The sequence below is a fragment of the Sesamum indicum genome, linkage group LG6 (assembly GCF_026168435.1).
Source record: "Sesamum indicum cultivar Baizhima isolate 11 linkage group LG6, ASM2616843v1, whole genome shotgun sequence".
Lineage (NCBI taxonomy): Eukaryota > Viridiplantae > Streptophyta > Magnoliopsida > Lamiales > Pedaliaceae > Sesamum > Sesamum indicum.
Window position 1 is genome coordinate 17,336,766 of NC_142662.1, and position 134,637 is coordinate 17,471,402.

Here is a 134,637-nt window from a genome sequence, read left to right on the forward strand (position 1 = left end):
TTGAGCCCAAGATCATATCCAGGGCATCTCCTCCGGCCTGATCCAAAATGGCAACATGGCAAAATTACTTCCCGTAATATAAACGTCTTTGTTCAGAAATCTCTCTCGCAAGAACTCCAAAGGCGAATCCCATGAGTTCGGGTCCCTCCCTAAGCTCCATGTGTTGATGATAACAGTCGTTCCCTTGGCAACGTCGTAGCCTGCAACTTTATAGTCCTCCATTGCATAATGGGGGCTAAAAGTGTAGCAAGTGGATGTAATCTCATTGACTCCATTATGTATTGCATCTATGTAGGGTTGAGAAATCTTCCCATTACCCGGTCAAGCTCTTCTATTGCCTTTTTCAATGGTCCGTGGATGCCTAAGAATTTCACGAATAATCCATTCGACTGTAGTAGCTGCGCCAACTAGTAAGTTCTGTAAGTATCAAAAGACTGAAACACTTTCAGGTAGGCCATTCAAGCCCTGCTTATCTTCCAAGAATTCCAGTATGTAAAAATATATTATCAAGAAACCAGGCAAGAAATTGAGCCTCAAAATGAGAAATTGGTAAGAGGAATAGCATTTTATCTTAGATTATGTACAATTTTAGTTCCATTGTTTAAGGAATCCACAATAATAGTCCCATAACTCTAAAAAATTCTCACTTTTAGTCTTTCTACCAACTTTTCTTAGAAATTGATGGAAAAAAAAAAACTTTAAGTCAGGTGGTCGTTTCCTTCCATTCTGAAAAGATAATGGCCACGTGGCTTGCATGTGATATTTTCTGTCAATTTTCTAAGGAAAATAGCAGGAGGACTGGAATTGAAACGTTTTGCAAGTTATGAGAGTACTTTTAAAAGTTCAGTAAGTAATAGTACTGAAACTGTATTGGCCTAAATTATGAGTAAAAAAAAAATGCCAATTCCACAGAATTGTTACCTATGCTAATGCCTTGACATGCTGGAGTTTAATTTCATGATTAGAATCCTCAGCCAGCTGCAACAGTGAGTCTAGCACATCTTCTGGTATGAACTCTGCTTGCAGCCTTCCTAGTTAGGTGATCATCAAGCACAAAGCTGTAAAAACTATCAAGTTTCTTGGACAAGGCCCTCATTCTCTTAACATACCCCTGCAGATCAAGAGAACTCAGCCACGGCGTGCAGTCCCTGATATTAAAACCACCACCGAGAAAGAGCCATTCGTCCAGCATCCCTCGCAATTCATCCACCTTCATAATGGCTTTCTCATCTGCAGATTCAGTACTAAAGTATTTGCTGCTAAATACCACCCTGCTTATATTTGATACAGAAAAACGTGACAAATGGTCTCTAAGTACGACCGGCTTCCCTGAGAGGGAACGTAGATGGGAGATGAAATTACGCCCCTCCTCCACACGAATATGCTCAAAAGAGTCAAGTTTTTTAGCATTGAACACCTGCGTCGAGAGAATTTTACGTGTCTGTCGCCAATACAGGCCGGAAGGAGCCCAAGTCAAGTCCGAGTAATTGTAGCTAGTGTATTTACCAGCAGAAAGTGCAGGACTGGAGGCAAAGGCCGTATCGTGTACACTTAAGAACTGTTTGGCTAACTCAGGTGACGATGCAACGAAAACTGGTACTATGGCAAACCTTAGTTGCATTATTTCACCATAGTTTTGGGATAGAAAGTGAAGGGATTGAACCAACCAGGCTTAGATTACCAATTATAGGCCATGACTTTGGAGCTGGTGGAAGGCTTCGTTTGGGTTGCTGTCCGTAGAGTGTTTTGTAGACAAAGGCTACTACTGGAGCTATGCATGGTAATGCCCAGGAGGAGATCGACATTAGAGTCATGCAAATGATATAGAAGAGATGGGGTAGAGAACGCACCAAAAATTCAAGTCACCTAAGTAGAGAACCATCAACTATTGGTTGCATGTGTTTGCAATTTGGTTGAAAAATCCATTTTGTATGGAAAGTAAGTTCATTTATAGTTAATTAATCTAGCTAATTAGAATGTGTAGAACATAGACAAAAAAATTCAAGATAAGAACCATCAGCATTTTGGCTGAAAGTTTGGCTAAAAATTTGGCATATTTGGCGAAGAATCATCAACTGTTGGTTGTAGATATGAGCAAGTTGGCCAAACCACTAGAAAAAGAATCTATTATTGGCTACAATTTATTAGCTATGAATTAAAATTGTGACAAATAATTATTATTAATTACAGTTAAATAAAAATAATATAAAAGTTTACATTATCCACTATGGAAACTATTTTTGGCCTGACTGACAAATGTTTTATGTTTTAGCCATACTCGTAAAAATCACGGTCAATAAGTATTGCATGGCTATGGTCAATGACTATTTACTATAGTTATTTGATTTTAGTTATGGCAATTACCCATAATAAATGTTAAATTTCTTTTAGTGAGAATTCCATATTAATTTATGTAAAAATATAAAATTACACTTTCTCTCAAAAAAGTTTTAAAATTGCACTTCACCTCCTCCATATTTTCACCAATCCCCTTCTGTTAGGGTTTGAATGGAAGATGCCGATGTCAACAATAAATTTATATAAATTTTCAATTTTTTATCTCATTTAATATTTCTATGTAATATTTTTATACTTATAAAGAGATAAATATAATATATATATATATATATATATATATCAAATGGGTGCAGTTGTGATAAAAAGCTATTCCCAAATTATACTCATTGGATAAAAGTAGTTCTTTATAAATTAAAAAATAGTCATTTTTTTGTACTTTTTTGTATTTCATCTAGATGGTGTGTGGTGAAAATCATTGTTGCATATATTTATTGAAACACTAGATGAAGTATTTGCTCCATGTATAGGAACTAAAAAAAATGCACCAAAATACGACTAGTTTTGTCATTATAGCTACTTTATATCCGATGTCTATAACTTTGGAGCAATATTTTATTAAAACTATACCCTTTAGCTTTATTTATATTAAATTTATCCTCTTACAAGGATAAAAATATTACATTGGATGTTGGATGATGGGTACAACTAGAAATTTATGTTTTTTTTTCTAATATTAGCATTTTTTTTTTTGAACTCTAACAGAAGGGGGTCAAGTGTAAACAGTGAATTTTTCGAATTGAGTGTAAGTATAATTTTTGAAACTCTTTGGTGAAAAGTGTAATTTCTCATTTTCAGACAGATCTAAGTATAATTAACCTTAATTTATATGTAAAAATTATATTTTCGGTACAATAATATAATTTGCATACTTTGTATCAATCACTTTATTTCGATTATATAAAGTAAATTCATATTCCCTCACAATATTCTGATTATGCTTTAAGACTATAAGAAACCGCTCACAACTCTTCCTACATTCTTTATTCACAACTGTATGAGCAATAGGGAATAAGTTATTATTGGAACCTGCTTCAATTGCAGTCAATAAAATACGCCCTTGCGGCCTCTTCAAATAACACCCATCAACCCTAATTATAAGCCTACAACCAGATCTAAAACCCCCTCTTCAAAGCCCCAAAAAACACATAGAATCTATTAGACCTTTCTTCCATCATCTACTGAGCATGTTATTCTGTTTTACAGATAATATTGAAATTCACACATACTCCTTTTTTGCATCAGTCTATATTTCCTGCAATTTCATTTTAGGCACAACATCACAACGTTTTTATATAAGAAAAACAGGTCGAGATATTCCTATTTTAATTTCTTACATTAAAAATTGTTATCAAAACACACAGAAACAAAGAAATTACAAAAAAAGGGAGAGAGAGGAGTTTGGCGGTAGATTTCCTTCCAATTCATCACCCCATGTGCAGTAAGATAAAAAAAAATAAGTCAGTTGACAAACTAATGGCAATTTGCAACTTTCTATTAAAATTAACAAAAAATTGCTAACAGGATCAACTTTATAATTTTTCTTAATATTTTGGGAGAAAAAACGAATTTTCGTAAATTATGGGACAAAAAAGGCACTAATCCTTCTTGTGGGACCAAACATGCGACTTAGCCTCAAAATGCTATTTTTATAATTTTAAACTGCAAATGACAAAAGCACTATATTCAAGGGTGCAAAATGTCAATTACCTTATATATCCTCCGTTATTTCATTAATGCAATTTATGCAAACTTTTAATTTTCTTTTATATTTATATTTTATGACAACTTTTAATTTTCCTTTATATCTGTGTTCAAAATTAGGAATGTAAGTAAATAAAGTCAGGTCATACATAATATTGTTTAAAATTGTCTGAATTATTATCCAAAATTAAAACTTATATTTAAGTTCAACTTAAGTAACGATTAAATTGAGCTCGAACAAATTTTAATTAAATCAAATATGACTAGAACTTAATAGTTTGATATTTTCAAACCTATTTTGTTATTTTCACTAATCAAATTGAGCTTGATCAACCAAATATGTTTGGGAAAAAGATTTCGTCCTATAATTTTGATCTAAATTTATTTTTGACAATATTAGATCTAATTCTTTATCTATCAATTTTGCGTAAACTTGATCATTTAGCCTAATTTGACTTTTTTGCCCTTTTGATGCTAAATACTAATAGTCCATCCTATAATGCTCTAAGTATAATATAAACAAATAAAACCTAGACTCTTGTACCATTCTAGACGAGCATTCACTACGATATGCAAAATGAATAAATATATATGGGCTAAAATTGCTCTTGAAAAACTGTGTAAAGGAAAAATTGTCCAAAATTATCAAAGAATTAAAATTTAAAAGTTATCAAACTAAGACTAAAACGAATAAATTTAAAGAATTACAATTAACAACAGAAAAACTTAGAGTAATAAACAAATTATTTTCCCAATATCTTTTTACCAAATCAATCTCAAATTTTTCAGTTTTCTTTTCTTTCTTTTTCCTTTGTGTGTGTGGGGGGGGGGGGGTGAGGGGAAAAGCAATTTTATTGTAAAGACGAAGGGAAAAAGTGAAGGCAACTCGCCTTGTACAATAGTTGTAATAGTCAGCCTATTAAGAACTCCTGAATCAAAGACTTTCTACGTTACTATTCCACTGCACACTTCAAAGATTTTTCGCTAAGCAACTTTTGAAAAGTCACTATCTTCACTCTTGAACTTGATCATGAGACTACTCAATTCACAATTTAATACTCCTTTCACCAGTTTCAACTAATCTTAAGAACACTTTGTTCAAGTAAATGCTCGTCTACGAATCACCTCTGTTTTTTGCATGATTAATCATCACCCTTAGAAAACGTCAAACATCGATGGACAACTATGCTCATTTAAAATTCATTAATTAATATGAAGGTTTTAATTTGAAATTTTGTAAAGATTAAAAAAATAGAATGTTATGAAATTTAGATTTAAATTAAAAATTGATATAATAAATAAAATTTTTTGTGAGGTCATATTGCTCTTCCCCAGAACATTACCGTGACAACTCTTCTAACATTTACTAATCACATAAACACCCCTAGGTGCAAAACTTGTAACACAATAAAAAAGAAATGGCTGAAATTACATAAAATTCCCTTATTTTTGAAAACTCAGCTACGAAATTCCCTACAGAATATAGGCAAAAAAATCTCTTCTTCTTTTTTTTTAAATATAGCATACGCGCCCCTCTCCGTTATTTGAAACTAACAACATTAAATTTTTGTTAAAATCATTATGCCCTTTATTATTAATTATAGAAAAAAGTATTCTTTTATATATTATTAAGTTAAATAAAAAATAAAATTAAGGGGTATAATTACACCAAAGATCAGATGTGTATAACTTTCTTTTTTAAGCTTTGATATGTTATATTTAGCAGAGCGAACATACGCAAAATTTTAATTTCAATCAAGGATAATATGCTTTTATTCGATTTTCAGTCTACTAACAATTCCTGAATCAAAGACTTTCTACGTACTACTGCACTGCACACTTTGACAAAATCTATTCCACCGCACACCATCATTAGTGTGCATCATATGTAACACACACCACCAATATTCATCAAAATTTCATTGAAAAAAGGGTTGATTACACTTACGCCCTTTGAAATTGTGAAATTATACCATCGTCTAAAACACTATAGAAATTATACTTGCATCCCTCAGAGAATTCTTCATTTATAATTGCACTCCTTTCTTAAGATTTGGATAAAAATTACTGATGCCAACTAAAAAATTAGATAAAAATATTATTTTACTTCACATTCAACATTTTGTGTAAATTATAGACAATAATTTCAAATATTTCAAAACAAGGTAATTAGAAAAACAATTATGTATTCTTGATTGGAAGGAACAAATTCTATAATTTTCATAACTTGAGGGGTCAAAACAAAACTAAACAAGTAGTTGGGGGCAAAGCAAAAATGTAACCTTTAGTTTATCTTTTGGTCAAAAAGTCAGGATGACATCCAAATAAATCAAATTTCAAATGCGTCGGCCATGACAATATCCACGGAAATTCAATAATAAATGGCACAGCAGAAGTCTCAGGCAAGTGACAAGAGGTTAGGTCCCCACTATGACATTTATCAGTGGTGTACTAAAATCTAGTGGACAAAAGAAGTGATGCATGACCCACCTATTCCACTTCCTAATATAGAACCATTTATGTCTAGACAACTTCCAGTGTACGGAGATCTTAAACTTTCAATGTATTTGAGTAAAGTGAATCACTTTGATTAGCAAAGATGGGGAATTATAAAGCTTACCTTTAAGTTCAGCAGGAAATTTGCCAGAGCAAAACTCAATATAGAAGATGGGGAGCCTTGGTTGTACTGTCAATGGAACGGTAAATGATTCAAGATTCAGTGAGCCGATGCCGTGGATTGGCCTGTACGTGGTAGCGGCATCTGCAGCTTGTGCAATAGCGATGGCTTTTGATGCCTTTCACGGCTTCCGTTACAGGAAGTTCTGGTTCCCTTGCAAATATTTTGCTCTCAATGCCACGACGCTTACTCTTATAGGTGTGGCTGTCAAACTCTCGGTTGATCTCAATACCTCCATGCCCCGCCCGCAAGATCAATTGGCAAAACTCAGCAGTACCACTTTCATCTGCACAGCAATAGGTAATTCCATGCCTTCTCTAGGAACCATGGAAACTAAAGAGCTTATGATGAATGTGGTAGCTCTAGGGATACTTGTTGTTACTGTTATTGTGAACGTCTGCATCCAGTTAGGTACTGGGGTGATCTACGTCTTTTGGATAGAACATGCTCTGATAATGTTTCTGATGGTGGTTTTGTTTGCAATCTTGATTTCTTCATCTTTGGCAATTCCTGTGACAAAGAGCTATCTTGATCTTAAGTACAATAAAAAGTTTGTAGCAGCAGAGAAAGAATGCCGTAACAATTGCAATACCTCCATAACACGAAAACTCAGAGATGATCTGATGAGATACTGGATGATGGCGCATACCTGTAACCCTCAATTCGTGACGGGTCGTTTAGCAACTTGCATCGCCTCAGGAGCATTCTGCCTCTTGAGCGCCATGGTTTTGGCAGAAGCAATTCTTCGGAGTTATCTGATGCCATGGTGCTTCACATTTTGTAATGGTGAGTCAGATTACAAGTGGTCAACTACATTGATACTAGTAACTCAGAGTATAGCAGTAGGAGGAGGTACAATTGGCCCAGCTCTTAGATGGTTCATAGCCATTAAGTTCATGTGCCCAAAGAGAACAAAGAAGTCCTACAAAATTGGGTTCTCATCAGTAGAAAAATACTGGGTCCAGATACTTTCTCAGTTGAAGGACTGCCCATTAGATCTCAGAATCTCTGGTCGGCATGTTAGAAAACTTGTGCATAATGCAAAGAACAAGGCCTTGGATTTATGTATTTTGATCCAGAAAGCAATGGTAGTTTTGAGCAAGTCAGTCAGGCTAATATCGATATTCTTTGTGAGCAGGTTAATAATAATCTACAGGTGCTGCAAGAAACTTGTTGACTTGGTTATGTGCAGGAATTCAATTCGGAACTGTAATACAGAATCAGAGTCGAACACCAACGGCAAGCTGGATCTCAGAAATTACATATTGCATCTTGAAGGAGAGGAAGAATTGATTGATCTCATGATGGAAGGTGACAGGGAGGCCACTGGTCATTGGAACAGAATGGGGAGAAAGGAGCAACCCAGATATCTCATACAACTTTTAGAGAAACTGAATCCTTCAAGGGGATTCGAGGGGGTACAGAAATTTGACAGCAAACAGGTTCTTTCTCTGGATTTTGAAGAACCTCCAAACAGCTGGGCTCTTCCTGTGGTGACATTAACAAGCATTGCAGTTGCAATTAGTAGCACTGATTTTCGTCCAGTGAAAGAGCTAATAAAGTGTGTAAATGAAGGCCTTAAGTACATCAGAGTCATAGAAAACAACCTCGACATTAAAAGAGACCTGACAAATATCAGGAAAGCAGCACAAATTGTGTGGGCAGGAGTTGATCTCCATTACAGGTGGCTCGATGTGGAACTTCTTGAGATCGCAGTCCAAGGAAGAAGCCTAAAAGATATAATTTCTGAACTCTCAGACATAGCCAAGAACAAGTTTATGGAGCTACGGAAGAATGACGTAACTTTTTGTCTGAGTTACACTCCTTCAAAATGGCCCATCAAAGTTTTGGCTGCTAATTCCATGTATAGAATATGCCAAACCCTTCTGCTCACAACTGACAATAGATCGATCGACTGCAGTAAAGTTATGTTTGAAAGACTCACTGCTATGATCGCTGACGTAATTGGGGCTTGTCTTACCAACTTACAGCTTGCCATTACACTGAAATGCCATCAGAGCACCATCGAAGAGAGAGAGGAATGCGTGCGCCATGCTATTCATCTACTTGGTGAAACAGAAAAGATCTTAGAAATTCTTAGCTGCCAACAACTTATGAGTTCAGATCCACAAAAATTGGCATGCATTAATGAATGGAGGGCTGTTACAAGAGAGAAAGATCAGCAGCATTGCAAGTCTTCTCCTACAAGCAGCGACTCGGATTTTAGTATTTCATCTGACTTGTATCTGAACATTAACTAATTAAATCTAGGAGTGTTGAAGCAAGTACATAGGCTTTACATGTAGCACGTTGATGAATTTTCAGATCAATATATAAAGTTGATAGAGCATATTAAACACAAATATACAGGGCATACTCAAACAAGAGATATGTAATATAAAATGAGCTTCAGACCCAAAAGCTCCCAATATTCAAATTCATGTAAAACTAAAGACATTATTGCAAGTAAATAAACTTTCTTTCCATATTTGCTAAATGCCTGCAGAAATACAATGAAACGAAGAGAGCACTATAGTTCTATATGTTAGCAAAATAGCATTTAAAAACACCTGGCTGAAACAACAGAAGGATGAACCAAATTGCATTGAAAAGCTTGAGCACCAAATTCTGTACTGACCAGGCCTGCAGTATGGAACATTAAAAGGAAGCATGGATATGAAGCCTTCAGATATAAACATTGCAGATCTCCATTGCAAGAGAGAAGAACTTTTCCAATCTCATTCCTAAATCTGATTTGTTTCCAGTAATTTGATGATCGTGTCCATTCTGTTGCAATGTAATTATCTAAATCTGACTGTTAGTTAACAATTCAGTGGCAAGTTCTACTCTCCTTGTTTTCAATTGTAACCTCCTATTTAGGGAAACCAAGGCTAACAACTCAAGCGATAAAGTATATGTAGCCCCTAGAAAATATCTGGAACACATGAATAGCAGCCGTTTCCAGCTGTTGTTCCCCTCCCAAGGGCAGGTTCTTACGCGTTACTCACCAGTCCGCCACTGGAAACACCACTTCCCGTCCGACTTGCATGTGTTAAGCATGCCGCCAGCGTTCATCCTGAGCCAGGATCGAACTCTCCATGAGATTCATAGTTGCATTACGTATAGCTTCCTTGTTCGGGATGGCTATATTTCTGGGAGCGAACTCCGGGCGAATATGAAGAGCATGGTACAAGTTATGCCTTTGAATGAAAGAAAACCAATATGAACCCAGGACTGAAAAGATTACCTTCTTGTTCACACATAGGCATGCAGACACCTTGGGGCTTATGAATGATTTTATGGCATGCTGTACAACACTTAAATAAAACTCTTTAACCAAGCTTCATAATACTTCACCTCTATGCCATGCCCCCCAAGAATATCACATCAGAAATATGAAAATATGATCAATTATTGCAAAGAACAAGGAGACAGCAATAAAAGACGGACTGCAATCACTTTCTACTATGTCTACTGTAGTTTAATGAGGCTACGGAAACCAAAATCCAATTTGAAGCTGAGCTTCCACAAGGTCAAACTTGTGAAATCAAGAAAAACCATATATCTTTCATATCTATCTCCAAACCAACAAGGTTTTTGTCAGGTACAAATACCATTGTCAGAGAATTCATGAACAGCATACTACTACCATCCTCCCATTTTATACACCTTTGTGGTCCTCCCTTTTCGGTTTCCTCATCTATGTGCAACCAAAAGCTAAGAAATGCCTGTAGACAATTACATTTAGGCCTTTCCCTCTAGTGCCTTCAATCTACTGTTCCACACAAAGAGAATTCTCATTCCCTCGTGTGTCCTTTCCCTCTAGTGCCTTCAATCTACTGTTCCACACAAAGAGAATTCTCATTCCCTCGTGTGTTACCATCACTTCAGGCCCTACACCCTCTGAACCTTGTAGAATGGTTGTGTAGCACACCAACTTTCCAGGGTGCAGCTTTCCGTCAAGCCCAGCGTCCCCTAAATACAGATCACCTCAAATTAATAAAGGATATTGATATATTTAATAAGATCAGTTCGCCTACAGAAAAAGAGCCAATAACATCGGCGTCACAAAAAGTAGCCTGCAACAGTTTAGGACCATCACGTGGCATCATTTCATTTGGATTCAACATATGAATTCATTCAGAATCTTAAGAAATGTGGTACAATCAATGAATCAAAGAAAAGCCATTCTTTGATCAGCTATCCACAACCAATCGCAAGCAGAATTATCATTATCAACAAGATACTGATGACATTTAATATGTGATAAGTTCACCTAGAGAAAAAGAGCCAAGAACACCAGCATCCCAAAAACACCCTTAAGTTCTACCAGCACGTGGCATCATTTCATTTGTTTTCAACAAAGCTAGACCAAAAATAACTCCAAGAGTTTATTTAGAACATGAAGAACTGTAGCACAATCAAAGAACAGACATTCTTAATCAGCTATCCACAACCAATGATAAGCAGTATTATCATTGTAAGCTAATTAAGTTCATGGAGAATTCATTAGAACTAAGGCAAAGATAACTTCTAATGCCTGTTAGGAAAAATTATGAGTGACATCCATTAGCTATAAGGTCCAAATATACATCTGAATATGAATCATTATTCAGCAGCATGATTGTATCCTCATTGCCGAACTAGGTAATACAAAATTAACTGAAAGTCTAAGTATAAGTCAAACATTGGCAAGTATGTCGGCAGTTTGTATCTCCAATAAGTGGGATCATATTGCTTATTGGCAAAGAAACTATCGTGTTAAACTGGCATGCAAAAGTAACAACAGAAGCTTTTCTGTGTCCATAAGCACAACTTATCAGGAGCTCAGTCATGAAACAACAGATAACACAAGACCAATCTTAGCTTGCCGCTGCAAGTTGCAACCAAACATTCCAAGGATTCCAGGTTATCACAAGCACAGCAATGAAACAAAACATAAATGGAAAAACATGAAATATCGTAGCTTACTCCTGCAACTTTTGCAGATACCCATTCCAAGGATCCCAATTTATTGATTTAAAAACGATTCTCCATGGGAAACTCAAAATGCATAACAGCAACCCATGAACTGTTTATGTTCTAAACTACAAAAAGTATCTGATCTAACATCAATTCTCTCAGAATTTCCATTGATTGATCCTCAAATAGTTAACAAAATCAGTAGTAAACGCCGACCTTTCTAGACCTCAATTTTCTCGAACTTAAAAGTCCTATTTATAAACAGCAAAACGGTTCCTTCAATAGGGTTTCTACAAGTTAAAAGAAATTAACAGGCCTTTCTACAAACATCTAGTAGGCGTCCTCAAATAATAAACCAAGGACAAAGCAAGGGCCTCTAATCATCGTCGTCACGTTTCTTGGGCTTTCGGTAATTCTCTTCAATGTGCTTGGCAATCAGAAGGCCAGTGTTGAAGAGCTTCCGCACGTTGGGAACATTGTAATTTTGAGCTACATACACTCCAAATGTTGTACCCACTATAAATGAGAAGCTGCTCTTTATTATGCCCATTCCTTGAATCCCCCCCTCCTTTCTCGTTTCCCCGATTGAAATTCGGATGTAGGGAAATTTTTCAATTGGATTGGAGCAGATTAGTGTTTCTATCCCCTTCTTTTCTTCAAATCTTTCTATGTTCTTCGGAACTTGGAGATCTCAGGGATTTATAGAGGCTTTATACTCGCTTAGAGAGAGTCTGACTGCCGGAAGATGACCCCTTCCGCAAGAGAGAATTTCTTGGGCGGGAGGTAAAGTTGTGACTACTTTTACAAATTTCGGGAGCAAAACAATTATGAGATTAGAAAATTATGAATAAATAATTTTTGTAAATTTAAATAAAAATATTACCATCTAATTATTTTTAAACAAAATCGAAACAGAAGCTGTTCTAAAAGGATTTGTGAAAGAAGTCACAAATATTCAGATAATAAAAGAAGTGGTGTAAGAAGTTTGTAAACCAACGCCTACCGAAGTTTTTAGCTATCCTATTACTATCACTATCATATGCCTTAAGAACTGTAAGGAATTTGTCAATAATAAATGGCTATTCAGGCATAGTTCCATTTGACTCGATGACGGCTAATATTAAATAATTAAAACGATAGTTAAAATTGAAAAGTATTATTGTTGAAAGCAAGTTAGGATAGTTTGAGGAAAAATCCTAATCTATGGATTAATAGGGATTGTTGTAATTGACATGGATTAAAATGCTAATTCAAAACAACATTTTAATCTAAAAGTTGGATGATAATTTAAATGGTAATCCATCATTAAATTATGGAAAAGAGCACAGTGTGTTTTTGTCCCACATTGAAAAATGGTGGGATACTTTAGTCAAGATAAAAGGAGGTGGGATGTTAGAGTTAGAACAAACTCTTTGTCCCACATTTGAAGTTTTTGTACAAAATAAACTTCTTATATTAAGTTTAAAGTTGATTTGAAGTTTTAAGTGATATTGAAGACTAAAGTGAATATGAAAAATCGCCACGCATTGTCGCCACTTGCCCATCTCCTCTCCCTTTCTTTCTTCGAAATTGAGTTTCTTTTAGCTTTTTTCTGCAAATTGAGCACTCGTGTACAATCAAAAATATCAACACTCTTAAGTTACATGACTAAAAATGACAATGTCCCCTAAGTTATAGAATGAAAGTTCCAATTTAATTGGATCATGTGCACGTAACATGCAATTTTTCGGCCAATTTGGTCGAGAAAAGGACGAAAATTGTCAAAATTATAAAGTTACACGATTAAATTGCAAAAATATCAGTTTGTGCAAGACAAAAAAAAAAAACTCCATAAATTACAAAACTAAAATTATATTTTTTCCTCGAGAGTGAACCCATTATAGATTTAACAAAGCGCAACACATTCACTACAAAAGAAAAATAAATAAATTGAGTTTTCACTGCACTATAAATGACCAGAACTTAAAATCGCGGCAAATCAATATTATTAACCACAACTAAACAAAATCAAAGTAAAAATTTAAATTTCTATCACGGCTAATTAATCTTCGCTATGGTTTTTAGCGATATGTAGCTAAAACATTCGCAGAAACAACAGCTAATGATCATTGCAAAACTTAAAATAATTTATATTTGCTGTAAGTCTTTCTCTTTTGACCATAGCAATTAACGTCCGTAACAAAAAATTATACTTTTTTCTAGCGATTTCATACGCATGATCATTACACTACAAGCATTCAAAGCAACAAGGGGCTTTCTCTTGCCCTCATAGCCCATCCATCATTGAATTAACTGCAGTATTTCAGCGTACGCAGCGGCTGCCGTAGCCTTGTACACAATCGACGTCGGGTGGAAATTGTCGAAGAACAAGTGTAATGCCCTGTCCCGGCATGGCTTTTTTCCGCGGATGCACAGCCCCGTAGTTTTCGCCACCTCACAACACGGTTTGAGAAGAAACTTAATACCTAATCAAAGCCAAAATATGGAGTCAACGTATGTCGTATATGTATTTGCCATTGAAGAATTTATATCAAGATGCATCGTAGCATGGGTTGATTGTAATTTTCGCTCTGTATGTATGCACCGCTACAAAAAAATAGAAAAAATGCAAGCAATTATCTTATAATATTGCAAATGAGCAAATTACTTCATTATGAAAAAAATAAAATAAAATAGCAATTTACATCTCTGTACTCTTTAAAATGCAGTAATTACCCTCCTGCGTTTTTTAAAATTGAAGCAATTTACCTCCTCAGATAGGAAGGTAAATCGATTTATTTTAAAAAGTGTATATAGGTGAGTAAATTGCTATTTTTTATTTTTATATCATAAATGGGTAATTTACTCATTTGTAATATCACAGGAGGGTAAATTACATTAAATCCCAAAAAAATATGATATGAGTGACGAAATATCAAGTGACAGTTTTAAAATTATCGTTAAAAATATATATTAAATGACAATAATTTCCTGTCGCCATATAATTATTAGTGACAGAAATCGTATATATGGTTGCCACCAAATACAATTAGTGATACATCTATAATGATAACTATTATTTATTGTCATTAAGCTGTCACTACACATGGGTCGCTAACTACATTTAGCGACCATCTTTGGGAAAACTTTTTTTCCACTAATTCTTACTAATAACTATTTTTACAAAAAATAATAATTATTAAAATCATACAATTCATTTTTGTGATAAAATAAACATTCTCATCACTAATTATATACAATTAGTGATAATATTAAAATTAGCACTTGAATTTTTTTATCACTAATCTTCTTCTTCTGTTTTTTTTTTTTCTTCCCAATTGTGTACAGAGTTTTATTATAACTAATATTTTAACCTCACTTGCAAAAACACAGCGAACGTATACAATCATAATTAACTACTATTGCCGCGATTATATACTTTTGTTTCATAGTAATTAACCATAATGAAAACACATATATCTCCCACTGAAATAACCCATATCTCAAACACAAATTTTTAAAAAAAAAAATCAGTAAAATTATAGAAACTTTCAACTGACCCGGCACGGGAATGTGTTCCGACAACTCTACGCCAGGTATGTAGATAAATTGCGCATCTGGGAGATGATTATTTAGGGATTGTACAAGGGCCTGTAGCTTGTGATTGAACAATACAGCCGCATCGTTTATCGCGTCCACACAAAGAGACCCATTGGTGCCCCTCGCCAACTCCGCCGGTACGCACCCTATTGCAGAAAGTCCGGTCACAGCTACTTTTCTCGCCCCAAAACTATACAATTTCTGTGTACGCCACGCGAGTAGTTTAACGTTAGTGCATGGTAAGAAAACGGGTTATGTGGTGTGATTCACACACAATTTTTCTGTCCTAATCTTTTAACAAAATAATAATAATAATAATAATTTTACACTTTAATTCATGACTCGTTGGATTTTGTTGGTCATGGATCTACGGTCGAAATTTTGTAGGATACAAATCAACATTTCTTAAATTATTTATACGTAATATAATGAATGGTTAAGATTTAAATAAAAATGAGTGGCTAGATTTTATTAGATTTAAATTGAAGTTCCAGATTTAACACATAAATACATAGTCCGAATTTTGTTTAATTTGAATCAATTATTTATATTTAAATTTTCCATATTTGGTATATAGATACGAACATTTATATATTATTATTATTATTTATTATATATAAATTAAATACTTAAATATATAGAAAAAAATATTTTCAAATACTTATACATATATAATTTTTCTTCCAAAATTAAACAACAAAAAGATTAAAAAAAATTGTTTTATCTTTTTTCCTGCTGCCCCTTGGCACCACCCTTTAGGATAATTCTTATCCAAATTAAAATTAATCGAATCAAATCAATCACATAATAAATATAATATATTTATTCTATAATTGATCAATTTATCTAAATTATATATCAATTACACTCATATAATTAGTTCAAATTCAATCAAACTTTGTATTAATTTTTCCTCACCACCTGCTCCTCCCCATCTCCCTCATTGCCCACCATCCACTCTCATCTTACTGCCCACTCTCTCTCTCTCTCTCTATATATATATATATATAAAATTAAAATTATATTATATATGTTATATAAATAATAAATAAGTAAAAATTTAGACAATTGATCTATTAGATAAATTTAAGGGTAAATTACAATGACCTCATATGAGGTTTCGCATAATTATGAATTCCTCCTCGTTGTTTGAAAAATTATTAATACCGCTCTATTTTTAATGGCTTTTTAACAATTAGCCCAATCCATTAGATTTCCATCCAATTTTTATGGTGAATTGACCAAAGTCCCTTGTTTAAAAATTATAATTTTATTTATTTTTTAAGATTTTTTACTTTTTTGTACTAAGTGGATAATATTTTTTTAAAATTTTTAAATTTTTTTCATCCACCCTCTTTGATTTTTTTACAAGACTTTAATTTTATTTTTAAAAATTACAATAAGGACAAAGTTGATAATTTCATATATTCATCCAAGAATTACATAATTTTTCAAATATCAGTAGGTATTTGTAATTTTTCAAACAACTAGGGGTACTTGTAATTACAAAAAATCTCAAGAAAGATTGTTATAATTTACCCTAAATTTAAACCTTATAATCAAATCAAGATCTAATCATTTCTAAATAAAGCTATAAATATCATTCTACAATTCACTACAAAAAAATGCACATTTAACTATGATTAGGTGTCATGATTAAAAACAAAATAGCAGTAGCAAATAGTCATTGACTACGGCTATGCAAGGTTGTTTGTCGTGAGTATCTGCGAGGGTGCAAAAATCAAAGCTTGTATTTAACCCGTAATGAAAGCGTGGAGATGAAATTACCAAACTGACCTTGAGCTGCTGGGAGTACTCTCGAATTAAAACTGCAGCATACTCCTCGGTGGAGTACTTTTTGCTCGTGGAGTAGTACTCAGGCTTGAAGTAGTTGTTCATGTAGTCGTTGCTGCCGACAACGAAATAGTAGAGACATTTGCTGAGGTGGTCTTTGCGCGACGGCGTGTGCCCCAGCAGACGAGCGATGCGCGAAACGGTGACGTTGTGATGTAGCAGTTGTTCGTTCATGCTGATTCGATGCCCCTGTTGGAAATTACCATATATTGAGTATTTGAAGGTGAGAGATTTACTGCGCCTTGTTTGGCTAAGCTTATAAATTTCTAAAAGTATCTTATAAGATATTAGAAAGTTTATAAACTCTAATAAAGTGTTTAACTAATTTTTTTTAAAAAAATTTATAAAATCTCAAAATAAGATATTTTGGATCTTATAATTTTTTTAAAAAAAATTAATAAGTTATATAAAATTAATATGTTATAAGATAAAAATATATCTATTCATGCACACCCACACTCTTCTTTCTCTCTCTCACACACACACACGCACGCACACTTTTTCTCTCTCTATGATTTAATTTTTTTTTTACTATTTAATTTTTCTGTCGTTCGAAAATACTCAATTATTTAATAATAAATTATTATAGTTAAATAAAAATAAGATTGGTATTGATATTATATTTACTGAAAAATATAAATTCAAGACATTATAAATTATACGACTAGAAATAACCATTGTATTAATAAAGAAAATATAAACTATATGTCTAAATTAATATTCGACCAGCATGAATGTACATATGTATTATTTTTATTCAAAAGTTTAGGCAATAATTCGGCATTTTTTATAGTTAAAAGATTATCTATTAAATCTTTATTTTGAATTAAACTAAAGTGTACTACTTATAAAAACATTTTAAAAAGTTTTTAAAGCAAAATATATCAAAAATAACAACTTATTTGATCCTATAGTATCATGTCCATTTTAGTCATTTCACCAATAAAGACTTTACTATACCAAACACCATAACATCTTATCAGATGTTTTCACATTTTATAAGTTTTAACATCTTATTTTATCCAAACACTTTAGGAGATCATCTTTATAATAAGATCCAACATCTTATATGCTCTTAAAACATCTTATAAGATGTAGGAACACTTAAGACGTTTTAAAAAAGCTTAGCCAAACACCTTCTAAGAGGGTGTTTGGATGAGTTTATAAGCTCTTTAGAATATTTTATAGGATGTCTGAGAGTTTATAAAATGTTACAAAGTATTCGGTAATTTTTTCTAGGAAAAATATTTTATAATCTCTAAAAATAAAATATTAGGAGCTTATAAGCTCTTTTAAAAGAAAAAAAAAATAAAGAGTTGCCCATTTCTAAGATTTTCTAGAAATAATTTACTGCCAATTTATAATTACTAAAATCTTATAAGATCTATATACTTATTTTTATCGAAACACTTCATAAACTTATTTTTAAAATAATTAAGATCTAACGTCTTATAACATGTATAACATGTCGAAGTTTTTAATTAAGTAGATTGTAATTTATGCAAACTCGATGTGTGCACGCATATATAATATACTTTTTAATGAAAGAAAGCTACAAATATTAAATTGCTTATCTGATGCAGATCGACTTTAAATACAATAAAAATTAAAATTATCCACAAATAATGACCATCAAAGATCTCAGCACTTCTGACGTGTGTTATCTGATTTCAGACTTATTTCCTATAAATTTGAAGAGGACATAGCACACGACCAGCATACCTCATCAGTATTTTTAGATATTTTGCTAATCTGAAAGGCTTATCTAAAATACAAGAAAACTTTAATTTTAACCCGACTTGGTCAAAGTTGAACCAATCATATAGTAAGTGCAATATACTTGTTTTATGATTGGTGTACAGTTCAAGAAAAGTGACCAATCAATCACATAGCAAGTGAGACGCACTTGCTTTGATTCGGCCAAACCTGATTCGGACAAAAACTTTTCATAAGTACATATCAATCAATATTATTAGACACCGACCGGTACTTTGAACTACAAATAAAGGATTTAGAAATTGCATGAGTGCTAGAGAAAATCAATATTTTCGTCCTATAAATATGGAATATGTCAATTTTAGTTCAGTACGAACTTTTGTCCTTTAATTTTAAAATTTCGCACATTGAGGACACAAAATCATCCGAATTTGCAAAATTTTTAAAATTATAGAACACAATAATCAAGATGGATTCGTACAAGACTAAAATTGCCCCCAATTGCGATTTTCGAAAATCACATTAGAAAGAAAAGGAAAATTATTTATTGGGAGAAAAGGCAATAATAGCATTGATGTACCAGTTGCTTTCCAGTTTCATTACGGATTCCTGCCGATCCAGATGCATAATTCACACCTTTGATTATTTCTCTCCCTTTTGCCGTTGCAAAGGATGGAACAGCAGATTTGAAGCCCAGAAGATCAGCTGCAATACCGGTGAGCTCAGTAATTAGCAAGGTTTTACCAGCTATATCAAATTCTACAATTTCAGTGAGAAGCTGTTCGGGTGAGTTTTTTAAAGTTATATTTGAATTGATGGATTTGAACTCGTGAATTTCAAATTTTTACTAACAGATCTTTTGGATGTAATTGGATAGTTTTAAATTCAATGAATTTCGAAACGTTTGATTCAAAGTTTGAACTATGTTTTACTGAATATGATGGATATCAATTTTTTTCTAATATGAAGTCATCTTATTTTTTTTTCCAAATCCTTCCATCACAGAATCCAAATCGATCAATAGGAAAAAATGCAATTTTTGTCCACTAATTTAGGGGTGATGGCATATTTAGTCCAGGTCCATTCCAAAATAACATTTCAAGACAATAATTTGTTAAAAATGGCAATTAACATAAAAATTGTCTTAATTTTACCAAAATCCCTCACCCCTCCGGCACGTGACTCCAAAAAATTGTTTTTATTTTTCTGGCCAAATTAGTCTACGTGGCAACTATCCTCTTGGCTGTCTCTGCACCCCTACCTCCTTTATCACACGAGTTTTTCTCTGTCGAATATCCAACTCACCAATTAATTCTTTATAGCGTCATGAACAAGCACATAATACGAAAGAAGGTTGGTCCATTGAATAGAAACATTAAACTAAAAGGAATCAGGATCTTGATGCATATAGATACAAATGGTCTTTTGGACAAGGGTGGAGTGGCAAAGTGACGTGTAAAAATATAACACGTCATCTTGCCACTTCTACTAGCAGGCCAAGTCAGCGTATTTTGGGGGGAAAATTGCAAGGTCTCTTCTCTTCAGACTTCTTCCAAAATTCCTAAAACACAAAATCCATAATATGTGATTTTTTGGCCATATATAGCTGCTGTAAAAAGATTGAAAGAAGGGAGTCGCACTAGTTGAACATGGTGATGATTCGCACTAACAGGCATATGAACATGCCTCCACCTGCATATCATAAGCAAAGTCCTTGACCCAAAAGCTCACCTTTTCGCTTTTCAAATTAACACTATCTGTTTTGTTATTTGTGACCCAAAAATCCTCTTTTTATGTGTTAGTTTTGTCTTTTATTTCGTTTTATATTAATGGAGAATGAAGCATGTGAGATTTTTACCTTTTTGGCCGTGTTGTTGCACTATTAATATACCCTACATGTGGGGTAGTTGAATATGTTTGTTGAGTATTATTAATTTGTTGTACGTTGTATTCTTATCATTCTTTTTTTTTTTTTTGTCTTTTATTTCATTTCTTTACAGATTTTGAAAGTAAGAGCATTACTTTATCAGCGTTCTATGGTGGTATGGTTAGACATTGCCTGTAGCTAAATACATTGATAAAAAAAGTTAAAAAATTTGATTATGTTAATGCTACTCACATGAACAAGCATAATTTGGACCTAATTTATGAAAATTGTGGAATATCTAGGGAGGGATTAAGGTACTACATATTTGGACGTTAATTGCCATTTTTTACAAACTATTGTCCTGAAATGCTGTTTTGGAATGGATCTGGATCAAAAGTGCAATCATACCTAACTTAGTGGACCAAGATTGCAGTTTTTTTTATCAAAATATAACATAAAATATTTAATTTATATGATGTTTGGAAGTTTATAAGATATTACAAAGTATTGAACAATTTTTTTTAGAAGGAAACTTATAAGCTCTTATAATCTTAAACAAAAAGTAAAGAACTTTCGAATTATTTATAGAAGTTGAATAAATTCCTATTTAAAAAAAGTATCATAACTAACATCTTATAATTAAGTCCTATTTTACCTTATTTTATCCAAAACACCTAGGACTTTTATTTAAAACAAGATTCGACTGCTCTACGCTCTAAAAACATCTTATAAAAGGGTTCTCCGTATGATATATATGTGAAATAAGCAAATATTCCTCTGTGAAAAAAAAATTAGCAAATTACACCTCGTGTTTCAAAAAATAAAGCAAATTACCCTCCCATCAATGGTTTAGATGGGAGGTAATTTACTTCATTTTCCAAAACACATGAGATAATTTGCTATTTTATTTTTTATAAAATTTCTTTTGCTCGTTTCTCATATCATTCTAGTAAATTGCATTATTCTCTCTTATAAATGCATGAATTCACAACTTTTTTTCAGAAACAATAAATTTTAACCAAAAATCCTCTAAAATCAAGAAATGCCAGCAAATGGTATACTCAACAAAGACAAAAACATCAACCTTAGAGATAATCAAGAACTAGCTAGACATGATGGTATTAAAGCATTTTGCAAGAACCAACAAATACACACACAACACACAGTAAGGTAGAAATCCAGAAGAAGTATAGATATATGACCAAGAAAATCAGCTGGATTTGGACCGTTAGTGAACCTTCCGGTCGGCCCGTCGGGGAAATCAATACCGTAAGGCGGATAATTAACCTTGGTCGTTGTCTTAAGCTGATTGTTGTTACCGTTATCGACTATTGAGTCCCCAAAGATGAAGAAGCAAGGGACTTGAGGTGCGGTACTCAGTGCCGATGGCTGCAGGTTTATGTAGACCACAAGGAACAATGCAACCACTTCATTTGTTCTAACTGCGAAAACCATTCTAAGGAAAGAATGTTCGACTAATTAATAGAGTTGACGATGATTCAAGAGAGACGCGTTGAATGGAAATTAAGACAATAACTGAATTACATCTATGTTATCGGTCTATATATGTCCGTAAGATCGTTTATATATGTGCACACATATAATATAACACGACAAAGATAGATTTGCAATAAGCTCCCTTTGGAATAGGCATATCCTTCAAAATAGGCGTCCTTTTGAATAGAGCAAAGGATGGTTTGGAGTTCATGAGAGTGGGAAGCTAGAGTTAAATCCACACATTAAATTTGGCATTGAGTTAATTGTATTTAAACTCTTTCTAAAAATACAAATTCAAAAAAATTCAAAATTACACTTACATCCCCTATAAAAATTCATTGTTTATATCCGAACCTCTTTTACTAGGATTTTGACGAAAAATGCTGATGTTAGTAAAAAGGTTACATAAATTTGTAAGTTTACCCTCATTTAACATTCTCATGTAATAATTGTACTTTACAAGAGAAAAATTGTCACACTCCACATATGTATATTACATTTATTCTGTACGGAAATATATATGAATATATTAAATGAGTGATAAAATTGAAAATTTATGTATTTTTTTGTTAGCGTTAGTATTTTTCGTTTAAACCCTAATGGAAGGGTGTCGGGAGTAAAAGAAGAATTTTCAAATGGGGCGTAAATATAGTTTCAAAACTTCTTTGATGGCAAATATAATATAGCATTTTTAGAGAGGATTTGAGTATAATTAATCATTTTATATCTACCATTGCAAAATTCGTGCTACACATTATATATTTTGAATATAAGGTTTCATGTTGTTGAAAAATTACATTTTACATGTCTTGAGTAGTGTTCTAGCTGCATGGGAACTGCAGTAAGTAATTGAGATATTGTATATACAAGTAAAAATAAAAAAATGATTGTATAAATAATAAAATAGAAGAAATAGAAGAAAATTATATATCTTGTTTATACTATTAATTAAGCAGGCGAAATCCGTGATATCTAATCACTACAAGCAAATATATTGAATAATTACGAAAAATTTGATACTAAAATAATCCTTGAACTAATTAATAAGTAAAATTTTTTATTAAACTTCACTATTTAATATATATTTTAAATAATTCATATCGTCAAATTCGTTAGCAAGTAATTTTTTATCACTAAATATATTATCAAGTAAATTCTTATATTAAATAATATATATTAGCAACTTGCTAATTAGCTGGACCCTACAATGGTCTATGTCCTATCATTAATCTACAATGGTCTAAGCCCTATCAAGATATTGAAATAGATAAGTTAAAAGGGTAACAATCACATTGACAACCCCTCGTATTATAGTTAAATTATACAAATACACTATACCTTTTGTAAAATTACAAGTACCTCCTTGAAGTTGTACATCATCATAATTATAAATACACCCCTATTCAATCGTGAAACTTTTCACAAATACTCATTGAGGTACATTATATTAATACTCCTGAAAGACTGTACCCGTAATTTTATGAAAATTACGGAATATATGTATATTTAGATTTAATTTTAGAGAATGTTGACGTGTAAAAGCGTGCTTGACAACGTGGCAATATTTATAATATGGGACTGATGTAAACAGAATAGGCATATAGTAGAAGAATTAAGAATAACCCTATTATGGACATACAATTAATAAAGTAACAAAAGTGTCTTAATACATTACAATACCTGTACGCAAAAAAAGGATTTTCTCGGAGAAGTAGATAATGTATATACTACGTATTTTAGACAAACTTCTCAGACGAAACGGTCCACGTTTTATTACAAGAACTGCTGCCCATATATTCAGCATCCGTCCAATGGTTTCAATTATATCCTGTACTTAATGTCTTATTACCATCATTGATTAATCAATAATTTGAGTAGTTCAATGTATGAAGCAACGGCGACAACCCTGTTAACAATCTCCGATGGGTGGAAACCGTCGTAGAACGCATGCAGGGCCCTGATGGGGCATGGTGTTTCTCCAGGGATGCACAGCCCGGTGATGTTCGATACGTTGCAGCATGGTTTGCTCAAAAATCGAATACCTGACAGAAATGGAGACGTCCAAGACTTTATAGTATTAATATTGTCACTAATTATAATCTATATACTAATTGTATGAAATTAGGGTAAGAGGATTTATCTCTTCTCTCACGAAAATTAAATCACGCTCTTTCATATTTGTGTAAGTTGAAGCCAGTTATAAACAACACAAAGAATCATGTGTTCCACAAGTAAATCAAGTACTAGTGGAAGACACGATTCTTTATAGCTTCTACTCTTTAACTTACAAAAATAAGGGAAGGATGTGATTCAATTTCTATGAGAGAAGAAAGAATTTTGCTCTAATTTTCTTCAAGATTTATTTTCTTTTCCACTCAGTTGTTGTTAAATTCCCCCCGAAAAGTCGTCCCAAGTTGGAAAATGCTCCAATTTTTGTTTCAGATAGAAGTACTTAACGGCCAAGTGTCGAGCACGTGGCCTACACTGTAAATTATAGACGGGAAAGTCAATGAGGACCAAAAATATTTTTGTAAGTTACCAGAGCAAAAGTACTAACACCACGAAAAGGAAAATTATTTATTTCGTCCTTTAATTTTTACCTTCTATAAAATTTAGTCCTGTAAGTATGCTCATTAACTAATTAGTCCTGTAAGTTTGCAAAATAATGACAAATAGTCATTCGGTGGTTGAAAATTTATATTTTTCCCGAAAAAGGTGACATTGCAACTAAGTTGTGTAACTTTTTGGCGATTTTAATATTATGTAGCTTTGAAAGCCATGCAGGACATGTTTTGGAGGAAAGAAACCTCATTTTTCCTTCCAAAACTCATTACACGTGGATGGTACAACTGGATAAGTGGCCGAAAATTCAGCAAAAATTTGCCACGCGTGCACTTTTCGGTATAAATTTTAAAAGTTGTCGGAAAATTCACAAGAAAACCCTAAATCTGACTTAATTTCATCATTTTGCAAACTTACAAGACTAATTAGTTAATAAATATACTTACAGGACCAAATCTAATAGAGGGTAAAAATGAAAAACGGAAAAAATAATTTTTTCTAACGAATAAAATCAAAAGAGAAACGAGCCTAACTTATTCAATAAAAATACTATTTCCCCTTATAAACATTGTGAAATAATTCATATACTTCCTATAAACACAAACATATATTAAGCAACACTTAAAATTATTTTGGAAAATGACAGCATGCATGCATACAAACCAAATAATTGATTTAGTCAAAATCACTATTTTCTCGCAATTTGGTAGGTGTAAGATACACCTTTCAATCAGAAAAACAATTCCTTTAATTATAGTTTTATATTTTCAAAAGAGCTTAATTGGTTTTGGATTCATTTCAATGTGATCAATACAACAATTACACGATAAATGTACTTATACATGCAAATGTTCTGATTCATTAAGACCTGATCTGAGTAAAAAATTCTTTTTTTCTTTTTTGTTAATTAAAGAGTATGATTTGTATCAAGCTAAAACACAAACAAAGTTCAAAATTAAATTGAACTGACCAAGAGCTATCAATTGCGTAGGCCTCAAATCCATGGCGTCGAGGTAGACAAATTTTGCATCTTTAATATTGGTATTGAAGTCGTTCACAAGATGCTTCAGCTTGTCATTGAACAACTGCACTGCCTTGTTCATCCAGTCCACACAAGCAGATCCATTAGTCCCCCTGGCCAGCTCTGCCGGGGCGCACCCCACCGGACCAATTCCATTAACAGCTACTTTTCTTGCTCCAAAATCGTACAGTGTCTGTCAGGAGTTCGGCTTTATTGCAACTCTTGTCTTGTATATATGAGGATTCGACAGTTTTGGTCCCGTAAAATGTTGATTTGGTTGGCAATTTAGTTTATCAAATTAACAATTTCGTGAATAGGGGAATTTTTTATGCAGATGTCAACAAATATTCAAACATGAACGCCCTGCGAGGACATAGAAATGGGAATTTTTAATTTTTTCACTAAAATTGTTGTCAATTAGCGAAAGTTGTTAAATTGGTAATCTAATATATTGTAAAATCAACTTTTTACGGGACCAAAAGTGTCAAACCATCATATATACAGGACAAAAATTGCACTTAAAACCGTGAGTAGTCATTAGTGCAACATAAGAAACCCGAACTGATAAGTGAGCTGGGAAAGTGAATTACGGGGGGGGGGGGGGGATAACACTTCTGGACCTCTAATTATAAACGATTAGCATTTTAGTTTTTAATATTGTTAGGGTTTCAAATTAAGTAGTCCTGCATATTTTCAATTTTCGAGAATTAAGAGACATTTGGATGGAAAACTTAAAACCGGTTGTGGGTCTTCCACTGCACGTGCAAGGCACACCAAACTTTCCTTCCGATTTTAAGTTTTTCAATCAAACACCTCTTAAATTCACGAATATTTAAAAATACGCATAATTGCTTTGCAACCCTAACATAAAGGACTAAAATATCAAATATGCATAATTAGAGAACGAAAAGTGCAATTAAACTTGGAGATCAAAAGTATAAGTGATAATTGTTTATGGATTAAAAGCGAATAAACGGTATTGTTTAGGGGCCAAAAGGACAATCCTCCCAACTAGTATTAGTCCTGTCAATACTAACCTTGAGTTGTTGAGAGTACTGTTGAACCAAAACAGTAGCATATTGCTCCGGCGTATACATACTGCTTGTCGGATAATACTCAGGCACAAAGTAGTTGTTTATGTAATCGTTGCTGCCGATAACAAAATAATACAAACATTTGTTGAGGAGCTCTGAAGCGCCGCTCCCAAGCAAACCGGCGATGCGAGTCATTGTGACATTGTGATTTTTCAACTGATTATTCAAGTTGATTCGGAAGCCCTGCAGACAACACGGCGAAGCTTATGCACGTCTCGTCTCAGTCGTGTTCGATATTCAAAATATACATACAAGAAAACCAGTCATAGGCGAGTAGATTAACTGGGAAAATCGCGTTTTAAGTCCCACAAGTTAGTGTTTGTGATTTTGGTCCCATTGTTTATGAGCTCACCATGTGGCGTTCTATAACTCCAAAAAATTTACGATTTTAGTACCAAACATTAATTCTATTGAATTTCTGACGGGAGCAGCACGTATCTGGCTTGAGCTCCGTCAAGTCTTGAGGGAAATCGAGTTTGTTTCCATCAGAATTAAACTTAATGAATTAAAGCTTGGGACCAGAGTTACAAACTACATTGGAGTTGTGAGATGCAGTGTCGTGAATTAGAAAACAATGCGATCAAATTGCAAACGGACGTAGCATGCGGTTTTCCTAAATTGACTTATTAATAGCATTAGTGTACCAGTTGTTCTCCTGTTTCATCACGAATTCCTGCTGATCCAGATGCATAATTCACACCTTTGATGATTTCGTTGTCTTGCGCCGTTGCAAAGGGTGGAATATATGCGTCGAAGCCCAGAAGCTGACCTGCAAAGGTGAGGTTCAGTCAGCATGGTTTTACTGGCTATCAATTTCTACGACTCTGATAAGTCATCAAGACTCTGATGACAAACCAATCAAGAAAGACGAGAACTAATCATAAGATATATGACAATCAGCAGATGTTATCTTGAACCAAATATATAGACCAAATATAAAGGCACAAGCACACAAACAACACACACTAATAGCTAGAAGAAGTATATATATATATATGATCACCAAGAAAATCAGCTGTTGTTCCACCGTTGGTGAACCGTCCGGTTGGCCCTTTAGGAAAATCGACTCCGTAAGGCGGATAGTTGACCTTGGCCAACGTCTGCAGGTCGTTATTGTTGCCGCCATCGACCAATGAGTCCCCGAAGATGAAGAAGCAAGGGACCTGAGGTGCACTCAGTGCTGATGGTTGCAAGTTCACAAGGACAACAAGGAAAAACGCAGAAAGTCCTATCTTGTTGACCGTGAAAGCCATTAGGGCGATAGCGAGCAAAATCGACTAAGTTAGGTTGCCAGTGATGATCAAGAGACGAGAGCGGAATGAAATGGTAGAGGAGAAGACTGCATATGCTCTGTCGATCGAAAGAAGCGAAAGAAGTGTATGTGCACCACGACCAGTAATTGGCAGCAGGTTTATCTTATAACGCACGAATTATGAACTTCTATACTTTACTATTACGATAAATTACATCCACGTCACTTGATATTATGTATAATTGTATGAACACCCACTACTTTTTGTGAAATTATAAGTACATCCCTGAGGAGTGCTACAGTAATATACCTCAAAGGGTATTTTAATTTGTAAATTTATCACCGACTAGAAGTTGTACCTGTAATGATAATTATAATTTCAATGAGTATATTTATAATTTTACAAAAATTAGAGGGTGTTTGTGAAATTAGATTAACTCTATGGAATGTTAATATAATTTATCATAATTAAGGAGAGCACTTATTCGGTGTCTCACCTTTTTTCGTCTGCCGTTTTGCATTTTTTTTATAATTATTTTTTTATTATTTATCTTACTTCCATTCTCTAACAATCTTGAGTACCATCATATTATTAAATATTAGAGGATATTAACTGCCATAATATCAGAATTTTTTTCAATTATTAATATACTTACAATCGATTCAACAGTTTTTTCTCAAAAAAAAAAATGTAAATTTATTCCTTGTAAAAATATGAAAAGTGGCAATTTGGTTTTTTCGAAATCAATTTTGGCAATTCAATCCAACAATTAAAGAAATATAATAATTTAAGGACATTCTGGACGAAAAATTATAAATTGGACTCCCTCTGTGTTATGCACGTGACTCGATATTTCAAAATTTCAAGTCAATTTATGAATTTTTACTCAAAATTATCCTCAAATTGCTATTTTTATTTTAATTACAGGATCAGATTACACAAATTAATTTCAGTAGGATCAGAATTGCCCCCTCACATATTTAAAAGACTAAAACTATAATTTTTCCCATCTTTTTCGAACTCGTGGTGAATTATTCTTTTTGTCACAAGAATTCAAGTTTGACGGTAATATTATATATACTCGTATGATTTGGACATTTGTGTAATAAAAGCTTCAATTTACGTACTATACACCATTAAATATTACACGATTTCTTGGTTCTTATTCTTGTCCGTAATCTGACTAATTTCTTAATAAAGATTCAGCATACATCTCAATGTTGTAATGCATTTGTCTGAATCGGCTGATAATACATGTTCTTACATATATACATATTGCGATTCATATGTATATGTGGAGCAATACTGTAATTATGATGGGAAAAATCCTAACTTTTACGCAAAATACCGAAAATATTCTTAATGAAGGGTATTTTCGTTATTTAGCAACTCAGGATCCGCGCGTTAATGAAGACGGGTCAGATAGACCCATTTTATGACCGAAGACCTGACTCAGGGAGAGTCGTCCGATTGGAGACGCCTATCACCCTGATGGTGACGCGTGGCCCAAGCTACAATATCCACATGGGCCTACAAGTACCCCGGCGCGTTACTTTTTGATGTAACTGGCATTTGCTATTTTCGACTTACATTTTCCAGTTCGCATATTTTTATCTCGAACAACTCTAACTTGAGCGTCGGAGGGTCGACGAACCCGACGAGCCTCACGTTCGTATTTTATCCTGAGGACCCAATCATTAGATCTTGTGAGAGTACGTGGCAATGATCGAGATAACTAATCGAGGTCGCATATTTCAAGCAAGATCAAATTAACCTCTTCATATTATTATCAAGAAATTGACCTTTAACCATGATCCAAATATAGGAAACCGAACCAAGAATTCCTCGAGGACAAGTCAGTCTGAGAAAATGCACAATTTGTTTCCGGTGGGTTGAGTTTTGAGTTTTGTGTAGGCAACCAACCCTACTTAATTAACTTCCCCAGAATTACCTCTTTGCCTGCAGGAAAAGCTGTAAATCCATATATATATATTTGCGTTTCAGAAAGGAGAACTGCGGAATCGGACAAGAAATATGACCTGTTGTCGTAGTTATTTACAATAGTCTACAGGAAACAATCATACGTCCGACAATGGACTCATTCGTTAGCTTTTATTAGGGTTATATTAAGATTTTGTCTTAAAGTACTGTTCAAAATGTTCTTTCAAACCCTCAAGTATAAGATATACATATTTTGAAAAATATTTTTATGGACTAAAATGCTATTTTTAAAAATATTCAAGAGGCAAATGGGCCGACATTGCACAACATTAGATGTTTTAATATTTTCTTTTTTTAAATTGAAAAAAAAAACCAAAAATCTTATGAGGATAAAATTGAAAATATTTCCAACTTATTGTCTACGGGTTACGTAATTATATCAAATGTTAAGAGTATATATTATTATCATTAATTTTTATAGAAAGTATTGTAACTATATCAAATTTTAAATGAAACTCTATTATTTATCCTATTAATTTATTATAATTTTTAAGTCGTAATAATTTATAATGTAACGTAAAAACAACTTCACTTTGTAAATATATATATATGTATGGTGCATTATTGTCCGGAGCTGAAGTTATGTTCCGCACATGTAATACATGATCTGGAATGATTCATGTCAGCTAAGCCATCATTAAGATGCGCAAAGTCAAATGCCGAGAATGCAAATATATACATACTATCTAAGATTCATTACAATTAGACATTACTTAAAAATATTAAATTATATTTTCTCTCATAATTTTTTTGAAAATATGCTGACACCCCTTTTAAAAATTTTCAATTTATACCTGACTTCCTCCTATTAAGGTTTCGACGGAAAATGCTGACGAAAGTAAAAGAAAATACTTGAATTTTTTATTTTGTCCCTCATTTAATATTTACTTGTATATTTTTGTACTTATAAAGAGATAAATAATATATATATATATATGAAGTGAGGTTATAAACATGATCATTACATATTTTTCTTTATAAGTACAAAATTATTATATAAAAATATTAAATAATGGATAAAATTGAAAATAACGTCAGTATTTTTCCTCCAAATCCTAATAAAAAAAAAAAAGGTCAGGTATAAATAGTAAATTCTCGTAGAGGGTACGAGTGTAATTTCAAAACTTTTTTGGAGGAAACTATAATTTCATATTTTTAATGAGGATCTACATGTAATTAATCCTCTGTATATATATTGCAGGAAATAAATTAAACTATCAGAATCTGATAAATAAATTTCCATGATTGTTTCAGAAGTTTTTAAATATAACATATGATATTGTTGATTGCTTAATCTATACGGCTTCCGTCAGAAATTAGTGCAACAGTGATCGATCTAATTGTTTATAAGCAACATGATTTTATATATATTTGACCAGAATTGTATTTTTAATTTTGTAATTATAGTTATTTGACATTTTAGTCCTGTAATTTGTTAAGATTGTAAAATGGTCCTTCATCTTTTCCAAATTCACAATTTTGTGTAAAATTGTCTGAAATTATGATGAACCGGCAGGAATTTTTAAAGTTGACTGGAAGTATGATGTCACTTTCTGGCTGATTTTGAAAATTTTGGCTAATTTTGTCTAAAATTGTAAAATTTTAAAACAAAAAAGAGTGAAGGACTATTTTTCAACTCTAATAAGCTACATGATTAAAATGTTAAAGAAATATTATTACAGGACTAAAAATTCAATTAAACCCTCTTAATATTAGAAAATTATCACAAGTGAAGAATATCATTACAGATGCTATTTTATCACAATTTGACATTGATGTGTGTCCAATTTAGGAAGTCCATTACGGTCTAATTCGAATATGAAAAGGTCCGAATATGCTTAGTTAAGATGGGAATTTTGTAAGGCCAAGTGACCAGCCAAGCAAAATACCGTAAGAATTACATCAGAGGACTTCGATTATATTATGTAAGCAACAGGCTGTAAGAAAAGGAATGTGAAGATCGGAAAAATATTCAAAGCCAAAAGTTTGTACCTAAGGCACGGAGGGCTAGTATTTGTAGAATGTTATGATCAGTTGTACGACTACATATGAATTATTCATGCAAAAATGTTCGTTTGGTAGCATGCATCCGTACATAGTCGGGTCAGGATTAAGTAAGGAGGACCTATTTATAAAAGGAACAGATATTTCTAATCTATTTTGAGATTAATAAAAAATTCAGAGGCATTTGTGTAAATTTCGAAAATCTGGAAGTAGCCTCCACGTCAAACATTATTTTAGCCAGTGAAATATATACTATTAAAAGTCAAATGCAAATTCTCTTGATATTAATTATTAATAATTTATATGATGAGTTGACAAAGGCATAAAAAGATACGTGCAAGAAACAATGTAAGCTGGCAGAATAAAATCAAAGAAAACCCATTTATAAATGAACACTTACCGTTCTATAACAAAAGAAAAATTATTTTTTCCTATTTTTCAAAATAAAATAATTTATCTTCTTATAGGTATATTGCTTTATTTTAAAAATATAAAGAGATAAATTATTATTATTTTTTTATAGAGAAATAATTCGCTCATTTGCAATATTATAGAGAGGTAAATTGCATTAAATCGTAAATACAACTATAGAGCATAATTTCTTTTTTATAGAAAAAAAGATAATCCAATTTCGATAGTTATAGCTTCCCGCCGTTGTCTACGGATGACACACATGCACATACAATGTGTTCATAATCCAATTTCGATAGTTATTTTTTATTTCAATAATTTTTTCCAATGTCGTTATGTTAGTTATATAGTAGGAATGGTGATTACATGTATCTTGATTAATGTAATTATTCAAATATAAACTTATTTTAAAGTATTTGATAATGAAGACAATGTAATATATACAATTACGAATATGACTTTAATTACTCACATTTGAAAGAATTGAAAAATAATTATAATTTTAAAATTTTCATAATTATTTTTTATTAACAATATTGTATATATTATTAAGATAAAAAGATAGATAAATATATTTTTAATAAGTATATTTATTTTTATATATAAGTCATTGATTTAAAAAACATAATATGCCAAGCGTGGATTATTAATAAAATTTGAATAGTTGATTTGACTTAAATACCATCTAATGATTATGAAATAAAGATATACAAAAAAATAAAAAAATAAAAGAAATGCTAAAATTAACCATGTAGTCCACCCAACGCATGAAGACGTTCTGTTACACCATTCAGAAAAAATATAAGGAGTCAAACGAAACTTTTATTTTATATAAGGGCTTTTTTCCAAATATGTGAACAAGGGAGAAAATATGATAATAGATACCCCTTAGGGGCAACACATTCTTCATGTTATGTATGATTTGCTTAAATGTTGCAGGTAAGTTCTTGGTAAGTAAATCTGCCAAATTTTCGTTTGACCTTATCTTCTTGATATCTTTTCTTTTGGAGCTCGTGTGATTTTTATGTGGATCAGTAAGATATCATACATCTGCATATCCTATTAACTGAGAATTTGACCCATATGGGTAGAGCGATCACATATTAATCGTCCAAGTAGATCCCATATCTCCGAGTAGGATTGGAACTATACCTTGCTACTGAATTAACTGCAAAAGATATATCAGGTCTTCTACAATTTGCAAGATACATAAGTGCTCATATAGCACTTAGATATGGTATTTCCATATTAAACGAATGTTTGCAAACACTTTAAAAAAATATTTTTTTAACTTCCGACTTCAAAATGACTAAAAAGTAAAACACAAACGAGCTGAATCATGTGTTACTTATCGCAGCAGATGAATATTCGACTTTTGGAAGGATAGGGAATAAAATCTCAGAGCTGGTCCCTAATCCCCACAACATTGCGTGGATGAACTTTCCAAGTAATAAGAAAAAACATTGTTCGCACATTTAATGTCTTGCATGCCATCTTTTTCAAGAAGCATCTTATTGAAGGATTAAAATCACTTTGTGGATTTAAATCATAAATGCAATATTACAATGTTTTGTGGTTCGAAGAAATAATAGTAATTGAATTCTTTAGTTTCTGCTTGTAAGAAAAGTTAATGAATCACTTTCTGTTTCTTTTAAATTTTTAGCTTCTTTTATTATTAGTATTTTTAGAATAACTAGTAATATGTAACTTTGTTTCCACATCCGATGTTGCTTCTACAGGCGATGTAACTAAATTCTGCGGTCTCTTAAGAACAAATTGATCCATTCCCTGAAAAATCAAAAGCTATATTTATATAAATTATAATCATAAAATTCATAAATAATTTTTTATATCTAAACTTGTTTATTTCTTCTAAGAGATTTTGATAAAGTAATATAAAGAAAACATAAATATAAAAATAATAAAAATTTTAGAAAGAATTATAAAGATCGAGCAAACTTTTCCTATCAAATAAGTCCACTCTGCACTAATTCTATAAAACTAACGGGCATATAGCCCAAAAGCTGGCCCAAGGCCAAGCTCTTCGGTCGCATGGGCTCGACAGGTCTTAGCCCCGCCCCTGTATCACTCTATAAAATAGAACAAATATGATATACTTGTCATGTGATCGATCGTTCTTTCTGCAAGTATATTACACTTGACATGTAACTAAATTCAGGTCTGATCAAATCCTATTTTGATTAAAAAGTTTCTCATACCACTAATTATATTTAGTGACAACTTTATATACATACTTTTGTCATTGTTAATAACAACTTTTGCAAAACAGATCATGAAATTTATTATTGCGATAAGATAAAATTGCAGCTAAATATATATAATTGTTAAAAATACTAAAAATATCACTTAATTTATTTTTACACTAATTTTCTCCCTTGTTGTAGTGAAAACTCATACTTAAGTTGCGTTGCGAGTCTCATATCAGCCCTTCAATAAGGATGAGCCATTTAGTGCTGAGTTTTAATACATTAGACGGAGAAGGATACCACTGAACTGTAGATGTGATATGTGAGATGAACAAATACTTCTTATAAAAAAAAACTTAGTAAATTAATTTCTGTGTTTAAAAAAATGAAGTAAATTATCCCCTATCAATGGTTTAGATAAGGGAAAAATTTATTTTTTTTTTCTAAAATATCGGGAGTAATTTGCTATATTATGACTTATATTGGGAAAATTATATTTTTCATCACGCATATATTTCATACATTAAGTACAATATTCTCATTAATGATTTGATAAGTTATAAAAAAATTTCACTTTTAGTCTTTTAGTTATTAGATTCGGTTAGTATTTTAACGGTAGCATGCGGTCGTTATCCAGAAGGGCCAAGAGTTAACAACCACGTGCTTGTCACGTGGTCTTTTTCAACAAAATACTAACGAAATCAGATAAAAAAAAGTGCAGTGGCTTAACATATGAGACGAAAAATATTATCAATCATAAATAATTTAAAGATGAAAAAATCTTCATCCGAATTGTTGCATAGATCGCACGTAACTTGTAACTTTATGTCTCATCAAGAAAAATATCTATTTTTTAATTTAAAAATATTGAATGATTAATGGAAATAAATTCAATTAAATAAAAACATTAGATTAGGTCTCTTGGATTGAAAGCCTATAAAAAAACATTATTCGCACGTATCTTTTGACTATTGAAAGAATGTTTTCTTATATTGACATTTCTAAGGTTAGGTCAAAATACATCAACGCTTTATGTCCTTTGTAAAATTACAATTATATCTCTTGAAATTATAATTGTAAAAACAATTACATCTTCTTTTCTAAAGACAAAACTTATACAAACATTTACAGTAAAACCCATCAAGGGATATAGTTGTAATTTCAAAAAAAATAAAAAAATTTGTATATTTTAATCTAATCTCGTGGAGGATGAATGTAAGTTACCTTTAATTTGATTTTGATAGTTTTCCTACTTGAACTAAATGACACCAACCCAAATTTCAATCAATTCGCTTCCGTGCCAAGTTAATTTTCAATCATCCCTCAAATTCTGCTCAAATTTTCAGCAATTTTATGACAAAGTTCTTACATTTTTTTATTTTTTATTTTTGGATAAATTACATTTTGCCGTTCGAGTTGTTCTTATTTTTATATTTTGGTATTTAATTTTTTTTTATGTTAATTTACCATCTTAATTTTGTAAAATTTACACTTTTCTATATATGATTATATTTTTGCTGATTTTGTTGACGAAAATATCACATGCTGTGCACATGTGAAAAATATCACATCACATAACCCTTAAATATCACATGTGATTCCATGTAATTTTTTTAGACAAAAAACTAGATGGAAAAATAGTTATAAAAGGCAAAATGCAAAGTCTCATAAAGTTGAGATGACAAGTTAACACAAAAAAATTTAGATGCCAAAGTATAAAAACGATCATAGTTCGAAAGTCAAAATATAATTAATTCTTTTTTTTTTCTTATTTTGTTTTCTTTCACCTTTTTCAAATTCACACACAAACAAAAAAAATCAAAATAACAAAATAGAAAATAAACAACCCCAAAAAACCGTCATCATCTTCATCGCCCAAACCCGACGCCGCACTGAATTGTAAACAAGCATGACTGTGTTATAGAAAAAAAATGCAACCATCCTTCTTGTGATATCGTAAACAAGTAAATTATTTTTTTATAAGAAAATAGTTATTTATCTTTTTATATTTTTTTAAAATAAAGCAACTTATCTCTTTGTACTTTTAAAAAATGAAGCACTTTACCTCCATGTATTTTTTAAAATGAAGCAAAACCTCACTAGGTAAAAGAGATAGATTGCCTATTTTTTCATATAGAGTAATTTGTTTATTTATAATATCACAGAGATGATACATTGCATTAAATTCATGTGTTACATGTATCATCTTTATGCTCACACTGATATAATATAATTTTTTTATATTTTTTAATATATTATTTAATTTATAATTATAACATATTAATGTAGGTAACTATTTAATAAATAATATATTTTTATAATTTTTTTCTTTTATTTTCAAAAAATGTATTCAACTTACATTAATTTCTAAAAATTTATTAACTAAATTTTAAAATCTTGATTTGAATTTAAGTTATACTAATAAAACTTTAATATCTGAATGAAATTCAACCAATGCCTCGAATGCTGCATATATATTTATAGGTCTATATCTTTACTATATTAAAACAAATTAAATCACTGCTCTAATTAAATCTATTAGAATGGATTTGGCCATAGAAGAAGTTATAAGTAATGAGTTTTTTAATAAACATGAAATATAAAAATAGTAGAAAATAATAAAATTATAAGACATGGAATCAAGTATTTTAATAAATATATATGAACAATTAGGTCATATATTTAAAACAAAAATAATATATGTTTATTGAAAGCCTATAAAAATAATATATGTTCATTATGTCTCTTTTGATTGAAAGCCTATAAACGTTATTTGCTAATATTAACGAAAAAAATTAGATAAAATTTTATATTTATACCTGATTGACTTATTACTAATTTATTGCAGGTTAAATGAATATTTTTGTGATCAAATTACCCTTATGTATCTTCACACGTTGATGGATGTGATAATGTATTTATTCATCGTTATAAGGCAGTTTACTCAGGAAAAAAAAGAGTGTTACTAAGTCAATCGAGGGTGAATATCAATTTTCATTCAGTTTTTTATATTAATATTAATAAATTCCGTGAATTTGACTAATAAAGGACCTATTTGTTGGATGAAAGCAAATCTCAAGGGTACTAGATGTACTTGTCCAAACTACATGGAATTTACGTGTAACGACACCAAAACTGATCCGGAGATGGGAGTGTAATTATCCCTAAAATATTTCAAATAACACAATATTATCAGATATGATCGGCCACAGCATTTCAATACGGTTCGTAATATCGTAATAATATAAGCTATATAATGTAATATTATGGAATGATAATTTAAAAAAACATAAGTACTCAAATAGTAAAATCCGGCACGAAATATAAATAAAGGATTATGGAGGATGCATGCATACTCGAATTAATGTTAAAAATCCGGCAACAATACTTTGAACTATGAGTGTAGCCACAGGCACAGGGTGGTGTAATTAGAAGGTGTAGAGGGGAACAGTCGGGTCGGAAGGCAGCCCCCACATGTCCAGGGCTGGCGGTGCAAATGGCGGTCTGGCCATGCGACACTGTCTGCTACACCATCTCCTTCCAATTCCCATTCCCCTTTGGCCCCAGCTGCTTCCAGCCTACCAGTTTAAATGCTCATTGCAAGTTCCACATCACTTATAAAATAAATGTAATAGTGTGTCACCGGCCTCATTTACCCCTTAAACAAGTGTTAGGAAATACCACTATCCGTCATGATTAATTATTATGATTAAAAATAAAAATAATTATGGTAAATATTAATTTAATTAACAATAACTATTTGGCCGTTATTTCTGCAGGTGATAGGCTAAAGCATAAGCATTTGCTAAAAACCATGGTAAGTATTAATTAGATGTGATCAAATCTTAAGTTTTCACATCAGCTTTGTTTGACTGTAGTAAATAGTATTGATTTATAGGGTTTTAAGTAATGATCATTTATTATGTAGGGAATAATCAATTTCTTTGTGGTCAATCTGTCTTAAGGATTAAATTCAATTTTCTCCCTGTGTTAAGGGAAATGAGCAAAAAATCCTCTTATAAAAAATAAAACAGCGATTTAAACGCCCCCCGCCCTTGTTTTTAGAAATTGAACAAAAACCCACCTAACACATTTCGTGAATAACACGAGCCCCTGTTTTAATTTTTTTTATTTTTTTATATTTGCCTAATTAGGGAGGACGAGGGGCTGGGAAAGAGGGTGGGCGCAGGTGGCGATAGCGCGAGAAGAGGTGGAGGGGGTTAGCAACGTGATGAGAGGGAGATGGGGGCAGCAAGGCGCATGGGGCTGTGGACGATGGGAGGGGGTGGTGGCAGCACGAGTGGAGGGGTTGGAGTACTTTAATCCTATTTTTTTTTTAATTTTCACAAATTCAATCTTATTCGAAGTTGACCTATATAATAATAGAAATATCCCTACAACCCTATGCTAAGCATACAGGGGTTGTTACTTTCGTTCTGTAAAAGTTGTGATTGGCAGTTAATGACAATAATTTAAAAAGATTTGCACATTCAGGACAAATTTCGCTCATAATTGTACAACTTTCCCAGAAATCGACTTTTTATTTCTGGTAAAGAAATGCTGATGCGGCATTTTGAAAATCCAAATTGCAAAAATTTTATGCTTAATTTTCTACTTAGATTTTACATAGGCATGACGTGTCCCATTTTTAATATTTAAGGAGATTAATATAATTTACATCCTATAATATTATAAATGAGCAAATTATTTTCTATGAAGAATAATAAAAAAATACAGCATTTTACCCCTTATGAAAAAAAATAGCATTTCACCCCATGTATTTTTTAAAATAAAACAATTTATCTCCCTATTTAAAGAGGTAAATCACTTCATTTAAAAAAAAAACAGATAAATTGGTGCATTATAAGAAAATAAATAATTATTTTTTAAAAAAAATAATTTACTGATTTACAATATCATAGGAAATTACTTGCAATTTTTTCAATATTAAGTCCAAAGAATGTTTGGCTGAAAATTTCAAAATCTCCAAATTAAAAATAAGTTTTGGACATGAGCAAATTTCTATTTTATCTGTAATTGCCAATTCCTTTCATAGGGCCAAAAATGTATTCATAAAATATGATATGATCCGCACGTCTTTTTTCCATCCCGACCTAAGAAGCATATAGACCGACACCTAGGCCGTCAGTCTCCAGCATGTGGCCCCACATGATCACGACACGTGTTGAACACGTGATTGGTTCATCCGACCCTAATGTTATATAACTCGGATAATTCTCATAAATGTTATTATATCCAGTTGACTGCGATTTTTTGAGAAGAACTCTAACGTTGGATAATTTTTATCGAGCCAATACTCAGCTACTATATAAAAAAATACCGTTGTCCAATGTTAAAGTTAAACCAATTATATGGTAAGTATCATACACTTATCGTGTGATTAGTGTACAATTCAAGAAAATCAATCAATTACATAACAAATATATCACAATTACTTTATAATTAATTTAATTCGATCAAACTTGATTCAAATAAGAATGTTGGATTGTTAAGAGTGACTACTAAGATCAAGGGTCAAGATCAATGTGATAGGAAAGCTCAAGACTCGCGCAGTAGATATTGTCGACCAACAGTTGCTATGTTCATTAATATATATGTCAGATATTAACATGGTGAGAGTTGACTAACTCCTTCAACGCTCTCCACCAACTTTTGGAATATAATAGAAATTAGGGCTTGTTTGGTTTTGTTTTCATAGGATTATTTTTAATTCTATACTACTTTAAATTGTGATATGGCCTTTTCTTTTTGGGGTGAAATTAGACCATATTTAAATTTCAGAAAACTCGCTGTCATGTTTTTTTTTATACAAAAAATTATTGAATATCGTAATAGGAAACTTATTGTAACATTTTACCTTCATTTTAAAAAAGATAACACCCCCATGACTTGTATATGGACAGTTCCAGCCATTTTTGTCGAAAAATCACATCTACTGTGTAAGCGCATGACACACTGATTTGGGATTTTCGGTCAGAATTGTCCTTAAATTGTCAACTTTATTATAGAATTAAATTGCCAAAATTGATTTCAACATGACAAAAAATTTTGTTGCCGCTTATACTCATCGGACTAAAATTATTATTTTTTCCAAAACATACTGAAGTAAGTGATGAGAAGAAAAATACAATTTTCCTAATGCTGCATAGAGTGAATATCATCAAGTTGAAAATGATTGAGAAAAGAGACAAGTGCATATGTTTGAGAGACCAACAGAAGAGCTAGAGGAAATAAATGTGTGTGTATCATTGAAATAATGAAGGGGGAACAACATAGTAAGCTGTTGCTCTCAGAGTCCGGACACATAAGGCTTACACCACATGCCACAAAATATTTCTAGTGCCCACTAATCTGATTAAAATTTTGGAACAAGATAAGAGTAAACAATGGCTAAGGAACAATGATGTAAGGACAAACACGACTTTGAAGCCATGCAATAATAATAAAATCTACCACTGGGGATGAGTAGTGGACGACTTCATCTCAACCACATGGGAAGGTCTATATTTCTGTCCATGATCATATGTTTTTATCTCTGTCTTCATCAAATTTTAATCACAAGAAACTGTTGATTTCCAGTTTTTTTATGTAGGGAAGAAGATCGTGTCTCTGATCTCCTTATCTAAGACCATATCGTCGGCCGATAAACTATTGCTTTCCTGCCATTTGTGCTACTGTATCAGTTTACAGATTTGAACTGCGACATTGCTAACAGTTGTAGTTTTCGGTACGGTGGTAGATAGTTGATGTAATAATTGGTATGGAGCTAACGTTAGTTATCGAACAAGGGATTGTTGGTTTGCGCGACAGCAGTGACCTTCATGGGGAGGGGATTACGGATGTTCGCTTGAACTTTTTGTTAGGGCACTACAAAAAATATGATATTTTTTCATGGCTAATTTCTACAATCAAAAGAGAAAAATCATGTTCAGATAGTAATAATAACCACAGCTGCACAACGGATGATGGCGTTGTATCGGCAGACGAGGCCAAAATATTAGCCGCACATAGCTAAGAGCCATGGCAATACTTTGACCATAATTAAGAGAATAGTTAAGTTTTTACATTAACTTATTCGATCAAAGTGATAGTACTGATTTACCAAAACTTTTAAACCGTACTCGTTGCAAATATATAGGGGGGAAAATCCGTTTCTTTTGTAGCTACGACAGAGCGAGATGTAGCACTTACCGCTACACAATATAAAGACTTGAACTGTAATGTTACCGATCGATGATGATAACATCTTGCACAGCGACAAACGTTCAATCCAACACATGTTCCTAATACGAGTATTATGCGTTAACGTGTAATGGTTTTCTCCCCTTAGAGTAAAAAGCAGAGACAGGGGACATGGGGGGCCGCCGATATCTTCAAATTTGTTTTCAATGTCGAGCAGCCAAGCACCTGCATGTTCTCTCAGACCAAAATTCATCTCCTGCAATACTCCTGCATTTAATGCTGCATTTCCCCTTCTCAGTACAAATATGTGTTGGGGAATCACACTTCTGCCTCACCAGTTCTCTTGCTCTGAGATCGATCATACCATTTCACTTGCAGATAATCTCTCTGTTATGGCTTCACTTGTTTACTTCATCTTGTGTCTTTGTTTGCATGCATGCACAGCTAGACCGCTTATGGTTTGGGATGAGGAACGTTTTGAGCTTCCTCGCACGGTTAGATTTCTGATTTTTAGACATGCAAGTTCATAATGTAAGTTATATTCAAAATGTATTCAACTAACTGCAAAACCTGTGTCCAGGATGTAAAGACTTCTGCAGTAGAGGGATTGGCTCGTCGTACGAATGTCGTCGTGCAGTTGGACAATCAGAAGTCTTCTGCAGTTAAAGAAGCAGAAAACAATGAAGGTTTCTAAAAGAGCATACACCCTATACAATATGTTCAAACTTTAATTTATGCTAGGAATGTTTATTGCAAAATTAGTGCTGCATCTCAAATTTTCTTTAACATATATATATAGATTACGAATAAGGATGACGCATATATATTAGATATAATACAAAACGCAACACTGTTTTATGATAAAAAATTCGAACTAAGTACATTGAAGGGACCGGTTTCTAAATATGGTAGGATAATAATTTATTATACCTAAACTTGAACAGAAATTCCCAACGTATTACGTATCCGTTCTCCTGTCAGAATCTGAAGGAATCCTAAGACGGCAGAAGATATGTATATTACATGAAGAGCTTTTACTGGATCATGTAATCATTCTTAGTGCATTATTTTGCATGTGTCTAGTTACTGACAACTGTTTTGCCCACAGGCAACAAGCTCAAAGTTTCATATTCCTGGAAGAATCTGCAGGAGGCTACTGGAAAAGAGGTAAATTCTTTCAACAAGTATCCTACTTAATGCAGGTTTGCATAAATGCAGAGTTTCGATACAAGGCCTGCAGTGCATCCATGCATGGTGGATATTGGCATTATTTAGAAAAGATCATGTCTAAAATACTGATAAAATTGCATCATCTATATATGCAGATATGGAAGAGAGCAGAACGATCGACACTGGAATCACCACCGTCCCATGCCGAGGAAACTGTGAGCTCTAAGGATAATGACACGGTGGAAGACATAGTAGTTATGGACTACGCACAACCCCATCGCAAACCACCGATCCATAACAGGGGCACCTAAGATACATGTTGATTTCCCACCATGCACATGTTCGATTTGTGAAAATAAATCTCCCTGCTGTTAATCTCGTTTCCCTTTTTTTTCTTTTTTCCGTTTCTTTTATTAGTCGTCGTAAGGGGGATAGAATGGGAAACAGAAGCAACCCATATGCATTTAGCATTATGTGATTTGTTGGAAATGAATTATGACACTTTTGATCAGTTGTACAAAATTAAGTGGACATTTGACAACTCTTCAGAAAATATCCTCCAAATTCAGCAAATTTCGTTCCCCAGTAGGTCCTATTCAATGCATGTAACAAGTTGTAGGTGGTGAGAATGTGATGAATTGAGGGGTGATGGTCCTCTACACGTTGCCTGTTGTTTGTATTAAATGTGCTGACAATAAAGAATTATATAAACATCTGATGGTTTTCTTATGCAGTAGCCGTTGCAATAAATGTTGCTTTAATTGCTTTCTTCTCAATGCACAAAGACACATGTTCCATCAGTTTCTCAACTTTCAGTTTATTGTCCAAACTGCTTTGTTCCATCAGTTTCTGATCTTTCAGTTTATTGTCCCAACTGTTTTGTCCTATCAGTTTCTGTATTTTCAGTTTATTGTCTCGTCTATAGCCTCACTCTCTTACGCTAGTCAAATTTTTTCTTTATTTTCAAAATAAGAGAACACACCACTACAACATCCAAGTTCGCAACAAAGTGTGAGACCAATAGAATAATTGATCCATGGAGAAAGATTAGGGATAATCATACAAATTAACAATGGAACGTCCCAAGAATATTTAGCAATGAGACCAAAAGAATGATATCTCGACCACTGCAGACCTGGACATCGTATAGAAGAATCCCATCTACATAGTACTAGTTAGGCACAAGGATTCTCAGTCGGATGTCTCCATGTAAAACATTCAGGTTGCGCCTTCTACAATTAATTCAGTAATAGCTGGGAGAATTCAACTACCGCTACAGTTAACAATGAATGGCTTTACATAATTAATGAACTCCGAAGTCCTGATCCCCCATTTAAGATCAATCTCGCCGCCTCCCAACCAGAAGAAATCTGGGTTGAGTTTCGTTATTGCTTCATCCAATATCACCTGGTTAAGATGTTTTATCCAGTTAATGCAATAATGCAGAACAGTAAAAAAATTATTATGGCTCTGGAATACGTAAACTCGGTCATTTAAAAGCAATTGCCATCAGTTCCAGGGTAATTCTAGGTTCCAAATATGCTAGAGTACCATTTTTAACATGAAAAATGCAACAGGCAGTAACTTCTCGTTTGTCTAGGTTCAATTTGATAAATAAGAAGGGAAAAGGGGATAACATGCATGTCCAATCATCATACAGTATATGCGGGCATGCATTTGACATGTCAAACAAACAGACTGGTATGAATTAACTGTTCAGCACGGATGACGTAATGTATTAATAATTGCATAGGTGGACAATGTGCATGAATTAATTTTGCTCTCTTTGATATTCTTAAATCATGTTCAGTCAGAACTTGTTATTGCACCAAGATCATAAATATTACAATTTTGAGGCTTGCATTTGAAGGCAATATTTCCAACCATTAGGCTGAGAACACCATCATTTAGAGACAAACCGGGCCGTGAATTACTAGCTTGTAGAGAAAAATGCAATGGGAAAGTAACTACATGAAAAAAGGCTCGTGGCAAATTTTTCACATCAATCTAAATTACCCCTAAACTGAAGTCACAAACTTCCAATCTTAAGTTGTAGGGCTAGTACTGATAGGTTTGATTTCTTGGGCAGGCAGCTGGCATAATGAAAGGCAAGACACAATTTGTAAGAGAATCACAGAAACATGAACACACCAGATGTCCCAATTTCTCTAAAGGGAAACAGGCAGGGCTCCCCCATGTACCCTCTTCCAGAATCAGCTACTTCTAGAGGAGAGACAAAACACAAGAATGCAGCTCCAATAACAAATTTGAGGTCCCTATTTGCTGATCACATCAAACAGCAAAAGAAACACAAGGTTGTCTGCCTGATTAAAATCAATGATATGCAATTGAGTTGCTCAGTGGCCTTTTCTGAACCATAAACTAATTCTGCATTTCACACCTAAGAAAAAATCATTATTAATTTTCTTGTTTTCTTAAAAGGATTGTTGCAAGATCGGCAATTATTCTAGTGGAACAGAGTCATAATTGACACTTTAATAGCCAAAGCAAGTTGACATATCACAGGCCAGACAGCCAAGACTGAGATAACACTGTCACAAAATCCTCATGTTTCACATGCTAGGTCAAAAGAGAATGCTCTTACAGAAGTGGATAGAGCATTTGTTACCGGTATATCAGTTTTCATGCCAATACAGGTCACTCCATTGTGTTCATAACCAGTCAACTTTGCCGATGTTTCTTCTGGAGCGAGCCTCACTGCATTACTTGGTCTAGTCAGTATCGTCATCTTCACAAAGTACAATGGTAGAATAATATTGCTTTTCTGGATACAGGAAACTTATAATTGATGGAATAGTCAATCTAACAATAGTGCATTTTTACGAACTGAGTTTGCAGCTCAAATAGATTAGATTAACATTTTTGGGACAAAGTTAAGTTTTGGGGGAAATTTAAACATAAATTGGTAAAAGAATATTCCATGAGCATTAAATGTCTAAAACAACATATAGAAAAGCCTTTTTCATCACATATGAAACATGCTAATAATATTTCCAGAAATCTCCCAGTATGTTTGCTTATTAAAGATAATTACACTATCATCCTTTAAAATTTAGGTATATTAACAAAACTCCGTTAGACTACAAGCCCGCAGTCATATTCAAGAGGGAACCTCTAATAAAATATGAGTGCATTCAGCATCAACATAATTTCCACATATGGATTTCCTCATAATATGCCCAGACCTCAGGGTTGGCCATGTAATTATCCCTACTTATTAATTGGAGTGCTCAAGCTTCCATCCATCTACATAAGTATGTTTTCTATTGATGATGCATGTACGTTGTTTTTCTTGCCTGATCTCTGGCTCAAACATGCATGCAACTTTATATTGATATAGTTAGTGGAGGTAAGTTTAATCTAGAACAAATTCTCAATTGTCTGAGCTTTATTACCAAATATGAGATAATGACCACAAAGTTGACATATCAAAATTTCTCAAGGTTTTGCGCATTAAGATCTCGTCTAAGAGGTCTTGAGTTCAAAGCCTGGTTGTGTGCATGAATGGGTGCATGAATAGGGAGAAATTATTTTAAAAAAAAAAAGGATAAAAATAAAATCCTCTCTCACAAGAAGTCAAGAACAACGAAGAGTTATTATTCCATTATGCCTACACTTGTTTATGAAACAGTTCACTTATCCTCTGTTGATGAAAAACATAAACGTAAAAGAAAGAGAAATGAAATACAGAGACTATCAATAATGCCCATAGGGGCAGACATAACAGCATTTCCACTTTAGCAATGCTAGATCCAAAGGAAGATCAAAGGAAGATGCAAAAACAATTTTAAAGTAAAAAAGCCTTCAGTATTGTCAGCTAAAATCTCCTAAGAAACAAATATTCTAGAAAAATTTTTAAGGTAATGTGAAATTCATCAAGCTTGAAGGACAGCGCAATCATAAGCTGATATAAACTCAGGTGATATTACCAAGTGGAAGCCAAGCTAAGCACAGAACATGATTGTCCAGCCTGAGAGGTAAATTCAAGTCAAGAGGCAGCTAATAATAAGCTTGAAATAACAGCCAAGTCAAGAGGCAACTAATAATAAGCTTCAATAATAGCCAAATATAAACAATAAGCAAAAACAAGAAAGCCACTGAAATTCTTCTATTTTGTAATCCAAGAACAGATAAACAGGAACATGCAAGAACATAACATTATACTCATACATTTGACTGGTAGTATATTCTCTTTAATGATATGGGTCATATTTGAGAAGTTCTAGCTAACTTAGAACGATTCCGAATGGTACTTGGTCAATTCTCTCACTCTTAATCTTATAAAGATGACAACCCGGTTATATTAGGTCAATAACGGAATGTCCAAGGCAACCGCAAATCTGTGCTCAAGGCTGACTGACATAAATAATGCACAGATATGTAAGTAGAACATATGATGGTGCAAGTTTTCATTTGGATGAACAGTGATATTTTCAAGAGTCAAATCTAGAGGGTAGAACCAGTAGTCACACAATTCAGTAGATATTATTGGGCCAAATTCAACTTATGGTCAGCGAGATGAAAATATCCAACAGCAATAACAAAATCTGAAGTGCGTATATCAATGAAAGTACTTGTCAACATTTTCTCCCATCAGCAGAATTCCTCTATGCCACCATACACTCTCCATCCAAAACGCACACTCACAAAGACTAAAAGAAGGCTCTTAATACAAGATTGGTGTTCAGTAATTTTGAACCCCCATTCAATTGCGAAGTTATTAAACTTACTATTGAATTTCTTTTTTGATATCTTGCCATTGTTGAGTGCATACAAGAAATTCTTGACAGTCTCAGCATTGAAGCGAGCAGTATACTGCAACCAAAGATAAACATTCCGGAAGTATAACCAGGTATATTGTGTTCATAAGATAGAAAAATAAGAGAAATTTCATTACCTGAACAACAACAACATAGTACTTGGAATAGTTTCTATCACTGCAGTCAGTTACATCGGGTGGTGCTTGGGTATTAACCTATGTTAAATAAACAGATTTCAATTCAGGGAAAACCTAGAACTGAAGATTGCATAAACAAGGAAATGAGGCAAACTACGTTTGGGTCCCAAAACTGCTCTCACATCAACAGCGAATCCATTATGAAAAACCATCATGCATTTGTACGTATGAGTCTCTTCATAAACCCCTTAATTTGCACTTTCAGGAAGCACACACGAAGGGAGAAGGGGGATAAACCAAGGAATGACGATAAGTAAAATAGAGATAGCATTAGTGTAATGAGGAAATTCAAGCCATTGATCACTCAAGTAAATCCAACGGAAGGCACACCTGGAGAAAGAATAAAAAAGAAGTGCCTACAAGCATTTCAGTGAAAAGAAACTTTCTCAGAGCATGCTCTTTGAATAAAAGAATTGCTAGTGCATTTAATGGTGATATAATGTGAATGCCTCACCCATCATTTAATCAGTGCTTAGAAAGTAATCCACCCAACTGAATGCATCCTTTTGCCAGTCAATGTCTCAACCAGAGTAGAGTAATTTAAGCAGTTCCAAGGAAGTATTTACTCAAGACAATGAAACCTTATCCCATACATATGAGAGATCAGCTATAAGGATCCTTTTCTCACTGCTGTTAAAGGACCATCTCTAAACATATATAGTGAAGTCTCACATGCTTTAAACTCATTCTGTGTGATTAAGCAGGTGACTGATTTAGTGTCATGGCACTTCGTAATTAACGCATGTAATTGCCTTCATTTAATGCGTCCAAACCATCTCAATTGTCTCCTGCAATTTGATATTTACTAGCTTAACCAACTCATCCATGACTACTTCTCATTCTGTTTCTTCTTTTCTACCAAGTATCTAACTTCAACATTCTCCAATTGTTAAATTCAATTTGCAGAGGTTTTCTCTGTGGCCCATAGTCCTATACAACATTATTGATCTCATAAAAGTCCTGAAAGATTTTGCCATAGCATCCATATATTTTGCAATGGTCAGCGAGCCTAGAGGTGCTGAAAAGGTATACGACATGATTAAGTAAAAAGTACAATCCAGCGAACATAAAGCAGTTTTAAACAATCAAATATACTAGAAGGTTATCGCTAAAATAAGTACTTATTTAAACAGTAAGATTCATACTTTATAAAAGCATCACCCTTTATCAAGCCTCAAGACAGTAATTCAGGCTCGAGTTTATTGTGTTTACAAGTTCTGTATACCTCTGTAGAAGCTTTTATATGTTTCTCATTATGGACTTATATCCACACCGGAAAAATTATATTTGTACATGACTATGGGCATTAACTTCAATTATGTATATGAGGAAATTAACTCTCCAACTAACTTTCTGCAGATAGGTTTTCAGGCATCATAGCAGCCCTTGTTTCAGAATTTAGGCCTGTAAAAATATAAACCCCTTACAAACTAAGCAAAAATCTGTAAATGTTATCCAGAATCTCACTATGCAACAGATTTAAGTGTCATCTCATAGTGCAATTGCAACCATAAATTAGAATTTACAAATAATAATGCATGTCTTTTCCATTTAACTAATCTACTTAATCATTGAAACTCGTGAACAAGCTTCCATATTCTATATTCTGAAATAGTAAACTCGTGTACAAGTCTTTAAGTAAACAATTTCTTACTAATTAGTGACTTGACTTTGATTGTGACAGATTGCTTGGTTCAACTCAAATTCGTGTATTTTGGCCATTCAAGTCAATGTTGCACCACCAATATGGAGCTTACCGGGAAACACCTCTACGGAGCAGTTTATGAGTGAGTCCATATACTAAGAATGGGTCAAGTATCCTAATCCTTGCCTAATTAGGTATTTCCAAAATATGGAGGTTTAGGAGCTATCCGATCCTCACAAAACCAACACCATTGAAATCATCTAAAAGTTAAAGTACATTGCTTCAGGAAAATATCTAATACTATGATCATAACTACACCATGGCATACTTCTTACATTTTTCTGCCTCAATGGAACTAATTCATCTATTGTATAAAATGCACATAAACCTTGACTTGCAAGTTCAAGATACCAAGGAGGCCCTTGTACTAAGACCCACGGATGCTCAGGCATACAATCCAAAAAACAAAGCTAAACAACCCAAAAATCCAAGGCATGTTAAGATGCCTTAAATATCTCAATCTAAAAGTACATATTTTGCAATCAAGGCATAAGAAGAAGTGGGCACCAAAACAATACTCTTGCAGAGATGATGAATGGATGCGGCACCAAGGATGTCGCGCCGGGCTTCGAGGGTCCATTCGTAGTAATCGGAGGGTACACGCTTGAATGAAAAGTCTCGAACGGAGTTGGAGAGGAGGATGGCGGAAAGGCGACCTTCAGTTGTGGTTGAGGCATCAGCATTGGCATCGGCGGCGGATGATTGCAAAGAGAGGGAGTGAGAAAGTTCAAGGTCCGATATGCGGTGGAGGATTCGGGTCTGGACTCTCTCTAGCTGCGCCAGAGCCTCCATTTCCAGTAGTCTTCTTCCCAATTGCACGTTTCGTTTCCCTTCGCCTCTTTTCTCACCCTCTCTATTTCTTTTCCACTTTATTTAATTTTTGCGATTTCTAGAAAGCTTAAAATTAAATCATGCAATTAAACTTTTCTTACGATAAATTACAGCTAATTTTAATAAAATTTAACAAAATTATGAATATCTTTTATTATTTAAAAAAATATATAAATATTTTCTTAAATAAAAAATAATTCCGTAGTCCTAAATAATTAAGTGGACATTACTATTTTATCCTCACTAAATTTTTTTAATAAAACTGTGGAAAAGGTTCTATTTTTATCTTATAAAAATAAAAATAGTTGATAATTTTGAAATTATTTAGTTTCCTTCTGAACACATCAACTTTCTTGATTTTCCTAAGAAAGTTTTAAATTTTATGAAATTTTCTTGATCAATTTAATCAATATATTTTATAATATATAGTTAAAAAATACTGATTATAAATAATTTCAAGTGTATAATTATACTGTGCGAAAATATATTATTTTGACCGACTTAAATTATACAAATAGATACTTTTGACCTAAAAAGAGAAAGGGAAACAATTTTAGATGTTATTTTTATGAATATTGAATATGTTTTTCTAATTTTATAAAATTCTATATCATTTTCAAAATATTTTTGGAAAGTTTTTAATATTTATTAACTCGAAATATGTGTTAAAAATAAAACTTTAATTCTGAACAAAAATTTATTGCTAGAAATTGTTGTCAGAATTTCTTCATTTCACCTTATGTTAAAACATACTTTCTCTCTCTCTATATATATATAATTTTTAATTTTTTAAAATAGTTTTTAAATATATTTCACTATATTTCAAAAGTTGTTAAAATCAAAATATTTTGCTAATTGATTGAAAGGCATGATGGGTTAAATTGTTTCCCATACTCAGTTTGGCTTTATTCCTAATCGGTTAATCACAGATAATGTACTTCTTGCATCTGAACTTAATCACTTTCTTAAAGTGTCATCTCGGTCTAAAAAAAATTATGCGGCTTTAAAGTTTAACATGAGCAAAGTCTATGATAGAGTAGAATGGTCTTTCCTTAGACGGATTCTTCTTAGATTAGGTTCCGAGAGTGGTTTTACTAATCTGATTATATTGTTGGTTGCCTCTATCTCAAATTCGCTAAATTTGAGTAGTGCACAGTTTGGTTTTTCTTGACAGAAGTGCGCTATCCATCAAGGAGGTCTGTTGTCTCCATATCTTTTTATTTTCTATGCGAAGATCTTTCCTTATTTGATTCAACAGGCTGAAAAAAGGAGGGGTAATTTGTTGGAGTGATATTAGCCCTTCGACACTGAGTGTTTTCCACTTACTGTTCATTGATGATATCTTGCTACTCTATGAAACGATGGAGTTACAAATTGAGGAGTTAAAGAGTATATTTTCTTTGTATGCAAGGCATTAGGACAAGTAGTCAAATTTTTCAAGTCTAGCATGGTGGTGAGTGGCGGAATCTGGGATGAGATTAGCTATAAGAATTCTCCAGAATTTTAAGAGTGTTGAATTTGAAAAGTGGAAATAAAAAAATTGTTATCTTTTGATGTACCTATTAGGTGGAACTCCACTTACTTGATGTTGAAGGCTGCTATATGCCTTAAGAGAGCATTTGATTCTTACGAAAATGTTGATTTTGCCTATAAGACTGATCTTTTGAAAAAACCATTTGATGGGGTGCTGATTGACTATGACTGGGAGAGGGCAAAACTACTAGTGAAATTTTTTCAACATTTTTACAATCTCGCTTTGCGCATTCTGGTACCTTATATGTTACATCTAATCTTGTGTTTCGCGAAATATGTGAGGTTGACTTGCTTCTCAAACTGTGGTTCAGTAGTAACGATGCTGAATTAAATGAGATGACAAAGAAAATGAAGGAAAATCTGACAAGTATTGGGGATTAATTGAAAAGATGAATATGATTTTATATTATGTTGTGGTTCTTGATCCACGTCCTAAATTAGAGTCCAAGAATTTTCCTTTAATAAATTGTATGGTGGTGTTGGAAAAAGTGATACGATGAAAGAACAAGTGAGAGATGGCCTTTATGAGTTATTTAATACCTTTTTTTTAAAAAAATTAAACACCCGAAGGTGGGGGAGGCTTTTCGGAGTCCCCATCCCTTCTTCATTGAAAATAAAACAACAGTTATCATTACAACATTAACGCAACAAAACATAAAAGCAAGAGTACTATTCCTTTACATTTGACACGACATCAAGTTTTTTGTTTCTGCCATCTTTTTTTTTTAATTCTATTTGTCTTAATTCTTGGACCGCATGAGCTACTCCTCTGTTTCATCACTCGGATTTTCTCCTCCGTGTTCCTGACCAGGTACTCCGGTATCTCATCTATAGGGAATTGATTTCTAGGCAATCTAGCCGGAGAGGCCAGCTCCTGTAACAACTGCTCTGCCGAGTCTGCATCAACGGGGTTGCGATTGGTCGAGCAAATCGGGTCGCAAATCTCGTCTATGAGATGTTTAATGCTTATAAGTTGAGATATGATCATACTCTTCAAGGAACATTAGGAAGCCCGGGGCCATCACCTAGTCGTGTTTCTTCACCATCTTCTTCTTCAACTGAGATTGAGCATGATCATGAGGTAACTTGTAAGTTTACCATTGAACAAGATTTCAGTGTGTACAAAATAAGGGATAAAGGTGATCGTGTGAAATCGGAGTTGGAGAAATATTTTGGTGAAGATGTCGAAATACATAGAGAAAAATTTGATATATTAAATTGGTGGAAAGTAAACACTCAAAGGTTTTCAATTCTCTCAAAAGTGGCTCGGGCAGTCTCAACTGTTGCTTTAGAAACCGCATTTAGTACCAATGGTCATGTTCTTAATGCTTTTAGGAGTTCTTTGTCTCCTAAGATAGTTCAAGCAATTATTTATGCTCAAGATTGGTTTAGAAAAGATTCCTAATCAATTAGCATTGAGGAGTATTTTTGAGTGAACTTGAAGTGGTTGAGAAAGGTAATTTTATTTTGTTTTGCACTTTATTTCTTGTTCAATTTTATGTACTCTAATTATTTTTTAGTTGTCTAAGTATTTTCTATTTTATGTAGAATTAACTAAATTGGAGGTTGATGGTGCCACTTCTTCATTTTCTACTTTGTGCACGACGGCTCTTGGCACTCAAATCAATTCAGTAGAATTTTTTGTGTTTTAGTATCATATTATCGTGAATTGTTAATGAGATTTGATGTATGTTAAATATATCGTTGATGTGATTTTTATAATTAAATCGTGGTTGGAGTTTTAAGATTACAATCTAGTATGGTCAATTATTAGTTTGGTAAATTTAGTTTTAATTTTGTAAATGATTGTCTATTAAATTTTTGTTGTTATTAGTTTTCATAATTATAAATATTTGCTCATTAATTTTAAGAAGCCTTCATCGAAAGGTTTGAGATTTCTGTTAAGAATATGTTTATATTTTCTTTTCAATATATTTAGTTGGACTTTATTTTTTAATATAAAAAAATATAGTTATTTTTTTCAAACAAATTACCCGAACCCAACTAATCGGGTACCCAATTAGTCGGGTGCTCGATTAAATCGGACCCAAAACTACAGCTCAAACACAAGCCCATTATGTTAAAGGAAAAAAATATTAAAATTTTAAATTACTGATATAAAATAAGTTTAAAAACTTTATTATATTTTCAAATATTTATCAAACATATTGGTTGACAAAATAACATTAATTATGTTTTGGATTTAGGAATGAAAAGAGATCCTTAAGTTTATGTCAAGAAAAAAATCAAAAAGCAGCTAATAATTAACATCAATAATAATAATAATTTCTATTACTTTATTATTTACAAAAAGTTGAAGTATTATGCATAAATTTATTCAATCGTAAATAACCACAGTGAATAGTCATTCACCACGGCTACTCAATGGTTATTAGCAGTAATTTTTTAGAGTGTGGCTAGAACATGTCATGACTAAAAGTCGTGTAAAAATATTTTTCATGATCGATAATTTAAATTTTTGCATTGGTTTTTATTTAATCATGATTAATAATAATTATTTATCATAATTATAGTCCATAACAAATAAAGTTATATATAGCCGGTAGTAATTTTTCTTCTAATGAAAATATGCATTAGATAATGTAAAATATTATAAAAATCTTGATATAAATACATATTCAATATAATTAAATATGAAAAGTTTTAATAATTCTTGGAATGTTCTCTTTGACTAATAATTTTCTCATGTCTTAGATGATATGTATGGGGACTGGGGTCCAAACTAGTCACTACATAACCTTTGACGCATCAAATTCACAGAAATCGTTTGAAAATAGACCAATAAATCACTTTTGAAAATCGTATTCCAATTCGTCGATGCTTCTCAAACTTGAAGCAGGTGATCGACATTATTGACGAGGATAAATTACAGTAATCTTTCTTAAATTTAGTACAATTATAAATATTTTTTTTGTTATTTTAAAAAATAATAAATACCCTCTGATTTAATATCTCGTACTCCAACAACAAACCAATTTTGTTAGCCTTCATTAAATTTTTATATAATTTTTGTAGTGAACTGATCAAAATATTCTTTTGAATTATGAATTATAATTTTATATATGTTTTAGAATTTTTTAAAATAATTTTATGGACTAGTTTGCCGTATGGATCATTTATTTTATCCATTCTCAATTTTTTTTTTATATTTTTCAAATTTTTTGTTTTAAAAAACAAACACTTTAATAAGGGTAAAGTAGTAATGTTCCCTTCACCATTTACAAATTATATTATCTAAAATAATGAAAATATTTTTCTCGAGACAGCTTATATTTGTTAGGATTAAAACCATCAATGCCACGTATTATTTTGAACACCATCAACATTATAAGTTAGTGATAAAGTCGAATATTGTCACATTCACGATATAAATTTGAATTTTTATCAAGACGCTTAGTAGTGTTAAATGTATACCCTAACCTGTGTGTTGATTTTCACATATTTAGACTTCAGTTCATAATATTAGTAGATCGTCTATAAGATGACCAGCATATATAATAAAAAATTGTACGATTTTGTCCCATTACAAAATGACAAAATGCATAAATCCCCGTGTTTTAAAAAATCGGCTAAAAACTCTTTTATGTTCTAAAAATAGGCTAAACCCCCACTGTATTTTGTAAAACCCAGCAACAAACACCTCTTCCATTAGTAATTAATGGAGGTGCATTACACGAGCTCTTTTGCGTTTGGGGGTATTTTTTAACTATTTTTTTACCTTTTTCTTAGGTGTATCTTTTTACTAAAATGCTACTTTTTTGTTTTTATTTTGTTTTTGTATTTTTTATAATTAAAATTAAAATTTTAAATTATATTTAATTTATTTAATATATAATATTAAATTAGATTATATTTAAATCTAAAATTATTTTTATCAATTAAAATATATATTTAACTACAATAATTATTATTATAATATTCTTAATTAGCTAAAATATTTAATTATTATAATTATTTAAAATCTTCTTAATTAACTAAAATATATTTCTATATAATTAAAGTTAATTAAAAAATTTAAAAAAACTGAAGGTTTTCACCCCTTTTTCGCTGGGAACTTGTTTGTATGTTTCATGCGCCGTGCGAATGAATTTTCGACGGTCAATGGTATCACTGGAATTCTCTCTTCAAGATGAACATTTTTATAACTTCAATTTCAATTTTCGTCAATTGGAGAGACTGGGTTCAAGCCATGACTACCGAACATGTTTGCCATAGATTCATCGTCGTCCAGTCGAATCTTGATCTCAGACCACCACCATCAGACTCTTCTTTTTAAGACGATTCTAACGAAACTGACCTCGCTCATTTTGGTAAAACATTTGCAAAGATACGACGCTTTGAAAAATCCATGTTGTCGCGATGGAGATGATGGTGGGGTAAAGGGGGGCAACAGGAATAAGGGGTGGGGTAATTAGTTTTTTTTTTAATATACAATAATAATAATAATATATTTTTTAATTTTATATTATTTATATTTAATATAAGTTAAAATTAATTATTTATATTTAATATAAGTTAAATAATTTGTTGAATCTAAACTTTTCATTTTTTTTTAAATTCTAACGGTTCATATTAATTAATTAGGTCTAATGATGTTAGACCAACATTTGATAAAAAAAGATCCAACAGTCATTAATACCGTTAGTTGGATTTAACGGAGAGGAGGCGATTGAGCTGAATTTTACAAAATCACAAGAGAATTTTGACCTATTTTTAAAATAAAAAGAAAATTTTAGCTGACTTTTTAAAATACATGAATTTTATACATTTTTTCCCATTACAAAAATAGAAAATTTTGCAATTACTCTGTGAAATCCTGCCATGATTTGTGAGGGGCCGCACATTGTTTAGAAAGCGTGTTAGCGACATAAAGGTCAGAACAATAAGCGTTCACAGATCTTGTCAAGATCATGTACGGAAAAGGTCCTCATGTGCCTTGGGGGACAGAGTCCCCTCCGCCCCCCCCACGTGTTTTGGCTTCTCGAAGTTAAAGCCGGTGGGAGTTGCGATTCAGGGTCTCTACACCACACTGGAATGTAGTGTTATTTGCCTATTTGATGGATATATCAAAGATATTGAATTATTTATAAAGATATAAAAATAAAGTTTTACTTATAATATACACTATAAATATATATACTTTATTACATCCTAATACTTTTAATTTTATTATAAATATCTCAAAATCAAACTTTACTATTCATTGACAACGCAACTCTTTAATCAGTCTCTATAAAAAAAAATTATCTACTCAGGAAGCAGTTATGTATCGATGGCAATTTTTTCATTGAATTCATTATTCAATCTACAACCATAACACTATTATATTTATATTAATTATTGAAACATATTCCATAAATAACCATAATTTAAATTTTTATAATTGATAATGATTGATATTTTTTAGATACTTTTTATTAATTTTATTTTTAATAATTTTATAAAAAATTTAAAAAAATGGAATATTTTGTATGAAAATATATGCCTTTGAGGGTATTATGATTAATGTATATTTTATAAATTAAAAATGATTATTCTACTGTCTCATACTTCTTATAAAATTAGTTGTAAAATCGTGATTACTAATATTTTATAAGCTCTATGATATTATTTTATTCAAATATTTAAAAGGGGTTGATTAGTAAGTAGGAATAGAATGGGAATGGAATTTGCAATCCAAAGTCACTTCCAACTGCATATTATGATTGGTATGATTTAGGTTTGGGAATATTTGTTCCTATGAGAATCTTCACTATAAAAAAAAATAATTATTGGCTATAATTTTAATAGTTATAGACTAAAAATCGTGGTAAATACTTTTCATTGGCCACGATAAAATGAAATCGATATAAAAACATAAGTTTTTCCATAAAAGAAAAACTTATTTGTCATGACTAAGAATCATGGTAAAAGAAAGTCATGGCAAATATTTTAGCCACCTCGCAGATACCACAACCAATAATTATTGGATGGACGTGGCCAATAGCTGTTTGCTATGGGTATTTTGTTATTAATTGACATGGTTAAACATTGCATTTTTTGTAGAGTCTTATTACCTTACTAGTCGTTATGATATATCGTCTCTGCGTGCATATAATAAATAATTATTTATATTTTAAAATATATTATAAATAAAAATAAAATATACATAAATAAATAGATAAAATAAAACTAATTTAAAGATATTATTGACACAAAAAAAAGTGGTATAGATAGTATAGATAATATAGATGAAAAGAAGAAGTTAAGTAAGGGTGGTTGAAAATACAAAAAGACATTTGTGGTAATTTAAAAAGTTGATGTTCCTAGTATAAGTAGCCGCTATTTGTAAATAAAAATGAGATTTTCTTCTTGTTAGTATAGATATAAATATAAGTGATAATCGCCCCTTCCCCGAAAAGGTATTAGTTATTTCTATCATATTGGGAATAAAAACTACATATAATATATATATATTAATGTATTATTATTAATTATAAGTACTTCTTAATAGGTTAAAATTTTTATAATAGTTTAGGAGGTCCTTCATTTTTCTTTAAACAATAACATGTTATTTCTGAAACTTATATTTTTTTTAAAAAATATTAAATATTTTATAAATTCTGAAACATTTAATGTAAAATATCAAAGCAACTTAAAAAGAAAAAAACTATTGGACCAAATTGGAATGATATGGAATATTTGTGCTGAGGGTGCACCACATCAGATCACTCCTCTTCCCTGCAATTTCTCCCATTATAAATGACCGTTGAAAAGTGCCAATCCGCCATTCCCCTCGCACCGCCAGGTTGTTCCCCTTATATATATAACTGCAAACCCCACTCTCCACCACCACTGCTCTTTCTTCAACACCACACTGAGACCCGCTATTGATCACAATGCACAAGTGCTCCTCCGCCTCCTCCCTCGGGCCCGGCGGCCTTGACCTCTCCAAAGCCTTCTTCGCCCCCATCTCCGGCGGGGAGCCGCCTTCAGACACCAAACGCCCAACCAAGATCACAGTCGTCGGCGTCGGCAACGTGGGCATGGCCATCGCCCAGACCATCCTCACCCAAGACCTCGCCGACGAGCTCGCCCTCATCGACGCCAAAGAAGACAAGCTCCGCGGGGAGATGCTCGACCTCCAGCACGCCGCCGCCTTCCTCCCCCGGACGAAGATCCACGCCTCCCTTGACTACGCCATTAGCGCCAACTCCGATCTCTGCATCGTCACCGCCGGCGCGCGGCAGAACCCCGGCGAGAGCAGGCTCAATCTCTTGCAGAGAAACGTGGCTCTGTTCAAGCACATCGTGCCGCCGTTGGCAAAGTACTCGCCGGATTGCATAATCATGGTGGTTTCCAACCCCGTTGATGTGTTGACTTATGTGGCGTGGAGGCTCTCCGGGTTTCCGGCTAACAGGGTAATCGGGTCGGGCACGAACTTGGATTCGTCAAGATTCCGGTTCTTGATTGCTGATCACCTGGATGTCAATGCACAGGACGTGCAGGTCAGATTATTTTAATCACTTTCTGATTATTCTTTACTTTGCTGCTTTTCTGCTTTTCGAAAAGTCTATAGCTTAAACTACACACACTAAATACGTCCACTATGCTAGTGGGACTTTTCTAAGTGGCACAGACCATGTACTATTTGATCCACAACTAACCATTTTTGCCATTCTTGATGTAATTGTTTTTCAACTCACCATATTATATATGTTATGTCTACAAAAAATATAATTTTAGTCCACAGTCTTAATTTTGTTAAATTTTATATAAACAACCTTAATTTTTTTTCAAATCTTAAAAAATTTTGTTATTTCAAGTATATATTTTATAAGTAAATTTTTTTGAGATATATTATATAAACACCGAATTAGGGGGTAAAATTATAATTTTATAAAAAAACAGGGAGAATTTATATAATTAGACATAATTTCAAGGAGTATTTATGTAATTTACCCTTTTAGCTTTTGTGAAGGACTTGCTTTGTTCTAAGATTTGAAAGTTGTAATCATGATAACCACGTATTTTAGGAATGTTGTAGAGAGGGGTAAGAATTACGAGATTGATTTCAATTTTTATTACGTCTTCTTATGCATATAATAAGTACGATAACGTGTGCAAAAGTTACATCGTACATCTTTTAAGGAAATATTTAATATAGTGGTCCATATATGTTAAATGTTATAGAAAATGTAATAGAATTTGAAATGAAAATAAAATTCGAGTAAACGTGGAAGGGCAAGTACTACACAAGACTTGTTTACTTAGCGGGATTGAGCCAGGTACTGTGGCTTGTTTACTTCAGGATAAATTATATTTTTGGTCCGACCTATTTTTAATTTTGGTCTCACGCTCAGGTCAATTCATACATTGAGTCCCATGTGTGTTTTTTTTTTTTTTTTAATTTGAGAACCATAGAAGGATTTTCGTTAGGGGTGTGCAGAAAATCGAAAAACCGGCCGAACCGAATCGAAATTTTTGGTTCTGTTCGGTTTTCGGTTTTTCTTTAAAAAAATTTCGGTTTTTCGATTCGGTTCGGTCACCGAAACGGTGACCGAACCGAATCAAAAAATCGAACTTTAATAATAAAATAAATAAAATATATTTTTATTTATATTAATATTACATAATTATATATATTAATATTATATTAGTAATATATAGAATAAGAATAGGACAAACAAGAGAAGAGAAATTTAACTTACAATTTTGCTTTGAAGGTGTTTGATAAAATGCCTAAATTAAAAAATATGTTGTTATTTTCCCTCTTTTTGGATTCTTGGCATTGTTGTTGTCAAAGAATTTTCCCTCTTCATAATTTCGGCTTAATCAAAATATATTATTTAAAAAAATAAAAGGAAAAAAACGGTTTTTTTTCGGTTTTCCAAAATGCCGAACCGAATTTTCGGTTAACCGAAAATTCGGTTCGGTTCGGTTAATCGAAAATTTGGTTCGGTTCGGTTCAGTTAACCGATTTGGACACCCCTAATTTCCGTCCAATTGATAATGGCAGTTGTTTTCCCTGTTAGTCAATACAATCAAAATAAGAGTAAATTACATTTTTGATCCCATAAGTAGACCTGTTCCCAATTTCTTCAATTGCCATCCTCAGAGTTAATATACTTTCACCTATCTATTGCCCAAAGTAGCTTACCTCGATTTTCATTTTTTTGTCTTACTAGTGGTTAGTTTAGTAAATACATGATTTTATCTCTGTCGATCACAATCAAGCAAATATTGAACTAATTTATCAATATTTAACCATCAATTTTGACATATTTAGTTAACAAAATGCATATCTATCCCAATTTTTATCCAGCATTCCACCATAAATATAGAAGTTGTTGCAAACGTTAGTAACGTCGATAATCGTATATTTTCTGAAAGAACCTACTTAACATCCTCTAGTAATATATCATGCAGTTATGATATATGATCACTTAATAGTTAGATTTTTGGCTCTACATTTTGATTCTTGAGTTGGTACCCATCAATTCATGATTTGAGGGAGATTTGTAGTTCTATGTATTCATAATATGAACGTAGCCCCTTCTTCATATAGCTTTCTTGTGATATAACTTCGACAAAGAAATCATAGGATGCAAATGATGTATTTTTGGTGAAGGGAAAATTACATTTTTCCTATTGTAATATAGATCAGTGACCCTTTTGATCCACTCAAAAATTTCAATTTGACAATGAAGAACAATATTAAAAAAAATAAAAAATAGTTAATTGAGGACATTTGTTGTCTGAAATTGTGAGTTTGGCCGGAAATACTCTTGCGTTACTCATTTGAAATTGTTTTTCCAGCCATTTTCTAGTCAAATTGGCTTTTCTTGGAACAAATGCTCTCAATGTGTCCTTATCTTAACTAAATTCCAAGTGGAATAAAAGTGCAATTTTTCCTTTCAGCAAAAGGTGTCATTGCAAACGACTTTCTTGATAACGTTTTTGGCAAGTCTATCAGTACTTACTAAACTTTGCAACAAAAACCACAAATCTGCAGTCGTTCTCTCATTATGTTGAACATTGTTTTTGTCATCTTTCTCCTGATTTTTCGTCTTCACTTATGAGGAGTAAATCTACTTCCTTTCTAATACTAAGAAAAATCTATGTATGCCTCCACATACCATGATTTTTTTATTTTTTGAGGTTAAATGTAATAGACTGTACTACAAAAATAGGAAAAAAACCCTCGTGAATAGTAGTATCATGACTCCCTGAACCTGTTGGCTCTTTTTCTTTTAAAAGTTCGGATCGTATTGCCTGTTTTCTGTTAAGGAGGCTTTTCTGTCTAGTAGTATTTTTATAGGGTGTACAGTGCAAGTAACCTTTTTGGTTCGCAGTCACTTACTAATCCTTCATAACATGCATATGTTAATTAAATTATAGGCATACATTGTTGGGGAGCATGGGGATAGTTCAGTGGCGCTATGGTCAAGCATAAGCGTGGGAGGAGTACCCGTTCTCAGCTTCTTGAAGAGACAACAAATTGCCTACGAGAAGGAAACCCTAGAAAACATACACAAAGAAGTGGTGCACAGTGCATACGAAGTCATACAGTTGAAAGGCTACACGTCTTGGGCTATTGGTTACTCTGTTGCTAGCTTGGCCTGGACGTTGCTGAGGGACCAGAGAAAGATTCATCCCGTCTCCATTCTTGCAAAGGGCTTCTATGATATCGATGGTGGTGAGGTCTTCCTTAGCTTGCCGGCTCAACTTGGCAGAAATGGAGTCTTGGGAGTGGCCAATGTGCATCTCACTGACGAGGAAGCCCAGCAGCTCAGGAACTCGGCTAAGACCATTCTTGAGGTGCAAAGCCAGTTGGAAATTTGATGGAGGAATGATACATCTTTCTGGTACTTGTTAAGTTTGAATATGTTATATTCAAATGTTGGGACTTTAATGTTTAATAATTTAGTAGTGTAAATGGGTTTTGAGAGTACTAGTGAAGTATGATGAAAATGTGTCGTATGAGGTTTATATGATTCAAAAGTTTGTGTTGAGGCCATGATAATGATAATGACAATTAGAGTAGAAAATATGCAACCACACATGCAAGAATCCTAGTACCTAGTGATTTGGCAGTATATAAAGTTTGTATTAATTTATAAGATAAGTTACAACGAGCTCCCCTAAGGCTCTGTTGGAAGGTGTGTAGGCAACACGTCAGCAAAACACTTGACCTTAGGATCCTCAGAGGAAGCAGAGCTGGCAGGGGTTGACGGAGGATTCTTTAGCAAGGTTCGCCTAGTAGAGCAGCCTGTGCAACTGGAGTCTTATCTCCCTTTCCCTCTTAGCTTTGTCCTGCAACAATTTTTGGAACATCTTGGCTACCAAAATTCAGGTACAAAAACAATCATTAAAACAAGCTAAACTATCTTTTCAACAAGAAAACAACAAATAAAAATGCTTCAAGGAGGTATACCAACAAGCAGGATTTCTATATCTGTCTCTTTTCGGCTCAGTCTGAAACGATGAAGAATAACAGGGTGAACTTATTTGTAATGGTTAAAGGGATAAACAATTAAGCATTCCAACAAGTTTTGGAAGGCAGCAGAACGAGTTCAAATAGAATACTTAAGCTGTTTAGGTGGGTTTGTGATCCACCTAAGAGGAAATCTCCAAGGCATGGGGGAAGAGATGAAAAAATAATAACGTTTCCACACCTTCACAGAGGACTTAGTTGGAACGGATCGAGCTTCCCGTCGGGAAATGAAGTAAAAAAAAATAAAAGCCCTGCTCATATGAGTAGAAAAAACGACTAAAACTAGGAGGTTGAAGAGATTTCTCCCAACTTTTTCACCAAAATGTAAAAAACAGGCAGCAAGCTAAAGGACTTAAATATGAGTTGATTTAAGGGGATATTAAATAAGGCAACTACATCAAAGAAAAATTCGGGGATAAGGAAGTGTAAACTGGCTTCCAGCTGGCTCCATGAAAAAAAGACAAAGAAAAACCTATCAGGAGGGAAGTCCGGGTGAGCATCAACAATAAGGACCTGAATCACAATATCATCAGGTATCTCGTACTTTTTTCTGATACTCATTGCGCAACAACAATAAATTGGGAGCGGTAAACCCTAAAGGACTCTCCTTCATCAACACAACAAGGCGAGCCTAAGCAGTATAGAAGGATTTTCCTTGCTGAACTTACATGGGTAAAAAGGTCTTTTCAAGTAGATCTTTTGCAGGACTATTTTTCTTACTCCAACAATACCACACTAAGTCTTGCACTCATAGAGTAGGGGTGATGATGCCCCATCAAATATTTTTCTCAAGCCCAAAGTTAAATGTGTAGGACCCCATCAAGCAAGTCAATTAGGTGTGATCCTTTTAGCCTATGAACAAGGTATCAAGCCCATAGCCTGTTTATCTGGACTAACTTGGTCGACTTGAAAAATGAGTCCAATCCAATAGGATGACTCAGCATACAGTTAGGAAGACACATGACTTGTGTGCATGACGTCATAATAGATATCATAGTAAAAAGTTCTCCAACTAATCCTACCTAGATTGATTGAAGTCAACTTATCAAGCAACAAGTAACAGATTCTCAATTTTTTGGTTGACTGGACAATACCCTTTCAAACAATCATAATTTTTTCCAGGCAAGTCCAAATTTCAATCCAATTCTTTTGATAGTTAACTAACATGTCCAACTTTCCAACAGTGTTCTATCTATAAAAAACTTAGAACAATACGAATTAAAAATGGAGACTCCAATACAAAATTCTATCATGCCCAGTGTCACCAAAATAGTATATGGCAATATAGTAATATTATTACAAATATCATTCAAAATTGTTTTCAAAGGAATTTTATCATAATATAAGCAACAAATTTAATGAACCAATACCACAACTTCCCAGTGAAAGCCCATTCATCTTTAACAAACTCAATAGCCTTAAAAAGATTGGCCCAACAAACTACCTGGCCCAGATGAATTAAACTCTAATTTAAGAAAAAATAGATGGGTCCAACAACGACTAGACTTATCTCAAAATAACCTTTTAATGGCCCAACACTACAAAATATAACATTTAACTATAGCTAATTGTCATGATTAATTATAAATAGCCATAGTAAATAGTTACCGATCACGACTTCGCAATCGGTTGTTAGCCGTAGTTTTTGCAACGGTGGCTAAAATATTTGCTATGGCTAAAAACCATGAGAAGTATTTTTACTATGGCTCTTAGTTGTGATAAATAATTTTTTACATCAATTTTATTTAATTATAGTTAGTTAATTATTTACCATGATTTTCAGCCACGATCGTTGACATTGTAGCCAATAGTAATTTTTTTTTACGCTAATCATTAGGAAAAGAAATCATAAAAGATACTTATATTATCCTAAAATTAAATGTTGAAAAACATAAGATAAAATTGAATGAAATTTCATAATGTTCACATTAAAAAAATTTAACTTCCTGGATATGTTCATAGAAAGACCTACACAATCAAAATCAACGGTCAATATTCAAAAGATTGGAAACCACAAGGAGGGATACGGTAGGATGATCCTTTGTCCCCATATATATTTATTTTATTTTTTAAAATATTAATCCATAAAATTATCCAAGCTAGTAAGAAAAAAGATAATAAAATTTCAAAAGTAATAAACAATAAACTCAATATTGATGGATCTTTCCTAAAAGACTCTTGAAAGCTTGTAGTGGGGGACACAAAATCTAAGGGTAAATTGTAATTTACCTACCTGTTGTTATGAAAATAGACAAATAACCCTTTTATAAAAAATAAAATAGCAATTTATTCTATATTTTTTTTAAAATGTAGCAATTTATCCCCCATGAGGTAAATTATTTCATTTTACAAAATACAGGGGGATAAATTGCTATTTATTTTTAATGGAGAGTAATTAACTCATTTTCAATATCATAGGAGGGTAAATTGTTAGTCACCCCAAAATTTAATAATCAAAACCGACTTCAAAGTTGGAGTTATTTAATTTTTTATTACCAAAAAAAGAAAATTTATATTAATATAATTTTTTTAAATATATTAATAATAATATAACGAGTCGCGATTCAAAATCGCGACTCGATTAAATTTTTTTTTTTTTTTTTAAAAGTTCCAAGTCGGGATTCCAAATACCGACTCCAAGTGCAATTCTTTTTTTGTTTTTTTAATCAAAATTTTGTTAATTAATTATATAATTTTGTTTAATTATGTATAATTAATATATTAAAGTTTAGAAAATTATAATATTAAAATTGTATTAATATAAAAACTTATAATTAAGTGTACAAATATAATATGTATATTTTTTTGTACAGTTGTAAAAAATACAATGAAGTATAAAATTATTCTTGACAATCCAATACTAGTAAATCTGATTGTGTAGAAGAGTTTCTTTGTTAGGATTGTTGCATTGTGTTTGGGCCCAATCCATCTCGTTGTGAATAATTTATAAAATTATATTATTGGCTATTTTATGATTTTGGCTATTTATATTAATATTCAATTAAACATCATATATAGTAATGATAAATTGATAGAAAATTCATAGAAATATTTCAAAAATTCTTCTACACAATCAGATGTACCGGTATCGGTTTGTCAAGACTAATTGTATATTTCATTGTATTATTTACAACTGTACAAAAAAATATACATTATTACATTTGTACACTTAATTATAATTTTTTAAATTAATATAATTTTAATTAATTATATATAATTAAATAAAATTATAACTTTAATATGTTAATTAATACCACTGTAACTTTAATATGTTAATTAATATAATTGTAATTTTAATATGTTAATTATGTATACTTAAATGAAATTATATAATTAATTATTTATAATTTAATTAAATGAAAAAAAAAAGAAAAATTGCCCAAGTCGTGATACACAATCAGATGTACTAGTATTGGATTGTCAAGAATAATTGTATACTTCATTGTATTTTTTACAATTGTACAAAAAAATATACATATTATATTTATACACTTAATTATAATTTTTTATATTAATACAATTTTAATATTATAATTTTTAAACTTTAATATATTAATTATACATAATTAAATAAAATTATATAATTAATTAACAAAATTTGATTAAAAAAACAAAAAAAAAATTTGCACTTGGAGTCGGTATTGAATACCGACTCCAAGTCGGGAATACCGACTTCAAGTCCGTAGTCGAAAAGCGATTTGGGACTTTTTAAAAAAAAAAAATTTTTTTTAATCGAATCGCGACTCGTTATATTATTATTAATATATTTAAAAAACTTATATTAATATAAATTTTCTTTTTTTTTATAATAAAAAATTAAATAACTCTTCAAAGTTGTGTTTTATAGAATTGTCCAGGGACAGATCTACCAACGGATATGTTTAATAATTTTGTCAGAAAACTCTGCCACGTGTATCCAAACTAACTATCGAATAAGAAATTTATATTTATATTAATATACAATACTTTGTCCAAAAGAAAAAAAAAAAAAAAGAAGAAACGTATATATTATAAAAAACATTACAATTAAAATCAAATAAAACCATTATTTTATATTTTAACTAGATGCTATATCTTTGTAGAAATAATTTTTTTTAATTAGGAAGTACCTATTAATTTCTAATTAGTTATATTTTAAGTAACAATTTATTTTATTCATATAGAATATATTAAATTTATTGAAATAATTCCATTTTTTCTGCTTATATTATAAACAACAAAATATATAAACAACTAAAAATTTTCATTTTTTTATGCAAAGTAGAGGTCAGGAATTTTCATCGAGACATATCCTTTGTCTGGTGACTCACATGTAGTTAAAGCAACTCATGAGGTGATATCCTCATCTTTGAATTTAAATAAATAAATAAAGAGATTTTTGTCGTACTAGAGATATCTGTCATAATTAGGGCCTAATCACTCTTAATTCCTGTAATTAATTAATGAACATGATCAGAGTCACGGGTTTTGGTTTCAAATTTTTCAGTTGATTTATTATTATTTGTACAATCCATTAATATATTGTTTTCTATATTCCAATGAATCCGAAAGGAATTTCCCATACTCGTGTACGTTTTCTTTTAGGGTTAAATATAATTTATTTTTATAATAGGAGAGATGAGAAAAAAAATTATATGAAAAAAAAAGAATTCGCGTAATACTCGTTATGTTTTAAAAAATAAAATAAATTATCTTCCTAATAATGTTTAGATATAGTTTAATTTGTTTGGAGGTAATTTATTATTTTTTTTACACGGGGATTTTATATCATTTCTCATATTATAAGGGGAGAAATTGTATTTTTTATTTTTTTTAATAAAAGTGATAATTATATGATTACATCAATGGTTTAATAAATTGAGAAATTGAACTACTGTACAATATATTAGCTCGACCGATATATATCTGATGCGTTCAAAAAATGCACAGGTCCAATGAATCTGGAGAATCGTTCAAGGCTTGGGGCGAAGTGAATGCAAATCCTGAAGAGGGACCTGCAGAAAAGGCGTTAGCGCTCCAACGCTCAAGTTAGGATTGGATTTGAGATTGAATAAAATAAAATAGTAAGTTAATTTAATTAAGAATCGAGATATGATGAATAAAGTCTGCGAAAAGTGTAAGAACACTTGATAATGTGTTTGTAAAGTACTTAGAGAATGTTTATAGAGTAAGAGAGATGGTTTATAAAGTAAAAGGGTGTGAGGGACGTGAAGGGTGTCGTCCAGAGAGTGAGAAAGGTGTTAGGAAGGTGTACGGAGGAGTAAATCAGTATTCAGGGAGTGTCCTCTTCCGATATGATTTTGCACATTTTCTCCATTTTTGGGAAAACTGGATAAAAGTTATTTGATAAGCCATAATCTGTTATTATCCTCCATTAATCTTGCTGTTGAAAGTAAATCCCTAAGTTAGGATTTTGAGGGGACATCCCTAATCTGCAAGGAGTCTCAATCATCAGGGATTTCCTCCTTTGCTAGGGCTGATGTGGTTACAAGGTGGTTGCTGACCTTTGAGCTAATGAGGTATTGCGTGGGAGAGTGGGTTGCCACGTGCGTGTGCCTTTTGAGCTAAATATTTTGGCGGGCTTTGATCATGATCTGAGTTGGGGGATGTCCTAGGCCTCCTCCCTTTGCCAACGTGTTTTCTGAGGGACACCCGCAAGGACCACCTGACAGGTCTCCTTAGGCCTCCTAGGATGTTATGAGCTTCTCATTTCTTTCTTCTTTTTGGATCGCTTGAGTTTCTTTGATCTAGTTAATTTTTATGCAAATCAATATCTATAATTAAGATTTATGAAAATAAATTATAATAAATTCACGTAAAGTAAAATAAATATACACACATTTCATAAAATTTCAACCTGAATCTCAAATTTATTCTTAAAATTTTGAAATTTAACCACTCAACTAAGACATAATTGTATTTGTCTACATTGCCGAGTGGTGTTGAAATAGTAAATTGGCTGCGTGTTGTTTATTGCTTTTGTCTATTTTGGATAATTGATGGACACCTCATCCAATCACGTCAGAGAGATTGATATCAGATTGATGGTGATATTCCGCGTTTTGGTGTCAATTTTAAATCCATGTGTATTTTTATTTAACAATTAAAATAGAATAAAAAATATATTATTCTATTTTTTTTAACTAACTAAATACTATTTACTTTGTAGATATAATATCTTGTGATTCGTGAAGTAGTTATTAAATTTTAATTAAAATATTTCTGATTTATAACTTTATTTTATTATTATGATATGATAATTTTATTGATATAATACGAACCACGTGCTTCATTCTAGTATTTATAAAATTTCTAATTTATTAAATATATAGCAAGAAAAATTAAAGAACCCATTTTTCTTTCGACGTAGTAATTACATGACTACATGAATATATTAATATACTGTAATATATCAGTTCAATCTGTACATCAATATAACTAAAAGAAAAAATATAATAAATTCAAATAAAGTGAGATAAATACTCACATATGATAGACTCGAATCCATAATTTCGAACTTATTCATATGACCTCATCTTTAACCATTATGTGTCCTAAACCTATTTCAACCACTGGGAAAATTGCAATTGTGATATAAGGATGGTAAATTTTAGTCCTACTAGAGCTCAATTCGGTAATTAAATCATGTAATTCTATAAAATAAAATCTGTCAAAATTCACAAATCTATTCGGAATTTGGTATGTGGACCTCAATAGAGTCCCGATTTTCAACTAGATTGCAATTTTAAATGAATTTTGCTCTTTATATGTCTATTTTTTTCGTCATATTGCAATTTTTCGATGAGCCTTTTAATTTGTCAATTTTTTCTAAAAAAAAATAATTGAAGGACTTAATTATCAAATTAAATTCTAAAAGTATATATTCTTTTCTTTTGTTGTCCGTAAGGAAACAAAGACAAAACAACAACGAAAGAAGACGAGGAAAAACAAAGCACCTTCTGTTCCATACAAGATGCTTTTCTTCCGTATTTAGTTAAAAATATTGAGACATGGGAGCATCTGAACTTCCCACGAGGTCGAAAAAGAAAAGGTTTCTTTCTCTTTAACCTAATTCAAACTCCAACACATGCAGATGCTTTAAAAAATTATAATATTTGTGTAAAGCACAAAAACACGTGCTTCATTAGAAAAAAAATTATTATTGACTACAGGATTAGTGATTATGGCTAAAAATTATGATAATTGACTACTATTAACTATGATTAAATAAAATCGATGCAAAAAAACTAGCTTTTTCATCATAAAAAAGTTATTTGCCACTGCTAAGATCCATGATCAACTCAAAAGTCATGGCGAATGCTTTAGCCACTATCGCCAAAAATCACTGTCGACAACTGTTGTGCGGCCGTGGCTAATAACTATTTGTTACGGCTATTTATTATTAATTGTGACAATTAATCATAATTAAATATTATAATTTTGTAGTCGCCACTGCAAAATTATGTAATAGTTGTGACATTTTTAGGGTTTTGGTCGTTCTAGTGAACACTTCATAATATTTCATATTTTTGGCCGTTGATGAAAGATGATATTATTGATAATATATTAAGTAATACCATCAGTTGTCTCTGATGATAGTTACACAAGTGACAATAACTTTTTTATTTGGCATTTTAGGGGATGGAAATCGAAAGTATACATAGTGTTTGAAATGCGTGGTTAGACGGTATAATTTTAAATAATCATAACTTTGATTCGGAAGGAGTTACGAGATAATCTACCTATTGTTTTGATCGTCTTTTTGAGGAGAATCTAACCCTTCACCATTTGTTGTGAGAGGTCACAATCTGTCGGTGAAATTCAATTATTTCGACCACTGTCCGTATGTTTCTTTAAATTTTCTCATTTTTAGTTGAATTTTGTTAATTTTTATATTTTTCTGTAGCTGTTGTTTAGGTTTATGTTTTATCAGATTATCACTAGGATGTTATGGTATGTTTCGACCAAATTCCCTACCTTGCTACGATAGATCGAGACTTACACCAGCTTGCCTTGATCAGAATTCTTTCTTTTAAATATCCGCAAACTCTATTTTAGGAATTCATTCACAAATAAAGTACTTTACTTGAAGTTTGAGTTTTTATAATATTAGAGACAAGTTCTTCCTTTATTCTATCAAATATTATTTCCGAAAAATAAACAACCGATGATGATTATGTTATGTAATTCTTGTTACTAATAGTATTACAAATATCATTAATATGACAAAAGAACATATTATTGAAAAAATATATATCAATGACTATTTTAGTGTATTTTTTGGCTCCAAAATTAATGGTTTTCGACATCTTTAACATAGTGACATATTTAGCGACGGTTGTCACTAATTAGTGTCAAATCATTCTTAACTCCTGTCATTACCTTAATGGACATTATTAGTATCATTAATATATAACTTCACATTCCAAATTAATACTCGACAGGATATGCATATGCATGCATGTTTGTCTTGTCTTAGGCATGCATGTGGATGCATTGGCAACTGGCCCTATTACTTAAACTGGCTGCTTCTTGTTTATTACTTTTGTCTGTTAATTTTTTGTTCGTCTCACATCACTTGATTCCAATGTTAGTTATATTGGAGAAAAATACAGGTAAGTCCTTCGATATCGCAAATCAATAAATTATTTTTTTATAAAAAAATAGTAATTTATCTGCCATATTTATGGTGACAAATGCAGTAATTATAAATATAAGGAAAAAAAATACAATTTAGTTATGTAATATAGAGGCGATAATTTTGATCTTTTATACATAAATTAATTCTCATAATATAATCCTATAACTTTAAATTTTTTGATAATTTTAGTCCTTTTCTACTTTATGTTATCGAAGACATTATGATATTGAAGATCAGTACCATCAATTACAACAAAAAGAGAAAAAAAGAAAAAAAACCTAATGTTGCTTGTCCATGATTTTTTAGACTAGTGGTTAAGGCAGAGCTGCTGAGGTTCTATCAATAAGTTTGAGATCACGGGTTCAAGTTTCACCAGATATGTTGGTATTTGTATCACTTTATGTGTATTTATCGTAATTTGTTTAATTATTTTTTATAATTCCATAAATTGATTTATTACTCAATTTATAGGAATTTTGATGTAATTATGTAATTATCGTTTAAAAACTGATCAAGAGCTTTTTTTTTTTTTTTTGGTATATTTCTAAATTACAAAAATTATGGTTTAATTACTCATGCTTGTCCTCTTTCCTTGCTACGTCCTTGTTTGTATGTACCCACAACATGATGGGATTTTTTTTTGGCTAAGTTGTCAGCCACATTCTGGAAGTGAATAATCGTGATTGATTGGATGAATTGAGATACTCAAAGCTCACAATAAAGTTAGGGTGACCACACCACAATAAAATATAATATTAGTAGTAAAATGTCAAATGATAATTTTGAAAATATTATTAAAATATGGAATAATTTTTAAATTATCTTCTTATATTGTTCAAAATAATTATATAAATCTTTATAAAAAAAATAAAACATCATTTTATCCCCCGTATTTTTTGAAAAATAGCATACTGACTTCTTGACGAGAGAGGTAATTTGCTCTTTTTTAAAAAGCACATGAGGTAAATTAAAAAATACATGTGATCGTTAAGTGCTTAGGACAAAAAAGTGCTACTTTATAAAAAAAAAAAAATTTATAGGATCAAAAGTGAGAATTCAAAAACTAATGGGACTAATAGAGTAAAGGTTTCTAACGGCCACGTGCTTTCCTGTAAAAGACCTAACGAAAATGTGCAACGGTAAGCAAAGTGGTAATTTTTAAAAGTTACGAGACTATAAGTAAGGATCCTGTAAATAATGAGAATAAAAGAAAAAAAACTCTAAATTATGGAAGGAACAGTATTATATCCCGATAAATGAAAAATGAGACTTTCAGAAACCAAAATTAGAAAGTCAATAGAAACACAAACCAAAAAAGATTTATCAGAAAAAAAAAAAAAAATTGATCTTGGAAGTTGGCCATAAGTTCAATATTTTCTTGTACATACCTATTTTCTGATTTAATTTGAGTCCGCAAGCGGCCTATTTTAGCAAAAAATGTTAGTTTCTTCTTATTATATTGTATGCATTACAAAATTCTGTTCAGCATAAATCGCGAAGGCACAAAACCATGTGGCCCCCAGAAATTAGTTATATATAATAATCGTCAAATTTTGGCATTTTGGGACTGGTAGGTAAAATGTCATGATATTTCTGAGGATGATGTTGCAAAATTTTCATTATTATTTTTAGGGCATGCACCAAAAATAATAATTGTGACATCTCTAACATGCAGGTGGCACTACCTCTATGTCCGTTTTCAATTTTAGGAGATGCTGTCCCAATTATTTTAATTTAGTGTGGCATGTTCCCGATTTTAATCAAGGGATTTTGTTCAACTCTCTAGAATGTTATTTTTGGCCCACATGATAATTAAGGATTATTAACTTTAGATGTGTTGTTATGACATTATACGTGTGAATGGTAACATGATTTTTTTGGGGGAAAAGAGAAAAGACATGGAGGTCATGGATATTTGGACTAATATTAGAATTTTAATTGCGATTTATCTTTCTTTTTTCAAAAGGGGAGGTTAGAAAAGTGGGAGTGGGTCGACAAGCCTAATTTAATTGGTGAAGTTGAAGTCCTGTCATGATTAAGGGTTATGGGTTCGAGTCCTATTAATATATGAAGGAATGGTCTACTTTAAAGTAATTGTTGATGACCTATTATAATATTAATTAGGGATAATTACATTTCCTCTCTCCTGACGTTCGATGTAATTACACGTAGATCTCTTGTGGTTTGAAAAATTACATTTAGTATCCATGAGGTTCGCTTCCGTCTAACAAACTTGTCTCTCTGTTAGTGAAAATTCACTGAATTTGTTGGCATTAACAAAAAGAACAGAATGAAAATTAATGTTTACCCTCGATTGACTCATTACTGATTTATTATAGGTCAAACAACTTTTTTTTGACTAAACTACCCTTATAACGATGAAGATATACCTCCTCATATGCATTAATATGTGAAGACTTATGAGGGTAATTTAGTTATAAAAATGTTTATCTGGCTTGTAATAAACCAATAATAAGTCAATTGCAGGTAAATATAAATTTTTATCCAAGTTTTTTGTTAATATAAGCAAATTTGGTAAATTTTGACTAATAGAGGGACTTATTTATTAGATTGTAGCAAACTTCAGGAGTGCTAGATGTAATTTTTCAAATTCGGGGGTTTCCACGTCTAATTACACCAAACCTTAGGGAATGGGAGTGTAATTATCCTTATTTATTATTAGTTAATTGTATATATTTAATACTGATAATTGACGTTTAATAATTATTAATATATGAAATTTATGATATAATTATAATTGATAAGTGTCGTATAATAATTGTTGATAAATGAAATTCATGACATATTTGTAATTGGCTATTAAAAAGAAGGAAAGAAAGACAAGAACAAAGAAGGGAAAGTTGGCTAGTAAAATCTTTTTTGGTATTTTCTTTTCCAACTCTAATTCTTATTTGATCATTCTCAGCTTCCGTTCCGCCTTGAAATTGAGTAGTTTAAATTTGTGTTCCGAGTGCTAATTATTTCATTTTTTTTTATTGTTTGAATATTTTTTCAATAATATTTTTGGGATTAGATTCCACCAACAATATGTTTTGATAAAAGTTATAATTTAACTTTAATCTCATACCTTTTGTTTAATTATTTATTATACCAATTAAATATTTTTTAATTTGTTCATGAAAATTAAGAATGAGACTAGCTAGTTTTGGGATTTAACTATAATGCATTTTCATAATAAATTATAAAATTATGAATTCAAATGTTATAATAATTTGTTTTTAAGAATTAAACATTTCAAAATTAATTTTCTCATAATTGATTATGTAACCATCGGGCTAAAGTAAGTCTTAATTAGCCAATTAATCAGCAACAAATTCATCGTCCTACTGCAAAAAAAAAAAAAAAAAAAAAAAAAAAACACAGTGGATACCGTCAACCAATTAAGTCGATCTGGTCTATTTCATAGTACGAAAATATGGATTATTCCCTATATTTTAATGACTGCAGTTTAAAAATCATGATAAATCAATACTATCTATCAAAGTCATACGGAATCAATGCAAAATTATAAGTTTTGACCACAGTTAATTAACATTTACTATGATTTTAACTATGACCAAAACATTTATCACGGTTTTGAGGTGTGGCTAATGTCTTGGTCTCACCTCCATAAACAATGGCTAATACTCGTTACACAGTCGTGGTCAATTAATTATATATTTTTTAATTTTCGTGCAATTTTTTTGTCATAATTTTTTTATAAATTAATATTAGAGAATGTCAAAATACTAGCTATAAATCAGATGAAGTAGTACTTGGAGATATACAGATCTAAATACTTATGGTAAAGAAAGAATAATATAATGTGTAATATTCGATTTTAAATTAATTAGTAGAAGCTCGTTTGAGCTCAATTTGTTAATTTAAAAGACAAAATTTAAATTTAATTTTTTGTTTAATAAATTGCAAGCTCGATTTGAACTTGATTCAATTATTAAAATTAATAATAGATTAAATATATTTAAAAATCAAATTACTCGAGCTCGAGTTTCTGATTTAACTAAAGTTCGTCTGAGCTCCATTTGATTATTAGTCAAATCAAGCTCAAAAACAAATTTTCAAGTTTGATAATAATAAAAATAAGCTCCAACAATGATACGTTGGATTCGATTCGATTCAATTTGTTTACAAACCCTATTTACTATTTTTTTCAAAAAATAAAGAAGAAGAAAATCAGTATAATAAACTCAAGCAGGGAGCATCCGTCCGTCTTAGCAGAAATAATCAAAGTCTTGGATCAACAACACTCTCTCTCTCTCTCTCTCTCTCTCTCTCTCTCTCTCTCTCTCTCTCTCTCTCTCTCTCTCTCTCTTCAAATTTGATTGATTATTACATCATTCATTATATTTAAATTAAAATATTAATTCAATAAATCGATATCTTAAAATCAATAAACATATATATTAACAAACATACTCAAAGTAAATAAAGAAATAAGATAAACTATAAGAATTTTAGTGTTTAACCATGCTTAACTACAAACAAGTAGCCGTAGTAAATAATTATATTGATCACGGCCACTCAATGGTGATTGGATATGACTCTAACCACCGTTGAGTGGCCGTAATTTTAATAATTTTGTAGATATTAAATATAAAATATGGGTATCATCAACCCAATCTGATCTATTTGCAACTCAATTCATTTTCAATCTGTTAATTCAAATTCATTATAAACCCAAATCATATTGAACTTAACCTGTTAGGACCCGACCCAAACTCAACTTGTCCATTTGCCACCTTTAATTATAATTATTTATCACGATTTTTAGTCCATTATTATTAAAATATAGACAATATTGATTCTTTTTCCTCGTGAGCTGCTATATAAAACAGACAATAAAATCCACGTCTCCCAAAATTAAACTCATAATCTTTTAACTGTAAGTCCTCCGTCAATCCACTGAAGCAAGGGTTCGTCCAACACTAATCACTGTTTAACTGTAATGATTGAGGCGTGTAATTGGGTATTAAGATCTTGACTGCAGCCTCGTGCGAGTGCGAGGAAGGAATATCAGATATCTGGCTGCCTCATGTTTCCAGGTAACCTAAATAATTAATTTTTGGCTCTACCTGCATGTCATTTTGCATATCTCGATATTTGTTTGTCGTATTAAATGCCAAACCATGAGCTGTGCTTTTACCTTCAAAATTGTACAAATTATAAGTTTTAGTAAATTGATTTGGTGGCTTCACTATTTTTTTTAAATAAATCAATTATAATTATATTATAAATTTCAATCATTAATAATTAATGTACGTTGATTATTAATATTAAATATGTTAACTAACCAATAATTACTACTACAGTAGGCCAGAAGCTACTATTGAATGCCCACATATTGGTGGGCTCAAAACTCATAACCTTTTAGTCATGGGGGCTCAACTTCACCAATTAAACTATAGGCCTCGTTGCGGATTGTTACTAGTTAATGCTTCTTGGTACTTATTTTACATATTGTCACAAATATTTTCAGGATAACATTGCTAAAATAGAACGTCTAGTTTAATTTTTGTTGAGTGAAAATGAAGGTACAAAGTATTTGAGAAAATATATACATTTGCACCAAATAGTAAGGCTATTGAGGGGGAATAAATCGGAGAGTTGCAATCTAAATACACTTCACATGTCATGAACTAGAAAAATGGTTCTTTCAATTGTCTTCCAAAAGCCTCTTATCTGGGGACTGATGATGTAGACAAACGTCCCACATTAGTTCCGAACGAGGAGCTTGGACTGTTTATAAGCCCTAAGACCTCTTCTCTCTAGCGAAACACCTTTTCAAGAGAAATCCATAAGGTTCGTATAAAATCAGAGCAAACAATATACACAATGAATGCATCGATCGAGTCACAAGTCACATGAACTATAACACCATATTAGCAGTAGATTTATTCTGGACATCTACGCTTACTTTATATGAATACATATCATTCGATTTGGAACAATCATGATATAACTTTAATATTTATTTTCTGATCTTATAATTCCTAAAGTTTAGATTTTTTTTTTCATTTAACTTCCCCAATTATTTTTGGAGGTAAATATGTTATAGTACATATATCTTCTCTAAAAAAAATTTATATAAAAGAGATTCATTTTTGTCTGGAAAAACTACATAACAATATATTGACTCCTGGAAATACAACATGTGTAGGTCACATGATGAGATTCTAGTAATTTTTGCGCTGAAAAAGTTGACTGAAGGGACTTAAACGATGAAATAAAATATTAACTTTAAAAATGACAATTAGGTCCGACGTAGAGCTATTTGTGACACTTACCTAATTAATTATCTTAATACCTTTAACATTCGTTAATATGTATACAACTAATTTACTGTTTGGTCCCCTAACTATATATAATAACATTTTGATCCTCAAAACTTACCACATTGACTATAGTTATTAGAAAGATATATCCATGTTTGTTGTGGAAGATATTAAGCATTATTTTTGTTTTTCTTCTTTTATTTTTGATGTGTATAAGAAATTCCTCAACCATTGGATAAAAGACAAAAGAGAAAGAGTTAAGCAAATGAATAGAACGTTTTACATTTCATATATTAGCTCAAGAGGGGACCAATTGCAGCTTCAGTATTTCAGCCACCAATACTTTGTGATTTTTTTTTTATTTTTTTATTTTTAACATAGAAGCAATTTATTGAAGTAATTTTCAACGGAATTTCTTCTAATTAACTATGGATTACAAGGTGGAATAATTAATTGAGACTCTCTCGTTTTGACCGTCACAATTTTAAAAGTTATTCGCCTCTGATTTTTTCAAGTACTCTGTCTCTAAATCTGACATAATATCAAAGTTGGTTCCGTCTTTATGTCCGTCTCAAATACTATCTCCAAAGTGACCCCTAAATTTATGTCTCTAATTCTAATGTGAATATTGCAGTTCATCTCTAAATCCGTCTCTATTTGGCATGCATTGAAGTTCTAATAATTTCATGAATTTGTTGAGTTATTTCAAATTTAGAAATCCAAACAGTTACCTGCTTATTATAACATCAAAACACAACAAAAAAATACAACGCCTAAATGCATCACATACTAAACACTCATAAACTATATACGTATATTACTAAGATAATCATTCAACAAGCTATTTTCAAAACCTGCAAAAATAATCATCAACGAACAAACTAAGTCGTAAGACCATAGCAAGTTATTTACACACCCAACATTAATATTAATTCAAGTCAAGTTATAAAATCATCCAAAAAATTGAATAAACTAATCCTGCAAATAAGTCTAATTGACAATCAAACTACTGGGAATTAGCCTAACAATCAAGTAAGTTATTTGTTAGTCGAGCCGTACGAGTCACCAAGTTAAGAGATAATAAGTAGTTAAGCGGTACAATCTGCAACAAAATAAAAGGAAAAAAAGGACATTTGTTTATTTCTTACTACTATTGAAGATATGGATTATGGGACGAAAAATGCAATTTTTCCCTCTTTTTGGTTTTGTTCATATAACATCCACCCCCTTTAGCTTATGCAATTGGAAGCAAAAAGGATTAGATATTGTTTCATTCGACATGTTCCCACACATCAACACATTCATCACGGACAGAACATATATGTTTTTGAATAATTAGCCGAGATGCAAGATAATTTAAATCTTAATTTTAATTCGAATTGACAAAATTTGACAACTCCTCAAATTCAGATAACTCCAATTCTACAGCCTTATCTTTCGATCTGCAAATGCATGGCCAGCTTGTCTTGCATATTCTAGATTTTAAGTCCCATCATCAACCACTTATATCCTCAAAATATTTTTATGAAATGAAAAAACTATTGATATTCTGCACCTATAAAACCCCAACTCTCTTCTCTCCATTTTCCCATCACACAGCCTTGAAGCAAGACACATTGTATTCACATAGCAATCCATAATCAAGAAATGGCTTCAAGAGCTGCCACATCCACTGCCCTTCTGCTTCTCTTCAACCTTCTCTTCTTCACAATGGTGACCTCAACTTCTGTTCCCTGCCCACCAACACCCAAAACCCCCAGCCACGGCCACGGCCACAAGCACTCCAAGGCCAAGTGCCCAAAAGACACCCTCAAGTTGGGAGTTTGCGCCAACTTGCTCAACGACTTGGTGCACCTCGTCGTGGGAACCCCGCCCAAGACCCCATGCTGCACACTCATTAAAGGCTTGGCCGATCTTGAGGCTGCCGTATGCCTTTGCACAGCCATCAAAGCCAATGTCTTGGGCAATGACCTCAATATCCCACTCTCCCTCAGCTTGCTTCTCAACTATTGCGGCAAGAAGGTCCCCACTGGCTTCCAGTGTGCATAAGCCAACCAATTAGTTCATGCTGTCTAGTGTTTTTGAAGTCTTTTCTCGATATGGTCGTCCTTCTCATTGTTTCCTTTGTGTTTTAGTCTTCTGCTCATTTGTTGACGTTCATGCTAGATAAGGGAGATTATGTATTCGTACGGAAATAAGTTGGTGTATCTAATCGGTTAATATAGAAGGTTTCTCACCTTCTGTCATTATATATATAGCTTCTATAGCTGGAATAATATATTTGTGGATTTTGCATTAAAGTGAAATTGTGTACAACATTCAAATGTTCGATGCTCAATTATGCTGCTATGGTTTGGAAAATTGCAATTTTAGTTTTGTAATTTTTATTGTGTACGAATTGATTTTTGTAATTTAGTTTTGTAATTCTAAAAATTTTGATAATTTTAGTTTTTTTTGGGCCAATTCGGTGAAAATTGCATGAGAGTTGCACATGATCCAATTAAATTGTAATTTTAATTCTATAAATCAATTACTGCAGGACCAAAAATATCAACCTTCTAAGTTACAAAACTAAAAATGCCAATCCCTCCTTAAGTACATGACTAATTACAATTTAATTTGATCATGTGAAAATTACATGTAATTTTTTCGATTAAATTGACTAAAAAAAGACCAATTCGAAAAATTTTAAAATTATAAAACTAAATTAAAAAACAATTAATACAGAATAAAAAATACCGTCTCCCATAAATCTTATGACTAAAAATATATTTTTTTCGATCAATTATTTGGGAAAGACTTATTCATTCTTTTCATAGTACTTTAATTTTCAGCAAAATTGTTTTTTTCTCTTTTTGTCCCGTATAATAAATTAGGGGATCCCACGCTTTTTGGGGATTTATTTTGGTACCAAATTTAAACGTATTCACAAAGTTGGTCTAAAATTGGAATTTCGTTAAATTTTTTATGGCATGCAACTAGCACGCATTTCTCCTGTGGGCATTAAACGAGATGGGAAATATTGCATTGTAATTAAGGGGGTGTTAATATATAGTTCCAAATTTTACGGGTTTACTGTACTTAGTTGCAAAATTAAAATTATCATGCACTTTTTGTCCTTTTTTCAAATATTCCATTAAGAAAGTAAGAAAGTCGCATATGCATGCCTTATGTCTGTCAATTTACTGCAATAGAGTGAAGGTATGAATGTGCCTAACACATCACTAGAAGAAAATATTTAATTATGATTAAAAATAAATAATTATGTAAATAGTTATTCATCATAGTCATGCAAAAATTGTTGACTGTGATTTTGCAAGTGTGGATGAAATATTTATCATGATTAAACATTTGATATGGTTCATAGTCATTGCAAAAATAATTTTCATGGTGGATAATCTAAGTATATCAATTCGTTTTAATTTACTCATGATAAATAATAGTAGTTATTTACCATGATTTTAGTTCATAATTAATGTAGGCATGTATCCCACATCAGTTGCAGACGAGAAACTTGCGTGGTTTATAAGCCCCAAGGCCTCCTCTCCCTAGCGAGGTGCCTTTTCATTACAAAACCTTGAGGCTCATACGAGACGAGAGTGGATAATACCTCTTGCAACGGAGAACCGATCGAGTTGCAGGCTGCATTATTTGGCGCCATCTGTGGAAGCAAGGCCATGTGCCCCTTCCAAGGCCCTCGTCTCGAAGGCTGATGATGTAGGCAAACATTTCATATTGGTTGCAAACGAGGAGTTTGAGTAGCATATAAGCTCCAAAGTTTCTCTTCCTAGCGAGGCACCTTTTCAGGCCAAAACGGTTAGGCTCATACTAGGCTTGAATGGGCAATACCTCTTGCAATGGAGCACTGGTCGAGTAGCAAGTCCAACAAGCACTCTGGACACACTTTTTGCTCCATTTTTTCTTTCCCTTTTTTTTTTTGGACAAGATTTGGGGCAAAAACATTACAGTGAGGTACAATTATAGTCCTCAATATGTACAGACAACCTAGAATGCTGATTTCTTTCCCTATCACTAAAATCCAAACTTGTCCAAATGATCTAAAGGGGGGCCTTCATACTATTCAACTAATTTTGGAAAGTAGTCTTCATCGTCCATCATTTCCTATATTTCATTCGCTGGAGCTACTAAATCTAGTAAGTTCATGAGTGGTACTTTTGTAATTTTTCCATCAATGCCTTCCTCGATCAACATCGTTCATATTAAAGTTGATTGCTGAGGATCAAGCTCCTTATTCATGACTGTGACGTGATTTGTGTTGTCTAATTATGCTTGATAATGTGATTTATATTAGTTTGTAATCTTCCCATATCAGAGAGAAAGACCTAATTAACATACCTCAAAAGAGTTATTAATTACAGTTAACAAATGGTTCAACTATGACTATAATTTAAATTAGAGCTTATCATAGTTTAATTATAATTCATTTATTGTTGCAAGTTAAATATAATAATAATAATATATAAGATAATTTTTTTTAGTTAGTTTTTGAATAAATAATGATAATGAGATAAATTAAAAATGATTAAGAGTAAGGTAAAGTAGGTGTGGTTAAAAAAAAAAACTAAAATTCCTATGAAAAAAAATTACCAAGAAAGTGGTAAAAATTTATTATACTCATAAATATGACTTACTGTTGAAATATAGTATTATGCACATGTAACTATATATATATATATGTATATATAAATATATTGCGTAGTACACGTGTATATTAATTCTTATATAAATACGCCCTTCTTAAAAAAAACTATCTTAATTAACTATTATTTAACATATTTTAAGTGAAACTTTTATAATATTTGGACACAAGGTTATTTTATCTGTTTAGTTCATTTTACAAAATCGAAATGTGTGTGTGAGTTGTTTTAATTTTGAGCAATGAGAATGCATGCTTAAATTCATACAACTAATTGAGAGACGACATGCTCAACCGTTAACAAAATCCCTTGGTAATAAAGAAAATTAGAGTTGTTAAACTTGTTATAAACCCTTTCAATAGTGGTTAAAGACTGATAACATATGTCAGGATCTTTACGATTGGGGTTAAAAATTGAGAATACGAATCAGGACGTTCTCAATTCGGATTAAAAATTAAGAAATAAATTAAGACCTTCTTAGTCGAGGTTAGTACTATTAAATTTGGGTTTATTGCTCTTGAGGGCATCATGTAACTAAGGCATAGTACTTGGTGACATGGTCGTGTCTTGATCCTGACATGGTGCGCGATATTGAGTGGTATTAGAGCCATGTTTTACGAGAAAACTAACTTCAAATTGAATGAATGGAACATTTTGAGATGTAGTAGATTATAGTGAGCTTGCTTGTGGAAATAATCCTACCTCATCTCATCGGAACAAAGCATTGACTTGTTTGGCTATGAGAAACGCCTCTTTGCCATGCATGCTTACCAAATGTGTCCATCAGTTAGTATGTATTGTCTTCTTTAGATTGAGTGATTTACGTTCTTAATCATATTTATCATGTATATGCTTTCTAAATGTGTTAGGATCAGTATTTTTAACCTTAGGGGTTAATTTTTTATACATAGGCTATGTTTACTATGGCCATGTTTACCCAATCGGATTCCCTATTCAGCAGCGGGATTCATTTGGGATTTATAATGGGATTGCACAGTATGGGGCAGTGTAATGCTACGTTTACTACCCAGGACATTAATGACAACATATCCTTATGCATCTGCTTACTCACAGGGATTATATACAACACTTGCTAGTACCTTTACCTTTTTGCCCCCTTCAAAAAATGAAATTACATAGTCCGCTTATCTGTTCTTCATTTCTCTTTCCCCCCTTTTCCCCTACATCTGATTTATCGACGTTTTGCAGCAAAGCTCGATATTCCGACCGATTCCTTCGAAACTACGACACGGACCACCATATTTTGGGTAAGTTAACCGTCACCCACACATTATCCGCAAGCTGGTACCTAGTATTGGTACCGCTTAAAATGTTTTGAGGAAGCCGTATTTTGGTATTCTAGGATTTGTCAAGTGTCCGATGATCTTCGTGCAGCAGGCTAATTCCGTGGGTTCCTAACCGCTTCCGAACATAATACTGTGAGGTTAACATTTATTCCCAAAGCAACTTGTTCCCCTTTTTTCAATTTGTTTACCCGCCTTTCTGTCCGTTGTTCTGATATGCAAAAAGTTTTGTCCGCCTTTCTGTCCGTAGGCTTATCTTACAATTGGTTTCCTTGGATCATCCTGTTGCATCCTTTCACTTTGCTTCCATAGGGCAACGTACATGTAGACCTATTCTTCAAAACACGATTTTAGTAGTAACGATTCCGATGTTAGAACGGGTAGTTTGGCACCATTCTTCTGCCTCAAACGACCAAGTTGTGCGTTTTTGCTATTGTGGTAAGGATGTGGTCGTACGCACTTCATGGACCACCCTAAACCCAAGTAGAAGATTTCGCGGGTGCCCGGGCAATGAGGTACGTTAATCAATAAAATAAATATTTAAATTGTGCAAATAATGTTTTGGGGATAATTCGTATACGATACTCTCAACCGTAGACGAATTATCCCTACATTTGTATATCTTCCATTATCGAGGATAGCTACATATACATCAGATACCGTTCTTTTTTCTCAGGGGCATTACTGCGGTACATTCCAATGGGTTGACCCTCGAATGTTCCGCAGGTCTAAGGAGATTATTCCTAGATTGTTGAACAGAATTTCCGAGTATGAAAGTCGGATGAAACGTTTAAATGAACGTCTACAAGTAGAGGAGACGCGCCGTTCTATATTAACAAATTATTTACTTGTCTTAATATTTGTTTGGCTGATGACTATTTGTATTGCGTTTCATGTCTAACCTTGCTTAATTCCTCGTACTGTGTATATTTTCTTTGTTAACTACAGTATGCATCCACGCTTTCATTTATGCAATATTCATTATGGCTTGCGCAGAACTGACAAGTGCTCCTAACTTTGCCAGGTTAAAATTATTTTGCCTACTTGATGTTGTACTGTACATTCTCTCAAATTATTTTATCACGTGTGTACTGTTTTCCATTTCTCATTATTATCACTTCACAGAAGATTAATAATCTGCTTTGGCCGTTGGTTTACCTTATTTGCAACATACAGATATTTACATCTCAAATGCATTCTGTAACTTATTACATTTAAGCATAAATGTCGCTCAGTATTCGTACGCTTTAATTTTCCGTTTTAAATAAGTTCTTATGAGTACATTGTACAATTATATTAGTTGATTTGCTAGTTAATACTACGAACTTCCATTGTATGGTGAACGCTACATTACTTAACGTCATATATATGAAACTAGCTGCCCCTTAACTTTTCCCAATTAGCCTGACTATTCCCTCAAATCCGAATTTAAATGCTGCACAGGCATTCATTTATCCAATTGCCCATTGCCCAACTACTTCTTATCTTGACAGAACTTTCAACATTAATTGGGGACCTGATCAGGGTCTTTAATTTGATGCGGATGTTACAAAGTGGCAGGGGGATCCCATTGTTTCCATCCGCTTCATATGCATTTACCACTAAGGCCCCTCCAAACCCAGAGATTGTGTCAGAATGTGGGATTAATTAAACCCATCTACCATTATTTAATGCAACAGACACATGAATTAATGTATGTGGACCTACTACTTGTCATCAATACTATATGTACAGTTTTTGCAAGTCAATGGCTAACACATCATATCACAATACCCTCTTTCCCACTATAAATGTGAGCGAATTGCTGAATCCATCTCATTGCAACATCCTTCCCTTTTATGCCCAAGCATCTTACTTTTGCCAAAGATAGTTAATGATGTGGCCTGATGGATTCTACTATCAAAGGTACATGTTTTATTGTACCAAGTGGACCAAAGATATGGAAAAAACTTTTGTTAGTAAATTGTTGTATCATGCCAAGAAAGGATGATTTCACCCTGATCGTGAGAACAAATTTGTAATAACTGATGCTTTGGAGGAGGTGCAAAAATGTCACGAAGGCAAGATTGATTTCGATTGGGGAAAATATATCATTAACTTCCTTCGCGAGAGACACGAGGTGTTCAGGAAGCTGATTGCCTGCTGGGATGTTGTCCATAACAGTAGGCTATGATTCGTAACTGCGGTCAACTCAACATGGAAGGAATTCTGCAAGGTCATTTGTTCGTTTTGATGTTTGTATGTACATGATTTTATATTAGTACATTACGTATAACACTGACAATTTGTACTTTTGTTGTTGATGCTGTATGACTTCTTCGTTATAGGATTCTCGCATAGGCAAATGCTATGTCCATGTGTACGAAGACATGTGGGATGACTTATGTAAGCTGTTTGCTCTACCGGTGGACTCAAATACTGTTTCTGTTGATGATGAAGCTCTGTAAGGCAATGAAGGGGAGTCCAAGGAACAGCCTGCTCGTCATGCCATCGTCGAAGCAACCGAATTTCTGGGTGATCCACAAAAAGACCCATGTCCTTATGGGTATATCTCTGATAGCCTGACCTCTAGCTCTTCCCTATGGAATTTCGTTGACGATTTCTATGGTTGCGAGGATGACGCGGATTCCTTGCAGCCACTCCCGGGTGTTCCAAGAGCTGAACAGAAAAGCAGAATTAAGCCATGTGAGAGCCCAGTTGCTACAAAGTCCGAAGAACAAGCGAGCTCCTTGGCATCAAATCGCACTTTGGTAAAGAAGGAAGATTGAGGTAGCAAAAGTTTGTGGGATCTAAGGTGAAAGGTCGTCTAAGGTGGTTGTCTAAGTTTGAGGAAGAAGGTCGTCTAAGGTACTTGCTTGCATGGGATCTTTTATATTATGTATATATACTTATATATATATATAGGTATTTATATCTAATTATGTATTAAAAATTTTGCGGAATTTTATCGGGAATAATATTGTATTTTGCAATATTTTCTCATTCCGTCGAAGGTTATTTTACTTTCTTTTTTAGTATGCCTATAATGCATTAATGTGTATCAGGCAAGGAATGTTTGTTCATGACAGTTGGAGGTGGTATTGTTTTTTTCTATATGATTGCATGGGTTATATAGGTTATGTGGACCACCTGCATGTATTATTCGTTGCGGCTGTACTGCTGTACACTTTTATTTTAATGAATGAACTAACGGAAAGTTTTTTTTAACTATTTGTCAGCTATTGTAACTTCATTGTATTTATATGTAATTTATTTTGTCATTTTTTTTATTATTGGCCAAATATCATTATTTTTTATTGCATAACGTGCACATAGCAGCCCAATTATTTATTGGGTGTTTTAACTGTTGAACTTAATTTGTAATTTAGTATAAAAACATTTTCACATACAGAGTTAATGCTGTATCTGAAATTTGAAGTCATGTATTCATTGTTAATTGTGCATTATCCTAAAACACATCACTAACTAGCAATAAATAATGCTCATTTCCAAAACACCCTTCAAGAATCACTGCAGGCAATGATGAGAAGCTGGAGATTTTTTGCGGCATACAAAATGCTTCAAGTCCGTATCTATATAAATGGACAGCTCGCTGGAAGCTGAAAAGCCGTGAACATCTATTCCCAAACCCTATTCAGCATCCTTATTTGTCTTTCCACTTCAACCACCGGCAGCCTACGATGAAGTTGCCAAAATGCCTTGTCGGAAATATCCAATGGGTCAGTCGCGCTATTTTTATACTCGTACCTGGACGAAGCAGGTGGACAATGCATTCTGTACCTACCTGCACATCCATGCCATAATGGGCAGCCCACAGACAAACCCACTACGCACGCTAAACTCTGTGTTCCGAAACACGGTGAATGCCGTGAACGAGTATGCCCGGCGCTCCTGGTCTTACGATTTCTTCAGATCCAGACTCAAGTTGTTAGGTTTGCGATATGACACTTTCGGGAAACTGTTTCAGGAACCTAATATCAGGTGGAACGAAGAATCCAACCGGATGTCTGGAACTAAAGAAGATTGGCGCAGAATCATACGAGTATGACACTTTTCCTTGCATTTTGTACCCACTTTTTATGTACGCAGGTGCATTTGCACCCTCAAAAACCACTAAAATATGCAGGAAAACTCCTTCGCTAAGGTGTATTACTACTTCGATGAGTCAAAATGGGAGCAGCTTCAGGAGATCTTATTAGGGGTAGTAAAAAAGACATGATTTGACAGTGAACAGTAATTTTTATCTCCCAAAATGCAATATTAAACATATAAAATACTTATTTTAAATTATGTCCAAAAATAAATTCAAACATACATATTATCTCTAACATACACTTATTTATCTTTGTTTTTCTCTCTCTATCTCCACAAAACACTCAAAAAACGGATCCAAATATTATATATGTGTTTTGCAGCTAATTTGTATTATATCAATAAAATTATGATATTATAATAATCTAATAAATCTATAAATAACAAATATTAACTACAATTAAATCCGTCGACATGATTAGATGTGGTGTCCATCAATTATCGGAAAATAGACAAAAACAACAAACAATTTACTAATGCAACAACACGCGTCAATGTAGACAAATGTGCGAATTTGATAGAAACAACAATATATTAATGGATTGTACAAATAATAATAAATCAACTGAATTTGAAACCAAAACCCGTGACTCTAATCATGTTCATTAATTAATTACAGGAATTAAGAATGATTAGGCCCTAATTAATGACATGAGTTGCTTTAACTACATATGTCTCGATAAAAATTCCTGACCTCTGTTTTTAATAGGACACTACAAAAAACATGGGACTAATATTCTCTACATTATAAATCACCACCATAAATATTATTTATCACAATTAAATAATTTTTATGATTTTTAGCAAAGAGCAATATTTTGGCATTGTCTCTAAAAACAACGACTAATAATTATTACATAGTAATAAATAATTAACATTAATTATGATTTTTTACTTTTAACTATAGTAGTTAACCATAATTTGCTGCTAATTGCAAAGTAGGAAAATCACATTTTTAGTCCCATATATTGGAATTTTTTTAGTTTAATTTATTTGTTGTTCTTTTCTTATATTGCATCTCATAAATTAATTTTTGTTTTCACATGACTTTTCATTTAATAATTAACGACAAAATCATGTACGAAATGTGTGCCTCTTGAAAGACTGGTGTGGAGGAGCTAAATGAGTTTGAGAAGGAGCAACCGCGAAGAGAGGAACAGGGTTTCAAAACGAAGAAATCAAGCACATTGGAGGGTGACGAAGTTGCTGACAGAGGAAGTTTGCGGTGAAAGGGGCTGTAGAAAAAAAAAAAAATTAGAAAATTGCGATATCGCCCATTTCTCTAGAGAGAAAGTGCAATATTTCTTTTATTGGACGGGAAACAACCCTCACATGTTGGACTAATGGTCCAGTGACTTTTTTTTTTTAATTATTAGATTGAAATATCACGTGAAGACTGAAAATGAGAAATTTATGGGATGCAATACCAGAAAATCGTAATTAGCGGGATTAAGTTAAAAATGGGCCTAACTTATAGAATTAAAAATACAATTTTTCCAGCAAAGTCAAAGTTCTTACCAACGAAATTTACTATGACTGTTTGCCACAGACGGACATTCATGACAAAATTTTCCATGACTACAAAATCTGTGTCGCCCCTATAACACTCACTAGAAAACAAATTACCATTAGCTACAATATTAGTGGTTATGGCTAAAAACAATGGTAAATGACTACTATTAATTGCGATTAAATTAAACCAATACAACAAACTAACGTTTCCACCATGAAAGAGTTATTTGTCATGGTCGAAACATATGAGCTATGAAAAATGTTTTAGTCACCCTCACAAAACCACAACTAACAACCGTTGCATAGCCATAGTCAATAACTATTTGCTACAGTTATTCAATATTAACCATGGCAACTAACCGTGATTAAATGTTATGATTCTTTTTGTGACTAATTGTGGTGCCACGGACTTTCATTTTGTGGCAAAAATTTCTGCAACGGTTTTTTGGTAGAATCCGTCGCAATTTCTTTGACAATCAGACAGTTTTTCTGTAGGGAGGGACATACAAATATTACAGGAGGGAATAAATCATATGCGACAAATAAATATAGAAAAGGCAGAATATTGGCATTTTGATCAAACAACATTCCTAATAATCCAAAGGACTCCAAGAACATGAAGGCACATCGGGTAGTTTAGACCAGTGCTAGTAAAATATGTTAAACACGAATCTGGAAGAAGAAAAGCAATTTTAGTTTTGTAATTTAGTGGGTGGTATTTTTGATTTTGTATAAATTAATTTTGTAATTTAATCTTTCAACCTCATATTTTTTGCAATTTTAGTAATTTTTCAGTCAATTTGATCAGAAAATTGCATGTGACTTGTGCATCATGACTTGATTAAATTATAATTTTAGTCTTATAAATTCATACAGGACAAAAAATGCCAACTCGCCAAAATTAAAGGACTAAAAATGCTAACATCCCCTAAATTACAGAATTAAAATTGTAATTTAAACGGGTCATGTGTAAGTCACAAGTAATTTTCTTGCTACGACATGAAAATTAATTCGTGCAGGACAAAAAATACTATGTTAATAAATTACAGGATCAAAATTCCATTTTTTTCCGTATGCACATGATCATGTGCTTTGCTTATCCATCGAAGAGCATCTGTCCATCTTATCACAAATGAGTCCAAATCTTGAATAATTAATTAATAAAGATCAACACTAATCACTGTTTAATCTTAATAATTGACGCCTGTAATTCTGTATTAAGATCTTGACTGCTGTCTCGTGTGATGAGGAATATATGGCTGCCTCATGTTGTACATATGTCCATTTTTTTCACAAAGGAATTTTCTTGCAAAGTTTTCGTAGTTTGATCACATGTAAGGAATTTATGGCTTTTCCTTAATTTGTGTTGGTTGGACGTGGATGAGTTATTGAGATCTATTTAAATAAGATCAATTACATCTTATTTAAAATTGAAGTAAGAAAAATAAATAACGACTCCTCAAATTCAGATAACTCCAATTCTATAGACTTATCTTTGGATCTGGAAATGCATGGCCAGCTTGTCTTTGCATATTCTACATTTCATCAACCACTTGTACCCTCACAATATTATTAACCAAGAAATGGTTAAAATATTCATATTGTTCATCTATAAAACCCCAGCACTCTTCTCTCCATTTTCCCATCACACAGCCTTGAAGCAAAAGCTGCCACATAGCATTCCATAATCAAGAAATGGCTTCAAGAGCTGCCACATCCACTGCCCTTCTGCTTCTCTTCAACCTTCTCTTCTTCACAATGGTGACCTCAACTTCTGTTCCCTGCCCACCAACACCCAAAACCCCCAGCCACGGCCACGGCCACAAGCCCTCCAAGGCCAAGTGCCCAAAAGACACCCTCAAGTTGGGAGTTTGCGCCAACTTGCTCAACGACTTGGTGCACCTCGTCGTGGGAACCCCACCCAAGACTCCATGCTGCACACTCATTGAAGGCTTGGCAGATCTTGAGGCTGCCGTATGCCTTTGCACAGCCATCAAAGCCAATGTCTTGGGCATTAACCTCAATGTTCCAGTCTCCCTCAGCTTGCTTCTCAACTACTGCGGCAAGAAGGCCCCATCTGGCTTCCAGTGTGCATAAGCCAACCAAGTTTAATTATCCTCTCTACTGTTTATTTTCTAAGTATTTTTTCTGTATGGTCTTTCTCAATATTGTTTCTTTGTGTTATATCAGTTTTCTGCTTAATTATTGGTCCATTTGATTGGCTAATAGAAGGTCTGACCTTCTATTAATTGTCAATATAGCTTCTATTGCAGTACTGATTTTTTTATGGATTTAGCAATAAAATGAAATTATTCAAAGCTTTTCAAATGCTCCATGCTCGACAATTTAATTGGTGACACTAAACGAAAATTTACTATATATTGATTATATTTTTATTGGTTATGAACTAAAATTATCGTAGATAATTATTATTAATCATGATAAAAAAATCAATTCAAAAACTTAAATTATCCACTATGAAAATTATTTTTATATTGATTTTTTGCCATGACAAATAACTTAGAGACAATAGCCAACAACAATTGTTGGTCGTGATCGATAACAATTTATTACGACTATTTACTTTTAACATAACAATTAACTATAGTTAAATGTTAAATTTTTTCTAAAGTGAGGTCCCAAAGTTGCAACACTATTATGACTCCTATTGGAGTAAGGCATGTGAATGGTAGATCAGTAAAACAAAATAAATTATTTCCTATACAATAATTATTACAATTTAAAATATAACAAATCAATACTATCATCACGATTAAAATAAAATTAATACGAATATTTAAGTTTTTACCAAGATTAATCAACAACAGACTATGTTGTACATATGTCCAAAATATTTACCATCAATTTTAGCTTTAGTTAATGTTTTAATTTCATTTGCAAAACATCATTGCGTAGCTATAGATGATTAGTATTAACTATAATTCTTTACCTTTTAACTATAATAATTAACTATAACAAAAAAAAACTCGTATTTTTTTGAGGACAGAATATATAACCCCGCCCCCTTCCCCCTGCGTTTTAAAAAGTTGACTAAAACCCCCTTTTTATTTTAAAACTAGGCTAAAACCCCTTTGTGTTTATTAAACATAGCTCAATCGTCCCTCTCCGTTAGATCTAACTAATGGTGTTAATTTTTTTAGGAAATAACTGTTATACCCTTACTTAATATATGTTATTTCTTATTTTAATGACCGTTAGATCATTTTTGATCAAATATTGATCGTTAGATCTAATCCATTAATCTCAACCGTTACATTTTAAAAAAAAAAATAAAAAGTTTAGATTTAACAAATTATTTAACTTATATTATATATAAATAATTTAAACTTAAAAAATATATTATTATTATATATATAAAAAAAACTAACTACCCTACCCCAACCTAACCCCACCACCATCTCCGTCGCGAGAATCGGTGGTGAATTTTCAAATCGTTGGATCTCCACAAATACTTTACCAAAATAAGTGAGGCTGATCTCGTTAGAATCGTCTTGAAGAGACGAGTTTGATGGTGGTGGTCTGCGGCCAAGACGATCGGACGGTGACGAATCAAAGGCAAACATGTTTGAAGGTCGTGGCTTGAGCTCAGTCTCTCTAGTTGCAAAAACTCAAATTGAAGGTAAATGTTTCTCTTGAAGAGAGGATTCGAATGGTACCACTAACGGCCATAATATCGTCTAGATGGTGCCGGAAATTTAGAGACAAGTTTCCAGGGCCACGAACTCGTTTTCTGTTCAGTTTTTTCTTTTTTCTTTTTAATTTTTTAATTAATTTTAGTTATATTAATTAAAATATATTTTAGTTAATTAAGAATATTTTAAATAATTATAATACTAAAATATTTTAACTAATTAAGAATAATTATAATAATAATTATTGTAATTAAATATATATTTTAATTAATTAATAATTTTAGATTTAACAATTAATAATTATAAAATTATTTGAATTTAAATATAATTTAATCTAGTATTTAATATTAAATAAATCAAATATAATTTAATATTTCAATTTAAATTATAAAAGAAATACAAAAACAAAAAAGGACATTTTAGTAAAAAACACTTAAGAAAAAGATAAAAAACAGTTAAAAAATACCTCACATGCACAAAACAGTTAAAAAATACCTCACATGCACAAAGAGCACGTGTAATGCACATTTCGTTAATTACTAACGAAAGGGGCGTTTGTTACTTAGTTTTACAAAATACAAGGGAGTTTTTAACCTATTTTTAAAATAAAAAAAAAAATTAGCCGACTTTTTTAAAATACAGAAAATTTTATCATTTTGTCTTTTTTTTTTTAAGGATGAAAATTCATAAAGCAAAAGGTGGGGAAATACATTGTTAATCTGGTAAACTAGGGGCAGTCGAATCTCGTCCAACTCTTTATGAAACTTTTTAAAACGCTCCAGAAACCTAGTTGCCTTATTATTATTGTTTTAACGTGTAAGTTCATCACACCAGAAGGAGAAGTTTGGCCGCACTATTCTGAAATTTCAACTTTAGTCCCATACCTTAGATTTAGAATGGTCCAATATTTGAAAATTTTGGATGTTTTACTATTTTGAAATTCTGACAAAATTTCTGCTTTTAGTCCCATAACACAATGAATATTGCATTTTTTGTCACATATGTATTTTAATGGCTTGAGTTTATTAGGTTGATTTAATGGCTTGATATTATTTTTGATGAAATGTTGGTATTATTTCTCTAAAAACTATATTTTATCGACTATAATTTGTGGTGGAAATTATATTTTTAAAGAAAAAGTAAGTCGAATTAAAAAATAATATAAACATATTCAAATTATCTCAAATACAAATAATTATATTTTTTTAAAAAAAGATAAATTTTATTTTTATATAATAATTTATTATTTAAATTGTAATTTTTTGTATTTAAGTTTTAACCTATTTTTTTATTTTTGAATTTGAATTAGTTTTTGATTTGAAATATTGTAATAAACTTTGTCTACAAATCATAATTTATAAAATTTAATTTTTTAAACTAAACAATTAGATAAATTTGAATTTTATATAAATAATATATTAGTTTAAAATATACTTATTTGTATTTGAGACATTTTAACCTATTTTTATAACTACTTTTCATTTGACTTGTTTATTTGGTTTTTGAAAATATTTTAATAAATTTTGACCATATATTATAAATAAATGAAATTTAGTTTTTACAAAAATAATACCAATATTTCATTAATAATAATATCAATCTATTGAAATGCATATAAGACCAAAATGCAACATTGGTCTTGTAGAACTAAAAATATAATTTTATCTTAAATTTTTAACCATATTATATTCAAATTAATCTTATTAGAAACTTAACGTTCAAACTAAACTTATCAAATATAAAAATGAAAAACTCTGGCAATTTTCGAATATCAATAAGTAAAAAAGTAATAAACTACATATATATATACAAAATTTAAGAATTTTAAACGACAAGTAAATCTAGACTATGAATTTTGAAAAGAAAAATTACAAACTTGGTGATTTATGTTAATGAACAAATATGAATTTTTAGAGTATAACTCATTTGGTATCAATATCAAGGGCATTTTAGGATCTAGACCCAACTCATAACCAAAATTGTTATTCCAATGGTGATATAGGCAACGTCTCACATTGAGCGCAAACGAGGAATTTGAGTGGTTTATAAACTCCACGGCTTTGTCTCTAGCAAGGTACTCTTTCAGTACAAACTAAATGTCTTACATTGGTGACGGACGAGAAACTTCAGTGGTTTACAAGCTCTAAGGCCTTATTTTTTTAGTGAGATGCGTTTTTAGAATAAAATCATGAGGCTTCTATAAAGCTAGAATTAACCGTACCTCACGCAATGGAGTATTGATCGAGTCATAAACCACATCAATAAATGTAAATTTGAATCCACGTCTAATATAAAAATATTGAATTTGAATTTGAGTATTAACTATTATAATGAATTTGAATTTGTGCAAATCCATTCACAGACGTATCTGCCTCCTATCTTCCTCCTATATATATATATATATACGCCCTGTACATAGCTGCTCCTTATAGCCGATGAAAATTCAAGATTTCTCCTCTTTTACCAAGCAATCAGAATCAACCAAATGTGGTGGTTTGCTCGAATTAATTTACGAGCAAGAGAAGCATTACACTTTTAGTTGTATGGGTTATGAGATTCAATATTTTTAGTTTTTTATTTTATAGAATTTTTAAAATGATTTTAGAATTAGAAAAACTCGACATGTTTAGTTACATATTTTTTAAAAAATAATTTAAAATTTTAAAAAAAATCAATATAATTAGTCTCATAAATCCTGTAAAATAGAGGATTATATGTGTCGTATTTTTTTAATTTTAAAACTATTTTAAAAATTTTGTAAAGTAAAAGACTAATAGTAATTGACTCTTAGTTTAGCAAAATTTTACATTCAAGAAATTAGTAAAATTTCTAATCTTGGTCTCTTGGGTTTTTAGCAAAGTTGTGTGATGGGGTCAGTTTCTTGATGTGCAACAATGTTGGGGTGTTGTGGCTTTTCTCTTTAAAAGTAGTGGTTAAGGGTATTTTTGGTAAATTTATATTATTATCTATATTCTACAATAATAACCTAATATAGTGACAATAATTATTTATTGATAGTAGTTAGGTGGTTGTTATTAATTATCTATAGTGACAACTTTTGCCCCTATTTTTTGCTCATAACAAATTTTCTAGTGACAATATGTATTTTTCTAATATAGATAAAGAGAAAATAGCATTTCTCGTCCCATATTTTAGGGTCAATACGCGTTTCATCCCATTGGTTATGGAATTTTCATTAATAGTTTCACAATTAGCTACAGAAAAAATCTCACTTTCAGTCTTTTCATCAGATTTCGTTAGTATTTTAAAAAAAATGTACACGCTAAGCACGTGGTCGTTAACTTTTTGACCAGTTTTAGTCACGTGATTAGTATTTTTACCATTGAATACGGGATTATCATTAATAGTCCCAAAAATCACAAAAACAAAATCTTAATTTTATTCCTTTCGTCATATTACTTCATAATCTAAATAACAGTTACGTGCTAACACGCTCATTTTCGTCAAAATACGCACGGAATTTGATAAAAATGACTAAAAATGAAAATATTTGTAAATCATGGGATCATTAACAAAAACTTCACAATTAATAAAATGTAAAGTATACTGACCTATAATATAGGACAAAAATATACAATTTGCCCCTAGATGCCCAAGTAAATGTCCAGGATGCATTTATGATGTATCTTTACAGCACGAACAAACAGCCACTCAATACAAAACCTATAAAAATCTACCTAGTTAGCCTAGTGGGTGCACCTCGAACGTGGCACGAACACTAACACGACATTTTCATTTGTTTGCAATATACATATACATCTAATATTTGTATGTGGTCCATTCGTTGGAAGATCCACCACATAAATAGTTCCATACACTGCTATATATATATGCTAAATCAAATAAATGAGGGGGTCGTTTTATAATTTAAATTTTTTGATTGTAGAGGACATGTTCGAGATTTTGATAGTTACAGATGAATGGAGACATGAGGCTCATTGAAAGTTCGGCAAGTGTCCATTTCACAAGATACAATAATTTATAGCGTGTATTTGATATTAATGATTGTAATCGACTTGTTCACAAATGAATAATAATCCATTGCTATAACTACGATTTAAAAATTATAAAAATCAGTACTAATATTCACTATGATTTTTTTTTTTCATCATAGTAATTAACTATAACAAAAAATAATATTTCCTAGTGAATGTAAAAACAAGAAAGTGCAACTAGGCCCACGCCAAAAGGTATCACGTAAGCTTGAAAAGCAATTTATTAATTCATCACTTTCTACTGTAATTAAAGAGAAATTGATGAAACTCTAACAATCACATGACAAATGCGTTAAGGCATAGTTATTACTAATATGAAATCAACATAACAATTAGGGATAATTACACTTTTATATGAGATTTGGTATGATTACACATAAATTTCTTGTAGTTTGAAAGATTACATCTATTACTCCTGAAGTTTGTTTCCATCTAACACATAAATCCCTTCGCTAGTCAAAATTCACTGAATTTGCTGATATTAACAAAACAACAATACATGAAAATTGATATTCACACTCTATTGACTTATTATTGATTTATTAGAAATATGGGAAGGATAACATTCAATTTTTGTGAGAGAAAATAGAAATCGCTATGTTTTTGCCCTAATTTCCTTCAAGATTAAAAAATACTTAACAATCATATGCTAGGCACGTGCATTACACCATTAAATTTATAGACAAAAAAGTGGATGAGGACAAAAAATGCTAATTTTTGTAAGTTATGGGACTAAAGTGCTAATCCCATAATGAATGGGACCAAAAGTAAAACGAGCCTAATTTATAAGATATAAAAAATGTTACTTCCTCAAAAATAAATTTCTGTGTATTCTGAAATTGTTAAGTTTAACTCAATCTCATGTTATATTAGATAATACTAATCATGGTGAAGCCATGGTGAAAATTATTTAATTATGGCTGCACAATAATTATTAGCCATTGTTTCTGTCAATAAGTCAAAACATTAGCATTATTGATTTCTTCCATAAAAGAAGTCAAAACATTAGTTATAGTAAATTTATTTAAGGCGATTATACGTAGATTAATATTGATTTTTTTTTAAAAATTATAAATATTTTGGACATAAGTAAAAATTAACCATGAAGATTGCATATTAATCTTTGTTAAAACTTGAATTTTCGTATCATTTTGTTTCAGTGATCGAACACTCAACAATTCTAAGTCAAACAGGAGTCAATAGTGTTGCAACCTTGGACCTCATTGATGAAGCTGTCGAGCATGGAGCATTAATTTGAAAAGCTTTGAATAATTTCATTTTATTGCTAAATCCATAAATAAATCATTACTGCAATAGAAGGCTATATTGACAATTAATAGAAGGTCAGAAACCTTCTATTAGTCAATAAAATGGACCAATAATTAAGCAGAAAACTGACATTACACAAAGAAACAATATTGAGAAAGACCATACAGAAAAAATACTTAGAAAATAAACAGTAGAGAGCATAATTAAACTTGGTTGGCTTATGCACACTGGAAGCCAGAGGGGGCCTTCTTGCCGCAGTAGTTGAGAAGCAAGCTAAGGGAGACTGGAACATTGAGGTTAATGCCCAAGACATTGGCTTTGATGGCTGTGCAAAGGCATACGGCAGCCTCAAGATCTGCCAAGCCTTCAATGAGTGTGCAGCATGGAGTCTTGGGTGGGGTTCCCACGACGAGGTGCACCAAGTCGTTGAGCAAGTTGGCGCAAACTCCCAACTTGAGGGTGTCTTTTGGGCACTTGGCCTTGGAGTGCTTGTGGCCGTGGCCGTGGCTGGGGGTTTTGGGTGTTGGTGGGCAGGGAACAGAAGTTGAGGTCACCATTGTGAAGAAGAGAAGGTTGAAGAGAAGCAGAAGGGCAGTGGATGTGGCAGCTCTTGAAGCCATTTCTTGACTATGGAATGCTATGTGTTTTGCTTCAAGGCTGTGTGATGGGAAAATGGAGAGAAGAGTGTTGGGGTTTTATAGATGAACAATATGAATATTTTAACCATTTCTTGGTTAATAATATTGTGAGGGTACAAGTGGTTGATGAAATGTAGAATATGCAAAGACAAGCTGGCCATGCATTTCCAGATCCACAGATAAAGTCCATACAATTGGAGTCATCTGAATTGAGGACTTGTCATTTATTTTTCTTCAATTTTAAACTAGATGTAATTGATCTTCAATCTTTATCTATTATTAAGTTTCTTTCTATTGAGATGAAGCTGTATCTGAGTTCAAATTCAAGTAGATCTCGACTAAGTCATCCATGTCCAACACAAATTAAGGAAAAGCCATAACTTCCTTACATGTGATCAAACTACGAAAGCTTTGCAAGAAAATTCCTTGTGAAAAAATTGCCATAAATTCACACATGTGATTATGTTTTGGGATAATTACACTCCCCTCCCTTTATATTTGATGTAATTACACGTTAATCCTTTATGGTTTGAAAAATTACATCTATTAATTCTGAGGTTTGTTTACATCTAATTTTGGCATTTTATCCTTTATGGGATTGCAAGAGTCTTTTAACTTTTTTACATTTCGTAATTTTGGTCTTTCCAGTGCCTGTTTTGTAAAAGTTGTTGGAATAAATCATGTGTACCGCGTCACTTTTTTTTAAAATTTTTCGTCTATGTTGGCAAAAACGAACCAGTCAAAACAAAAGCTCCAATTTAAATGAAACAGCTAGGCGCAAATGATTTATTTTGACACTTTTGCAAATCTGGCATCGAAAATAGCAAAATTGAGAAATGTTAAAAAGTTACCCAACTATTTTACAATACTAGAAAGATAAAGAGTAAAAATGCCAAAATATAAATAATTATAGGGCTAAAAATATATTTAAGCTTTAATAATACTAACACTTATAACTTTATATTAAAAGAAAAAAAAATATTTTTCATCAAATAACTATAGCGGGATGGTACTTTTTGTCCACTTCAATTTCATATTCGAAGACAATAGTTTCTTTTTTTTAAAAAAAAATTATTGTACATTTGATCCAATTTCTGCATATAATTGTCAATTTTGCTTTGAAAAAAGGCACATGCTTGACACAATTCCTTTTTTCCAATAGAAATTGAACTAAGTGTGCTAATTTTTAAAATTATTATCTCAATTGCAAAATTAGAGTCGAAGTGAACAAAAAGTACCACACCACAAAAGTCGTAGGATGAAAAATGTATTTTTTCCTATATTAATTAATATCTAAATACAACATCAGAAGGTTCTGAAAATATATGAAATATCATCCAGTTGATAATTAGAAAAATTCCATCGGACATTAATTTTTCTTCACGGACTTAACAACAGATTCCTTCTTTGTCAAAAATCACATGCTAATCGGTGTTGAAATTCTAATGGGGCATGTGAATTGCAAATTCAATTTTTCATTATTTTATTGCATATCTTTATTACGCACATTTAATATATAAACACAAAGAATATAAAGATAACATTATGTATCTTATTTAGGGAAGGATTGAAGTAAAAAATCGAATTCTAGTGAACTGTGGTCATGAGCCCTAAGAACGGTAAAACTTTTATTCCTTTTCTTAATTATTTTCTTTTTTCTTGTTTTTGTTCGAATATTTAGGAATTTTCTTAACACATTAAAAGAAAGAAGAATAAGGCGAAGAAAATAGTTTATGAAAGTACTTTCTAATCGTGAAAATTAATTGTTTTTTCTAATAAAAAACAATTCATATTAAAAACAAATTTTTGGCTTATATATAACATCAAACACTATAAAAAGATTGATTATTCCCTACGTTATAAATCAGTACGACTTAAGAATCATAGTAAATTAATATTATCTATTATGATCAGACAAAATCAATGCAAAAATTTAAATATTAACCACGTTGATCTTTATTAATTAATTCAAGATTTTGACTACTTTCTGCTAAGATGGAGGGATGCTCTTCGATTATCAGAAAAGCACATGATTCGTGTCTAACATTTTACTAGCACAGATCTAAAGTACCCAATATGCCTTCATGTTCTTGGAGTGTTTGGATTATTAGGAATGTCTTCGATCAAAAATTCCATTCTATATATTTTACATTTTTGTTTGTCATATATGATGCATTCCCTGCTGTAATATTTGAATTAATGTCCCGCAACTATAGAAATATTGCCTGATTGTAAAAAAAATTTGGAATGGATTCTATCGAAAATTCATTGTAAATTTGGGGAAAATGCAATTTTAGTACTGTAACTTATGAGGGTGGCAATTTTTATCCTATAGGAATTGATTTTCGCAAACTAGTCTTGTAACTTTAAAATTTTAGTGTTGTTTTATGTTTAAAATTCTATCAGTCGGTATTAAAATTTAAGGGCAAAATTAATATGGTTATAATAATAATAGTCATAAATAAGTACAATATGTCTTACTTATTGATAGTGAATAAGAGCTTGCTCGAAAAAACATCCACTGTTTAAAAGTCTGAAATGAGTTTTGCTTTCGCCAGTGAAACATATATTACATGTTTCTTTCAATGTTGTTTTACTTGTAAGCAATCTGCCTAAGGGTTTGCAAAAATCTAACTAGACAATGAGCACTTTTACACCTACAATGTAACATGCTTGTATTTAGTAAGTGGTTCATAGGAATTATGATTGACGGTTGGATCTGACTAGGGTCCGCAAAAATTTGGGATCCAATCTGTCAAGAAATTTTTGGATCTATATCCCGTCCCTGACTTGAGATACAATAGGTTAGATTGAGTGGACTCAGTTTAAAATTTTCAAAATATTGATTACCTGTTTATTTAGAAAAAATAATAATATCATAAATATTATTGAAAGATGTTAATTGTCTTATAACTTTATATGTGCATATTTTGCGCTATAAATATTAAAATTTTTAAAATATACCACTTATATATACATTAGAATTTCAAATTATTTTATATTATTGTTTTAATTATAAAAATATTAATTTTATGTATCATATGTAAGTTGAAAAGAATTATGAACATTTCTTGCATGTGTATAAATATACTTCATTAATCATAAGCTATAATAAAAATAAAAAAATATTAAGAAGAATCAAGTTCGGATCACATCCAGGTCCACAACACTAAGACCTCGCCCTGGTACAATTCAGACCCGTTGCCATCTATATCGATTAGTCGTTAATTTCCCACTAGAAAGAGCTGTCTGAATTCGAACTATTTTTGTTATGATATAGTTATAAGTTGAAATTGATGCAAGTTCACTTAGGATAACCCTAATCTGTTGTGATATTAATTGGAGTTCATTCATATGCGTTTGCTTAACTTAAATTTTTAGCATCATATATTCCTCTGCGAACACTGATTCTAATTTTTTTTTTGTTTTTGGAATTATTAGGATTTTATTGCTCTGTATTGATGACTTCATGTTATTGAGTAGTTATGCTTAGTGTGTCATGTTCCTGGATGCGGATTGGGACAAACTTGATGTAAATGCTAAAATTTGGTGTAATTATATCTCTTGTGGTTTGAGAAATTGAATCTCGCACTCCTGATGTTTGTTTTCGCTTAACAAATAAGTTCCTTCGTTAGTCAAAATTTACCAAATTTGTTGATATTAACAAAAAGAAAATTGAAGACAAATCTGTATTTACCCCCGATTGACTTATTGACGACTAACAGTAGGTCAAATAAATCTTTTTACAACTAAATTATCCTCATACGTCCTCAAGTGTTAATATATGTGAGGAGGTATATTTTCACAATTATAAGGGTAGTTTAGTCCAAAAAAAATTATTTGATCTGTAATAAGTCAGTTTTAAGTCAATCAAGGGCAGACATCAATTTTCATTCAGTTGTTTTTGTTAATATCAGCAAATTCAGATAATTTTGACTAATAGAAAGACTTATTTGGTAAACGAAAGCAAACCTCAGGGGTGCTAAACGTAATTTTTCAAATTATAAGAAATCTACTCATAATTATACCAAACCTAAAGAGAAAAGACTGTAATTATCCCATAAATAAATAAGAAAAGACTACGTACTTTGGTATTTACTTATTAGATATAGAGGGCTAACATATATTGAGCTAGTTACTATAATACCCTCACACTCAATATAAAGTATATATAAAAATAAATGATGTATTTTATTCATGTACATAGACAGTGGCCATTTTTTTTTCTTTTGGTTTTTCCTTTCCTTTTTAATGGAAATTGTTGGTACTTGATCTTAAGAATATTTTTCTTTTTTACTCCCCATCAATATAATTGCATCAAATATCAATAAATAATATTTTTAATATTAATTTAATAAATATAGGTAAATTACAAAGGGTTTTCTGAGATTTATGATAATTATAAATACTCCTCATTATTTGAAAAATCACAAGTACCCTAAACAAATATTCTTTTGTGACAGTTTATTGTACGAGGGTATCTGTTAGAATATTCGTAATTTTAAGGGGTATTTATAATTTTTTAAACAATGAAGGGTATTTAGAATTAAGATCAATGAGAATGAGCTTGTAGTTTATCCATTGACAAATCCAGAATACCAATATTTATATATCTAATAATTATAATACAGCAATTTTTTATTAATTAATTACTTTCATCTTAATGTTATAAAACGATGTTATAGCTTATTCTAGGGAAAATAACTTCTTAAAAATGAAAAATAGTCATGAGTCTTGTCAGCCATTTCCAAGAATCTGAACCGATATTAATTTCCTACTAATCAACGTGATTGCATGCATTTCCCACTAGATCTGACTGCCCAATTGTCAGAAATTTATACCAAATAAAACAAAATCATAATTCAACCAATTATCAAAATTCGTTTGGGGATTGATCAGAGAATTATTGAATAAGACTGACCTGCGTGGAGCCCATTGCTGCAGGTTGTAAGACTACCCGTGAACCCTCCACCGGATATGTACTTATATTCAAAGAACAATGATAAATATATATATATATATATGAAATTCCTCAAAATTATTAATTCCATTACTATATATAGAGTTGTATTGATTACTCTCATCTCAATAATTCTAAGAATTATAACTTATAGTTTCATTGAAAATATAGGACAATTACAACATTAAAAGCGTACAAGTTTAGTGAATAATAATTAATTATAATTGTACAATGTTTATTAGTCGTTGCTTCTGCAATGAGAAAAAAATGTTTAACCATAACTAATAATTATAACAAGTATTTTGGTTATAATTAAAACTATGATAAATATTTATTAATCATGATTAAAATTTAATTTTTAATTTGTATCAATTTGTTTATAGTGATTATTTAATGTGATGATATTACCAATAAAAAATCGTTTATAAATAAAATTGTGACAAATAATAATTAGGTTGATGCATTTATTTTAAAAAACTAATTTATCTGTATATGTCTTGTTCCAAGGTTAATTTGTTTAACAAGTATTAATTAAAGTATAGGCTAGAGTACCTTGTTTCATTTAACGGCGAGAATAGGAATATATTTACATATATATATATATATATATATATATATATAATTTCTTGTAGGCGACTGCAATTTGATTTATCGAATTAGATTTATTTTTTGATTTATGTTTTCCCTTTGAAAATATTTGATAAAATGAGATTTTAGTCATATACGAATTAATTTATAATTTAGTAGTGTACTTTAAAATTTTAGCAATTGGATAAAAAATTGCACGTGGCTTGCATATGATCCAATTAAATTGAGGATTTGGCTGAAAAAATGATTGAAATTGCCACATTTTAAAATTACAGGACTAAATTGTAAAAATCAAATCGTGCAGGACAAAAAAACGATTATAAGTAAATGACCCAATAGTTATAAAAGAATTTGACGCTAAATCTATGTCGAGCTAATTAACAAGTAAATTTTTGTTACTAATTTGAATTATCTAATATATACTTTAAATAATGCATTGTTAAAGTTGTTAACAAATAACTTTTTATTGCTAAATATATTAGCAAGTAAATCATATAAATTAACAATGAGAATTTCACTTACTAATTATTTCAATGTTAATTTTTCTCTTTTTCATGTAATGTACTACTTTTTATATTACAGGACTAAAATTATAATTTTTTTTAAGAAAATCGCTATCTACCGGCCGTCCAAGTATTTTGCGACCTTAGCTCCATAGAGCTTTTCCTTCTTATATTCACATCAATATATTTGTCAATCCATTATCAATAACATATGTGCATAAAAATAGAGATGGTAATGGGTCCGAGTTATATATAAGCAGGCTTAAAATTATTTTGTGTGCATCTTAAAATTTTAAGAAAATTATGTCCTGCGTTTATGTATTGCAACCTGTGATCATCCATATGGGAGAGAAATCTTTTAAATTATACACATATATATATATATATATATATATATCACCTAATCCAAACACAATGCACATAAATAAAAATTACGTCAAGTAATTTGGTAGGTATGTTGCATCCAGGCCCGTTGATTGGACTCACGAAGAATTACTTTTAAACCCATATATATAGTAAATTCTGAAATTCGACTATGACAATTTTATCGAACAGGGATGTTCAGTGACACACTTTAATGTTTTTGGTAAAATCTCGTAAGTAACATATCTTTCAGTTCCTAATCCATGTGGCAATTTAGACGAAAATGTTTATGAACATAGTAGCACGATAAAGGAAGTTTACGCAGATTAGTTACTTTGAAAGGAATTCAATATCAATCAATCAATCAATGAAAGCAAATATGTACGTATTGCAGTAGTATACAATACAACTTGTGGAACATGCATGGAATAGTACGATTTACTACAAGATAAGTTAGACAAATCCAGAGATACATAGACATGGAATCGAGCAAAGAACATGGCAATTTGCTCGCATGCATCCAAAATTTGCCCAACCTATGCTGGTTTTTGCCAGCTAAAATCTTAGTGCACCCATATGTTACCACTATTTCTTTATTATATCCCTAAAACATCCCATCTTACCTCTTCCCCTATAAAAACCCCAATTCGCACCACAAATCCTTACATCCTCAGAAACCCTTTTGTGTCTTCCCCACAACCTACTAGGGTTTCCTCGACAAAAATGGCTACCAAGAAACAAACATCCATAGCCCTTTTCCTGGTACTAAACCTTGTATTCTTCACTCTTTCTAGTGCATGTGGGACTTGCCCTACTCCAAAACCAAAGCCGAAGCCCAAGCCTAAGCCAAACTGTCCTCCTCCACCGGCGAGCCCCGGCAAGGCCACCTGCCCTAGAGATGCCCTAAAACTAGGTGTATGTGCTAATTTGCTTGGTGGGTTGATTGATCTCACCATTGGAACTCCTCCGAAAACCCCATGCTGCACTCTGATCGAAGGCTTGGCCGATGTTGAGGCTGCCGTCTGCCTCTGCACCGCCATCAAAGCCAATGTGTTGGGCATCAACCTGAACGTTCCCCTGTCCCTCAGCTTGCTACTCAATGTTTGCTCCAAGAAGGTCCCTCCAGGCTTCCAGTGTGCCTAAACCAAACAAATTTTCTTTGCCATTGATGGGATTTTTCGCTCTGGATTTCTTCAGATTTTCGTTTCTAAATTGCTTTTGGAATTTTTGCTCCTATTTACCAAATAAAGGGGGGAAAACTGAAAAGGGTGAACGATAGAGAGAATGTACGCTCACTGTGTGAAAGTAATTTCTCGTGACTTTTTCCTTTACGGTAGTTTCCAGTTCTTGTAATCTTATCTACTTTGGATCTAGAATATTTTTCTGTTCTTTATATATGGGTTTTGCAATAATTGGATTAAAAATTATATGCTTCGGCCGTGTACAACATTCTATTGAAACGACCAAATTATTGGTCGCAGTGCCCTACGTCGAGGATTATTACGTTTCTATGTATTAAAACATGGCAAAATTGGATGCATATGTTGTAATTTACTTAGAGTGCTTATTTTATTTTATTTAAGAAGTGTAATTAGTAACTATTTTTGGAAAATCCATTCGTCATCAAGTCAAAATGAAATCAACCACATATAAAGTCATGTATACTAAATTTATATGATTACTGTATAGTTTTAAGGGTAAAATACAATTTGCAACCTAAAATATTTTTGATGTAATATTTATATTTTTAAACTAACAAATGTAAACTTATCCCCTACGATTAAATTTTTGGATAATATTGTTCTTATATTATATATATATATAGTTTATTTTTTTAATAATTTTTCATTTTAAGTTTAATTAAAATTTTCTTCATTGAAAAACACATCTTTTAATTATAATAGTATAAAATATAATTAGTGAGTTAAATAATTTGAATTTTTGTTATGTTTTACACACTCAAAGTTAATTAATGAATGAGTACAATAAATACATAGAACATATTTTCGTGAAAACTTTTTAATAGTTTGATAATAAAATTAAGTTATTAACTATTTATTCTTTTAGATAAAATTAGTAATTACATATCAATGTTTTGAATATATTTTCTTTAAAAATATGATAGAATATATTTATTAATTTTTTTTATAAAATGTTTAACTTTTGGGTAAACATATGTATTTGTCATTTTTTTTTTTGAAAAGCATATATGAGTTGTTGGTGATATTATATTTATTGTGTATCTCCTATATATATATATATTAATTTGTACCCCAATTTTAATTTAAAATTTTTACTTATTAAAAAAGATTAATATGGTGATGACTTAATTTGCAAAATATTAGAATATATTGAGAATAATATAATTGGTCAAGGCATGAGGGGTATTTTTGTTCAACTAAGAGGTAAGTTTTACATTTGTTAATTTTGGAGGGTAAATTTACATCAAGAATTATTCAGAAGGACAAAATGTATTTTACCCTATCTTTAAAAAGTAATAAATAATGTAATAAAACCTTCATCGTTTACAAAAAGGGTAAGTACACTTTGGCCGCCTAAACTATCATTGATATAATATTTATCCTTCTAAACTAATAAATATTACACTTACTCTCTAGTCGGACAAAATTGCCAAATCATACCTTGAATAGTTATATATATTTAATATATTTTAATATTTTACATATTAAATCATCACTAAATTATTTTATAACTAAAAATATTTTTTTCTACCTTGTCTAAAAATATTTTACATATTAAATTATCACTAAATTATCTAGAATATTTTTTTCTTCTTTATATTTGGATCGAAAATTTGTAAGCTTTTGGACATGTACATCTATTAACAAGTGAAATAGTATTTTTAGTCCCATTCATTATAAAATTAGTATTTTTAGTTCATAATTTATAAAAATTATCATTTTTTGTCCTCATCCACTTTTTCATTTGTAATTTTAATGTTGTAGGCGCACGTGGGAGTTAAGTATTTTTTGTTGGAAGAAAATTGTCCTTCCTATAATAGCATATGAATGCTCCATTTGGTACGTAATTCACTTGTAAAATACATGATTCTTTATATTGATTTTACTTGGCTTCAATTTATAGAAATAAGAGAAGGATGAGATTTAATTTTTAAGAGGAAATAGAGAAGAGAGAAATCCCTCCTTTTTTCCACCCAATTTGCTTCGAGATTTTTTTTTCACTCAAATGTAGGGGTGGGCGTCGGGTCGTGTAGTTCGGGTTCGTGTACCCGACACGTCGGGTTTGGGAAAAATGAGCCCGAACCCGAACCCGACTAAGTCGGATACGCGACCAATCGGGTACCCGACAGTCGGGTTCGGGTTCTTTAGCTTCAAGAAATGTAGGTGGTCCATTTTTCAAAATGAAAGTAATTCACTCCATGTAAATCTAAAATATAAGTTATGGATACAAATACTTAAAGCTTTACATAAATACAAAAACAAAAGAGTTCAATCACATCCATAAATTATCATAGGTTTTTGTAAATTATTTCAGTAACAACAATAAAGTCAAGGCCTCCTAAATCCTAATGCCTACAGACTGAAAAAGCAACTAGCTCAAATCACATTTTCAGCCTCGAGTCCTCGATCTGTCAAGCATTAAACATACAAAGTGGAAGAACTATTAGAGAAAGTCAAACAGATTAAAAATTTAATATTACACAATGAGGTTATACCGTTCTAATACCTTGTCAAAAATTTACAAATACCAGTTAGCACCATTAAATGTCAATAATTGTTGAATCAACCCTCAACCTAGTCAACTCTACAACAAAATAGAGCTAGACAAGTAAAATATATAAATAGAATATATAGAATTGAACAATAATCAAAATACAAGAAAAAAAATAAATAAGTACCTTTCTCAACCACTTCAAGTTCACTCAATTCCTCCTCAATGCTAATTGGTTTGGAGTCTTTTCGTATCCAATCTTGAGTACAAATAAGCGCTTGCACTATTTTAGGAGACAAAGAGCTCCTAAAAGTGTCAAGAACATGACCATCGGTACTAAATGCAGATTCCGTGGCAACAGTTGAGACTTGAACTGCTAATATATCTCGAGCCATTTTGAAAAGAATGGGAAACCTTTGGGCGTTTACTCTCCACCAATTTAGTATGTTAAATTTGTCTCTATGCATTTCAACATCCTCACCAAGATATTTCTCTAACTCTAATTTCACAAGATCCCTTTTCCACCTGATTTGTACATATTGAACTCTTATTCTATGGTGAACGTACGAGTCGCTTCATAACCAGTGTATTGCGTAGATGTCCCAACTGAAGAGGAAAATGATGAAGAAACACGACTAAATGATGATCCCGGGCTTCCTAGTGTTTCTTGAAGACTATGACTGTATCTCAACTTATAATCATTAAACAACTCGTAAAGTCCATCTCTCACTTGTTCTTTCATCACATTGCTTTGTTCGATACCACCATACAATTTATCAAAGTTAAATTCAATGAACTCCAACTTATGACGTGGATCAAGGATCACGGCATAATATAAAATCATATTCATCTTCTCAATTGATCCCCAATATTTGTCATACTTTTCTTTAATCTTTCTTGCCATCTCATTTAATTCAACATCATTACTACTTAACCATTATCTGAGAAGCAAGTTCGCTTCACCTATTTCACGAAAAATCAGATTAGATGTTACATACAAGGCACCAGAAATGCACAAAGTGAGACTGTAAAAATACCTTAAAAATTTCACTAATACCTTTGCCCTCTCCAATCATAATCAGTCGGTATCCCATTAAATGGTTGTCTCGAAAGATCAATCTTATAGGCAAGATCTACATCTTCATAAGCATCAAATGCAATCTTAAGGCTTATAGCCATCTCCAACATCAAGTAGGTGGAGTTCCATCTAGTAGGTATATCAAGAGATAACAATTTTTTCGTATCCAATTTTTCAAATTCAACACACTCTTGAAATTTCTTGTACCTAACTGGAGAATTCCTAATATACTTGATGGCCCCTCTAATACGAGAGATAGTTTCATGTTCACTCTTTAAACCAACCTGCACAACGAGGTTAACTATATGTGCCATACATGCACATATCTCCCATCTAAGATGTTTTGTCCCCTATTTTCGAACTTCCTTTTCAAGTAAATGATAGCCTCATCATTAGAAGATGCATTATCAACAGTGATAGAGAAAACCCTGTCAACACCCCATCAAGCAAGCATTTTTCTACTCCTTTACCTATTTCTTCACTTTTATGCCCGATAATTGGACAAAAGTTGAAAATTCTTTTGTGCAAGTTTCAATCATCATCAATAAAGTGAGCAGTGAGATACATATAATTGACTTTTTGAATAGATGTCCAAGTGTCTATAGTGATGCAAACCCATTGAGCATGATTTTTAATAAACGACTTCAATCTTGCTCTTTCATGCACATATATATTGAAAATATCTTTCGCTATTGTTCTTTTTGATGGAATAACAAACATCGGGCATGCAACAGACAAGAAATGCCTAAATCCAGGATGTTCGACTAACTTAAATGAAAGTTCATCCACAACCAGCATGTGACATAAAGCTTCTCTAGTTTTGTCTTACTCAAATCTCCAATTAACAAGAGGGACATCTCTATCACCAATGCAAGTTGGTTGTAAAGACAATTTATTTTGATTTCTGCTGATTTCTTGGGGGTTTTTTCTTGCAAGATTCATAATGATTCTTCAAAGGTCTAGTTCCATGTGCTTTTGGATCGGCTTTGATCTCTCTACTACAATATTTGCACCTAACCTTTTGGACATTATCCTTTTCACAATGAAATTTAATGAAATGATCCCACCACGGTGATTTAGAAGTCACTACCCTCTTTTTTCTTTTTTTAGAAGCACCTTAAAGATCTTCCTCCTCATCCTCTCCCTCCAACTCCTTATCAATATTATCATCTATATAATGTTCAAGATGATCACCACTAACCTAATTTTTAATCCATCCATATTTACAGTTTGGGCATTCGGTGATGAGTTAGACTGAGATTGAGAGTGACTTCTAATTCCATCCATTGAGAAATCAATATTTCCAATCTGCAAATTATAAGAACAAAAAAATTAAAGCTTCGTCCAATATATTACTTTTTATTCTTATCACTTAATTCCTATGCTCACATAAAGACAAGAAGAAAAACATCAAAAGTAAAGACTGATTGCTCTTAAATATGTTTCACTGGTGTTATCTTTTCATAACTTGTACATAAGGTTAATTTTTCAATTTGCTACAGAATAGTAAAGGAAACAAATTTGTGCATCGTCTGCTGCTTTGCCATATTTTATCAGATTTCTAATTCAATAGGGTGTAAGCTAATCTTTTATGTTTCAGTGTTATCATTTTGTTCAATGAAATTTGCATTTCATACTAGAAGTTCTTCTAGTTTGGCCGAACTTTGACCTTTGCTAAGGGTGCTGAAATAAATGTGATTATATTTGCTTGAATGTGGTGTCTGGCGCAATGAAAATGAACCGTGGTTATGATTGTTGTATTATTCTTTCTGTACATTAGATTCATATTTATTCAATAAGCGGATAAAATCTATATCTTTGGTCTTATCCCCCCTTTCTCTACAAATTTATTTGTCCCCACATCACCCTGTTCGGTGGTAAAAATTTCTTAATGAAGCCTATGCCCAAGTTTTTGCAATTATTAGTTATGCTCTTATAATCTTTTGCAGGATTTATATGATCTACTTCAGTTAAAGATAAGAACTTCACATGTAAGCTTGTCTCAATTTTTTATTATTTCACACTAATTCTGTTACCTTGCTTTTGTTAATGGCATGAAGTACCTTAGCCCTCATTCAGAAATTTGTTCTTTATTGAAGACACATCCACACTCAGTCTACAGGCCGCAGTATAAATGATCAAAACACACATATACTCAAAAATTTTCATCAGAGAAGACGAAAGAAGAATGAAAAGTAAACAGAAGAGGGGCAACTGAGAAGAAACAGGAGATCAAAAGGGCGAACACTTCAATTTAGAGCATTTCAAGTATAATCAACAAACACTTCAATTTGGCATTTCAACAAACACTTAACATGCATAGAAAGATAGAAATGTAACTTCAAATAAAAATGCAAAACAAACCCAACAACTAACCAAAAATCTAATCTAATTTCACAAACTATGCATCACCATTAGGTCCATTACATGATTACAAGTTTACAACTCCATTAGTCCATTACTAAAAAATTACCTAGCAAAATAGGGACAACGAACTCTATCGGAGAAGAAGGAGAAATCGCGGTGGTGGGTCGGTCGTCGGCGGCAGCAGTGAGAATAGGCTTGGCACCGACGGCAATGGAGGAAGAAGATTGTGGGGAAGAAAGAGACAAAGAAGAGAAATAACTGAGAACCCGTTGTGAAGAGTGAAGACACAGACTGTGACTTATTGCTTTATCCCGATCGGGTTCTTCGGGTAGGGTTCTACAACCAGAACCCGAAGCTGACTACTCTTAGTCGGGTTACGGGTTAATCCTAATCCGTGCAAAAACCCGATATACCCGATCCGATTTATTGCAATCTGATCGGGTCGGGACCCGAACTACCCAACCCGTTCGCCCACCCCTACTCAAATGTAGTTATATATATTTTCTCCAAAAAGTGGTCCCAAGATGAAAATTGCGCCAAATTTTTCTCTGGCAAAAAATACTTAACGGCCGCAGAGTGTGCACATGTCCTACAATGCAGTTAAATTGTAAATGAAAAGGTTAACGAGGACTAAAGTTGCTAATTTATATAAATTACAGTACTAAAAGTACTAATTTCATAATAAATTTGACCAAAAATAAAACCATCCTAACATATGAGATTAAAAATACAATTTCCCCCTATTGACATGATAAATATTGGTTGTTGTGCCCTAGGTCGAGGAGTGTTATATTTCCATTGAAAAAGTAAATTGGTATCTATAAGAGTGTAAATATTCCATTAGCACGAACTCTTGTTTTCTCTTTGGTTCCAATAATTAGCCAAACAATAACATTTATTTAGGCAAGAAAGAAATAAAAACAATGAGCTAATTTAATATTTTGGCTCTAATAGTTATAAGTAAGGGATAATTAATTACACTTCCCTCCTTTAAAATTTATTGTAATTGTATATAGACCCTCTTGTAGTCTGGAAAATTACATCTAACACTTTTAAGGTTTGTTTCTGTATAACAAATAAATCATTCTATATTCAAAATTCATCAAATTTGCTCGTATTAACAAAAAATCTATATCAACCCCCGATTAACTTTATATTAACTTATTGCAGGTCAAATAAATCTTTTTATGAACAAATTACCCTCATACATCTTCACGCATGAATGCATATGAAGAGGTATATCTTCACCGTTATAAAGGTAGTTTAGTTCGAAAAAAATTATTTGACGTGCAACAAGTAAGTAGTTAGTCAGTCAAGGTAAATCTCATTCAACTTTTTTTGTTAATATCAACAAATTCAGTGAATTTTAGCTAACGGATGAACTTATTTGTTATACGCAAGGAAATCATGAGTACTAGATGTAAGTTTCCAAACTACAGGAGGTCTACGTGTATTATACCAGATCTCATGGAAGGGGAGGGTATTTTTTCCTAGGCTAAATTGCATTTACTGACCCGTATATTAGGGAGGGTAGCAAATCAGGGACTGTAGTTAAGGGTGTAGCAAATAACATCCCAGAATTACTTTTTTTTTGGCTATTTAAAGACTCCGGCAACCGGAGTTTTTAAATGAGCCGAAAACTGCTTACCTGGACACAAATTACCCCCAGGCCACATTAGCAAAACCCCCAAATTGGAACCCTAATTTGTGTCTAGGTAAGCAGTTTCCGGCGCATTTGAAAACTCTGGTTGTCGGAGTCCTTAAATAGCCAAAAAATAAAAATTAATTCTAGGATGTTATTTGCTACACCCTTAACTACAGTTCCTGATTTGCTACCCCTTAATATACGGGACAGTAAATGCAATTTAGCCTTTATCCCTATAACTAACTAAATGCAAAATAGACAATGTTTAGACTAAAATATATAAAAGTTACAAAAATGTACAAGTTAAGAGAACATTAAGAAGAATTGAGTTAGATGCTTATTTTTCAGAATATTAAAATGGTTTGCAGACATTTTATCAAGTTTATTTCTTTATTTATGTTTTACCTATTTGAGAATGTAGGAGGTTATTTGGATTAACCCCAAAGTTAACAAACCAGTCTATGAACCAATTTCTTAATGTAATATCAAAAGAAAGAGTAACAACCAGCTCCAACTTCTTCAAGAAAGGCCTTCAAATTCGTATTAGAAGATCCATTCTCCTCCATTGCTTCTCTAGCCAAACCCTTCCATTTCTCAGCATTATGTCTCAGTTCTATGCTCTTTTCCCCTCTATCCATCGCTTCCTCAATACACCTCCTTATCTCTCCACTCTCGACCACCCCATCTTCATTGGCCCTCACTCTAACACCCGTCCTCCATACATCTTCAATCAACTTGGCATTGGTCCCTTGATCCGTCCAGTGCGGAAAAGCCACTACTGGAACACCACAAGATATTCTCTCAAGGGTCGAATTCCACCCACAATGTGTCATGAAACACCCCAACGATGGGTGAGTCAGAACCTCAAGTTGAGAGCACCATGACAATATTCTCCCCACGTCTTCCAATTCCTCCATGAACCTTAACTTCTCATCCTCTTCTTTCTTCTCTTCCTCGGCTTTTTCATTAACTCGTGTAACCCACATAAACGGCCTACCACTGTCTAGTAACCCTTTTGCAATCTCCTCCATCTGAGCCTTTGGGAGGCTAAGCAAACTCCCAAAAGACACATAAACAACTGAGGATTTGGGCTTCGATTTCAGCCATTCTATGTAGTCATCAGATTTCTGAAAAAGATCTCCACCAAACGACGTATCCAAAGGATCTTTACCATCCAAGAAAGCAGAAGGAATTAAGGGTCCAACTCCAATTAATTCATACTTGTCTATGGATATGAGCACATCAGGCTCCAACGAATCAAATGTGTTGACAAGCACTTTCGGCTTTGTTTCAACATCCAACACCTCCAGCTGTTCGTTAAAAGATGTAAGAGCATAGCTATACCTCTCCGAGCTTGTAGCAAGCATGAAAGATGGAATATTATGTTTGGAGAGCAATAGTGGAATTCCAGGCAACTGAATTTTCCACGAAGGGTCATTGTTTAATTTGATCTCCATAGCCATTGAAATAGTAGTAATATGCATTAAAGACAGTGGCCGATTGGATCCAGAGAAGAGCACTCGGGATGTGGACTTCACGCGCTACTTTTGACACCCATGGTAGCAGGAGTGTATCAATGAAGCACGAGATCGAACGACCCCGCTTGGCCGCAGCCATGACAGTATATTTTAGAGTCTTGGAGGCTCGACTTCTTATCTCCATCATGTATTTCTTGCAATCTTTGCTGAAACTGAATCTATCGTCATATCCATCAGAATATGGGGTGAACTTTAGGCCCTTTGGTAGGTCCCCGGCGGCGGTTTCCTCCATGCGGCGCTGTGCGTATACACTGGTGGCAAAGGTGACTTCAATGCCCATGTTGACAAGCCTTTTGGCAAACTGAAGGGATTGATTGATGTGGCCTTGTTCTGGAAATGTCACTAGGAGGACATGTCGGGGGCTCATTATTGCGAAAACGTTTCTGTTTATGTGAGTATGATTCTTATGCTTAAAGGAGAGATGCAACTTTGTGTGGGCAAAAGAGTTGAGCATGTACGTATGATGTAGCAAGACGAGAAGAGTTGGAGCATATGACGTTTGAGGTGACGATTTCAAGTACAACGTGGGCAAATTTAGTTGGTATTACACGCTCATTGGGTAAAACAATATGTATGAAACCTAGGAATAACAGGAAATTGGAAAATGTTAGTTTGAATCCGCTGATCAAACTTTAATTAATTAATTATATAATAAGTGTAATATATTTATTATTTGATTAGTATACAATTCAGAAAAAGTGACGAATCACAAGTAAATGTTATCATACACTTAGTTTATAATTGATTTGATTTGACTAAACCTAATTTTGGTAAGAATTTTTTCGAAAAATCCAAACCAACAATTAATAGTGCGAGTAAACGTTCATACCTTTATAAAATCAGTAAATTTAGAAAAAGAAAAGAAAATGGTAAAAGAAAATAGTTAAGAGATAAATGTTAAAAATGATTTAAAAATATAGTTTTTGTTAGAATTATTGAACGTTAATCGGGATAACATTGTGAAATAGTTGGATAAAAAAATCCCGGGCAAAATCTTATTTTGGTACCATTAAAAAAGGTCAGTTTTATTTTTGGTAGCACACATTTTGCAAGTTCGGGTTTTGGTAACATTAAACCAAAAAATGAACATTTTTTTACCAACTTAACAGCACAGCCCATGTGCACCTTAACGGCCGTCAACCCCACAATTTTGGCGGAAAAGTCACGTGAGGCTGAGAAAAAAGAGGAAAAAATGGTCTTCCAACATTCCTTTGTGTTTTGGTACCATTAAACCTAAAAATAAACTTTTTTGGTCCCATAAGTAATACAACACATTTGAAAAGAAAAGATAAAATCCATAAATATAAAGCAAAATATATTGATTATAAATGCACGATTTGAGCTCATTAAACCTGATTTGACAAAACTCACTTGACAAAAAGAGATGCATTGCAATGCACAAGTTTTCACTAATAACCTGCCAAAAGACTTCAACCTATACAAAAAGTCTCTACTTTTTTGTCTACATCTTTCTCTTTCCTTTATCCTTAGGTTGTGCCTTCTGAGATATCATTACACTGCGCAAATTTGATAAAGTGACATATTTTTTACCATCCTGTATAATGATATCTCCAATAGGACCTGTCATATTCAAGTTAAGGCTGATTAGATACGAAACAGAATTATGATAGCAAGATAAAATTTAATGTGGAATTGTTTACCTTGTGTGGGACGAGAAACAAAACCAGGAAGGTGTCCTACCATAGGTGGTGGTGCCCTAATGTTGACTTTTGCATGCATGAAACGTGGTGTTGGTAATAATACAGGGGCATTAATTTGATCTTGTCCCTGTAATATGAAACAACAATATTAACATCAACACTAGAATAGAAACAACAACAATGACACTAACACCAACACCAGTATAGAAACATGAACAACAACACTAACACCAACACCAGTACCGAAATAGGAACAACAACACTAACACCAACACCACACCAGTATAGAAACATGAACAACAACACTAACACCAGTACCGAAATATGAACAACAACACTAACACCAACACCACACCAGTATAGAAACATGAACAACAACACTAACACCAACACCAGTATAGTAGCATGAACACCAACACCAATATTAGAATAGCATGAATAACAACATTAATAGTAACTACTTAATTATAAAAACTTAATACCAACACTAGAATACAAAAAATAAAACATCATAACTTTATATTAATAGTAAATAAATGAAAATAATGAAAACTTACAGAACCATCAGTTTCAGGTTGACTAACTACTTCAGGTTGGCTTATTGGGGGGCAATCTTCATTGACAATCACCTCATCTTGTTGTACAGGTGCTGTTACATGTTCAGTTGCTGCAGTCTGCTCAAACCCATCATCGACTGGGAATTCTTCAACAAATTTCTTCCACTTGCAATCTTTTGTCGTGTGTCCTACTTGATGATAGAATTTGCATATCCGTTTTGCTCTTTGCCTTGGCAATTTGTCGATTATTGTTGTAGGTTTCTTGCCCTTCTGAATCTTGTCAGGTTCCAATCTCCTTGCCCTTGCAGGCCTCTCCTTTTTCCTCCCAAAATTTGGAGGCACAGGTGGAATGTAACCAGCTTTTTCCCACATTTCTAGTCCATCAAGAGGCATGATTGCTGGTGCATATACCTTGCAGAAAGTGCCAACATGATAACACTCGTGCACAAAGTCATCAGGATCCAAAACTTGTACAGATATTGCACTCATTGTATGGTTGCATGGGATACATGTCAAATCCCATGATCTACAAGAACAAGTTTTTTTCCTTCAAGTCAATTGTGTATCTTGCATCATCAAAACATTGTACTTCATAATATATGTCGTCAGACTTCATTGGGATGCAATCAACGGCTTATTTCAGATTATTATCCACAATCTTCTTTATCTTTGGGCATAATTTTCTGCCTTCCCACAACCTCTCAGCCCTATCCCTAAGTTGTTGCATTCTGGTCATTACATACTCCCTTATCCACTCCAACATTGTCAATATAGGCTTCTCTCTTGCCTCGAGGATACAATTGTTGAAGGATTCACACAAGTTGTTAAGTAGAAAATCACACTTCGGGTATGTACTGAAATGACTCTTTGACCGTTGTGAGGTTGGCTTGTCTTGTAACCACTCAAGGAATCTTACATCCAAATCAGCTATGTCTTGCATTGCTCTTTGAAATTGACTGACTATAGTAGTCTTTGCTGCCTTCCATAAAGCCTTCTTGTACCCACAATTGAAACTAGCCCCACAATTGTGCACATGATTGTACTCCCTGATTTGAAATCCCAATTCATCTCATATCTTCATTGCATTAATGCCATGAACACCCGTCGACCTTACATCTTGCATAAATCCTCCTTTTGTCATTTTTTGTTATCACAAGATTTCTTCTTGTCATAATGGCATGAGAATGAATGGTCTCCCGAAATTCCTTTTTATTACTAAATTTCATTCCCAATGCAAATCTAGGATCAAATTGGTCATCGGTACAGAAAACTGATGCCTACCCAACATCATCTTCATCACTGTTCTTTTGATTATTGAATTCATCTGGGCTATCACCATCGGTATGATCATCACTGTCAAACCGCATCTCATCTTCAAAGGCATCTTGCAATATACCAGCCCATTCTGCATCCTTGTCTACATTCTCATCAAAACACTCGTCATCCTCATCATAATCAACACTTTCATCTCCATCGAACAAGTCATCTTCAGAATCAGCCAACCATTCTTCAGTTTCTCTCATATCTTCGTCATCCCTATCCCAATCAACCCAATTAGCCCTCTCACCATCCCCACTCTCTTCTATTATCACACCTTTCCCTTTGTCTCTATTATATGGCACAAATTCTTCCTCAGTCATAGTATTTTTTTTCTTATCACCATCAATCACAGTTTTTTTTCCCTTATCACCCTCAGTCATAGTATTTTTTCCCTTATTACCCTCGATCACAATGTTCTTGCCCTTATCACCCTCAGTCGCAATATTCTTACCCTTATCACCCCCCTGAATTTCAGCAGCAACAATGGGGCTTCTAACTGCTTCAAGGTATGCCCTAATCTCATCCCCATGGCCAACTATAAGTTGAAAAAGGTCTGTTTCAAAGTATAATGCTCTAAATTTTTTTAACAGATCGATTCTAAAGTATTTTTTCCTATCCAAATAGCCCAGCTGTTCACAACATTTGTCAAGTACTTGCATTGAAAAAGTGTCCTTATCAACAAAGTCAAACACACTTTCCATACCCCCTCTATACTCAGCTTCAGGATGGAATATCAATTTACCTCCATGATAAATTCGTAAGCTGATAAGAAATTTATATTTACCTGCAAATATAAATAATAGCACCAGTCACAAATAAATAAATTAAACAATTCTCAACTTCTCATGTTTAAATATTAGTGAAAACATCTCGCCTAACATGCTACTATAAACGAATGAAACTTGGTAACATCACCAATTAGGAGAATCCAATAGTTGTATAGCTAAAATTGCATTAAAGCAAATATGATTTATACTGGGGATGAAGCACTATAATTATAACCCATTTCAGAAATAATATAACAAATTGAAATACTTAAACATAAGATGAAAAATTCCAAACAAGTAATTGCAAAACTGGAATGACTTGCAAAACTTACAATACAGAGCTAATGAAGTTCCAATTAAATCAGAAAAAGTTTATCAATCATAGAATAGAGACAACAATAACAATTCACAGCACTCACTACTGCACTCTGATTCATGATTTACTATTATGCTATAGAATGTAATTCTACAGAGTCCATAACAGACAAAAGCATTTGTCATATGATAACTTATGATGGATAATCCAGAACAACCAATGTTATAATTGTACTTAAGTGTTGTTTCTTACAATTGTAATGCCAATAGAAAAACAATTAATACATTGAATCGCAATTTTTAACGAAACAGGATTTCAATTTCTTGTAGGAGCAAATGGAGTAAAAGCATAACACTATAGGTAAATATACACTTTCCAATCTCATCTTCCACATCAACTCCCCTAAAAGCAGAACACGATATGTACATATACAGTTTCCAATTTCTTGACATTTTGCAATAAACCTTTTGTTTCAGTTCGTCTGAAGACTTTGAGTTACCTAAAAATAACTCTTCTTCTAAAGCCAATGGTACAATTGTTTTTTGTTGGACTCCAAATCCTACTTTAGAGACAAAAGAAACTATTATCTAATCTAACTACAAAAGTTTAGAAGAAGAAAAAAAACTCACCATAATCGGGCACACCATCTGACACCAATGAATCGGGTCGAAGGATGGGCGTCAACGCCATTTCTTCAAATCAACCACGAACACTAGCCTCCTCGCTCTCGAATTCAGATTCTCAACTTCGAATTTATCTTCTATTTTGAGGTTAGGATTTTTTTCAAAAGGGGAAAATTTCTTCTTTGGAGGAGTGAAAGAGGGTTCTGTATTTTGCCCATTTTTTGGTCTTTAGAGGTCAACAGAATTGGCACGTGATTTAACGGGATTTAACTGCCGTTAAGGCCCATGTGCACGGCACATGGGCTCTGCTGTTAAGTTGGTACCAAAAATGTTCATTTCTTGGTTTAATGGTACCAAAACCCGAACTTGCAAAATGTGTGGTACCAAAAACAAAAATGACCTTTTTTAATGGTACCAAAACAAGATTTTGCCCAAAAAAATCCCCCTTAAAAGATAAAAAAAAAATGTTCCGCTCCCCAAACCTTCAACTAAATAAATTATTATATTTATCTATTAAATTATTTTTTATAGAAATAATAAAACGAAATATATAATTTTTTAAAAATATATATATGACAGAAAAATAAAAGAATAATTCTAAAAAATAAAATATTGAGAAATTGGAAATGGAAGAGAAAAGAGTATAACTCAAATAAATATATAACTAGTTTGGTTGGAAGAATACCCTCAATATACTTATTTCTTGCAACAAAAAGCATTATTTTGTATATTTAGTTTTATAAAAAAATAAATTATTTATACACATTTAAAGCTTCTTCATTGATTCCAATCAATTATTAATTATATCTTTATTTATTTTCATTTCATTAAACAAATATAATAAAAAATTAAAGTATGCATATGCTTAAAGTATGATGCAATTGATAGTATTTATATTTATTAGTGTGGGGAGGTTAAAATTTTGGTGTGCATTTAATAAATGACTAAATTAACCCCTACTAAAAGAAAAATGACGATAAAATTTTTGCTATATTTTTTCTTTTCCTTTGTTTTTTTTGGTCTCTTCTATATGTGCTATACTTTTTATCCCTTCATTTTTTTTTTTTTCGGAATGTATAATTTGTTCTTGATCCTTTTCTCTAACTTTTTCATTCAAACTTTTTTGATTATGTTTCTCGTACAAATAATGATAAACAATTTCAATAATGAAAAAGTCACTATAAGAAAATACGATATTAATGACGAAATCCCAAGTGATAATTTTAGAATAATCACTTAAAATATGTATTAAGTGATAAGAATTTTTATTTTATCACTATATAATTATTAGTAACAATAATTGTGTATAAATTATCACTTTATATAATTAATTAATGACGTATATCTAGTGGCAACAAATAATTATTATCACTAGATCGTCACTATATATGTGTTACTAATTGTATTTATTGATAATCTTATACACTATTTTTTGTCATTAATTTTTGTGGATAGTAATTTTTACAAAATAATAATAATTATTAAAATTATAAAATTTATCATTGTAATAAAATAAAATTTATCATCACTAAATATAAATAATTAGTGTTAATATTAAAATTGTCACTTGATTTCTTTTATCATTATTTTTTTTTCAGTGAGTAATTATCATATAAAGATACATAAATATTTTATAAAATAAATTGAAGCACACATATAAATGAAGGAGGGGATAGAAACGTGTTGTTTGGTTTGTGCAGCGGAGTCGGAGACAATCGAACATGTTTTGTTGGAATCTTCTTTGGAGACAATTACATTTTCCAATCTCCTCTTAAATTTAGTATAATCACACATAAATTTTTTATAATCTAAAAAATTACACTTAATACTCTTAACGTTTGTTTACGTTTAACAAATAGATTAATCTGTTAGCAAAATCACAAAATTTCTTAAAATAAAAAAAATATTAAATAAAAAATCATATTTATTCATGATTCACTAGAGACTTATCGTAGGTCAAACAAATCTTTTATGACTAAACTACCTTTGTAAGTATTTACATTTACCTCCTCACATGCATTAACGTGAAAAATATTTGTTCACTTACAATAAGTCAGTAATACGTCAAATCATGACAAATATATTTTTTTAATTTTTTGTTGTCGTCAGTAAATCTTGACTAACGGATATATCTGTTTGTTGGATGAGACCAAACGTCAAGGTCAATAAATATGATTTGCCTAATCATAAATAATTTGCATGTAATAATTATACTAAATTTTAGAGAAGGATAGTGTAATTATATATCCCTTAAAGAATATTTTACAATACAATTAAATTAATTACAATAGTATTGGAATAATCAAGTTGCAATAGTTATGATCTATTCGACAAAAATATGATAATACTATAAAAGTTAGCTATTACAAATGTCAAAAGTTATAGCCTATTTAATTAAAAGCACAGATTAAATGTCATGGTACAAATGGACGCACATGTGCTATTATTTGTATACTTTAAATACCTAGCTTGACATTAATCAATACTATTAAATCTCGTGTCAATTTTTGAATATTCAAACTTATTTTTTAAATTCATTTCATTCCTAGAATAAAATTTAGTCCTTATATTATAATTTGAAATTTTTTACATAAATTTACTTAAAAAAACCTTTAAATTTGTACGTACCTTAATTTTGACACATTTTATATTTTAAAGCAAAACTGATAATCAATCGACCAATAAAAAAATTAAGTATTTATAATTTATAAATATTTTTAAATACATAAGTGTGCAGTCGTGTGCCGCTAGGGAAAATGATGATCTTGATGTTACTAGCTCTGCCTCCGGTTGCCGGAGTACTTAAATAGCCAAAAAAAAAATTAATTTTGGGATGTTATTTGCTACATCCTTAACTACAGTCCCTGATTTGCTACTCCTAATGTACGGGACAATAAATGCAATTTAGCCTTTATCCCTATAAATCCAAATAGACAATATTTAGACTAAAATATATAAAAGTTACAAAAAGGTACAAGTTAAGAGCACATTAAGAAGAACTGAGTTAGATGCTTATTTTTCAAAATATTAAAATGGTTTGCAGACATTGTATCAAGTTTATTTATTTATTTATGTTTTACGTATTTGAGAATGTAGGAGGTAATTTGGATTAACCCCAAGTTAACAAACCAGTCTATAAACCAATTTCTTAATGTAATATCAAAAGAAAGAGTGACAACCAGCTCCAACTTCTTCAAGAAAGGCCTTCAAATTCATATTAGAAGATCCATTCTCCTCCATTGCTTCTCCGGCCAAACTCTTCCATTTCTCAGCATTATGTCTCAGTTCTATGCTCTTTTCCCCTCCATCCATCACTTCCTCAATACACCTCCTTATCTCTGCGCACTCGACCACCCCGTCTTCGTTGGCTCTCACTCTAACACCCGTCTTCCATACATCTTCAATCAACTTGGCGTTGGTCCCTTGATCCGTCCAGTGCGGAAAAGCAACCACTGGAACACCACAAGATATGCTCTCAAGGGTCGAATTCCACCCGCAATGTGTCATGAAACACCCCAACGATGGGTGAGTCAAAACTTCAAGTTGAGAGCACCATGACACAATTCTCCCTACTTTTTCCAATTCCTCCATGCAACTTAAGTTCTCATTCTCTTCTTTCTTCTCCTCCTTGGCTTTTTCATTAACTCGTCTAACCCACAGAAACGGCCTACCACTGTCTAGTAACCCTTTTGCAATCTCCTCCATCTGAGACTTTGGGAGGCTAAGCAAACTCCCAAAAGACACATAAACAACTGAGGATTTGGGCTTCGATTCCAGCCATTCTATGTAGTCATCAGATTTTTGAAAAAGATCTCCACCAAACGACGTATCCAAAGGATCTTTACCATCCAAGAAAGCAGAAGGAATCAAGGGTCCAACTCCAATTAATTCATACTTGTCTATGGACATGAGCACATCAGGCTCCAAAGAATCAAATGTGTTGACAAGCACTTTCGGCTTTGTTTCAACATCCAACACCTCCAGCTGTTCGTTAAAAGACGTAAGAGCATAGCTATACCTCTCCGAGCTTGTAGCAAGCATGAAAGATGGAATGTCATGTTTGGAGAGCAATATTGGAATTCCAGGCAACTGAATTTTCCACGTAGGGTCATTGGATTGGGCTTTAATTTGATCTCCATAGCCATTGAAATAGTAGTAGTATGCATTAAAGACAGTGGCTGATTGGATCCAGAGAAGAGCACTCGGGATGTGGACTTCACGCGCCACCTTTGACACCCATGGTAACAAGAGAGTATGAATGAAGCACGAGATCGGACGACCCCGCTTGGCCGCAGCCATGACAGTATCTTTTAGAGTCTTGGAGGCTCGACTTCTTATCTCCATCATGTATTTCTTGCCATCATCGCTGAAAGTGAATCCATCATCATATCCATCAGAATATGGGGTAAATTTTAGGCCCTTTGGTAGGTCCCCGTCGGCAGTTTCCTCCATGCGGCGCTGTGCGTATACGCTGGTGGCAAAGGTGACTTCAATGCCCATGTTGACGAGCCTTTTGGCAAATTGAAGGGATGGATTGATGTGGCCTTGTGCTGGAAATGTCACTAGGAGGACATGTCGGGGGCTCATTGTTGCAAAACGTTTGTGTTTATGTGAGTATGATTTCCTATGCTTCAAGGAGGGATGCAACTTTGTGTGGGAAAGGAGTTGAGCATGTGCGTATTATATAGCAAGACGAGAAGAGTTGGAGCATATGACGTTTGAGGTGACGATTTCAAGTACAACTTGGGCAAATTCAGTTGGTATTACACGCTCATTGTGTAAAACAATATGTATATACCTAGGAATAACAGAAAATTCGAAAATGTTAGTTTGAATCCACTCATCAAACTTTAATTAATTAATTATATGGTAAGTGTAATACATTTATTCTTTAATTAGTATACAATTCAGAAAAAGTGACGATCTCAAATAAATATGATCATACACTTACTTCGTAATTGATTTGATTCGACTAAACCTAATTTGAGTAAGAATTTTTTCGAAAAATTCGAACCAACATTTAATAGTTCGAGTAAACGTTCATACCATTATAAAATCAGTAAATTTAGAAAAAAAAAAGGTAAAAGAAAATAGTTAAGAGATAAATGTCAAAAATAGTAAATCGGGATAACATTGTGAAATAGTTGGATAAAAATTCCCCCTAAAAGATAAAGAAAAAAATTCCGCTGCCCAAACCTTCAACTAAATAAATTATTATATTTATCTATTAAATTATTTTTCTATAGAAATAAAAATGAAATATATAATTTTTTAAAAATATATATATGATAGAAAAATAAAAAAATAATTCTAAAAAGGAAAATATTGAGAAATTGGAAATGGAAGAGAAAAGAGTATAACTCAAATAAATATATACCTAGTTTGGTTGGAAGAATACCCTCAATATACTTATTTCTTGCAACAAAAAGCATTATTTTGTATATTTAGTTTTATAAAAAAGAAATTATTTATACACATATAAAGCTTCTTCATTGATTTCAATCAATTATTAATTATATCTTTATTTATTTTTATTTCATTGAACAAATATAATAAAAAATTAAAGTATGCATATGCATAAAGTATGATGCAATTGATAGTATTTATATTTATTAGTGTGGGGAGGTTAAAATTTTGGTGTGCATTTAATAAATGACTAAATTAACCCCTACTAAAAGAAAAATGATGATAAAAGTTTTGCTATATTTATTAGTGTGAGGAGATTTGTTCACTTACAATAAGTCAGTAACACGTCAAACCATAACAAATATATTTTTTTAATTTTTTGTTGTCGTCAATAAATCTTGACTAACGGATATATCTGTTTGTTGGACGAGAACAAACGTTAAGGTCAATAAATATGCTTTTCCTAATCATAAATAATTTGCATGTAATAATTATACTAAATTTTGGAGAAGGATAGTGTAATTATATATCCCTTAAAGAATATTTTACAACACAATTAAATTAATTACAATAGTATTGGAATAATCAAGTTGCGATAGTTATGATCTATTGGACAAAAATATGATAATACTATAAAAACTAGCTATTACAAATGTCAAAAGTTATAGCCTATTTAATTAAAAGCACAGATTAAATGTCATGGTACAAATGGACGCACATGTGCTATTATTTGTATACTTTAAATACCTAGCTTGACATTAATCAATACTATTAAATTTCGTGTCAATTTTTTAATATTCAAACTTATTTTTTAAATTCATTTCATTCCTAGAATAAAATTTAGTCCTTATATTATAATTTGAAATTTTTTACATAAATTTACTTTAAAAAACCTTTAAATTTGTACGTACCTTAATTTTGACACATTTTATATGTTAAAGCCAATCCTAAAACTGATAATCAATCCAACAATAAAAAATTAAGTATTTATAATTTATAAATATTTTTAAATACATAAGTGTACGGTCGTGTGCCACTAGAGAAAATGATGATCTTGATGTTACTAGCTCCGCCAGTAGTCAACCAATGGGTCGCTCCAACTCAAACAATGCATTAAAAAAATTTACCAAACCCTACTTCACGTAATTTTAATGAGTATTTTCCAATTATTTGGCGTGAACATATATATATATATATATATATATAAGATATTTTTTACTTATAAAATAGCAGTTTGTAACAGCATCTATACCAGTTTTTTTTTTTTTTTTGATAATATACATGAATTAATTTATTAAATGTAATTATCTATTTTTTTATATTTTATTTTTATTTATAATATATTTTAAATTATGAAAGTCGCGATGGCTAGTATTTATATAAAATTTCTTTTCTAACATTGTATGAGACATATTCATAGGTATCTAAGAGTAAACATATAATCAAATGTTACTTTTGCAGTAATCAATGACATGGGTGGCTCTGATTGATGCACGTTGGATGGACGGTGGCATTGAGATATGAACTCTATGTTTAAATTTCGACTAAATTCCATTTTATAATGGACGGTGGCATTGAGATAATTCCATTTTAAAAAAACCCATAGGTGACCCCTATTTTAAATAGGTGACCCCTATTTTAATAAATTCTGTGTGAAACCATATTTTAAAAATAGGTGACCCCTATTTTAATAAATTCTGTGTGAAACCATCCTTCCATTATAAAGCAATGGAAGGTAAGTGTACTCACCTCAAGTACGTTGTGACCTAATTTTTTGTATGATTTGACATGCACCCCCTTTTTTTTGTCATTTTTAGCTAAATTGCCCCTATTGTGTTTATAGAAGGGGCGTAGACAAATTAACTTGTTTTAAGCTTCCATCCTAAAGAAATAAATAATTTTGTTTTTAAATATATTCATTTAAATATGGAAATATCAAAAAGGTATTTAAATTTTGAAAATTTTATAACTTATGTTGAAATATTCAATAAAAATCACAATACAAAAATATATAATAAAATTTTCAGTTTGCAAATTGAAATATCTATATGAACATAAAGTTAAAAAATGTAATTTTTGACGTGTAAGTTAGGGAGTTGCAGTTTTTGTCATATGATACTACACAAATTGTCACGATTTTATAATAGTTTAATTCTTCTTTTTGAGCCAGAATACTCCTAATATTGTGAATTTATTGCTTATTCAGCTAAAAGTGATAATATGAGATGAACATGGCAAACATTAAGCCAAAAACGGATATTGAGGACATCAAAAAGGGAAAAGGAGATTTTAAGGCAATTTTATGGGATTGATTAAACGTGCCCACGCTTAGTGATTTGGTCAACACGGATGAAAAAAGGAAATGCGTTATTTCCGCAAGAGAAAAAAAGGAATGATGTGCTTAAATTTGGATGGACTCCTTTAAGTATGTTATTTATGATTTATTTACATTTTTAAAACCAATCATGTACTTATTTCCCTCCTAGATCTAGATTTGTAGGTTCCCTTCATTTGTAGGACAACTTAAATTGAATAAAATACTTTATTTTTATTAGCTTACTTCACTTTCATACTCTCTCTTTTAGTTTTAATTTACTGTCGGGGTTAATGGAATTTCACTTCTTAGTGTGCTCTTCCATTAACATGTCCGGTTAAGTTCTTTATTTTCTGGTTAAGGTTATGGTAATTGCTTGATTCATAACATATTGTGAGATCTAATCTGCTCTTTCTACACTTGTTAAATGAATATTCATACTATTCTCTGTGCTTTTATTACAAACGTCTGATTTATGAATAATGTGGCTAATTGTTCATTATCAAGAAGGTTTTCTTAGCTAATTGAACTTTACAAATCCGTGTAATTATTTGTTTAGTTCAATGCTTAGTAGCAATATAGCATAATTAATTATGTCAAAGTAGTTAGTTATGTTATGGGGAACGCATGATCTAGTTTAAAAGAATTATCCTCGTAGAAATTTGTTGATTAGAATTAGGCTTTTCTAATCTTAATATTGTTAATAGATTAAATCTTGTGGACGTTTCGAGGGTTGTCTGTTAATTAGGGATCTAGCCAACGGTCGTACCTTGGCTGACGAAAAGGTAAGGTGTTAGGTCGTACCAACACTATAACTAATTTATTTGTTTATACATGTGTTATTTTTGCATCAATGATGAACTCACAAGAATCAAGCATGATCCTAGCCTTAACCGAAAAATCTCTCTCTCATATCTTCATCAGGTAATTTCAATTGTTTTTTAGCTTATTTAGTTTTTAATTATTTCTTTTTATCATCAAATCTCCCCCCATTATTTTTTTTTCTTAAAGAAATCAACTTAAAACCAGTCTCTGTTGAATCGACCATACTCCCCCTTTCACAAGTGTTGTAAGAATTATTTTTGGTGATCTCGACACCCACCAAATTTTGGCTCCGTTGCCGAGACTGACGTTTTTAAGAAGATTTCTTTTCTTGTTACTTGATTTTTTTTGTTACTTGGTTTGATATTATAATCTTCTCATACAGGTGAACTTGAATCTGATTTCTAGATTGAGAAGACTGGATGGAGATTTCGAAAGGAAACCAAGCAACAAGTTGAAAGGATGCCCACTTCTTCCGAGCCATAGTTAGCACAAGAGATATTGGACACTTGGAGTAAACCATAGCACACAACCCAATTGCAATCATGTGGGCCAATACTCAACAGTTTGAAACTAGATACGACAATCCTCCGGTGAATGAGGTAAATGTATCTTCTATTTATGATCGTTTTGATAAACTTTTATCTCTTGTTGAAAGAGTCGCCGAAGATGAATACTAACGAGTGAAGGCTTGTGGAATATGCAATTCCATGGCACATCCCACCGATATGTGCCCTATGCTTCAAGAAGAAACCATCGAGCATGCCAATGTTGTAAGAGGACTTTTTGGACCACCACAAAGAGAATATGATCCCCATTCCAATGTGTAAGATCCAAGATGAACAGATTATCCCAGTTTTAGCTATATTTCCCAATTTCAAAACTGGCCATCACCTCAATCCGACTCCAAGCCAGGTACGTCTCTCGAAGATATGATGAAAGCACTTGTCGTTAATACTCAACAATTTCAACAGAATACACAGCAATTCTAACAACAAACACAACAATTCCAACAACATCATATTCAAAGTAATAGTGGAATTTTGGTCCCGTAACTTTAAAAATTATGGCAATTTTAGTCATTTTTAGCCAATTTGGTCAAAAAATTCCATGTGATCAATTATGTCAACACCTAAATTGGGGTTTTCCGTGAATTTGATTATGTAGCAGTCTAAATTGTAATTTTTTATTGCAATATTTGTCCAATATCTGTAAAGAATTGGTAATTTTGGTCCTCTAATTTTGGATGTAGCGGTTATAGTCCTCTATCTTTCAAAATAGTAAATATTTATATTCTTAAACCCAATTAGTGACTATTTTGACCTTTTATGATAAAAATTAATAGTCCTATCACATGCTCTTAATTAGACCCAACATACTTCCAAAATAAAATAAACTCTATAAACTTCATACATTGATTTGACCACCTTGCCACTGGTTCCAAGCCCTTGATTTTAGAAATTCTTCCAACCACATAGATAGTCCGCTTGTATTTGGCTCCTTCAAGAATAAATGCGGTAAGATGTTTATAATACACCAAGATTCGGGGATAGAATACCAATAAAAAGATATTGATCGGGTAAATTTATGAAAGACTACAACTTTTATTATTATTATAAAAGGAACCTATTGAAAAGAACACGAGTCGCATATCTCAAAGTTCTCCTCAAGATCTAAGGGAGATTCAAAACATAGTTCAAAACTATAGATTAGGTTAATCCATATATTCATATAGAATTCTTGAATCAAAAGATAGACGAGATCTCTTATTGCTGGTATTCTACCCGAATCTCGAAGCACTATAGATGTTTCACCCATTTATTATTATTTGTTGTTGAAAGAATCAAGTACCTATGAACCATCTGTTTCGATAGTGTGGGATAATCCTTCACCAAATATATGGAAACCCTCCAATGAATCAATGGGGGTTTCACTTTATAACTAGCTGAGTGTTGCATACAAATTTAGAGCTACCCCTGCATGAAAAGCTAATTTTAGCTAGAATTACAGCTTTAATGTCTTACTTGGAATTTCACAATTTGAACTTCAAGTTAATTCTCATTTGTACACAAGAAAAGAATAATTCCATTCTCAAATTGATCGATTTAAACTCTCTTAATTCTTATTGCTTTAACTCATTACTTTGTACCTCAACTGGACCTAAGGACCATATTTTGCTCCCATCAATTGGCGTCGTCTGTGAGTTCATAGAGCTAAGACGTGAAAATGATGGAAGTTACCAATATGAGGACTGGCAGGTCCTTGAATATGTCTTCCAAGAGGATGGTCCACCTCTCGTTGGACGACCTCTATGGGTTGATCACTGTCGCTGTTCAGGGCCAAACTTTAAGGCACCATCGGTATCATTCCGTAATGTTGTGTCCCTATTAATTCAATTTTTTAATTAGAAAAAAGAAAATTTTCATTCTATAACTTTAACCTGATTAGATTTAGTCCTTTATATATTAATTTTGTATAGATTCGGTTCTTTAGTCTAATTAAGGACTCTTTTGCCCGTTTGCTGATAAAGCTTAATAGTACATCCTAATGCTCTTAAAGGCCCAACATACTTTTGAAATAAAACTAAGCGTGCATAAATTCATACCTTTTATGTGAACATTAGTTATGAAATGCAAAATGAATGAAGATGGACTAGATTTGCTCTTTAAAAAACTGTGCAAGGGTATAATTATCCAAATTGGGTCAAAATGACTAGAATTACACATTTCTTAAAATTACAAGACTAAAACCAAACATGTGAACTTAAAAAAGTAAAATTAATAACAAGCAAATTTAAAGAACTAAACAAATAATTTTTTCTTTTTATGTGCAGGAAGCTTGTGAAAAAACATCCCCCTAGGGGAAGGCTAGAGCATCGGACCTACAAGAAGGCGCCCCCAAAGAATGGCGGACGCACATGAATAGGCTTCAGTAGGGGCTCTTAGACCTGCAGAGCCGTGTCATAAGGGTCTCCTTTGAGAGCAAAAAAGCAGCCCTTTCACTAAAGAAGTTTTGACATACAAGCTTCCTCAGAGTTAATTAATTTTTTATTATTAAAAAAAATTATATTATTATAATTTTTTTAAAATATATAATAAAAGTATAATAGGGGAAAAATGCAAAACTGATAAAGTTGGGATTTAAAATCCCGACTTGGGTATTTTTAATTTTTTTTCGTTTAAATAAATTTATATAATTAATTTTAACAACATACTAAAATCTAAAAAATAATAAAATTAATATTGCATTAACTTAAAAAATTAGAATTAAGGGTACAAATGTAATAGTTATGTATTTTGTACAATTATAAAAAATTACAATGAACTATACAATTACAAATATAAAAAATGTCCACCCGTTCCACAATTCCGTCTGTGGCGTTGACACCGAGGTCTTCTTATTTCCTTGCCCATATTTTGAACTGGCTCATTTTGCGCCTCATTTTCATCACCACCGAACCGACTTGATGTTGTTGCGGAACTAGACTCCACATTATCACAATATGCACCAAATGATGGAAATGAAATTGGTGAAATATTATATCCTTGTGTATATGATTGATTAATACCAAGACCAAGGTCAAGAGAATAATCTTGTGTTTGGTTTAACATATATGGAGTCGATTGAAACCAATCACCTTGAGACGGTTGAGGCATGTATTAATCTTGAGGCAGTTGAGGCACGTAATAATCTTGAGGTGTATATACTGTAGAAGGACCAGCTATATCCACCCCAATATCATGACGTTCAACTGAACCAGTTGACATTCGGCTAGAACTTCTTCTTTGCCTGTGGGATGTTGTGGGAGCATCATCGGATGGAGAAGCAATTTGTTGTGGCTGTTGGGCTATAGCTTCCTTGATAATATGTAACTCATGTTCAAATCTATCCACCAATTGACTATATCCTTCAATATTTGGTGGTCTAGATCGACATAAAGTTTCAAGGGCATTCACCTCATTTGCTTGAAAAGTGTAGAAAAATAATGAGCCTTGTGTTGTTAAAAAAAAATATAAAATAAAATATGTAATATTATATAACAACGTACCACAACTTACAACATACATGCTTCTCCAGGTTGGTACCCCGCTTTCCACACGTCTATCAGTAGATGACGACACGAAATTTCTTGTTATGTTATAGTACCATTCCCAATAACCTCGTTCTGTTTCCCTTCTATTGAAAATGAGTGGCCTATGTACAACCGTGTCATATCGTCTTTGCCATCTAGTGATATATTATATGTGTTGTAGGTACCAATCTGCGCCCGCGTGATTTTTACGGGAAATCTGATGGAGGCTCATATCTCGGGTATCCGTCGATTCTGGTACATTCTGTCTCATCCCGAATTGGCGAACA

General features: G+C 32.1%; 9 protein-coding genes, 2 long non-coding RNA genes and 5 pseudogenes across 14 annotated transcripts in view; 6 read left to right on the forward strand and 10 right to left on the reverse strand.

The window, feature by feature from the left end:
* The window catches only part of LOC105164436 (trimethyltridecatetraene synthase-like), a 2,834-nt pseudogene extending 384 nt beyond the window's left edge, over positions 1 to 2,450 (reverse strand). The window contains exons 1-2 of the transcript XR_016066027.1: positions 922 to 2,450; positions 1 to 417 (exon numbers count right to left, since the gene is read on the reverse strand). The exon at positions 1 to 417 is cut by the window's left edge and continues 384 nt beyond it. The product of XR_016066027.1 is annotated as a trimethyltridecatetraene synthase-like (transcript). The remainder of the gene's footprint in view (positions 418 to 921) is intronic.
* A 4,033-nt stretch (positions 2,451 to 6,483) lies between these two features.
* On the forward strand, positions 6,484 to 9,224 carry LOC105164312 (uncharacterized). The gene has a single exon (XM_088881533.1). It carries the CDS (start codon positions 6,727 to 6,729, stop codon positions 8,995 to 8,997), a length of 2,271 nt encoding a protein of 756 aa, XP_088737659.1. The 5' UTR covers positions 6,484 to 6,726; the 3' UTR covers positions 8,998 to 9,224.
* A 1,051-nt stretch (positions 9,225 to 10,275) lies between these two features.
* On the reverse strand, positions 10,276 to 12,538 carry LOC105164311 (uncharacterized). The gene has a single exon (XM_088881535.1). The coding sequence runs from the start codon at positions 12,246 to 12,248 to the stop codon at positions 12,075 to 12,077; it is 174 nt and encodes a 57-aa protein (XP_088737661.1). The 5' UTR covers positions 12,249 to 12,538; the 3' UTR covers positions 10,276 to 12,074.
* On the reverse strand, positions 10,276 to 12,718 carry LOC148787867 (uncharacterized). Its single transcript, XR_016065888.1, has 2 exons — positions 12,582 to 12,718; positions 10,276 to 10,711 (listed from the first exon to the last, which is right to left on the reverse strand). It is a non-coding gene; the product is annotated as an uncharacterized LOC148787867 (long non-coding RNA).
* A 1,076-nt stretch (positions 12,719 to 13,794) lies between these two features.
* Positions 13,795 to 22,226, reverse strand: LOC105164434 (GDSL esterase/lipase At1g29670). Its single transcript, XM_020694189.2, has 5 exons — positions 21,917 to 22,226; positions 19,428 to 19,552; positions 17,075 to 17,320; positions 15,238 to 15,478; positions 13,795 to 14,163 (listed from the first exon to the last, which is right to left on the reverse strand). The coding sequence occupies exons 1-5, from the start codon at positions 22,167 to 22,169 to the stop codon at positions 13,979 to 13,981; spliced, it is 1,050 nt and encodes a 349-aa protein (XP_020549848.2). The 5' UTR covers positions 22,170 to 22,226; the 3' UTR covers positions 13,795 to 13,978.
* A 1,597-nt stretch (positions 22,227 to 23,823) lies between these two features.
* On the reverse strand, positions 23,824 to 28,303 carry LOC105164433 (GDSL esterase/lipase At1g29670-like). The gene is made up of 5 exons (XM_088881534.1): positions 27,892 to 28,303; positions 27,533 to 27,657; positions 26,832 to 27,071; positions 25,744 to 25,987; positions 23,824 to 24,253 (listed from the first exon to the last, which is right to left on the reverse strand). Exons 1-5 carry the CDS (start codon positions 28,139 to 28,141, stop codon positions 24,063 to 24,065), a joined length of 1,050 nt encoding a protein of 349 aa, XP_088737660.1. The 5' UTR covers positions 28,142 to 28,303; the 3' UTR covers positions 23,824 to 24,062.
* A 14,023-nt stretch (positions 28,304 to 42,326) lies between these two features.
* Positions 42,327 to 43,866, forward strand: LOC105164310 (uncharacterized). Its single transcript, XR_848011.3, has 4 exons — positions 42,327 to 42,461; positions 42,548 to 42,653; positions 43,076 to 43,134; positions 43,293 to 43,866. It is a non-coding gene; the product is annotated as an uncharacterized LOC105164310 (long non-coding RNA).
* A 283-nt stretch (positions 43,867 to 44,149) lies between these two features.
* LOC105164309 (YbaK/aminoacyl-tRNA synthetase-associated domain-containing protein) lies at positions 44,150 to 50,695 on the reverse strand. 3 transcript variants are annotated; one of them, XR_848010.3, is made up of 6 exons: positions 50,328 to 50,695; positions 48,056 to 48,133; positions 47,889 to 47,973; positions 45,767 to 45,855; positions 45,289 to 45,420; positions 44,326 to 44,544 (listed from the first exon to the last, which is right to left on the reverse strand). XR_848010.3 is itself a non-coding variant. In XM_011082930.3 (5 exons), the coding sequence occupies exons 1-5, from the start codon at positions 50,610 to 50,612 to the stop codon at positions 44,401 to 44,403; spliced, it is 681 nt and encodes a 226-aa protein (XP_011081232.1). In that variant the 5' UTR covers positions 50,613 to 50,692; the 3' UTR covers positions 44,150 to 44,400. The 3 variants fall into 3 exon arrangements, 2 of the variants coding, with proteins under 2 accessions (XP_011081232.1, XP_011081233.1); XM_011082930.3 differs by lacking the exon at positions 45,289 to 45,420 and having other exon boundaries at positions 44,150 to 44,544; positions 50,328 to 50,692; XM_011082931.3 differs by lacking the exon at positions 45,289 to 45,420 and having other exon boundaries at positions 44,150 to 44,544; positions 50,339 to 50,501.
* Positions 50,696 to 58,954: 8,259 nt separating this feature from the next.
* On the forward strand, positions 58,955 to 63,141 carry LOC105164308 (Lactate/malate dehydrogenase family protein). The gene is made up of 2 exons (XM_011082929.3): positions 58,955 to 59,692; positions 62,586 to 63,141. Exons 1-2 carry the CDS (start codon positions 59,084 to 59,086, stop codon positions 63,027 to 63,029), a joined length of 1,053 nt encoding a protein of 350 aa, XP_011081231.1. The 5' UTR covers positions 58,955 to 59,083; the 3' UTR covers positions 63,030 to 63,141.
* A 17,048-nt stretch (positions 63,142 to 80,189) lies between these two features.
* On the forward strand, positions 80,190 to 80,915 carry LOC105164306 (14 kDa proline-rich protein DC2.15). The gene has a single exon (XM_011082927.3). The coding sequence runs from the start codon at positions 80,263 to 80,265 to the stop codon at positions 80,662 to 80,664; it is 402 nt and encodes a 133-aa protein (XP_011081229.1). The 5' UTR covers positions 80,190 to 80,262; the 3' UTR covers positions 80,665 to 80,915.
* Positions 80,916 to 91,816: 10,901 nt separating this feature from the next.
* Positions 91,817 to 92,509, forward strand: LOC105164307 (14 kDa proline-rich protein DC2.15 pseudogene; annotated as a pseudogene).
* Positions 92,510 to 99,103: 6,594 nt separating this feature from the next.
* LOC105164305 (putative lipid-binding protein AIR1 pseudogene) lies at positions 99,104 to 99,802 on the reverse strand (annotated as a pseudogene).
* Positions 99,803 to 106,813: 7,011 nt separating this feature from the next.
* On the forward strand, positions 106,814 to 107,566 carry LOC105164304 (lipid transfer protein EARLI 1). The gene has a single exon (XM_011082925.3). The coding sequence runs from the start codon at positions 106,895 to 106,897 to the stop codon at positions 107,312 to 107,314; it is 420 nt and encodes a 139-aa protein (XP_011081227.1). The 5' UTR covers positions 106,814 to 106,894; the 3' UTR covers positions 107,315 to 107,566.
* Positions 107,567 to 110,411: 2,845 nt separating this feature from the next.
* LOC148787868 (zinc finger BED domain-containing protein RICESLEEPER 2-like) lies at positions 110,412 to 111,256 on the reverse strand (annotated as a pseudogene).
* Positions 111,257 to 115,439: 4,183 nt separating this feature from the next.
* Positions 115,440 to 116,859, reverse strand: LOC105164432 (UDP-glycosyltransferase 75C1 pseudogene; annotated as a pseudogene).
* Positions 116,860 to 124,669: 7,810 nt separating this feature from the next.
* Positions 124,670 to 126,370, reverse strand: LOC105164431 (UDP-glycosyltransferase 75C1). Its single transcript, XM_011083084.3, has one exon. It carries the CDS (start codon positions 126,321 to 126,323, stop codon positions 124,896 to 124,898), a length of 1,428 nt encoding a protein of 475 aa, XP_011081386.1. The 5' UTR covers positions 126,324 to 126,370; the 3' UTR covers positions 124,670 to 124,895.
* Between the last annotated feature and the right edge of the window lie 8,267 nt (positions 126,371 to 134,637).

What these genes read in the sequence shown, in the direction of transcription:
- LOC105164312 (XM_088881533.1), top strand. Translation starts at nt 6,727, where the DNA reads ATGGGGAGCCTTGGTTGTACTGTCAATGGAACGGTAAATGATTCAAGA.
- LOC105164311 (XM_088881535.1), bottom strand. Translation starts at nt 12,248, where the DNA reads ATGGGCATAATAAAGAGCAGCTTCTCATTTATAGTGGGTACAACATTT.
- LOC105164306 (XM_011082927.3), top strand. Translation starts at nt 80,263, where the DNA reads ATGGCTTCAAGAGCTGCCACATCCACTGCCCTTCTGCTTCTCTTCAAC.
- LOC105164309 (XM_011082930.3), bottom strand. Translation starts at nt 50,612, where the DNA reads ATGGAGGCTCTGGCGCAGCTAGAGAGAGTCCAGACCCGAATCCTCCAC. An exon ending in ACTATGTTGTTGTTGTTCAG is followed by an intron (nt 47,974 to 48,055) that starts GTAATGAAATTT and finishes CTTTGGTTGCAG; the next exon opens with TATACTGCTCGCTTCAATGC. An exon ending in GCATGAAAACTGATATACCG is followed by an intron (nt 44,545 to 45,766) that starts GTAACAAATGCT and finishes CATCTTAACCAG; the next exon opens with GTGATATTGGATGAAGCAAT.
- LOC105164304 (XM_011082925.3), top strand. Translation starts at nt 106,895, where the DNA reads ATGGCTACCAAGAAACAAACATCCATAGCCCTTTTCCTGGTACTAAAC.
- LOC105164308 (XM_011082929.3), top strand. Translation starts at nt 59,084, where the DNA reads ATGCACAAGTGCTCCTCCGCCTCCTCCCTCGGGCCCGGCGGCCTTGAC. An exon ending in TCAATGCACAGGACGTGCAG is followed by an intron (nt 59,693 to 62,585) that starts GTCAGATTATTT and finishes ATTAAATTATAG; the next exon opens with GCATACATTGTTGGGGAGCA.
- LOC105164431 (XM_011083084.3), bottom strand. Translation starts at nt 126,323, where the DNA reads ATGAGCCCCCGACATGTCCTCCTAGTGACATTTCCAGCACAAGGCCAC.
- LOC105164433 (XM_088881534.1), bottom strand. Translation starts at nt 28,141, where the DNA reads ATGGCTTTCACGGTCAACAAGATAGGACTTTCTGCGTTTTTCCTTGTT. An exon ending in ATGAAACAGGAGAACAACTG is followed by an intron (nt 27,072 to 27,532) that starts GTACACTAATGC and finishes TGTTGTCTGCAG; the next exon opens with GGCTTCCGAATCAACTTGAA. An exon ending in TACGCAATTGATAGCTCTTG is followed by an intron (nt 24,254 to 25,743) that starts GTCAGTTCAATT and finishes CATTTCTGTCAG; the next exon opens with GTATTCGATTTTTGAGCAAA.
- LOC105164434 (XM_020694189.2), bottom strand. Translation starts at nt 22,169, where the DNA reads ATGGTTTTCGCAGTTAGAACAAATGAAGTGGTTGCATTGTTCCTTGTG. An exon ending in AAATCCAGCTGATTTTCTTG is followed by an intron (nt 19,553 to 21,916) that starts GTCATATATCTA and finishes CCGGTATTGCAG; the next exon opens with CTGATCTTCTGGGCTTCAAA. An exon ending in AGTACTCCCAGCAGCTCAAG is followed by an intron (nt 15,479 to 17,074) that starts GTCAGTTTGGTA and finishes TGGCGTACACAG; the next exon opens with AAATTGTATAGTTTTGGGGC.